The 142,131-nt window shown below is 34.3% G+C and overlaps 16 protein-coding genes and 1 long non-coding RNA gene across 22 annotated transcripts in view; 9 read left to right on the forward strand and 8 right to left on the reverse strand.

Annotated features, from left to right (window-relative positions):
• The window catches only part of LOC129313796 (protein disulfide isomerase-like 5-1), a 2,286-nt gene extending 582 nt beyond the window's left edge, over nt 1–1,704 (forward strand). Inside the window, exons 2-5 of one of the 2 annotated variants that reach the window (XR_008594046.1) lie at nt 120–178; nt 261–436; nt 923–1,103; nt 1,237–1,704. Coding sequence is in view for 1 of the 2 variants with exons in the window: in XM_054957192.1 (XP_054813167.1) it covers nt 120–178; nt 261–436; nt 923–1,017 (330 nt within the window). In the remaining variant the exon portion in view is untranslated. The remainder of the gene's footprint in view (nt 1–119; nt 179–260; nt 437–922; nt 1,104–1,236) is intronic. The other variant, XM_054957192.1, reaches the window with a different exon arrangement.
• A 3,375-nt stretch (nt 1,705–5,079) lies between these two features.
• Nucleotides 5,080–11,683, forward strand: LOC129312975 (uncharacterized). The gene is made up of 3 exons (XR_008593805.1): nt 5,080–5,165; nt 5,469–5,523; nt 11,593–11,683. It is a non-coding gene; the product is annotated as an uncharacterized LOC129312975 (long non-coding RNA).
• Nucleotides 11,684–21,117: 9,434 nt separating this feature from the next.
• Nucleotides 21,118–23,962, reverse strand: LOC129314444 (pentatricopeptide repeat-containing protein At2g27800, mitochondrial-like). Its single transcript, XM_054957883.1, has 3 exons — nt 23,675–23,962; nt 22,363–22,831; nt 21,118–21,685 (listed from the first exon to the last, which is right to left on the reverse strand). Exons 2-3 carry the CDS (start codon nt 22,664–22,666, stop codon nt 21,642–21,644), a joined length of 348 nt encoding a protein of 115 aa, XP_054813858.1. The 5' UTR covers nt 22,667–22,831; nt 23,675–23,962; the 3' UTR covers nt 21,118–21,641.
• An 8,664-nt stretch (nt 23,963–32,626) lies between these two features.
• Nucleotides 32,627–36,280, forward strand: LOC129312419 (proteasome subunit beta type-4-like). Its single transcript, XM_054955042.1, has 6 exons — nt 32,627–32,808; nt 32,979–33,055; nt 33,447–33,576; nt 33,784–33,943; nt 34,035–34,220; nt 35,664–36,280. The coding sequence occupies exons 1-6, from the start codon at nt 32,777–32,779 to the stop codon at nt 35,775–35,777; spliced, it is 699 nt and encodes a 232-aa protein (XP_054811017.1). The 5' UTR covers nt 32,627–32,776; the 3' UTR covers nt 35,778–36,280.
• Nucleotides 36,281–57,263: 20,983 nt separating this feature from the next.
• LOC129314428 (MLO-like protein 6) lies at nt 57,264–61,930 on the forward strand. The gene is made up of 15 exons (XM_054957871.1): nt 57,264–57,408; nt 57,495–57,552; nt 57,643–57,893; nt 58,021–58,137; nt 58,243–58,303; nt 58,433–58,521; nt 59,703–59,777; nt 59,996–60,090; nt 60,262–60,311; nt 60,438–60,478; nt 60,588–60,761; nt 60,891–60,926; nt 61,048–61,115; nt 61,203–61,263; nt 61,351–61,930. The coding sequence occupies exons 1-15, from the start codon at nt 57,286–57,288 to the stop codon at nt 61,771–61,773; spliced, it is 1,722 nt and encodes a 573-aa protein (XP_054813846.1). The 5' UTR covers nt 57,264–57,285; the 3' UTR covers nt 61,774–61,930.
• A 513-nt stretch (nt 61,931–62,443) lies between these two features.
• On the forward strand, nt 62,444–63,096 carry LOC129312757 (protein transport protein Sec61 subunit beta-like). Its single transcript, XM_054955450.1, has one exon. It carries the CDS (start codon nt 62,463–62,465, stop codon nt 62,796–62,798), a length of 336 nt encoding a protein of 111 aa, XP_054811425.1. The 5' UTR covers nt 62,444–62,462; the 3' UTR covers nt 62,799–63,096.
• Nucleotides 63,097–71,096: 8,000 nt separating this feature from the next.
• LOC129314220 (syntaxin-71-like) lies at nt 71,097–76,714 on the forward strand. Of its 2 annotated transcripts, XR_008594059.1 has the most exons (10): nt 71,097–71,421; nt 71,728–71,853; nt 72,659–72,821; nt 72,910–72,995; nt 73,116–73,184; nt 73,264–73,308; nt 73,412–73,474; nt 73,566–73,642; nt 73,874–73,957; nt 76,238–76,714. XR_008594059.1 is itself a non-coding variant. In XM_054957581.1 (9 exons), the coding sequence occupies exons 1-9, from the start codon at nt 71,266–71,268 to the stop codon at nt 73,887–73,889; spliced, it is 801 nt and encodes a 266-aa protein (XP_054813556.1). In that variant the 5' UTR covers nt 71,097–71,265; the 3' UTR covers nt 73,890–74,045. The 2 variants fall into 2 exon arrangements, 1 of the variants encoding a protein (XP_054813556.1); XM_054957581.1 differs by lacking the exon at nt 76,238–76,714 and having other exon boundaries at nt 73,874–74,045.
• On the reverse strand, nt 74,681–75,864 carry LOC129313201 (NAC transcription factor 29-like). Its single transcript, XM_054956167.1, has 3 exons — nt 75,614–75,864; nt 75,252–75,538; nt 74,681–75,163 (listed from the first exon to the last, which is right to left on the reverse strand). Exons 1-3 carry the CDS (start codon nt 75,789–75,791, stop codon nt 74,681–74,683), a joined length of 948 nt encoding a protein of 315 aa, XP_054812142.1. The 5' UTR covers nt 75,792–75,864.
• Nucleotides 76,715–80,980: 4,266 nt separating the features above from the next.
• Nucleotides 80,981–85,304, reverse strand: LOC129313202 (anthocyanidin 3-O-galactosyltransferase 3GT6-like). The gene is made up of 2 exons (XM_054956168.1): nt 85,289–85,304; nt 80,981–81,597 (listed from the first exon to the last, which is right to left on the reverse strand). Exons 1-2 carry the CDS (start codon nt 85,302–85,304, stop codon nt 80,981–80,983), a joined length of 633 nt encoding a protein of 210 aa, XP_054812143.1.
• A 3,857-nt stretch (nt 85,305–89,161) lies between these two features.
• LOC129314306 (zinc finger protein BALDIBIS-like) lies at nt 89,162–91,590 on the forward strand. The gene is made up of 3 exons (XM_054957711.1): nt 89,162–89,440; nt 89,639–90,035; nt 90,175–91,590. The coding sequence occupies exons 1-3, from the start codon at nt 89,344–89,346 to the stop codon at nt 91,013–91,015; spliced, it is 1,335 nt and encodes a 444-aa protein (XP_054813686.1). The 5' UTR covers nt 89,162–89,343; the 3' UTR covers nt 91,016–91,590.
• A 5,724-nt stretch (nt 91,591–97,314) lies between these two features.
• LOC129313673 (fasciclin-like arabinogalactan protein 11) lies at nt 97,315–98,611 on the reverse strand. Its single transcript, XM_054956970.1, has one exon. The coding sequence runs from the start codon at nt 98,536–98,538 to the stop codon at nt 97,564–97,566; it is 975 nt and encodes a 324-aa protein (XP_054812945.1). The 5' UTR covers nt 98,539–98,611; the 3' UTR covers nt 97,315–97,563.
• Nucleotides 98,612–100,482: 1,871 nt separating this feature from the next.
• LOC129313810 (fasciclin-like arabinogalactan protein 11) lies at nt 100,483–101,695 on the forward strand. The gene has a single exon (XM_054957218.1). The coding sequence runs from the start codon at nt 100,483–100,485 to the stop codon at nt 101,401–101,403; it is 921 nt and encodes a 306-aa protein (XP_054813193.1). The 3' UTR covers nt 101,404–101,695.
• Nucleotides 101,696–102,951: 1,256 nt separating this feature from the next.
• On the reverse strand, nt 102,952–106,161 carry LOC129313608 (mitochondrial import inner membrane translocase subunit PAM16 like 2-like). Of its 2 annotated transcripts, none has more exons than XM_054956864.1 (5): nt 105,970–106,161; nt 105,004–105,101; nt 104,395–104,482; nt 103,557–103,690; nt 102,952–103,479 (listed from the first exon to the last, which is right to left on the reverse strand). In XM_054956864.1, the coding sequence occupies exons 2-5, from the start codon at nt 105,004–105,006 to the stop codon at nt 103,354–103,356; spliced, it is 351 nt and encodes a 116-aa protein (XP_054812839.1). In that variant the 5' UTR covers nt 105,007–105,101; nt 105,970–106,161; the 3' UTR covers nt 102,952–103,353. The 2 variants fall into 2 exon arrangements, with proteins under 2 accessions (XP_054812839.1, XP_054812840.1); XM_054956865.1 differs by having other exon boundaries at nt 105,004–105,130.
• A 6,157-nt stretch (nt 106,162–112,318) lies between these two features.
• LOC129312312 (fasciclin-like arabinogalactan protein 12) lies at nt 112,319–113,303 on the reverse strand. Its single transcript, XM_054954852.1, has one exon. It carries the CDS (start codon nt 113,285–113,287, stop codon nt 112,454–112,456), a length of 834 nt encoding a protein of 277 aa, XP_054810827.1. The 5' UTR covers nt 113,288–113,303; the 3' UTR covers nt 112,319–112,453.
• Nucleotides 113,304–115,238: 1,935 nt separating this feature from the next.
• Nucleotides 115,239–116,510, reverse strand: LOC129313204 (fasciclin-like arabinogalactan protein 12; the record flags this gene model as incomplete). The annotated part of the gene is made up of 1 exon (XM_054956170.1): nt 115,239–116,510. A coding segment is annotated over one exon (846 nt), but the record flags the coding sequence as incomplete, so codon positions are not given.
• Nucleotides 116,511–126,226: 9,716 nt separating this feature from the next.
• On the reverse strand, nt 126,227–128,735 carry LOC129314473 (DNA polymerase II subunit B3-1). Of its 2 annotated transcripts, XR_008594122.1 has the most exons (5): nt 128,217–128,735; nt 127,995–128,079; nt 127,059–127,393; nt 126,683–126,724; nt 126,227–126,559 (listed from the first exon to the last, which is right to left on the reverse strand). XR_008594122.1 is itself a non-coding variant. In XM_054957916.1 (4 exons), exons 1-4 carry the CDS (start codon nt 128,661–128,663, stop codon nt 126,489–126,491), a joined length of 645 nt encoding a protein of 214 aa, XP_054813891.1. In that variant the 5' UTR covers nt 128,664–128,734; the 3' UTR covers nt 126,227–126,488. The 2 variants fall into 2 exon arrangements, 1 of the variants encoding a protein (XP_054813891.1); XM_054957916.1 differs by lacking the exon at nt 127,059–127,393 and having other exon boundaries at nt 128,217–128,734.
• Nucleotides 128,736–135,664: 6,929 nt separating this feature from the next.
• LOC129314471 (beta-galactosidase 8) overlaps nt 135,665–142,131 on the forward strand; it is a 7,286-nt gene continuing 819 nt past the window's right edge. The window contains exons 1-18 of one of the 2 annotated variants that reach the window (XM_054957913.1): nt 135,674–136,469; nt 136,557–136,652; nt 136,892–137,004; nt 137,091–137,157; nt 137,237–137,329; nt 137,427–137,576; nt 137,717–137,805; nt 137,887–137,992; nt 138,109–138,196; nt 138,422–138,540; nt 138,872–139,033; nt 139,274–139,476; nt 139,569–139,663; nt 139,893–139,993; nt 140,092–140,205; nt 140,687–140,788; nt 141,487–141,698; nt 142,049–142,131. The exon at nt 142,049–142,131 is cut by the window's right edge and continues 254 nt beyond it. In XM_054957913.1, the coding sequence (XP_054813888.1) occupies nt 136,305–136,469; nt 136,557–136,652; nt 136,892–137,004; nt 137,091–137,157; nt 137,237–137,329; nt 137,427–137,576; nt 137,717–137,805; nt 137,887–137,992; nt 138,109–138,196; nt 138,422–138,540; nt 138,872–139,033; nt 139,274–139,476; nt 139,569–139,663; nt 139,893–139,993; nt 140,092–140,205; nt 140,687–140,788; nt 141,487–141,698; nt 142,049–142,131 (2,158 nt within the window). In that variant the 5' untranslated portion in view covers nt 135,674–136,304. Of the gene's footprint in view, nt 136,470–136,556; nt 136,653–136,891; nt 137,005–137,090; nt 137,158–137,236; nt 137,330–137,426; nt 137,577–137,716; nt 137,806–137,886; nt 137,993–138,108; nt 138,197–138,421; nt 138,541–138,871; nt 139,034–139,273; nt 139,477–139,568; nt 139,664–139,892; nt 139,994–140,091; nt 140,206–140,686; nt 140,789–141,386; nt 141,699–142,048 lie in introns of those variants that run through there. The other variant, XM_054957914.1, reaches the window with a different exon arrangement.

Here is a 142,131-nt window from a genome sequence, read left to right on the forward strand (position 1 = left end):
AACACGGGTGTGCGCGCTTGAGGGTATTCATGAAACTGTTATCGAATTGCACGTCACCTGTTAGTGTTGCGGTTGCATTTTCCAATCACCTTTGTTTTGCGTTTGACTGTTTCGTTTAGATCAAGGAGCAACACACTGCGTGGTTTGTGAAATTCTGCGTTCCCTGGTGCAAGCACTGGTAAATTTCTTTCTTCTACCTTGCGATAAACTTGACTGGATTTTCAACTGCTTGCTCTCCTGTAATGAACACTTATTGTCAGTAAGAATCTCGGATCGTTGTGGGATGAGTTGGGAAAAGCGATGGAAGGAGAAGATGAAATAGAGATTGGAGAAGTAGATTGCAGCATAAACAAACCAGTATGTGGCAAAGTTGATATTCATTCATATCCCACTTTTAAGCTTTTTTATAATGGAGAAGAAGTTGCCAGATACCGTGGTAAGTAAAATCTTTCCATTGTGCTAAAGATGTGTTTCATAGATTCCACTTGATTCTCACTTTTAGTGTTTGTCAATTTGATCCATATGCTCCAAACTTGTGGTTAAGAAGACGATGATCGGATAAATTTGATTGTAGCCAAAGATATATCGTCACGTTAGAATTTTCCATTTTAGAGTTGGTCTATTACTAAGGATCATGAATAATACTGAAACTCAACTTATTCCCAGTAAAATTTTGTTACTGGGTTTGAAAATTAATCAAGTCACATGTAGTTTAGCATCAACCGGTCGTTGACTTGAATAGTGTGTTAATAATTTGTATTAAATCATCAACCTGAAAATCTATGTATTTCATTGTCATATTTGGCCTATGCTTTCTTGAGTTTTATTTTGATTTGATTGTTGGATATCCATATAGGCTATTCCCTCCCGCCCTCCTCCCCTCGCATTTTAAAATAATTTTTGCATGTCATGTAATGCTCAGGTCCAAGGGACGTTGAATCATTAAAAACCTTTGTTTTGGAAGAAGCTGAAAGGGCTGCAGCGAGAGCACAACTTGACATTGATGAAGAATTGTAATAGTTTTCTAGGTATACCCTGAATCTCACCCCGCTGCTGGTTTCTCTCTCTCTTCTCCTGAGTCTTTCTAATTGCACTACATGAAGGTAAACTTAAATCTCAAGGGATTTGGTTATGTAGGTCACTTTTGGTCAGCCATTTTTCTTTTGTTTTACTTCTTAGTCATGATTTATGAATATATATTCATATCAGAAGTCAACTTCGGTTTATGTGACTCAGGTGCCAGAGGATCTTGCTCGTGTGTTAGCCTTGGACTTTACCTCAACTACTGTTTGTGTACGATAAGCAGGTTTTGGGCTTCGTTTTGTATTAAAAAAAAAAAAAAAAATAAGAAGAAGAAGAAGAAGTCAACTTCGGTTTTATGTGGAGTGGCAATTAAGAATTGCATTTCCTACTGCCATAACCCAGGATGCTACTGCTATTCTTCACCACATGTGCCGCAAGTCTCACATTATTGATTATCTCAGGTTTCAAGCCGAGATAAGTGAAGATACATTCTGCTCTGCTCCAATCCTCATTATTTATTCAACGAAGCAGTAGTTATTTTTGAAGATTAGTTTGTATTCTACCCCATCTAGTTTGATCCTTTGAGTTCACGAAGTTGATGAACATCTCGTTCACAGAGTTTCAATATCTGATATAGATGCTGGCAATTAACCTTGAATCATTCTTGAAGGATTTCGTTTTCTTTTGTCCATCTCTCGGTGAATGCTTATGATTTTCTACTGAGACCTGCGCAATCAATGTTTTCAAGTAAATAAATATATAAACGGCTAACATATTGAAAAATATTATGGCACCCACCTTATTTTCTGCCTAGTTGATGATGATTTCCATCCAGATTTATGTAACAGTAGATGATAGTGCCAGCATGTTAGATGTTATCCCAGGAAATTCTTAATAAAAAGGCCCTTTTTTAGGTGTAATTGGTGGTCGTTTTTAGCACCCATGTCAAGCTGCGAGATGGATGAGGTATGGCGCTTTATCCCAGTAGCCTGATTAATTTCCCCTTGGCATATTGGCTGCGTTTGCAAGATTTTCTTGCCTAGGACCTGGATTTCAAAGATTATCATCCCCAACTTTTATTTATAAAAAACTCGTCGTCCTGACTCCTGAGTCTTGGATTATGTAGAATGAAGAGATGTCTGATTTGTTTTGATTACTGCTTGTTTGTGGTCCACCCTCCTGTTCGAGCAGAGTTAAGTTATGTCGTGAAACAAATCAATTGGAGTCGCTATCATATGAGAAATCAATGAAATGTTCATATTTCGAGCCTTTGTATTCTGTATATGACTAATCAATTTGACAAGGTTACAAGAATTTTGCGTTGCGAAAAGGAAGCAAGGCAATCCTCGACTAGAACTAGACTCTGTTTAGGCATCCTCTTCTACATGCGAATATTTACCCTTTTTTGGGTTAGTTCTCATCTCTCTCTGAATTGGGAAATCTTTGCTCTAGTGTACCCCTGTTTCCTAGTAAAGTGGACAGTTGTCGCTGTGGGGTTGTGGATGCAAGCCTTGAATTGTGAGCCACATGTGTCTTAGACACAGGAGCCGATTCCCTGGGAGACACAGGTTCCTCATACTCTCAGAACATCGGAGATAGGCAAGTCAAAAAGTTTCATAAGAAAGGTGAAGGCAGGAAGGGGTAAAGAAAGATCAAGGTAGACGCTTCAGAACCATGCAAAGCACAGCATGATTGATTACAAGCAACAAGAATTTCAGCGGTGATCATCGGTATAGAATATGAGGGCAAAAGACTGCCATAAAACAATTGATGGATTTTAAAATGATATGCTCTCAATAACTTGATGGGAAATATTCTTCAATTGGACGTTAGCTAGTGCCTGCAAAAAGGAGTAGGACAGTGAATATGCAGATACATTTGGGCCCAAAAAAAATGCGGATACAGAAAGGAGGAGAAAAGGGAGAGTGGAAAGCAAAGAGGTGGCCCTGTGTGTTAGCGATCGATTCCTTGAGCGACTGCAGGAGGAAGGTTTGTCAGGCAGGAGAAAGGATGCCATCAGCATAGAGCCACCAACATGGTGGTGACGATGCTAAAATGGTCAGAATCAACGGCGTCATCTCTCCTGCATAGCAAACCTCTCATGCTGATGCTGTCTAGTATGTAACTCTCTCTCTCTCTCTCTCTCTCTCTCTCTCTCTCTGTGTGCGCCCTATCCCCCAAACCCTTCATTTATAGGTCCCATTTCTATTCACTAATTCCATATCTTATTCTCGCTGTTGATAACTTCGCCTCCAAATAGGACACCCGCCACTTCATCACCTTTGTCGTTATTCCTATGTGGTCATGTTCATCTGCGATGACGTCACGTCTCTTATGTCAGCTTGTTCCCATAAGGCTGCTCCGCCTTTTTTGGTCGCTTTTACTCTGCATGGTTTAGTTCATAACGCATTTTGGAACAATTACATTAAAGTCCCCTATAAAAATAAATTAATTACTACAAGATTCATATTATATGAACTTTATAATAATTAATTTGTAATTAATTTTTTTATGAATCTTACGGTAATTAAATTTTTTTTTTGTAAGAAACTTAGTTGTAATTCTTTCATACATTTTTCCCTGTAATCATGATTATTTCCATGGAATGGGGAAAGTTATCGTAATGATATAGACAAAGGCAGGGAGATCATGTCCACTTACATTGAACACTTCACTCTATTATTTCTCTTTGTCCCCCTCATTATTTGGAAGCACAGTCAAAATATTTGTCCTCAGCTTTTTCCTCACGGGTTGTGTTTGGTTTTATATGATTTGTTTGCGATAAAGAAAAGAGTAAGTCCAAGCTTCTACAGTCCAGCAAGCTTAGGAAGAAAGAGTCCACACTATGATTTGTAGAGGCCCGATTGTATTTTAGATTGCTAATTGCTTTTTGTATTTTCTTTTTGAGAAAACATAACTTTTAATTTTTATATTTTGCTTGTGTTTTGTTATATGTCTCTACATTTTTTTCGGTGTTTTAAGTCCCTATAATTTTATTTTTTGGTATTGTAAGTCCCTCAAAGGTCCCTACATTTTGTTCATTTAGGGACCTAGAACATTAAAAAATAAAAGCATAGAAACCTAAAACACCAGAAAAAAAGTACAAGGATCTATATCAAACCACGAGTAAAGTACACAAATTAAAAGTTATGTTTTTCCTTTCTTTTTTATTCATTATTCTTTATTTTTAGGCTATACGATGACATGGCCCTAGTTTGTTGTAACAACCTTTATATAAATCATTATGAAATCATTACCTCATACATTGCAAGAGTGAACGCGTATACTCTGAGAACTTTGTCTTGGTATCAAAGCATACAACTTCATGGCAATTTTCCCAATCCTTTCTACCTCCAACTTCCCTTTCTTCACCTTTAACACATCTCTATTGCTTTACACCACCATTGCCTCCGTTTTTGTCATCCACCACAACTCCATCTTCCCATACCTTTGTTGCTACTGTCTCACCTTTTTCCTTGAACACTATACCCAATATTGGTGCTACTATTGTCGTACAAACTAAGGCCATTCCAATACTTAATAGCCTGAATTATGTCGGACCTATCAAGTTGGACAAATCCAACTATATGCTTTGGTATAACTTTGTCTTGTTGGTGTTAAGAGGTTATCAACTTGAAGGTTTTGTTATCGAGATAAAGCCTTTTTACCAGAGTTTATTCCAGATGGTGCGAATGTTATGGTGCATCCTGAGTTTAAAGATTGGTACTTTATTAATTGACTTATATATGGCTGGTTACTTGGTTCCCTTTCCTCAAATATTACTTCTTAAGTATTACACTGTTACTTAGCCTCTTAGATATGATGAGTTATCACAGTTTTAACTTGTGCCAACATTAAGGCCAAACTTACTTGCATGAAAAATAAGTTTTAAGGAACTTGTAAATGCTATTTTAATGGAGTTTTACCTTAGCAAAATGACGGTCCTGTTAGATAATATGGCTCTTGCAGGGTGTTTAATTCCTCTCTTGGATCTTATCATGCAAACCTTAACTAGACTTAATAGAGATTATACTTTTATAGTGGTGCATCTTGCAGATAAAGAGGGTCTGTCTTGGATAGGCCTCCAATCCTCCCTTCTCACTTTTGAGCAATATCTTGAACACCTCTATGGTGTTAATAATGTAAGTAACTCCTTTATTGCATCAAGTTTTAAAGGTGATCCCTCTTCTGTTAGTTCTGGTAAGGGTTATTCAAGAAGTTTTCAACCACCCTGGCATGGTAATGGATGTGGCAAAGGCAATTGTGGGCATAATCGCAACACCTGAAACAATAATAATAACAAAGCTCAGTGTTAGTTATGCAAAAAGTTTAGGCATATTAGTGTTGATTGTCATCATCATCTTGATAAGAACTTTATCTCTCCTTAAGATAACAATACTCAAAACTCTCATTCTACCTTTCTTACTATGTCTGATACGGTATAGGATCCAGCATGGTACATGGATAGTGGAGCCTTAAACCCTGGAACTAATCAAGCTGGTAATATTTCAGGCTCCTTAAGTACTAAATCTTCATGTACTCTTACTATTGGTAATGGTGATGGTTTAAACATCAAAGGTCATGCTACTAGTACATTTTCAATGTGATACTAAAATATTGCTGTTAAAGGATATTCTGGTTGTTCCTGCCATTTAGAAAAATCTGGCAAGTGTTTTTAAGCTCGTTTTGGATAATGAGTTAATATAATTTTACTCTAACTAACTTGAAAATAGGCAAAGTGTTGTTTAAAGAAAAGCGTTGTAAAGGATTATACAAAAGTCAAAGGCACCCTTCAGATTTATTAGCTTTATGAATTAAGTAGTAGTAGTAAACTTATTGCTTTAAGTATTTCTTTAAACACTTGGCATAGAAGTTTAGGTCATGCCTCTTTTGCTATTGTCCAGAATATACTGAAAAGCTATAATATTCATTTGAAAGATAATGACAATATTGAATTTTGTGATGCATGTCAGTATGGTAAAATGCATAAGTTACCATTTTCTTTGTTTCATTTTTGATCTAAAGCACCATTGGATCTTATCTTTACAAACAAATGGGGCCCTACACCTGTTAATTCAAAATTTAGATTTAAATATTATGTGAGTTTTGTTGATGATTATAGTAGATTTACATGGCTTTCCCCTCTTCACTCTAAAGGAGAAGCACTTTTAGCTTTTGTGGAATTTAAAAAGCTAGTAAAAAGTCAATTTGATAAGAAAATTAAGACTCTCTAAAGTGATAAGGGTCAGTTTAAAAGCTTTTCAAAAGTTTTATTTGAGTCAGGAATCCTTTTTCATCACTTATGTCTATATACATTAAAGTAAATTGGACAAGTTGAACATAAACATAGAGACTTTATTAAGGTTGGATTAAACATTCTAGCCTAAGCATCAATGCCATTATACTATTGGTGGGAAGCTTTTATAAATGCAATTTATCTAATTAATCGTTTGCCCACTCTAGTTTTAAAGGACCAGTTATCATTTGAGGTTCTGTTTAGTTCAAGGCCAAATTATGGTAGCTTTAAAATTTTTAGATGTGCCTACTTTCCATGTCTTCATCCATATAACAAGCATAAACTTGAATCCAAAAGTGAACAATGCACTTATTTAAAGCTAAGTCCCTTACATAAAAGGTACAAGTGTCTCAATCCATCTGGAAGGATCTATATTAATTACCATGTAGTATTTAATAAAAATCATTTTTCTTTCATAGGATATTCATCTTCTTGAAAGTCTAATAATGCTGCATCATCCCTACAAGTCTCTAGGTCATCCTTTAATATACTATATTCTACAAATATGGAAGCAAAACATCTCAATCCAAATTCAACGTCCATTTTGTTTCCAGATGGTGATGACTCCTCACTTAGCCATATGACGTCATCCATGGATAGTCTTAACAACCATCATGATAATCGGCCTAATCAATTACCTAATCCTTCCTTAGTCTCTTATGTAGAAGTAATGAGCCCAATCACAGACAACCTAATGTCATCTATTGGATCTACTTAGGCACTTGGTTCTCTTACTTCTCAATCTTTAAAGCACACTAATATTGTACCATCATCTACTACTGTTGAATTAGTTGGGCCTAATAATACACACCTAATGATGACCCAATCTAAACATAGCAAATTAAACCTAAAAAGCCCTTTGTTAGCTTTGTTGCGGCCAATCTACAGTGTCTATGCACAAAATCATTGAGTGTTTCACAAGCTTTTCATTTAAATCACTAGCGAGCAACCATAGCAGTTGAGTATAATGCTTTGGTTTGAAATCATGCTTGAGATCTTGTTCCTGCTCATCCTTCTCAAAATATAGTTGGATGTTGTTGGGTTTTCAAGACTAAACCTAATCCAAATAACATGGTCGAAATGCATAAAGCTCGACTTGTTGCTAAAGGATATCTACAAGTTCCAAGTATTAATATGGTATTCCATCCTATCATCAAGCCTTCAACAATTCTTGTTATTTTTATATCATCCTAGAAAATTAACCCTTAATTAATTGAGTTAAATGAGGTTGCTTAAGTAAATTAATATTGTGTGTAGTTACAAAGAGCTAATAAATATTTTGGGTTATGATTTCAATTCAAGGATTGGGTTCAGAGCGGAGTTAGGACACTCGAATCTCAAGAAGGGAGAAAAAAAAAGAAAGTGTCTTTATGCCATATGTCGCATGTGTGTTGTGGCGCATGGTTGAATTTTGACAGTAAAAAGAGCAAAAATCAATTCAAAAATTAGAAAGGAAACAAAGAGAACATAAAAAGAACTTGAGAGCTCTGCTAAGGCACAAAGGATTTGAAGGTTTAAGAGTAATTTGAAGCTTATAAATACTAAAAATAAGTTTCTTAAGCCTTCTACTTCCATTATCTTCCAGTTTTCTTAAGAGTATGAGTTAAGATTTGCTTAAATAGGATGATTTTTTATCTATAAAAGCCATGACTTCGAACCCATTAACTTAAATAAAATTAATGGAAGCTTTTTAGGTTATATAAACTTAGTATTGATGATTTTACAAATGTTTAGTTGGTGGAGGTCATTAATGGTAAAAGATAGATCATTAATAAGATTGTTAGGAGTGTATAAAAGTTATTAATGATAGTTGGGTGATACATTGAAGTCATTGAGAATTAAAGGAAGTTAGTAAACTTAATGGGTATGTTTAAAAGTAAGAGATTGTGATTTTAGGAATTGAAGGTGTTGAGCTAGAGAGTTAAAATTGTCTTATGGATGACATTAATGATTGTTGAAAAGATTAAATTATAGATTAACCATTTTTACCACCATTCAAACTTGACGAGAGCTTTGGAAGTAATTTTTGAGGAAAAAAATCTTTGACCTCTCAAATATTTGAGGTAATTAAAAAAAATTTAGTTTGTGCATTTATTTGTTAATTAGTTATAAATGATTATAATTCATTTTGGAAAATATGAGTATTCTTTGAACATGTACTAAATGCAAATGTGGCAAAAAATCATGGAGTTAAATCTTGGTAATATGATCTTATCTGTGAAATGTTGATAAATGACTTGTTTGAACATAAACATGAGAACATGCATGACAAATGTGATGTGATGATGTTGTGATGCGAATGAAATTGAAAAAAAAATGTTGAGATTGTGAAAAGGGAATAATGCTAGGTATAAGTATATGCATAGTATAAATTGAGCATCTGCGTATTGCATGATTATTAAGGTGGGAATTCACTTAATGAGAGGAGTATGTTTTTAAATCCACATGATATGGTTGCTATTTAGAGCTCGATGGCTTGCCTTTTTATTTTTTTTATCCCATTTGTTCTTCAAGGAACCGTCCTACTTGTTCATTAAGTGTAACACACCAAATTTTTTTTTTAATAATTTAACTCAACCATAGTTGGGTTACAGCCACCCAACACATTTTTATATCAATAATTTCAATATAAAATATTTTATAATTGGCTTCAACTCACACACTATAATATTTCAGATAAATTTTTTACCTCCCACATGCCATTAGGCTAAATCACATTTGTCCATCCTTATACTCCCAACAAGTAAACTAAATCACATTTGTCCATCCTTATACTCCCAACAAGTAAAATAAGCAATTTATTAAATTTTCAACACAAGCCAGTTATTTGGCCTTATAATCATGCCATTTTAACCAATCCAAAGTAAACCAAATATTAAAATTACAGTCATCTAAATTATACCAAAAATAGAAATAGTTTGAAAGGCATGATTACATTTATATATTCATATAATTGATAATAAACGAAAAGCCCTAATATTGGCAATATAACACATTATAAATCATAAATTAAATACCCAAAAGAGACAGTGGATCTATACCACTAAGCCTCTGGGACTCCTCCACGTGTCACTCGTGGCTCTTCTCCTGAAAATTGTTAACCATATAATGAGACTCAAAAGTCCCAGTAACCAAAGCCAATTTATGATAGTGTATACAAACAGTTAAGTGTGTGCTTACTAAGTGAGAATTAAAAATAATATAATTCCAACAAATATAAGAAATATTACAATATACACAAACAACCATCCTTATATCCCTCCATTAACCTCGAGCCGTAACCCTCACTCGGTGCTAAATTACCCGGCCAAGGTAGATTAGCCCGAGCCCTTACAAGCCATCTATTGAGCTCCAATAGGGGCGTACCACGTGGCACATAAATACAACAATAATAGCAAGTCTCCCAACACCTCCCACAATAATTAAACAAATTCATAATAATATTGCACAATTATACAATATTACAAAATTCATAATTTTCTCAATAATCACCCAATTAACATGAAGTAACACTAATCATAAATTAAAAGCATGGTTACCTTGTGGCTTTTTCAATAAATTATTCCTTAAAATTTCTCTCTCACCACAATCTTCACCAGTAATACAATCTACAAATAACATATTATTTATAAATATTAGTTTCAATTTTTGAAACTAATAAAATAATTCTAATAATAGAATTAAAAATATAACATAATTTCTAATCTCAATCTTAATACAAATCTATAGTTAATACTATTAAGTAAAATTTTTAACTCCTCTTTTAATTATCAATAAACATTAATAATCTAAAAATCAACTTCTAAACTAATTTCTATTATCAAAATTTTCTTTTTATTTCATAAATTCGTACCTAAAATACCCAAAAATTAAAAATTGAGTCTCTAGTTTAGAATCATAATCCTATAACCATAATAATTCATTTTTCATCCCAAATAATCATCTAAACCTCAATAAATAACATATATTTTCAGATCTAGTTTAGAATTTGATTTATAAGCCACAAATTTAAAGATCATCAACAAATTTATACTCTATAACATTTATTATATTACTGACAACCTCAAAAATTATATTTATTCAACATAAATTCATCCCTCTTCCAGATCTTAAATTTTCTACCACTACAAACTCAGAAACCAAAGAAGAAGGATGACTAAGAAAAAATTTTTAGAACACTTACTTAGTCTTAAAAAGCTTAAAATCACACCCTAAATATCCTATTAAAAACTCTTACCTTAAAAACTCAGATCTCCCGCACCGGTGAAACTAGACGCTCTTTCAGTCTCAGCTCACGCACACGAAGAATGAAGAAACGAAAGGAAACAGGTGAGTTTTTATATAAAAATTCAGTGGGTCCCACACATTTTTTTTATTCTTTTCTCTCTCTTCTTTCTTTCTTCTTTTTTTTTATTATTATTATATGTAATGATGGAACGCGTAAACGCCGAAAGCAAAACTCGTTTTCTTCTTCTTCTTCCTTTTTTTTTTAAATACCCTTTCTTTTTTTATTATAATAATAATTTAATAATATTTTTTTATTATTTTTTTAATTAATTTTATTTTTTTAATTTTTTTTTAAATTTTAATTTAGAATTATATCCTAAGTTAGATTTAATAATCATCTCCTACTAATTTGCTTACCTCTAAATATTTTTTTTTAAATTTCTATTTACCAAAAATTAACTATTAAAAATTTAAATTGGGATGTTACATTAAAGGACTCAAACCTAACTACTATCTTTTTGTTTACAAGAAGGCAGGCTTAAGGATATGACACCCCATGGTTGTTAGTATTGGAAGAAACCGTGACTCATAACTAAATGTAGTAACCTTGAAAAGTAGCTCCTCACAAGTGAAGGGCTTGGATAGTCCAATTAACTGGACAAATCTCACTAAATAGCTAATGGTTTCATGTCAGAGGTACTAGTAAGATATAAAGATAGCATTGATCATACATATCATTATACTTCTATATGATTATTATTATTATGGTTTGGTATAACTTGATAGGGGCACCTAATTGTTAGTATTGTATTCCCTTCTGTGAATTGATAATTATTATTGATGTGAGTTTGGATGTATATTGTGCCTGGCTACATGGTTGTGAATATGGTGGTTGTGGCAAACATTTTAAAAGAAAAGGCATAAACTTGTTAAAATTGTGTAGATGCCATTTGATCATTATGATTGATTGACAAGTATTTATATAGGTTAGATTAATTTTGGTTACTAAATGGTTGTACTCACCCCTATCTCTTCAATATTTATAGGAACTAGCTCGAGCCAAGAAAATGGAAAAGCGCCTAAGGCTTAGAACATTGGTTCCCAATCTGTAGGCCTCTATTTGATTCATAATGTGTATTTTGATTTGATAATTGCTAACTAGAGAATCATACTATTTGGCCTCCTTGTACTATTACTTAATTTGACTTAAGTGTGTATTTTAGGCCCCGTGGTATATAACATGTTACCAAGTTAATATAGGGCTGAAATACTAGTACAAGTAAGGGAATGTCTAAATGCATGGATGTGATGGTTTTTATGTTGATTTATGAGAAATTGTCTTCCCCTTAAATTTTTTAGATCAAGGGGTTAAGAGTTGAAAATATAATGTATGTGATAGTGTGTCATTGTGGTGTATTGCACAAGTATTCTTAAGTTTATTGAGTATGATCCAAAGATAATTATAAGCTTTTAGCACTTAATTGTGATTTTGGACATCATAGTTGTAATTTAAAAGTTAAAAAGAGTGAGTTTGTAAATAAGTGTCTAAATTTTTTAATGAGAAATGATTTATAAGTGAGACTAGTGCTAGTAGTTAGCTCTCTAAAAGAGCTTTCCATTGACACTCAGAGCACCTCAATTGGATACCGGATGAAGAAATGAGGCGCATTAGAAGTTTACCCTTATTGGTGTCAAATGACAGCAATAATGCTATCAAAATTGTGCAATGTATCATAGCACATGGCACATGGCACAAAGAAGATTGTGCTGTAATGCATGGGAGGAATGCCACGGCGTACCTCTGTGTCTTTATACTGAATTGTCATTTTTCAGTTTAGATGCAAATGCTTTGATACAATTTAATCCCATATTTTCGTAAATATATTTTATTCTGATTTTTAAGTTATGAACATATAATATATTTTTCAAAACAGTTGAAAACTGGGGCTATCATTTATGTGATTTAATAAACGTGGCAATCCTCTTATATTAGCTCCATAATTATCTAGATTTTAGAGTTAAATGTGCAACAGTAAGGGCGACCTTACAATTTTAGTTTTAGATGCATCTTGAAATTGGGAAGTAAAACAACTTGACATTACTACTGCGTTCTTAAATGGTATCTTGCTGAGATGGCAATGGCAAAGCTACTCATTAGTGAGGGTGAGCAACTACATCCCCTCTCTTTGGGAAAATTTACAAGTTATACATGTAAATTTTGCCACTTTGCACCCCTTATTCTTGAGATTTTGCACCGTTTAGACTAAATAAAAATATCTTGTCTTAAAAGCTTATTAGGTATGTAATATTTTAATGATAAATATAAGATATGAAAGATATATCTTACATAAAAGACCTTATCAACCTATTAATATATATTTCTAAAAAAATGATGATTAAGCTACATATATTATTACAATTTTATTCCTGATATAATTATATTATTTTAAAAAAATTATTAATTTTTAAATTATATTATGTTGCAACCCTAAATTCGAGTCTTGGCTCTACTATTGTGTGACAGTATATATGGCATAGCCTGAGGGCTTTATTAATTCTACAAAGCCCTATCATGTATGTAAATTGAGAAAAGCTCTCTATAGGTTAAAACAAACCATATGCTTGGTTTGAATGATTGAGATCAGTCTTAGTTGCTTAGAAATTTCATAATAGTAAAAATGACACTTCTTTCTTCCATTTTTCAAAATAATGATAAACTCTTGGTGATATTCATTTATGTTGATGACATTCTAGTCAAAAGAAGTAATATAAAGAGTATGCATCAATTTATTCTCAAATTGGATGAAGTATTTGCTTTGAAGGATTTCGGTCCTATCCATTATTTCCTTGAAATAGAAATTAATCAAGATGTTAATGGGTCTTATTTGAATCAAGGAAAGTATATTTTTGATTTGTTGGAAAAGTAAAATATGAGCACTTTTTCTTGTAAAGATCCAATTTCCTCTGGATATCTTTTGTCATGTTTTGACAATAACCCACTTGTAGAATCTGATAGTATTACTTATCGTAAGATTGTTAGATCTCTTTAGTATCTTGCTAATACATGCTTGATATTTCCTTTGTTAGTAAATTAAGTCAATTTCTTTATGGTCCAACTGTGTTGCAATGGCAAACTATTAAAAGACTCTTACAATATTTGTAAGGTACCATTCATCTGTGTCTGCAAATTAAAAGATTAGATTTTCTTGACTTTGTAGCATATTCAAATGCTAATTGGGCTAATTGTCCAGATGAAAGAAGATCTGTTGGAGGGTATTTTGTATATTTTGGAGATTCCTTAATTTCTTGGTCATTTAAAAAGCAAACAATTATTGCTAGATCAAGTGCTAAGTCTGAATATCAAGCCTTAGCTCACACTATTGCAAAGTTGCTATGGTTAAGATTACTACTTTTTGAACTTGAATTAACATAGAAAAGACCTTTCACAATATGGTATGATAATGTTAGCATTGCAGCTCTTGCTTCAAATCTTATTTTTCATGTTTGAACTAAACATATTAAAATGACACTCATTTTATTCGTGATATAGTTCTCAACCACAAAGTCACTATTAAGCATGTTCTTTTTGCTAATCAAGTTGCAAATCTTCTTACCAAACACTTGCCCTCTTCTCATTTTATTTACCTCAAAGACAAACTCGAGCTTTGCTTTGCTACTTTCATTTAAGGGGAATGATAAAGAAAAGAGTAAGCCCAAGCCCAAGCTTCTACAATCCAGCAAACCTATGTTTAAGAAGAAGAAGAGTCCACATTATGATTTGTAGGCCTAATTGTATTATATATTACATATAGATTGTTTCAAGTACATGTAGGTTGTCTAAAGTAAAATTTAAGAAATTTTTAATATTAAATTTGACCTTCTAAATTAAATTTATATTATTCAAAATATATCTGAATAATCAATTTATCAAAGCTATACAAAAATTTAATATTAAATTATATTATTTAGATTAAATATGTATTGTCCTGATTGGTGATTGACAAATTTATTAAAAAATTGATAATTGTTATAAATTCTTTTTTTCCACATTCAAATTCTTATTTTGATAAATAAAAAAATTAAATATGGATAGTCGAGATCTTATATGTTAATGAGAATTAAGGTATTTTATTCCCCTGATAAGCATCTAAATATACTCTGGATTGTAATTTTTATTTTAATATAGACAATATTAAAAATATCAAAAAATTAATTTAACATAAAATGTAAGGATTATTCATTCTAAAATGAAGGATTAGGATTAACTTATCTAATGATGAGCTCTCGATGCTCATCAACTTGATGAGTACTGAATGAGGATTTTCTAAATGTCTATTTTGTTATAAGGAAGTGGAGAAAAGATTCTAATAAGTTTTAAAATTGAAAAGTGGAGTTACTATTTGTTTAATTTTCCTTACTCTTTGAATTTAAATCTTTTTTTAACTGAAATTTTATAATTTATAATCTTATTTATCTTTCTTTTTTTTTTTTCAAATCGAATGCATCCCCTCCCTTCTATTCCTGTTCACCCAAACATTGGCTAACTTGAATGCCTTTTTCAAATGTCCGGTCTTTCAACCACAACAGTGCAAATGTTGAATAGCTTCCGTCCGCTGCTTTACAATCCGCCATGCGTCTTCCAGAAGTACAATGGATCACGAATACATATCGCTTTATTGACTCATTTTCGAAGTGTTACTTAATTATGAATCTATTTTTATTTTTACAATATATCCACCTAGATTTTATAATTTTGTAGAAAAGTATTTGATTATTTTCATTAACATTTTCCCCATTTGTGTTTAAATTTTGCAGTGATTGCATCTGTAATTTAAAGAATATTTACAAAAGATATAAAAGAGACAGTGAAATTATTTCATGCATAACATGCAATGCTATTAGTGCCCGATTGAATTTTAATTGAATATAATTGATCATAAAAATAATTAATTAATATAATTAATTTTAATTGATAATATTATGACACAATATGTTTGGATATTAAAATTAACCTCAACTGTACAAATTACTGTAAAAGACATTTCTTTTTAAAATTAAATTATTAATAAAGTTGTATTTAATATTAATAAATTTGTTAAACTTTATTTAAGAAGTAAAATATATTATTTAATAGTAAAATTAATCCATGAGCAACCTTTCAGAGCTTAGTTCAAAATTTAATTTTGGCTCAATAATCAATTATCATACAAAATTAATTATTGATAAATTTATATATAATATTATTAAATTTGTTAAATTTTATTTAACACAATTATGAATTATTGACAAATTAATATGGTAAAATAAGAACCAGAAGTAGGCATGAATAGCTTTGAAAAAAATTGATTTTAGGATGTTTAATCGATTATGGCAATTATATGCTGTTTGGCTAATTTTGCTTTAAAAATCGATTAAACACCAAAAAATCGATTCTGGACGCAAAACAAACAGGCACTTATTAGGGTTAATTGATTTTGATGTTGACACAAATCCTATATATCCAATAATAATGGGATCTGATAAAAGGTAAGCGAGTAGAAAGTAAAGGTCAAATTTTCATGAAGTAGCAACAAAAGTTATGATTGACCAACTAAAATTGAATTTAGCAGAAGAGGCTAATAGATATGTCTAGATTTAATGTTTGATCATATATCTCAATCATTAAAAAAAATTATAACACAAAGACCTAGTTGTTCTTATAGTTTGCTTCAATTTTTAATCAAACCCTTCTAATTGTATTTGTTGAAATTGAGCCCTTACATTTTTTTAAGGTTAAGGCCATTAATCCTTCTATCATTAACTACGTTTAAATCCATTAACACTATTAAATCATGACATCATGGAAGGTGAGATGGATTAAAATTGGTGCCAGGTAATATCATTCTCCAGGATTCATTTTCCTTGTCGGTGTGTGCAACTACGACAGAATGATCAGGCTGGCGACTGAGGAAGAAAACAACTTTGTAAGTTGAGAAGGGAAAGCAGCTTCGTGCGATTGGAGCTGAGAAGGCATCAAGCAAGCAAATCAAATAAGTGAGTACTTTGAATCCTCCTTCCAATCGATTTGTAACTCATTAGCTTAGTGGCACAATACTTGGCTCTTAATGAATAAACTGATTATAGATTGCTAGTTGTAGTATGGATCAAAGAAGGAGACAAGTAAGCATGTGGAAGATCAAGATGGATTGATCTAATGATCTCAACGTCCCTCTTCTAAGGACATTGGAAACTAGGAGGAACAAAATTTTTTACAACAGCTAAGGATCCAGCTAAGGTTGAAGGGCATGTTCCGGTTGATGCCAAGGATGTTGGCCTTAATGATGGTATAGGGGTAGAGTGTAGCCTCCAAATCTACCAGACCTTCCGTCAATGGGCAACACTTGCTAGTAAGAGGAGATGTTTAAAAGGCCCTGAACATCAGCACATGCTGCTAGCTTTATCGTGTCGATCGGACACTAGCAGTCGCACGCACCATTGAGGAAAATGAATGTGAGAAAAATAATATTACCTGGCCCTGATGTCTATCCAGGTCGTCCTCCATCATGTCATGATTTGACGGTGCTGATGGATTTTAAATAGAGTTAATGATGGAAGAATTAATGGGCTTAACCTTAAAAAATGTAAGGGTCCAATTACAACAAATAAAACTACAAGGGCCTGATTAAAAAATGAAGCAAATTATGAAGATTTGTAGGTATATATTTTTTAATTTATAACCAAAGAATAAAATAAAGTCGCATGGCATCCGTTTTTTCTTTTGGTAAAGTTCCAGGCGTACTTTGATCTAGATGATGAGGAATTACTGTTGGTAGTGACGAATGCAGGTGTAACCCCCAATTTCATTACTCCTCTGTAATTTTTTTAAGTTTTGTTTGTAAAAAATGTGAGAATTAACCCTCCCTCAATATTCTCAATGGTTTTAATTATTTTTTGAGGGGGGCATAAGGATGTCTAGATTCATTACTAACTATTGAGGCCAAGGCTTTTCGTGTAGGTGTAGCCAAATACTTCAATTAGCCTGATTCTACTTAAACTAGTCCGAGTGGCCAGGCCAGGCATGGGAGTTGACATTTGCCCCACTAACTCGAAGATATGCATATTTTTTTTTTTTACCTTTTGTTTTAATTTTGTGAAAAAATTAATTATTTTGTAGTATTATTTATCTTTGATTTTTTTATTCTTATATTGTTTTCATGATTATTATGGATATTTTTTATGATTTTAAATGTTTATAACCTTTTTAAAAAAATTTATATTGATTTTTCTAAATTAATAGGTTATATTAGGTAAAAATTATTGACAATTGTTAAGCGTATAAAATTTTAAAAAATTTAATTCTAGAATTAGTTTTATAAGAAATACATTTTAAATAATTTTAATTATAGTTTATTAAAAAAATTCATATATTTAAAAATAGTTTTGAATTTGGTTAAACTTGAACTGAACTTTTGAGTAGCATGATGCCCGAACTACTATATCAGGCAAGGCATCGTTGGGATGAAGCCTACCTGATCCTACCTTATCCATGTATAATAATAATTGGAGCAACTATTTTAGACTTAAGAATGGCCCAAGAGCTCTTCCATTTGCGTCAAGAACAAACTTGAGTTAGAAAAGCTCGCTTGAAATGGAAATGGATTGACAAATCAAAAAATCCTTCTCACCTATTTGATGTGGCGCAAGTGAAGAGAACCTCAATTTTCACATCACATTCACATGTATACGCACCGTTTGGTACTTTCAAAATAAAATAAAATAAATTTAATTTTTAAAAATTCATTCGTCCTTTTGGCAAGACAAACAAGGGCCCATTGCCTCTATCATCGTCGTCTTGGCAGAGCCAATTTAAAAGTTGTTTCGGTTCAAACTTTCATTGCACCACCCTTTTTCACCATAATAGAAATAAAATAAAATAAAAAACACTATAAAAATTTCATAGTATATCTTTCATATTCGCACCGCATGTATTTCTTTCTTCAAATTGATTTTTCATTCCAAGTATTGACCAAAATACAATTTGTGAAGAGTTAGATTTTGATATTGTTCGGCTTCAAGTATATTCATAAGTAATCAGTCACTTTAGCTTTCCTGCGTGTTGAACATGAGTTTAATTGCAAATTATTTTAATGAATCAAGTGAAGTAAATTGACGATTTCATGTTTAACATTCATTTCTGAAAATGGAGGGATTTGAAAAGTAAAGTACCCCTATACATTTATTTTTATATGCTGAACACTCAATTTTGATTTAAAATTTTTATAGCAAGTCACAATGTTTTGAAGCTTCCCGTGTAAAATACGGCGGGGCCCGCACATTTTGGTGTGAAAGAACCCTCCAGCGTCCGCGTCGGCTTCTTCCCCGGATTCTATTGTGAAACGTGCAGTTTAGCCTTGCATCGCATTTTATCCCTGCCTAAGTTTGTGTTTTATTTTTATCCCTTTGTCTTTTATACTCTGTCAGAATTTCATTCTACATGTAACAACAATCATGTTTACTATCTGTGTGTCACCTGCCAGAAAAAAGCGCCTTGATTATTTAAGAATAAACTTAAAAATCAACCTGTGATCAATTATATAGATTTAATGGGTTATTTTATTTTATTTTTCATTTGGAAAGGTCATGGTATGTGCAGTAAAGGTCCTGTTATATTGTTACGTTATCTATGGAAATGTCATCAGGCTATTATAGACTGAGGAGAGGTAAATTCTATATATAGTAAACCGCCTTGACCATGTAAGAGAACAGCTTAAAAGGTACTCATAGCCAAGGCTGGTAAAAAGAAAAGCGTTGGGGACTTGGGGTAAACAATGAAATTGGATTTTTCATGTCTATTTTTTTATCTTATCCTATTTAACCCTTACCCCTCCCTCGTAAGGAAGTGGTCCCACACGCATCGAAGACCACACGCACATTGTTTTTCTTTAACCCATATGAGAGATTGATCTGGAAATTCTTTGCCTCAAAATGCCAGGAGATGTTGCTTGAACTAAAAGTTCTTAACTTTCATCTTGCCTATTGATAGAAAAACAATTTCGCAATTTGTTTCACAGATACTTTATTTTGTTTGTTTCATGAACATCTATTAGATGCATTGAAACACCTGCTTTCATTTTTCTTTTATTAAAAGAATAGTACAGCTTTATCTTGCTATGGACCATTTCATTGTCAAAAAGATGAAAGCAGCTAGGTGGCCCTTTTACAGCACCTTTTGTTACGTTTGATCTGATCCATCATCCATCACCCATAAATGCCTCCTATCTAGATAGGACGACTGTCCACACTTCACCCCAAACGCTCTCGTACTCTCATTTTCACTGTCACTGATTATCAACACTCAAAATTATTATCGCAGCACCCAAAAATGCAGTCCATATTCAACCTCCGAGCCTCCTATGGCGTCCCTCTCTGTCTTTCAGGGATAACCCTTACCGTCCACGCTTCTCTTCCGCAAGAGTACTTGCTTTCTCTCTGATTCTGCACACCCAAATTTATGATCCTATTTGTTTCTCTCTCCCCACTCATAATTTGCCTTGTTGGCGGTGTAGGATCACGGATCACGATCGCAGAAGGGAGATCATAAGACTGAGAAGGCACGGATCACTGAATACGCACCCTCTTCATGCAATTCAAGAAATGGGTTCCCTCACAAACTTTGTGGGGATCAAACATGACGAGCATGGAGATCTGGACGATGCCATCCTACTCGATCTGTTTCAGGCTTACACTGCTAAAGCTGCATAGTAACTTCTTCACCAGAATCATCACTGTTTGTGGTCGTGTGTTCTAGGCTCTGTTTTTACCTTTGAAATTGTTATGATCTAAATTTGGCACCTGTTAAAAATGTTAGTTTCTTTTATTATTTTTGAAGAATTATTCTTCCATGTGATATAATATGGTACATGTTATACACTTTCGAGTATGATTACTATAGCCTGAACCTCATTATGCAGCCAAGTTCAAATTCTTGATCATATATATTCATGGCCATAGTCCTTCAAGTAATTGTATGATTCCAATTGCTTCGTTTTTTTTTTTTTTTTCAATTTGTTCAATTAAGGTATTAACCAAACTTACAGAAAGCTTATCCCACAAATTTTATTCAGGAGTTGGAAGGTAAACGTCAGCGTCTGCGTCCATTTCTAGGCTTAATGCGATGTCAAATTTGTCCTATTAGTCGCAACTATTCGCTATTATTAGCCAAAGCTACCGTCTTTAATCTTGTTTTTCATCGATTTTACCGTTTGTCGACTATGGCGATCATTCAGTTCTAAACCAATACGACTCTTGAACTTTCTAACGAAGTGACGTCTCAAGCCGCTAACGAGAAAGGTAATTTCATCCTATCATTCCAAACAACTCACCCGGATGACATCCAGCACTACAAATTCAATCATTAATTCATCATCTTGCAGAGAGAAATTTTTTTTTTAAAAAAAAAAACTAGTTCATTTCAAGGTATTTCGTAGATTTATACTTTTCTTGTACTAAATTTGGAATGTAATGGATATATTTCTTCGACTATATATAGTTTAGAGTGAAGATTTTTCACTTCAACATGAAAAATAACAAAATATTAGGAATCAAATGTGTGTATATATTTTTAGCTATATGTAGTTTTGAGTGAAAAAAATTTCCCTTCAATACAATTGGACAAAAGTAAATATACAGCAGCTTTGACGAAATTGCAAGGTTAAGCCAACCTTCTGTCAGCGTATTCTGCATCTGGGGATTAACGAGACCTTTGTTTCTGACACCAGAGAGAGAGAGAGAGAGAACTGTCTTTTCCGTGGGTCACCGTTCTTCCAAATTATGCTTCCACCTGAGAAGCTCATACCAAAGAAAAATTCAATCTTGACATGACATGAATAAAACTGCAACTTTTGTGAAAGGGAGTATGGGCTCTCAAATGATGAAATCTGGAGTACCATAACCCATCTGATCTGATGTAGTCCAATATGCGATACGAGAGCCGTCTTATCTCTTCTGAGAATTGGTTTCAACACCGTCAATCTTGATCAAGAACATTGCAAGGAATGGGATGAACCAAGGGAATATTGCTTTGAATATGCATCAGGCAGTGATAAATCCTTCCTTTTTATCGGGTCCTGCCATGAGCAGAAGTGCTGTTGTGGAAAACTCCTAAATGAATGAGACACAAAAGTCAAATCAAGTCCAATCGGCACGTACTTCACTCCTAAACCTTGTTAATTGCTAGCAATTGTTTGGGAATGAAATATTTGAAAAATATTGTTAATCACTAATTTCAGTAATTTGAGGTATCATGGAAGATGGAATACTATTTTGGTATCAAAGAGGGGTCAAAGAAACTACAGGACTACTGATGCACAATCAAATACCACCCTTCAGTTTTTCCTTTTAGCTGATTAAAAATTTAAAATACACCGATGTCGCTTCTCTAGGGAAAAAAATGGAAAACTACTTATCAGTAGCAGCTTCTCCCCATACAACTTTTTATCACCTACCCGTTTTTCCCCAAAAAAAAAAAAAAATTACTACCTAAAACCTCGTAATATAGAGTGCGTAAGCTAATATTGTTAACCCAGGGTTTTAACAAGAGATTGATCATATGAGGCATATAGGAGAAAAGCTGTTTATATTGCGTGCCAATGAACCATCCAATTACATGAAATGACAAAAAGAAAGGCATCAGCTGTATATGTAGTGTGTGCATCTGCTATTCACATATTCTCATGTATCAAAAAGACATCATGAAATGACCCTTGGCACATTGAAACTAAATGTAATTTTACACAGAATCAATTGAATATAATGATACAAGAAAGGCAGCTCAGTACCTGGATCAACTCTGCTAACTGAATTCCCATAATCATCTTCCAGCACATAAAGAAGTTTTCTGCAAGCATACCCATCAACAAGGTCCTTCTCTTGAAACTCCTGCAATAACTTCATTGCCCCCTCAACTCTTCCTTGTCTACATATCTCATCCAGTACAGTCCTATATGTAATAAAATCAACCGACCTCTGATTTTCAGTCATCTCCCACAGATATTTCATTGCTTCCTCGGTCTCTCCACCAAGTGCCAAAGCATTGACAAGTGAATTATAAGATTTAATTGGGGTGAAGCCTGAAGTCTTCATTTCATTACATATCTCTTAAGCATTCTTTGTTCTTCCTTGCGCACACAACCCATGTATCAAATAATCGTAGGAAAATGAGTTAGGCTTGCAAGCATAAACCACGTCCATCTGATGGAATGTCCTCAGCGCATCATTAACATGAGAGAAAGCACATAACCTTTAATCCTGGAATTCAAAGAAAATATATCAGGCTCTATCCCATCGTTGACCATTTCTTAAATAGACATCTACTAGTATCCATACAAGCATGATTTATGTTAGAGTTGATTCCTCTGCTCAACAGCGCCGCAAAAAGGATATTATAAGTTCCGATAGAATGCTTGCAACTCAAATTTCTGCTACTTTTCAAGTGGTTAAAATTATTGACAGCTCGAGTCATTTTTCGAGCTTCAGTTAAATGATATATTATAGTATTGTAAAGTGCCTCTGAACAGTTTAATGGAATTGCAAGCACTTGATTGACAATATCATCCATTTCTTGGTACATTTGGGCTGCACCGAGCTTCTGGATGGTTATGTGATAAGTAACCGGAGTTGTTGTGATGAGCTCCAAACAAACTAGTGGGTCTTCTTGAAAAGTAATAATATTACAGAGTTCTTCAGGAGTAAACCTTGGGGAAAGTTGGGACATAGCCAATTGGAATTGGGCTTGGTCTAGAGTAGGCTTCAAGGATTTTAACAGTCTCTTGCGAGCTCTTCTTCGGAATGACCTTGAAGGTGGCTTGGTTGAATGATGAGAAGTAAAGCAAGGGGGTTCACGCGGTCGTGGAGTTATTTTAGAAGAGATTTGGAGAAAGGGTTCAATTTTATGAGTCTCATAAAGAGTAAATTTCTTATATTTTTGTTCAATGGGACTATTGAACATAGCTGATTCATGAAATTGCTGCCCAAGCGAGTTTGTAGAGCATAGATGATTCAAAAAGTTTCTCAGGGAGGAGCTACCATGTTTCAAGCAATTTCTACCAAAAGAATACATTTTTCAACGTCAAATAAAGCCTATTTGCTCACCGGCAAGGTCAGGGATTTGCTCTTCTGTTAATTGTGTCGCCTTTCCACGTTGAGGAGATTCCCAAAAATGATGCAAACACAAGATTATATGCTCAAATCCAAGCTTAATGGTAACAGGGGTGGCAACAGTGCTGGTTTTTTCATTGTTTTGAGATTGTGGGTTTTGTGCGATTGCCAACCATTGTCGCACCAGATTTTCAAATGTCGGGTATTCTGGTGAGGTTCTGGGTGGCCGGAGGAATGGGTGTGGGAGGCGGAAGGTTCGGGGGTGTGAGTGGTAGTTAGAGCTGAAAATTTGGACAGCCCGATTTATCTGAGCCGATTTGAATAAGTTTAAATCCAAACAAACACTCCTCAAAAAATTTGAATAGTTAAATTTAACTTAAATTTTTTTAAGTTTTGAATTTTTTGAATATTTAAATTTTATTTTTAAAATTATTTTTAATCAAATTTTTATTTTAAAATTAATTATTTTATTTTCAAAAAATATAAAATATATTTTTTAATACTTAAATGATATATAAGACTAAAATATATAGTATTTCAATATAAAATGATCTAAAACTTAAATAATTAATTAACATTTATTATTTTTTATATATTTTGTAAAAATAAAAAAATTTATTTCGGTATTCGGGCTAAATCCAAACCCGATCAGGCTTGGCCCGAGCCCGAATTAGTCCAAACATAAAAATATCATATTTTTTTTAAACTTGACTTTAACTTTTTTCAGGCGAGTTCTGACTAACCCATCGAGTTTGACTCGAACTACCAACTCTAATGATTGTGCGGAGAAGATGTATGAGTTTTTTTAAAAAATAATAATGTTTGGCCAAAAAAAAAAAAAAATCATTTGATATTGACAGTGATAACATTAAAGAATTAAAAATATATTTTTTTTAAATTAAGAAGTCAAATTTAAATATTATATAAAATTAAAAATATACTTTAATCTTTATTATTTAAGAAAATATAATTTTATGTTTTTGCAATTTACTCAAATTTTGTTATAAATTCTAACATTTTTTTATGTTGTAGAACTCTACACTTTTATTTGTTAATGTTTTAGGTCCCTTCATTATTGAGATTTAGAATGTTAAAAAATAAAAATGTAGAGATTTGTAATAAAATTTGAGTAAAATATAAGGAGGTAAAGTTATATATTTTTTATTTTAATCGATATTGGATGAATTACAGTGTCACTTCGGTTAGTGAAATATTACACCTGCCTGTTTAATGCTGGATTCTATTAGATGAATATCCAACCAAAAATATATACACATGACACTGGAGAACTAACCATGATACTATACAAGCCAATGATCTTGCATCTTATCTGGCACATTGGAATTGAAACCAAAAAAATGAAGGTTGAAGTTTGAAAATTATATGTTTGGTGGGTATGAACCCAATTCTCAAAAAATCCACCTCTAGTTGTAATGATGGAGGTTTTACCTTTCAAACCTTCTAACATGTTACATTATTTGTGTACATTTTAAGATAATTTTATTGTAATATTGTATTTTTGGAAATTAAATTCTTGCATATTTAGACATTTCTAAACTTTTAGAATTAATTAAGGTTCATCCATAGTTGAGGAGTATTTTGATCATTTTAGCAATTTTTGGGACATTAACTTAGTTTACCTCTTTTGTCTTCCTAAAATCAATTAAATAAGTTTGAAATTTAAATTCATTTTAGGTTATAAAGATACATCAAAAGACATAAACCATAGAATTTTTCAAAGCAAAGACATTATTAATACTAGGCTGTCACGTTTTATAATCTAAGACCTTAAAAATGACATTATATTTTATAATTGGTTTTGAGTTTTTATTTGAAATTTTGCACACATACTTTAATCATTTTTATGTGCATAATTACAAATGTAAATAAGGATTTGGATGAAAATTAAATGGCCAAAATATTAGATTACAAGACAAACTACAAAGCAAGAAGGCCCTAAAGTGACGCGTGCACAAAAGTTGATTCAAAGGGCTTCTAATGACTTTATGTATTGTTGATTTTGACCAATCAGCACTTAATCATTCTTTGATCATCTTTTTATAAGCGTTATTGAGTTATAATTAAGTATGGAGCATCCTATAAAAGCTACATGTGCATCTAAGTTAACCTAGCTTAAATGGTGGCCATCTCATTCTTAAACCTCCTAATTAAGTTTATTAAGTAATTTCAGATATTTTATAACTTTAATTACCTAAAACATATCCTATTCTACTCATTTTACACCACAAACTGAATATAGGGGTTTTGGGTCGTATACACACTCATTCTTTACATTACAATTTATACATATTCTCTCTCACTTTTTTGAAATTTTCAGCACCACTTCATCCAAAATTTTTCTCATTTTCCTTCATTTTTCCACACTTTCCTAGCCATATTCATTCATCTCAAGCAAATATTGAAGCATAAAAGTCATATCAATGAGGATTCAAGCTTGGATTTAAGGAGAATTCATTATGAGAGGCTAGATTCTCAAAGCATTTCAAGGAAGATGAAGCTATATCTTGAATTCTCCTAAACCTTTTCTCTTGTTCTCAATTGCTCTAAATTTTTTCTTCTTCTTCTTTAATTCTATGATTATATAATTCATGCTCTTGATGATTCATTCTAGATCTTAGATTAATTATTATGGCTGAAATTCATATTTGAAAGAGGAGAGGATGCATATTTGATTCTTAAACTAGCTATGCACTATAAATTTTTGTGTTTATGTCTCAAGGTTTTGATGAATGAATACATGATTTCTTTTCAATCTCTTACTATGTTGTTATGCAATTAGCCATAGTTTAGGTCTTAAGGTTTGATTAATATCACAACCTTTGTTAGTTTAAGGTCTCAAATATGATCAAGGCAAGACCTATGACTGGATTCAAGGATTGCATCGCATATTGATATATCTATCTTGGGTGGTTTGTACATTAGATTCTAAGTAGTTACTAAGTTCTAATCACTATCACATAGTTTTGATGGTTATTAAGACACTTTCACACACCAATTGAATAAGGCAATTGAATCTAAAACTAGGTGAGGAAGAATAAGGATGGAAGTGATAAATTCTAATCTTGGAAAGCTACTTTGATATTTGGTTAATTCTTACACATTTTGTTCACATTAAAATCAAACCTAAACATCTAAATTCTCTTCTAAAATCATCAATTTAATTCTGGAATTTTAACTTGTCATGGTTATTAGCTTGATTTAGTTGTAAAATGCTTGCTTTTTGAGAATAGAATATCCTAAGGTGTTTAGACTACTGCATCTTAGTTTCCTTCAAAAAGTTAACACAATTAGAGCTTTTCATCTTCCTATGTGATTAACCTTCTCCACCTCTTTCTCGATCACCCTCCTCTTTCCCTAATGCCCCCATCGACAACTTCAACATGAGAAGGCAGTAATGGTGGCAAGCTTTGACTAAGAAATTGAGCTCATCAATAGAGGTTGAAGGCAGCTTTCACCTTTAGCATCCACGAGTGGTTGTACATCTAACTTTGTCGATAGCAAAGTGGGCAAGAAGACAAAGGCCTTGGATGATCCATTTTTCTTATCTTTCCCATTCAAAATCCCATGCCTATAACTCCAACTTGAGTTGCTTCTAATATATTTCAAAGCCATTGGCCAAAAAAAGATACATTTCAAAACCCTAAGACCAAGGTAACTCTACTCGAAATAGGTCTACTCTTCACCCCCACAGAATCTGCCTTGTCCATGAAACTTCCTTTGCTCCATTCAATTTTGTCATTGGTGTTTCTAGTGGTTGAACCAGGGATGCAAGATAATTTAACCTAAAAATTATTAATTTTTTAACTAAAAATTTAATAATAAAAAATGGTAATTACAATATGACTAAAAATGTAATAATATAAATAAACTGAGAGAAATACTTAGGTAGACCAGGTGCGCCACGTCATTTTAATTTATCTAATTAAGACACTCTAAGTAATTTAAAGAACATATTGTGTGACTTTTTTAATTGATTTTATTCTTATAACAAAATACTCCTTTGATTTATTGCATTTTATCTCTTTACTATTATTAATATTAGAATTAATTTATATTTAATGTCATCTAGATGTCATATTTTATTGAAAAACTGCAAATGATGTAGTGCATCCATTCTACTTAAGAATTTCTTATAACTTGATTATTATTTTTCATAAATTATATTAAACAAGTTGATATGATTCAATATGTAAATATGTTTTTCATAGGCTAAAATATACTTTTAATTCTCTAACTTTATATAAGATTTTAATTTGATCCTTTAATTTTATAAAGTAATTTTTTAATTTTTTAACCCTAACATTGTATTATTCATTGTTATTTTGAAAAAATTAAACTTAATGTGTTAATTTTAAGAATATTTTATTAATATGTAAAAATTTAATATAAAAAATTGTTGGAATAAAATTATTAATATTAGGGTTAAATGATTAAAAAGATACTTTATCAAATTAATGAATTAAAATAAAATATTGTGTAAAGTTACAAAATTAAATATATATTTTAACCTTCTTCATATCTTATCTAGTTAGGAAAATATTATATATTTAACAAGCCTTTGCATTTAAATAATTTTATTTAGTTTAAAGGTGCAAAATTTATATATCCCATTTATAACTTTTTTTTTAATGCAACTCGCCCTGGTGATGATAGTAATCACTTGAAGGTGGTGAACAATGTTTCTAATCTCCAGTGGGAGGTGGTGTTGGTGTTCGAAGTAGGCTAGCCATGTCTGCTAGTGCTTCTTGTTTTTTCTTTTTTAAAGAATATTTTGATCTTTTTAATATATAAATACAGTATCAAATAAAATGTTTATCTTTTTTTTATCTATTAAATATACCCTTACATTCACTTCTACTCCTATTTCTCCATGTATTGAAAACCAGACCGGACCGGTCGGGTTAGTCCAGAAACTGGTGACCCGGTCCCTTATCCGGTCTGGGTTTACCCTTAACCCAGTTAGAGAGTGAACCGGTGTAATCCGGTTAACCAGGGTTCAACCCGATATAACCCGGATAACCCTGTGGGTTGACCGGGTTAACTGGATTATTATTTTTTCAAACTTTTACTCTCAAAATGACGTTGTTTTTTATTTTTTTTCATTTTTAATTTTTTAGAGCTCTGAGTTTGGAAATAAGATAATAAAAAAAGTGAAATTGAAGTCAAAAAATGAAAAATTAGAGGCAGAGCATGCTAAGTCCAAAAATATAATATTTTATTATTGTTAGACTTTTGAGTAGTTAGATTTAGTTGAATGTTTTTATAATTAATGTTTTTTTATTTAAATTATATTATTTTAATCATGACCGATTTGCCACTGGTTCAACCCTGATTGAACCACTAACCCGTGACTTAGTATCATGACCGGTTTAATAACCGGTCCGGTTTTACGTACCTTGTTATTTCTACAAAAAACACTTCTCCATATTGAACTGAACATTAATGGCTCGTAACGTATCCTAAAGGATAAAAATTTCCATGGGCACTCTAAACACTTGCTGGCCCTGTGTAATTAAAAAAAAAAGAAATTATATACCATATTGATTACTATGACGAGCACATGATATTCATTACAAATATTAGTCACAAAGATTGAACATGGATAGTCAATTCTTGTTTAATGAATAATTTTTCAATGAGACTTCATTAAAAAGATAAATCAATGAAAAACTGTAAATTACCAACTTTGAGATTTAAATATGAGTTAAGATGTATTTTTACTTCTGTTTTTCTTGGAGCAATATTGGGCTTCTTATATTAATAAATGAAGTAATTTTTTCCTTGAGCTATTTTTCTAAGGAGCAAAAAACTCCTTTATTAATCAGCCGTGAACTTGTCTCTTTTTTGTTATGTAAAATCCATGCACAGTGAAAGAGTGATAGATAGGACTCTAACCATGTCTTTTGATATTTATTTGTCTTTAAGCTCCTTCTTTTTCAATTAAAAAAAAAAAGCTCCTTCTTTAAAAAACATTATGCATCTTGAAGTCTTTTTTTAGAAGCATTAGACACTTTAAAGTTTTGTTAAAGTAAAATTCAATAAACATTTAATAATTTAAGTATCATCATTTATAAATATTCATCTAAAATTTATAAATTATTCTTTAAATATTAGTAGTTCAAAGTAGTTTTTTCAAAAATTTATAGATGATTTGTAATTTTTTAGGTGATTTGTAATATTAGATCATATTTTTAATATTAATTATGTTCCTTAAATTTTTTTAGGTCCTTATCTGTAATTTTTTGATTAATTAACTGTCTTCCTTCAAAATATTGTACCACCCAATTTTAAATTTTAATATTTTAATAATTTGCAACTTTGTATTAAAAATGAAAAAAATGAATCTCAAAATTAAAGGAAATATTTTTCTCCCTTATCTCTCTATTATTCTTTTGTTAAGTAGTTTATTTTGTAGCACATTAATGGGATAATATATATTTTTCAAATAAACATTTGTATTAGCATGTTGATCTTGATCTGCTATGTTTCTAATTTTATCTCTAATACTGCAACATACGGAGAATATTAAATTTGGACGGTGTAATATTTTAAAAGAAAATTGTTAGTTGTCCGCAAAAATTACAAAGAAGGATATAAAAATTTAAGAAATTTAATCAATATTAAAAATATGGTTGATAAATAAAAAATATGATACATTTAAAAAATTTATAAATAACTAGTTTGTGATTAATATTTTAAAAAATAATTTATAAATTTTGGATGAATATTCATAAATAATAATATTTAAATTGTCAAATATGAAAATATTATTAGCAATACTTATTACTTTTTTAACAATACTTTAGGGTGTTTATCATCCTTAAAAAAAGACTTTAGAGTGCCTACATTTTTGAAAAAAATAGTTTAGGAAAAAATTAATGCCAAAGAATATGGTTGTCTTACCTATTACTGCACGTAGGCCCATACACATGCCATATCAATAGAAAATGGCAAAGTCAATGACTGCTAACAAAGCTTATGCACATGTCATGTCAGCAGAAAATGACAATGTTAACAACTACTAATAGAAGAGGTTTTTTGTTCCTCGAAAAAATAGTTTGGGAAAAAATTAACCTACTTATCAATATAGGATGCTGGTATTTTTTGAAAAAATGTTCAAAGATAAAAATATACCTTAACCTTTTAAATATAGATCACCCAAATTTAATCAAGGAATTTCTATCTTGTTACAATAACAAGGTCATTTTTTTTGAATGAAAACTAAAATTCATAAAAAGTTAGCAAATAGGACAGTACAAAGAACCTAATACAAGACCAAAGAGAGTCAACTTAATCATCATACACCTCCTAATGTAATATTAGATGAGGGATGATCAAAAAAACAAAATGAACTTTCCATAAAATGAGCTTCACTGACAAGGAAATGGACATGACTAATGACGTCCTTAGAAACAAAATTAATAGAAATAGATCAATCTCTATGAATGAAATTACAAGCATTTTGAATGATATCCCTATAAGGGTGTTCCTCATGATAACCTCTCATAAGAAGATTGATTACTTCCATGCTATCTGAGTAGACTTCAACATTTCTCAACCCCTTAATCCAACAGAGATCAAGGCTTTCAGAAATTGCTAAAACTTTAGCAATTTATGGTTGGATAATTTTCAAGCTTAGAATTAAAGCCTGTTACCCAAACTCCTTTGTCATATGAGATATATCCTTTATAGGGTACTACTTCATCTAGACAAGAACCATCGACATCAAGTCTTATAGCTCCTTATGATGGTGGGTGTTAAGACTTTGTGCCACTAGACATAAATCGACCTACTTTGAGTTTTCCTAACCATTTAGAATCAATTAAGGCTTTCAACAGGCATTTATTAGGGTTTGGTTGAATAATCTAGCTCTGGTCATCGAGAACATTTTACATCGTGTAACCTAAAGTTCCTAACATATGCAAGCGAGGGCTATTGGCCATGGGAGGTACAAATTAGAGTAAGAACCTGCTTGTTTTATAGAGTTCAATCTAATCCATTCTAAACAACCAAGGCTCAGAAATTGTATCTAGATATCAGCTTTCACAAGTTTCTTCCACAATTCTTGAGCACTACGATAGTCATGTACAATGTGCATGGCTGTTTCTACTTCACCGCATCTCAGGGGACATTGATTGGAATCCATGATTTTTATTTTTCTCCCTTGAGCTTGTTGTATGAAGTCTATCTTTGCCCAAGAGCCAGGGGCACGTTTTGATCTTCTCTAAGATATTCCACCCCTATAGTTTAGTCCAGATTTTATCCTTCATTGGTGCTATACTTACAAAGATAGGGGCTTGTTTGGAAATTTATTTTGAGAACAATTTTCTATTCTTCAGAACAAGAGAAAAAAAATCTGTTTGATAGCATATTTTCAAAAAGTATTTTAGAGAACAAAAAAATAAAATATTGTTTCGAAGAACAAAAAATTAAAAACAACTTTTAAGTATTATGTGATTATTGTTCTGAAGAATAAGATAAAATAAAAAAAATTTATTTTTATTATTTTTTTCTCAAAATATGTTTTACAAAATATTAATTTTTAAAATAATAAAATAAAAATAATTTCAACCAGTCCCAAGGTCATTCATAACCGAGGCAGTGTCACTAAGTGAAAAGCTTTCGAATGCTATTTTTTCATTTCTTTTTGAATCAAGCTCGAGACATTAGTTGATAGATTCAATTTAATATAAAAATAATATTTCGTCTAACTAAAAAACAATTTATTAGTTGATAGATCCAAACGATCTTAGTCGTCTAATAACTCAAATCAATGAATTTTCCCCCTTAGACCTTAACTCTGTTCATCGAGCAATAGACATTAGAGTTTAGACAGACTTGCATTCTCTCGTGGAAATAAAATTTTATTTAGATTTTATTTTCAAAGTAGTTTTGTTTGTTAAGAGGGTTACATCACTTTTTCTCTGGCCAAAAAATGGGTACATTGATTACATTACAGAATAGGAGGGGGAAAAAAACCTCGCAGACGCGCACATAAAGCATCAGAGCTTCGCCACGAAGAAGAGAGCTCGGAATCTTCTCTTCACTCGCACAGTCCAAACAACCCCAAGCATTATGGGCTATGAGGCTGATTCAGAGAGAACTCTGTATATCCTCTCCCTCTTTCCCTCTTATGTTTATGATGTGCGAATTTTAGGGTTTGAGCAGCTCCAAACTGGAGTGTTCGATTTTCAATTTGGCTCTAAACTTTCCATTCGTATATTTTGTTTTCAATAGGAATGTTTAGTGCCAACCCTAGATTTCGTTTTCATTGTAGGTACCCCTACGTAACGGGATCATCAGTGGTTGCCATCAAATATAAAGATGGCATTCTTATGGCTGCTGATATGGGAGGTCAGTTGCAACTCCATCTTCGTTGTGTGTCCATTTATAGTCTGTTGCTTTGTGGGTGTGTACCCGGTCATTCTACTTAATACTTCATTGTGGAAAATGTGAGCATTAGAGTTTCTTTGTCATCCTTAAATAGGATATTGGATCAGTTTGAGTCAACTCCAGCTTATTTGATGGGATTGGGATTTATGTTTCAATTTTTTCCCTAAAAATTTTGTTTACTGCTGTGAAAATAAAACTTATATGAGCCAAATGTTTTTCTGGGTTTTCTCAAGATATGATTTGTGACTATTCTGAAGTTCTGATAATAAATTTTATCAGCTTTATGGAATTATAGTTTTGCACTAAAAGCTTCCCTCTGCATCTCATGGCAATGATGGATCCACTGTGATAGGTTCATACGGGTCTACGTTGCGATACAAGAGTATTGAGCGCTTGAAAACTATTGGAAAACATACTCTTCTTGGTGCCAGTGGGGAAATTAGTGATTTTCAGGAGATTATTCGCTACCTTGATGAACTCATGTAAGCCTAGCTAACACATATCAGAAAAGGATCGGGAGAACTGCTATGTTAAAATCTCTGCACGTGCTTTTCTCCTTCCCTTTGATGGGACAGGCTTATTTATATTCTGCATGTTTTATCCCCTTATACCATCGAATCCCTTATCTTTTAAGATCAGTTAAGGAACATTTCTGAGTAATTATTGGTTTTGGCTTATGACTGGTGCAGCCTTTATGACAACATGTGGGATGATGGGAATTCTCTAGGTCCTAAGGAGGTGCACAACTACTTGACCCGTGTGATGTATAATAGACGTAACAAATTTAATCCATTGTGGAACTCACTTGTTATTGGTGGTGTGAAAAACGGGCAGAAGTACCTAGGCATGGTACGCTTTAGTTTCTTTGTATTTGATTCCAATGTGAGAGTGAGTTACCTACAAGATTTAGTTTTTACTCAGTTTTGTGAATTGTTTCCAGGTTAACATGATTGGCATTAATTTTGATGACAACCATGTAGCAACTGGGCTTGGGAACCACCTTGCAAGGCCAATTCTTCGTGATGAATGGAATGAAAATTTGACCTTTGAAGAAGGTGTCAAGTTGCTGGAAAAGTGCATGCGAGTGCTTTTATATCGTGATAGGTCTGCAGTGAACAAGATTCAGGTTCTTTTCTCTTACCCTTCCTCATCTCCCCTCCTCCATCCACCTTGCTCCCAAATCCCAACCCAAGTAATAGGTAGCTTTCATTAGCATGCTGCAAAGGAGCAAAGTCCATGTAGAGGTTGTTGATAAAATACCACTACGTCCTTCAAATCTTTGTTGTTAATAGCATAGCACCATCAGTCCATCACACAGAATTAGCATGCTCATTGATTTTGGGCCAGGTACAATGCTCATGCCATAAAATATTCTCATCAAATCAGCTAATACGTTAATATAGCTCTTTCACTCCATCTTCGGTTGCTAGAGCTTTCATTTACTTTATACTCGTCTTTTTCCCCCCATTTCCATTTACTGATACTGTCCAGAGTTATGGTTGCATTTGGATTATCAGTAGAATTTCAAAAGGTAATGGGGGCATTTAATGACCTTTTTTTTTTCCTTCCTGAATTTCTGCTAAATCTTTTTAGAAAACATTTCTATTTTCTTTTCAATCAGAGGTTTTTCAATTTGTTACCTTGAGAAATGATATGACAGATGCTTAAGGCGGTTCCATAAGTAGGTCGTTGTCTGCTAAGCAATTATTTGCTTGCTATCTAGTTCATCACTTGACCTTCTCTAGACAGGTTTGGATCCTTTTGGGGTCTAATCCTCATTTAGTCAGGAAACGTTGGAAGTTTACGTTTCTAGATGACTAATTAATTTGGTTGGTTCATCCCAACATAGCTTGGTATAGAAACTTGACCCATATAAGAATTGGAGGAAGAAAGGAAAATTAATTTCTGATATAATAATATAAACGTATTTTTTGTGATTGTGACTTGTGATGATGCAGGACAGGACATAAGGAAACAGTTCTAATTTGCTAATATTTTACGAAAATTGTACATTTGGTTCCTATAATTTACCTGAACTTTTAATTTGTTCCTTGTGGTTTCCCCCCTCAAATCCTTCCCTGTCATAAGCTATTTGCAACCACGTAAGTTTTGGTCTCTGATGTTTTAGATTTGACATGATAAGTGATTCAAATTGACTAGGCTAAAAATGGATGATGTGTCCTGAGTTGGATCTCGTGTGGAGAAATGGGGAAAATGTTTGGAGTGTAGTGGTCATCATGACTAGGCTAAAAATGGATGATTGCTGCATTTTGTGTTCCAACTTTCAACTCGTGTTCCAACTTTTTATATATTTTTCTTCACTTGGTGTGGGTGTGGGTGGGTGTTTGTTTTTGTTTTTTGGGTTGGGGGGGATGTTTGAACAGGACTCAGTGTGTTAGAAATGTCGAAAATGCGTGATGTCGTACGAACTGTATGTGTTTTACAATCCGTGTCATCTGCATATGAGTGCAATGTGGGCCTGAATCAGAAATTAAATTTGTCTCTGTTGTTCATTTCGAGTCAATTGTCCATTCAACATGATATTTACAAGGTAATGCAAAATTTGCAGATAGCTAGAATTACTGAAGAAGGAACAACTCTTTACCCACCATTCTCCTTGAAAACATTCTGGGAGTTCTCTGGTTTCAGGAACCCTGCGGCTGGTGCTGTGGGTTCATGGTAGCTGACTCGCCGCCTTCATTACTTCCATGGAACATTCTGACGAGTCTTGCGTTGAATGGATATAAGATTATTGATCTTTGTTTTATCGTACGACTCAGCTACTTACGGAGAAAGCTGCTGCTTTTTTTCTTGTATGGAGGTTTTTATCTTTTAAATTTGGGTTTCGCTCCAGTTAACATCTAAATGGACTTTGCCCTGTTCTACTCTGTTTTCATGATGGATGAGCGCTGATAGAGACGAGAACCGATGGGGCAGGATATGGTATTGCTCGGCCTTAAAAAATATTTTCATACTTGGAACTAATCCTTTCCGCGGAACAATTTGAGGGCTGAGATTCATTGTCGTTTCGTTATCAGATCCAAAACCAATTTATGGATTTAGAATTGGCCAAATTTGTTGGTGAACAAATGATAGCTGATATCTATTTGGGAGAATTAACTGTCTCATCCTTGTAGTTTTGCCGAGTTTGTAATTCAGTCTACGCGATTCAGTTCTTATGTTCAACTCTACTATCTCCATCCGTTATTAGTCTCTTGTAACTCTTCATGCATGGCAGGGACTGAAAAGTTGCTTTGCCTGAGTGGATACGTGATGCGAGACCCAGATTCTCCTGCGCCTATGCCTCATATTTCCTGACTTGATTAGAATGAAGAGATGGAGGAGAATAGTGTGCGAGAACTGGGAAGGGGAGGAGTCAATTGGAAGGCCGTAAAATAAATTAACTGGTTGCTGCTGATGTAATATCAATGTCTCTGACCATGAAGCGTTCCTCAATGCTAGTGAATTAGTACTACGCAAGTGTTGCGTTGAAAACTTAAGAACAAGACGAAGTGTCGCCACAAGTAACCTGTTTCATCCTCTCTCTTTTTGACCTTTCCTTTAATGTGTAATGACAGCTACAAATAAAATAATTCATATGCCTTGCGCAACAAACAAAGTGTGCCCCACCAATTTCTCCAGCGCACTGTACCATGCCAAGTTTGTTTGTTGGTACAGTGTATCCTCTGTTTCCTTTCCTTTCTTTTAATAGGAAGAGTGTACGATACGACGGCTATTGCCAATGGGAACTTGCAAGTTTAATTGATGTGATTAAAATAATTTAAACAGAGACTGCGTCCACTGCACTGCGTCCACTGCACTGCCTTACACTACAGTAGCCATTCGCGAAGACTGAAAACTCCATGGCCTTGTAATCCCGATCCCAATCCTTTCACACTATATTTTCTTCGGTGCTGCAACACGCGGACGTCTTTTCACTACAAGATCCATCAAATTTTGCAATATTCTGATATCCCTACCTTTTATATCAAATAGTATTGGAAAAACTCCAATAAATCGATGACTAATGGACGATCCTTTGGTTTTTCAAAGGGAAAAAACAATAATTTAATTATATTTATCAGAAACACCGTTTTTACTGCACAATATTTCATTTTAATCTTTTAATTTTATAAATTATCTATTTAATTCTTTAATTATAATATTATTAGTTTTAAATAATTAATTTTTACACTAATCACTTTTATTTTTAAAAATTAAAATTAATATATTAATATTTAAAAATATTTTATTAATATTTAAAAGTTTAATATAAAAATTTTTTATTTATAAAAATAACAGTATCAAGGCTAAATGATTAAAAAATACTTTATAAAATTAAATAACTAAAGTGAAATCTTATATAAAATTATTAAAAGTATACTTTAATTTTTTATTTTTAATTCCAATTTTATAAATGTTGATTTCTCTAATTATCATTTTTTATTTACAATGTCATCTCCTAGGTCACCATCGAACCTTGCACGGCTTAAAATCTTCAGTTTTGCTTAATTCAACACTCCAACTCCAACATCGATTCATGTAACACTCTCAAATTTACAAACTGATTTTTCACAAATTATTAATTCAATAAATTATTTTTTTATTGAACCCTTATCATACCCTTATCATGGTAGAAAAATTTCTACCATGGTACATCCAAGACAATATGCCACAGGTCTTAAAATATCTCAAAAAGCAATTAGAACCATGAGGGGCAGACAGGATTCTCATGGCATGATATTTAAATCAGGTCATGAATCAAGAGGGACAAACGTAATTCCCTTGGTCACATAAATACATTTAATAAAAAGGATTTGAGTTTACATGTTTCACAAAGAAGATATGTCCTAGGTTGGCACAAGATACGTTGCATAATACAAAATGAGAGGCAACGTAAAAGATGGTGTCTCATATACCAAAGTTACGCCTCTGATACTTTCTCGGTCGGACTCGTTCCTGTAAAAATGTTAACCACGGCGAATGAGACTTAAAAGTTTCAGTAACCAAAAATTAATATGTAATAATGCATGTAGATGTAACTAATCATGTGATTGCTAAGTGGGCACATAAAACATTTAACCGAACAATATTTTCAAACAAACCGAACAAGTATTTAATTACATGACTGCACCTTATATCCTCCTTTCGCCATGCTCGGACGCCAAATCACTCGGCCAAAGGTGAGTTGGACCAAGCGACACGCCACTCATTGGGTCCAATGAGGGCTTACCACGTGGTAATAATTAACCGAACAGAAAATCCCATTAACACCATACATTAAAATACCCTGACAAGTCATTGTTAACCTCTAGAAGTTCATGTTATTTCATCACATTTTCCTTAGATTCTAATCCGTTTTAGTTTAATTGTATATGTTTTTATTGCCCAAATTAGGAAAATGTGCATTTTGTTTTGGGCTTGTATTCTTGGCTTTAATTTGTTATTTTTAGCCTAATTTCATGTTATTTTGATTAGAAGCGTTTCTGGAGCTTTGTGGATATTTTTGGAAGGCGTTTGGATGAAGAAATCAAGAGCTAATTGAATGATTTTCGTTAGCTGTAAAAACAGTGCAAAACTGTCAAAGTCGTGACTTTCGTTCACGACTTTCACCGCTGTCAGAAAAACGCTGCGTTTTATTTATCAAAAATTAGTTGGTTAGGATACATATAAGCTGAGAGCTCGACCCAGAACGCATTCTTCAGACTTTTTGACACTTTTGGAGCTTGGTTGTGCTAGGGTTTGGGCATTGGAAGAGTTGGGATCAAGAGATTGAAGCTTTAAAGACATTTGGAGCTCAGTTTCTTTGGTTTTTCTATTCCTCTTCCCTTTCCTCTCTTGTAATCTGAAATGGGTCCACTTATTTTGTATATTTATAGTTTGTGGATGATTATGAGTAGCTAAACCCTTTGTTCTAAGATTATTTGGAACCCTTGTATGGATTAACACCATATTTCTCCTCTCTTTTTGTGATTAATGATATATATGTGTTTATTTTACTCTTTCCTTAATGCTTCTACTTGATTGGCCACCATTTAGATGTTGGGTTCACTTAATTGATGCTTGAGAGGGCTAGGTTGAGTGTAGAACTTGGGTAAAATTGTGTAAGAACTTGATATTTGCATGTTGAATGGATGGTTTTGCTAGTAAGATAGAGATATACTTGTTAGCCTTGCATAGCCACATTAGGGTTGGTGTTTAAAATTGAGTTTTATTAATTGTAACAAGAGATTGGGCAATTAATTTAACTAAACACTTGTTCATGACTTGAGAGAGCTTGTCCAAATATTTTTAGAACCTTAGGTTAGCACTTATTTTCATTAAAAGCATTTATGAGAGGAGGTAATTTTGGTGTTATGAAATGCAAGGGGGATAATTAATCCTAGGTCTCAATTTGTGTTGGAAGTTTGTGAATCACTCACTTTCTTAATTTTCTCATGTTAGTTTCATTTGCAAAACCATTTCACCTAACTTTGTGTAGCTCAACTTGATCAAATTTACTTAGTCTTTTGCTTGATCATTGTTTTTGAACAAATCCTCGAGGGAACGATACTTTACTTTCATTATATTACTTGCTACGATCCGTACACTTGCGGTGAGCAACAATCATGCATCATTCAAATATTCAAACAAGAATATATCCGAACAATAATATCTCATCATGATAAATAAAAATAAATTTTGACCCACTTGGCAATAATTTCAAACCAGTATATAACAGTATTTATTTTCAATAATTCATAATTTTTTCAAACAAGTCAACACATAACCATTCACAAACACACTCATCACAACACATTAATAATGGTTACCTTGTGTCTTGAATAACAAGTTCCCTTCACAACTCCTCTTTCACTACTATCTTTGTCAACACAATCTACATAGTTATTTCATAATACTATATATTAATTTTACATTAAAATACATAACTCTAATTTAAAGAGTTAGAAAGTCTTAGATCTATAATCCATATTAACACTAATTTAAGATTTATGCCTCATTTAACTTCTCAAATTCTTTTCTAAAATTCTCGTACCCTAATAAACTATTTTTAAGCCTCAAATTACTTCTAGTATCACAATTTCATCCTTCTATATTCTAAAAATTCGTCCAAAAATAAATTAAAAATTTTAGAATTATCCTGAAGCCTCAAATTACCTTTTTATAATCTCAAAAATACCTATTCATACTTAAATAAATATTTAATAATCAGAGGTTTATCCCTACATCTCAGATTCCACATAAATTCAACCATATAGATCTAGATTTTAACTCAAAAATTCTGAAATATGAGTTTCAACCTCAAGAAAATATTTTATAATATTTATTATATCCCTAAGAGTTTTAACCTATATTTTTAATTCATCATATATCAGATTAACTATCCTATAGAAAATTTCCTAATCAAAATATTTACTCTATCCTACAAAATAATCATATCACTAGAAAGTTAATATTATTTAGAAAATAATTATAAAATTAATTTTGTAATTAAATAAATTTTTAAATGCTAATCTAAACAGGAAAGTTAGAACATACCCGAAGAAAAAGAAAATAATCCCCCTTGCGAGAAGACGCCGAGCAACGTGAGAGGAAGAGAGAAAAATAATATAAAAATGGGATTTTGGATCCCACAATTATATTAAAAAAAACTATAGGTTTAAATTTAATTATTCAAACTCTTGGGCCAAAAGTTACAATTTCCTTTAAATTGCATCTTACCCTCTCATGCTTCCTAATGCACACACCCCCTCCTTTTTATACATGAAGGCATCTCTTCTCTTCCCTCATCTAACCAATGTGGGACTTAAAAATAATAATCTTCTACCCCTTTTTTTGTTCTTTCTACCTTCTCTTTTTTTTTAACACACATAAAAAAATTATTTATGTATTATATATTAACTAAATATTGCTTATGTGGTTTTAAATTTAAATTTTTAAATTCATAATTAAATACCTAACTATAATATCATTTCTAAATAACCTCAAATAATATAAATTCCTATTATTATTATTTTTTTCTCAAAACCTAAATTTTACAATTTATTTATTATATAAAAATCAGGATGTTACAGTTCATGATAGGAAATAATATCAGCTGCGGTTAATCAAAGCAATGTCTTTAACTTTCTTCTGCCTTGATTAGTAGGGATGGATCGAAGGGAGAGATATATGCTCAACAGCGAAAACCTTATGTAATCTTTTATTTTATTTTATTTTATTATCATCTTTATCCAAAAAGAAAAAAAGAAATAATATCAGCATTAAATATAAAATTCATAACATTTCATATACTTTCCTAACTTATTATATATACTAGTTTATCTTTCAGTTTTCATCTACAACATAGTCAGGACACAGGTCTAGCTTATATCAACTAATTCAAAGTAACATATGTGTGTATGTGTGTGTTAAACTGTATATAACCCTCATGCTATGCATGTGAAATGCCGAGCATTTCTTCTGTTCCAAAATCAAACGAAAAGTTTCGTAAAAAAAAAAAAAAATCGAAAAGGACAAAAAGTACCGCATGTCACCACGCATCTCAATTTCAAACATCCTGGCAACAGAACAAGGAGGCCCACTTTAATTCCTTATCTTATCAATGGCTCCATTATTTATTCCAAACTTTGAAATTTCGTCACAAGATTTCTGAATGTCACTTTCAAGCCAGACCAGAGCTGCCTTTTCTTTTCTCCAAAAGGCATTTGATTAATTAGGATTAATAAAATGATGATTTAGGGGGGAAAAGAAAGGTAGAACCCTGCCGCTAAAACGCTTCTGTGATTTGAACCCATGCAGTTCGTGTTATTCATTTAATGGTTCAGCTATAAAATAGAGATGGATGGGATAACATGTTGGTGAGCTCATGAAATGATAATAAAACAACAAAATTGAATTTTCCAATAGAGTTCGTAGAATTGCACAGTAGATATTCTGATCAACAGCCTTTCGTCAACCATGTACGGATCCGTCGGAAACTTCAAGTCGTGATGTCCAAATAAAGTGCATCACCTTCGGCCAATTAAATTCCGACACGTGGTGAATGTATGAAAATTACGGGACGCACCACTCCTTAGTGGTTGGAAAAAAAAGTCTTTGCTGTGCCCTGCCTGCGATGCATGATCGGGTCGGTTACCTGCTTTGAACAAGACGTGATTGTAAAACGATACATCATTAATATATTTATTTATAATCCGTTATAGTTGGAGTGAGCAATATAAATTCTTTTTACCTAAATAAATGATTGGAGATATGAATATCAACCCTTGCATAGTTGCATATACAACACAATGTACAATATACAAAGCGTGCTGCCTAAAAATAATTTACATTTCACACTACAACAGCTTTAAATATTTGATGGTATTATTTTTGACAACTATCACAATAACTATAAAATAACAAGAGGTAGAAACTTGTTGAAAAGAAAATTTTCATGGTTGTCCACATAAATTGTCATATTAATCGACGAATATAAAAAAGAAATAATATATATATATATATATATATGAATGAGAGTTCAGCCAAAAACTATCAAACTTATATTATGGTATATATTTGACGTTTTTGGCTTAATCGTCAAATGAGAGGTTTCGAAAACTTTTTCCAAAGTTCATATTCCCATATGTCTCTCAGCGCCCTCAACGTTCTTTTTCTGTCTTTTCTTTTTTCCGTGTACCTCCTTCCCATCTCTTCTGTTTTCTGCAAATAAGTGTTTCGCTTGGAGCAAACCCACTAACCCATTAAAGATTTTGTCCTGAAAATACCTAAACCCCGACGAGGCACGCGCCCACGTTTAGAACCTTTAAATCAAGGATCATATCGAGAGTCAAGATTTTATGCTTGACGCTTTACTTGCGATGCCCTCCGTTTAATTTTCTTTGAATAATAATAATTTCAATGGATACATGCATTTTTATTTGATTGTTGTGGGTTATATTTTACTTTAAAGATTCGCAGCGGGCATAAAAAGTATATTTTGATTATCCCACGTGGTCCTCGCTCGCGCGCGCGAGTAAATTAGTTACGTTACTTGTGATGTCATTGGTTACCTTCCGTTTGTGCTTTGTCAAATTAAACGGCTCTTTTTCCACTTCAGTGTTGTTGGTGGGGTCGTGAAAGTGAAAAGATAAAAATATCAAAAGGCTACAGTAACGCTTCAGTCCAAAAAACGTGGTGGATGATGAAAAGTGATTCTCTAGTTAAGATAGTTCTTTTTTGTTGCTTTTAGCTCTGCTCCTCTCGGTAATTCAAAAAAAAAAAAAAGAATCCAAAAAAGATGTTGTTAGTATTTAGAGGTACGCCATTTTGTTCATTAAAAAGAAGAAGAAGAAGCACGTTGTTTTTTTTTTTTTTAAACAAGAAGAAATATATCACTCTATAATAACTATTTTCATACAATATAAAAAAATTAGAAATAATGAAAATTTTCACTTTCTTAAATCGGTTTCAATTATGAATTTGATTTTTAGGTTTATTTTTTATTAATTAATTTAGTCTCTGGCTAAATAAGAAATATTTACTTTTACAAGTTATCATGTTAGTCTTTAAAATTTTGAACCACAAATTAACCCTTTAAAAAATAAGATGACCTAGCTTGTAAAAGTAAATATTTCTTATTTAGCAATATACACGTATTAAATTATCAATATGTTTTAAATATCAGTTTAATTTGAGGTTTATTTGTGTAACTTAAAGTACTAAAGCGATAACTTATAAAATATAAAGGATTAAATTGATAAAAAAATAAAAAAAATCAAATCCATTGATGTAAATTCAAAGACTAAAAAATATCATATTTCTTAAAAACTATTTTTTAATACAAGGCTATCGAGAAAACATGTAAAATATTAATGACATTTTAAGTCATGTTAGAATGCAAAAGGTTTTTGCGTCTAGATGATGGAGTATAGAAATGGTTAACATTTATTATTATAATTAATCCTGGCTAATAAGCACAATTATTTATTTCTTTAAAGATGTGCCCAAAAACGATCTAATCTCTAATAGCAAATATCTTGATCTTGATGATGTTGAATCCTTATTTTGATGATTATAAAATGAAGAGAAGTTTTGTACATTTTAAATTTTTTAACTTGAACTTAAGTTAATTGACTTAACATTAATTTAAATTGGCTAATTATAAGCTTATACGTAACAAAAGGTTTTTTATCCAAATATATCCTTATTAGTTAAGTATTTGACTTAACTACAATATATGTGCTTGAAGCTATCTTGTTTTAAATTGTTTCTAATTGTTCTTAGCACCAATATTGGAAGCCTTAATACCGGTGTTACTTCACTTATTTTCACTGTTCTATGGGTTCAAGTTTCATATAACCACTACTACAGAATATATCTTTAGGAGCGGGTCTTTAGGAGCGCTTTTTAAATAAGCGCTCTAAAATGTGAATGCGGAATTTACCGGAGCGCTTTTTTAAATAAGCGCTCTTGTATGTCAGGCTTATCAATAAGATAATGCTCCTAATTGATATATATAAAATGTTATAAAAAATTTAAAAATACCTTTGGGAGCGCTCGTACTTAAGCGCTCCGGAACAGCGCTCTTCCGAAGCGCTCATCTAAGAGCGCTCCGGAAGACTCTCTTCTGGAGCGCTCTTCGAGGAGCGCTCCGGAAGACTCTCTTCTGGAGCGCTCTTCGAGGAGCGCTCCGGAAGAGCGATCTTCCGGAGCGCTCCACAATGAGCGCTCCGGAAGAGTCTTCTAGCCTCTTATTATTTTCCCATCCGTTTCTTTTCTCCATTCAGTTTCTTTCAAACCTCTCTCTCTTTCTTTCAAACCATTCTTTTCTCCGTTGCGTCTCCTGCGCTGCTCGCCGTCCATCACTGTCTGTCTCAGATCCCGCGCTGCGTCACCGTTCCGCACTGCGTCACCGTTCCGCATTCTGTCGCTGTTCCACCGCGCTGTCGCGTCGCCGTCTCCCGCGCTGCGTCACCGTCTCCAGCGCTGCATCACCGTCCGTCGCCATTCCTGCGCTACGTTGCATCGCCGTTTTTGCCGATCTGCCGCCACCGCTGTCCTTCTAGCTCTGCTGCTGTCTGCTGTTCCAGATCTAAATCACTGTTCCAGATCTGCATCTCTGTTCCAGATCTGCATTGCTGTTGCAGATTTGTGTCGCTGCTGTACAGCGAAGGGAAGCGACGTCGCTGCTGCCGTGAATACCGCCATTTTCTGCCGTGAAGACCTTTGAAGGTATTTTTTTAATAATTAATTTATATATATTTGAGAATAGATTTTAAATATTTTTTTAATAATCAATATTATAGATAATATATGAATTGAAGTTATTTATATTAAAATTATGGAGTAGTTGATAATTTATATTGTAGTTGATAATTTAGATTAAAGTTGAGGAATCTACTTGAACATTTTTATTTTATTTATGAAATATACTTTTAGGAGAGATTATTGTTATTAATTAAATTACAATTGATTGACAGAATTCAGATGCATTGTGCTACTAAATTTTTATTTGGATGAATTGATTTTTTTAGTTTAAATGTATTGTGTTGTGGAATTTGATTGTTTGATCATTTGGGAGGTTGTTCTTTTAAGGAAGTTGCTGTTGAATTTTTTTTATAGAAATCTAAGTCTTTTATTTATTGAATTTTGGTAATCATATTAGTGATATGAATCGTAAGTGGATGTCGGCTAATCGACTATCTAGAGAATATTGGGATGGTGTGGATGAATTCATTGAATTTGCATTTTGTCGTGATCAAGACCCCCGTGGAGTCATATGTCCTTGTTTGAAATGTTGCTATGGAAAAAGAGTAAAGCTAATAGAATTGAAAGATCATTTAATATGTAATGGGATTGATCCAACTTATATTTGTTGGACCATGTATGGGGAGACAAGGAATAATGCAAGTGATTGGAGGGATAGTGCGAGCTACTCAACATTTGATCGTGATAGTGGGATATATGATGTTGACCGTCTTGATGAAATGATTGATGTGATTGAAGAGGATCTTAGGGACTGTCCTGAGATGTTTGAGAGATTGAAGAGTGATGCTGATAAACCATTATACCCCGGTTATAAAAAATTCACAAAACTATCAGTTATTTTGAAACTATACAACCTAAAAGCAGCGAATGGATGGAGCGATAAGAGTTTCACGGATTTGCTTGAACTCTTATATGAAATGTTACCTGAGTACAACGAGCTTCTACCTAATACTTACGAAGCTAAAAAAGTGCTCTTTTCTATTGGGATGAGCTATGAGAAGATACATGCATGTCCAAATGATTGTGTCCTCTTTCAGAAAGAGTATTCAACCTTAGATAAGTGTCCAAAATGTGATGCATCACGGTACAAAAGAAATGGATGTAGCCCAGCGAAGGCATTGTGGTATTTTCCAATCATACCAAGATTTAGACGCCTATACAGCATTGCAGAAGATGCTAAACACTTAACATGGCATGCTGATGAGAGAATTAAGGATGGCAAGCTACGGTACCCTGCAGATTCTCCTCAATGGAAAAAGTTTGATCTTATATACCCTGAGTTTGGGGTTGAAGATAGAAACTTACGCCTTGCACTAGCCACTGATGGAATGAACCCACATGGCATGCAAAGCAGTACTCATAGTACATGGCCGGTTATTTTGATGATCTACAACCTCCCTCCAGCATTGTGCATGAAGCGCAAATTTATGATGCTGTCATTGTTGATTTCTGGGCCTCGACAACCAGGAAATGATATAGATGTGTACCTAGCTCCTTTGATTGAAGATCTGAAGATTTTGTGGGAGACAGGTGTGGAAGTTTATGATGGGTATAGAGAAGAACATTTCATCTTGCGAGCAATGTTGTTTGGCACCATAAATGACTTTCCTGCCTATAACAATTTATCAAGATACAGTATCAAAGGATGAGATGCATGTCCAGTATGTGAAGAGCATACTTGTTCAGTGCGGTTGGAACATTGTAGGAAGAATGTCTTCATTGGTCATCGACGATTTTTGCCGCAAACACATCATTACCGACGACTGAAGAAGGCCTTTAATGGCCACCCGGAGAAGGGTAGAGTTCTTATGCCATTAACTGGTGAGCAGCTCTTTGAAAAGGTCAAAGATTTAAATATTGAATTTGGAAAACCATTTGCAAGTAAGATTGTTAAGAATGGTTAGAAAAAGAAGTCCATATTCTTTGAGCTACCATACTGGAAGACCTTAGATGTTAGGCATTTCCTGGATGCAATGCACATTGAAAAGAATGTTTGCGATAGTCTTATTGGCACATTACTCCACATTTCAGGAAAGAGTAAAGACGGTATTAATGCAAGGATGGATTTGATTAGCATGAGGTTAAGAGAAGAGTTGGCACCAGAGAGGAAGGGAAAACACACTTTTTTACCTCCAGCAGCTCACACCTTGTCTAGAAAGGAAAAATTAGCTTTCTGTGAATTCTTGCATGAAGTTAAAGTGCCAGAAGGATATTCTTCAAATGTAAGTAGCCTTGTATCCATGAAAGACCTCAAACTAGTAGGTCTCAAGACTCATGATTGTCATATCATTATGGAAAATTTATTGCCGGTTGGTATACGATCCATTTTGCCGAAGAAGGTGCGAGCCACGATTACTAGTTTTTGTTTCTTCTTTAAGGCAATTTGTAGCAAGGTGATTGACCCGAAAAAATTACCAAAGCTAGAACATGAAATAGCTAAGATTTTAAGCGAGCTGGAAATGTATTTTCCGCCTTCGTTCTTCGACATCATGGTTCATTTATTATTTCACTTAGTTAGAGAGATAAAGTTGTGTGGCCCTGCTTATTTGAGATGGATGTACCCAGTAGAGCGTTACTTGAAAGTATTAAAAGGATATGTAAAAAATCGAAGTCGGCCCGAGGAATGTATTGTTGAGAGGTACATCATGGAAGAAGCAGTTGAATTATGCACTGGATATCTCTCTAATGTGAATGCCATTGGGTTGCCAAAGTACACAAAAGAAACCATAGGTGAACAGGGTGGAATCATTGGGAAGAAACTCATTAGCATAGACAAGACACAATGGGAGCAAGTTCACTTGTATGTTTTACACAACACTGAGGAAGTTCAACCATATATCAACGAACACAAGACAATAGTTAAGAGTCAGAATAAAGGTAAAAATGAAACATGGCTAGCAACATATCACAACCGGCACTTTATATATTGGTTTAGAGCTCGCATCTCTGAGGAGTCTCACCCATCAGAAAGGTTGAGGTTTTTGGCTAGGGGTCCTGGATTTGAAGTATTTTCTTATACAGGTTATGTAATTAATGACTTTACATTTTATACGAAAAGCCAAGATGCTCGGAGCACTATGCAAAATAGTGGTGTAACGCTTAAAGCTCAATCAATGCATGTCTCTAGTTTTAAAGACAAGAACCCAATTTATGCAATGATGTCATATTTTGGGATTATAGAGCACATTTGGGAATTGGATCATATCAAGTTTCGTGAACCTGTCTTTTGTTGCACGTGAGTTGACAATAAAAACGGCTTTCGAATTGACGAGTTAGGTTTTATTCAAGTAGATCTTAATAAGGTGGCTTATAAAGATGAACCATTCATTTTGGCATCACAAGCTTGACAAGTGTTTTATGTGTCAGATCCAGCGCATAAAAATTGGTCGATTGTTCTTTTAACAAATAAAATAGTGGGTAATGAAGAGGATGAAGATTTCAATGTTGAGGATGACCCTTTCATGGGAACATCGCGGACATTTGATGTTTCAACTGGGGATAATGCCTTCTATATCAGAGAAGATCACGCTGAAGGGATTTGGATTGATGAGGGATATGTAGAACACACAAAAGAAAAAACAAAAAAAAGAAAAAATAAATTTTAACACTTGTAAGTTCTTTATTTAATTTTCTTTTAATTGTTAAAAATTTATTTTTAGTTGTTAAATTTTTAGTTGTTAATTTTTTTTATTGCTAAATTTTTCAGGTATATGGCTACCCCACCTGAGAATAGTGGTGATGCTCCACCCACTGAAGAAGAAGCATTCAAGGAGGTTAAACGGGGTAAAAATGTTATGAAAGCAGTAATACAGGCTCGAACAGCTGATCGTAAATTACCAGTAAATTGGAATGATAGGGGCCAATTAGTTAAGTCTCCTCAGTTGGCCAGTTACATAGGGGTCTTAGCTCGTCATTATGTTCCTTGTTGCATTACAGACTGGAGAAAGAAAAATGACTTACAGCTTGAAGAAGCAAAAAATAATATATGGGAAGATTTGTGTATATCTTTTGACCTGGATGAGAGTCATAGGCATTATATCATGAGAAAAGTAGCATATGCTCATAGAAAGTTTCGAGCTACCCTCACAACATATCATCTAAAAGATGCAAATGAAGAATTCAATCCTCATCCTCCTAAAATGTATCCAGAGATCCAGCAAGAGCATTGGGATGAATTTATTAAAATGCGCCAACAGCCTGAATTTCAACAGATCAGCCAGGTCAATCGCTTAGAGCCGCGAGTACTCCTTTTCAATATAGAGCAGGAAGAAAGAGCTATCCAGATATTGAACATGGTTTGGTAAGTTTCAATTAATATCGTCTGTTGATATTACTTATATATATATATATAAGGAAATGTTTTTTAATTATTGTAATATCTTCTTTAAATAGAGGGAAGAAGTTGGACCTAATGCTCCAATTTCTCGAGCTCTTGTTTGGAAGACTGCTCGAGAAGATAAAGAAGGAAAATTACCTGATGAAAGCACTCGAAAAGTCTGGGAGGATTGTGTGAGTATTAATATTTTAGTGTATTACTTTATTTACATTATTTACTTTATAATTAGTTTACAATTTGTTCAACAAGAAGCATTATCACAATCAATATCACAAGATAATGTAGGGGAGCATGTGGATGTCCTTGGTAGGGCATTGGGAGCTCCAGAGGTCTCTGGTCGTGTTAGAGGAGTCAGATTTGGCATTTCTCAGGGCACCTACTTTGGACGTCGGTCTAAAATTTTTACTGAAGATGATTTTAATGCGAGGATGGCAAAAATGGAGGCGAGAATGGGAAAAAATTTCAAGCTTAAATGGAAAAGAGATTTGAGCAAATGATTGGAGTTATAAATGTGCCACAAGGTAGCCCTAGTGATAAAGATAGTTGCTCCTTCCATACTAAAGAAGACTTTCCTAAGGTTATAATTTTTCTTTCTATTATCTTCTTTTTATTCACAAATTATGCTTCACATTTTTTTAAAATATTAATTTTTAATTTTTAGGGCGAGTCTTAATGTCAATTATGGTTAGAATCACCACATTGTCGTGTTGTGGCACTCGGATATGTGTATAATGACAATAGTGTTACTATACACTCCAGACCGTTGCCTGCTGATCACTTAAAGGTGACTATAACTATTCCAATAGAAAATGATGCTAAGTTGCCAGTGCAAATAGAAGATGAGGATATATTCACGATTTTTGATGCTGTTGGAACTTATGTGGCTTGGCCTTCAAAGCTCATTAAGTTACAGGTATAATAATTGATGGTTCTTTAAAATCATTCATGTTTTTTTACGGCCTTACCAATCCATTTTACATCTTGTAGTCCTCAAAATTTAAAAAAGTTGTAAAGAAGCCAATCAAAGCAAAAGGAAAGCCGTCGAAAGGATCTACCTCTGTGACTAAGGCAGGGAAGACCAGCACAGAATCTACTCAGTTGAAATATCCTCATCAAAATGAACTTGAAGTGATTATGCGGACAACATTTAAAAATGAGATCCGTGAAGTAGAATTTGAAAAAGAGATTTATGGTGAAATAATTAGCGAAAAATTAGCAACTGAAAATATTAACGAGATTCTGACCAAGGATTGGCTACAAACCACACAAATTAGTTTATACATCAGGTACTTTCTCAATTTTATTACTTGTTGTGGTATTTATTTAATTTTAGTTGTGAATGATTCTATTTGTTTTCATTTTAGGTACTTATATCATACTTTTGTGGTTCCGGGCTCATTGATAACAAAATTTTCATTTATTAGCCCGCACAACACTAGTACCTACAGTGTTGAGTACCATTATCAAAAGATTATTGATGCATTCAAAGCCAAAGGTAAAAGAAACATGTTATTTTTAGCTCCTCACAATCCAGGGTAAATTGTTATTATTGTTTATTTTTAACTTTAGTTGATATTTTAGTTAATGAAATATTTTATTTTTTCAGGCAACATTGGGTGCTTGTTTGTATCAATCCATTCATCCCTGTGATTTATTATCTTGATTCATTAAGAGATAATGACTTTAAGAACTACAAATCTATGAGAATATTATTTAATCAGTAAGTTTTTAGTTCTACATTCTTTATATATGTTTATTATAACAATTAATTTTTTACTTGGTATGCTTAATCATTATATAATAGGGCTGTAGCACGTTATCGAGGAGGTGAAGGTCTTCCTCTAAACACCGAAAGACCTGATCCTGTTGAGTTTTATTCATGGAAAAGAATAAAGGTTTGTATTATTTTCTTAATAAAACAAGTTGGTACATATCTAAATGATTGTTTGATTGATATTTTATGTTTTTTATTCTGAATATGTTGTTCTGGATTGATGTAAAATTTTTGAAAAATTTTGGAACTTCCAAGTTATAGGGGAGACTCTGCCGGATTTTCGACAGCAAATACTTGTATCATTTATATAACTTCATCACTGAAGTATTTTAAATTAAGTTAGAATTTATTTCTACCATATTTTGATAATAACATCTTTTATTGTTTTATAGGTACCTACACAATTACAAGGTTGGGAGTGTGGATACTATGTTATGAAGTTTATGAGAGAAGTAATCACACAACAAGAGTTGATCATTTCTGAAAATGTAAGTCAAAAGTTTTGAAATTAAGTTAATATAATGTTAATTACTTATATATTGCTTTCATATCTTGTGTAGTATTTTGTTGGAGCAAGATATTCGCATTTTACTATAGAGCAAATAGAAGATTTAGTTGAAGAATGGTCAGAATATATTATTGACTGTTTGTGATAGGAAGTTAGATTTCAATGTTAAAAAAATAACAATAGTTTCATTTGTTAGGCTTGTTAGAAATTAAACTAGGTTAGTTAGAAAATTGAAATTGTTGTATCAGTTTCAAATTCTTTTCTTGTATATAAATTTTTATGTTGATATTATTTTTAAATTAGTTTTTGATATTATGATTTGCCATTGTTAAAGATATGTAAAAGGAGAAATTTGAAAAATTTGATTTAAAAAAAATTAAATATAATATACGGGAGCGCTCATTTAAAAAACGCTCCTGTAAAGTAACTTACCTGAGCGCTCTTTAGGAGCGCTCCCGTACACCTCATTCAGGAGCGCTCTGGTAAGCAGCATACGGGAGCGCTCCTGTAGGTACATATAGGAGCGCTCCTATAGAGAGCGCTCCCATATAATCGGATCTTACAGGAGCGCTTTTAGAAAAGCGCTCCTGTAAAGCGTATATACAGGAGCGCTTTTTTTAAGTGCTCCTGTACATTTCGGAGAGCTCGAACATTTCGGAGAGCTCGATACGGGAGCGCTTTTGAAGCGCTCCCTAAGATTAAAAAAAAGCGCTCCTGTAAGCTTATTTTATAGTAGTGAACATCGGTTCTACTTATTCTAACACCAGTGTTATCTCTTTTAAACCTATGCAATTGATTCTCTCTACTTTGAATTGGTACTTTCTATTTAATATCGGTCTTGTTCATTCTATGTCTTTATTTTGGTTAAACAACACCTGTTTTACTTTGTTAACACTTATACTAGTTTTGAACAAATATCTGTAACACCAGTACTAACTCTATCACACTAATACTGTTTCTTCTATTCTCTTACAAAGATGTTTGATTGATCATGTTACTTCGGCGTGATTTTTTTAACACTGGTATTGAGTTTTCTTTTTAAAAATATCCTTATTCACACAAAATTGTTAGAATTTTTTATCTTTTACGATGATGAACTACATTAGTACTATCAGAACAACACCTGTGCTAAACTCTTCAATTAGAGTCTGCTCATCACTATAACATCAGTGCTAGGACATTATAACATTAGTACTACTATGCATTTTCATGCTCTGTTTTTCGTATCAATTTTGAGTGTCACCAAAATTCATCTTTCAATCTTTCTTTTCATCTGAAATCAATTGTATTCACTCTATATCTTTACTAAATGATATTTAGACACAATAATTTTCATGAAGTTATTTAGTTTGCTTATCTTTAATTGAGTCACGGAACTTGCTTTCTGTTATACCAAAACGTATAAGCTTTGACTACTTTTATTAGAAGCATTTAACGTTTTTAGCCGTTACTGTATAAAAGAGGAAGTATTTGCCTGAAGCACTGTTCCACTGCCTCATCTACTAGAGACTCTTAAATAAGCTTAGATATCCAAGGAAGCACGAAGGAAATAGATTACAAGCAACCTTCAAAAGAAAAATTTGTAAGTTTAATGGATCATTTATGATCCTTAATTATAAATAAGACTCATTTATTATACCTGAAGATATAAGGAATAACGTGAGCCAATAAGAAAATTCTGTGATTATTTGAGTATTAAAGTTTACCTATCTTTTGTATATCATTTATTATTAGAGAGTTTCATTGATTATATATATACTCTTAGAGAGAGTTTAAAAACAGTGGTAGTTCATTCTTAAACTTACTCTATTTATCCCTATTTTACATCTTCAAAAAAGAAGAACTTAAGCTTGGGGAGCTTAAAAAAATTTATCATTACTCTTATAAAGGGGAGAGCTTCAGACGTATTGAAAAGTTTATTGATGTACTGAGGCAACTAAGAGTCCTGATTAATCTTGGTAATATAATTGAAAATTTTAGGAGGTTTCTAGGGACTAGACATAGACTCAAGTGGTAGGAGTCAAACCAAGATAAATCATTTGTATTAAGTTTTGCTCTTCTAACTTTTGTAATTGGTGATTTCGTTTCTTCATTACTTTTATTATTACTGCAAATCATTAAAATTTTTAATTAGCCCAACTTATCCCCTCTCGGACATATATAGATGATGGTTTTCGGCGGGTGGATGATTCTCATAGAACTTATTTGGAATGAGTTGAGAGAGAGAGAGAGAGAGAGAGAGAGAGAGAGAGAGAGAGAGAGAGAGAGAGAGTAAACATTTGACTTTCAAGAATACCAATGAGTTATGTAATAGTACTAAGGTGAAAACTAAAATATTTAGAAAAGCCTTTAATTCAAATTTCTTGGTCATCCCAGATGATAAAACCACCTTACGTGTGGCAGCACCATATAGAAAAAAGGAGGGGAAGGGGAGGTGAACGGCGGTGAAAATAGAAAGTAACGTCGGCATAAGGACTTCGGTTCAAAACATGAGGTATGGCCGTAGGGATTGCGTGTGCCCGTACGTACTTTCCTCCCCTCAACATTTTTCACTTGGCGCCTCCATCGATCTCAGCACGTACGCTTCAATTGCTTACGTTCACCTCCACGTGCATTTCTGTTATTCCTTTCCATTTCCAAGCCGCTTGGTTTTGAGGCAGTAAAATTCAAAATTTTGCAAACTAAAAAACTGTTTGAAAATATATTTTATATTAGAAAAAATAATAGATAAGTCTTAAAAAAATTAATTAATACAAATTAAGTCTCAAAGTGTTAAAGTTTAGAAATTTATAGATTCGTCTTTCAATTTTATAATTTTATTGTGATGAATTTATAACTTATTTTTTAAATTTTAATATGGTTGAAGAATAAATAAATTATTTTAAAAAATAATATCTATTTAACATTTTGCCAAAAAAGCTAGTATCTTGTTTTCATTAATAGTAATTGTGTTAATAAATTAGATAAATATTTTTTATAAGACGGGAAGTGACACAAAACAACAAGAAGCGAACCAAGTGATGCCTGCCTCGAACTAGAAGGAACGTCGAAACCATGTCCCCAAACCACGTGAAGGCCAACACCATGAGCAAGAGAGCATATTTGCCCATGAAATGAGTAAATAATTTTTTCACTCTTGATTTCATTACTTTAGATATTTATTTTAGAATAATATTTGAAACAGATTTTTTAAAACTTGGTTTGAAAAACTACTCTGCAAGATTGTTTTAAGAATGTAAAAATAGAGAACAAGACAGGTAGGACTGATTTTTACCATGCCTTAAACCGATCGAATTCAAAGCACGTACCTCTTGGCTGCCTAATGGTTTTAAATTTCCAAGGAATCTGACCACCATTCCCACCGTATTTATTTACATTCACCGCATTTCTCTCATTCAAAACTTCTGGCCTGAACAATCACAACTCAATTAAGATCTCGCTTGTGATCAAAGTTACAAGTAACATTGACTCTTCATCTCAACTATTGTTTAAAGTTTAAATGTAAACTAAAAACTAAACAAATACTTAATTTATTTTGATGAAATAGATTATTTTTAAGTGTATTTAATATATTTAATATCAAGAGTTTAACAGATGATCTAAGTAGCCATCTTGAAAATGGTTAGGAGTTGTTATATTCAACATGCAATTCAAAGGTCAAAATCCAACAGATATTATTTAGAGAGAATGACAATTAAGTGCCACAAAAATTAATTAATTTAAGTTAAATTTCAGTTAATAGTAAAGGTGAGCAAAATCAAATTGAAATCAAAAATTGAATCAAATTTTTATTATTTGATTTAGTCTACTCAATTCAGTTTTTTTTAAAGGTCAATTCATTCAATTTGATTAATAAAATTTAAAATTAAATAAGCCGAACCAACCAAATTATCATATATATAATTTATTAATTTATAAATTATATTTAATTCATTAATTATGTTATTTTATTTTATTCTTATTAATTTAATACTTAACTAAAAGCAAGTATTTAATCTAATAAGTTGAAATCCTAACCTCTCATTAAAATGAGCTATTATTACTTAACAAGCCTAATTTTATATATAAGCTTTTATCTGTTTTAGTTAAAAAAGAGCCCGAGTCTAAGCAGCCCAACATGAAACCCAAAATTAAATTAACCGATTGAATTAAATTGTCAAATTTTGATTTATGATATCATGTTGAATTCTCTATATTAAGTATGCTTGAAAGTAGTCTATTTCATTAAAATAGCTTTACCATTTAGTTAGACACGTTTTAAAATTTATTTATTCTTAATCCATCTTTTAATTTCTAAATGTGGGACTTATTTGATTTCTTCTCTAATATAATCCTAGCACGTATCACAAGTTAAAGTTGGAGTTGCTTAATCATTAGGAACAATGGAAGCCAACGACAAAATAAATGAATTATGAATGTTTTTCAAATTTTAACTGAGAACCCAAATATTCATATTTAATGTTTAAAAATACTAAGTGTAACAGTTATAAAAATTTGCAAAAGACGACTTTGCTTTTTCCACATTGTGCATATCTTTGATCATTAAAGATGCACATTTGATTATTAAAATTTGGAAATCAAATTGTAAATGCATTATAATGAAATTATAAAATTGAGAGCCAAACTTACAAATCTTTAGAACGGTTAGACTTATTATAATTGAAAACACTAAGAGACTTTATTAGCACTTTGAAATTAATAAAAATTTAACTTGAATTAGGTAGTCTCTTTGAACTTAACTATCATTCTTCCTACTATTTATTATTTTTTACTGTTGGATCGTGCATTTAATTAAGTCTTCTTATTGCGCATTTAACTTTTCTTCGCTTCTGGTCAAAAATACTTTTCTTCGCATTCCAAGTCAACTCATTCCAACTCGTTCTTCCCTCTCATATTTCTTTCTTTACATAGTTATTAAGAAATCGAAACAATCAATATTCAGTATTCTCCAACTTTTATAATAATATAAAGAGGAAATTATTTCCGTTTCCAGTAATTAGTCTTTTGATTACATCTTTATTAATGTTTTCTGGCGTACTATTCATGAGCTCAGAACATACAATTCAACCTTTCAAAAATTTTTAGCCCCCGTACACGTCATATTCTTACTAACATTAATACTTCAAACTTCCATACGGTGCATCTACATATCTGCTCTGCATTCTTACTCACAGACCTGCTTCTGGTCGTATATATGTACATATATATATATATATATATATGCATGTATCATCATCATCAGCAGCAGCAGCAGCAGCAGTTTTGGTGTATTTAGGTTCTGAACTCTGCAATTAATTGAGGTGACGGGGGAGATCAGAGCCATGGCAGGAGGAAGCGGAGGAAGAAACCTAGAGCAAACGCCGACGTGGGCGGTGGCTGTCGTTTGCTTTGTTTTAATCTTAATTTCTATTATCATTGAGCACATCATACATCTTATAGCAAAGGTATAGATGTATATAATCACGGTTCTCCAATCAAATTCATAAATGCTTCGGAATTATACTGAAAGCGTGGTACTGGAATACTGCAGTGGTTGAAGAAGAAGAAGAAAATAGCTCTGTACGAGTCATTGGAAAAGATCAAATCAGGTTCAAAATTCAAACTCTATATTGATCAGGTTCTGTTCTGGGTAACTTTAGCACGTAGTTCCCTTCTTACTTTGATGGGTACCGGTGCAGAGCTGATGTTATTGGGGTTCATATCGTTGCTGCTGACGGTAGGACAAAGTCTTATAACAAGAACATGCATATCAGAACAAGTGGCGAACACGTGGCACCCCTGCAGTGACGAATTAGATGAAGAGGAGGAACAAGCCGCCGAAGATTCTGAAACCACTGGCCGGAGATTACTGGCGGCGTTACTTGATCCTGATAGTGCAACTAGCCGTCGGGTTTTGGCTGCCGGAGGAGGAGATGACAATTGTCCCGAGGTGTGCGAAAAATTGTAAATATATGATGAGTTTGACTGATATAGAAAATATACTAGTGTGCAACAATATATATGGCAGCCTATATTTTAAGAGGATTCAATGATATTGTCCAATGATTATTGCACAGGGGAAAGTAGCGTTTGTTTCTTCAGACGGTATTCATCAGCTGCATATATTCATCTTCGTGCTGGCTTGTTTTCATGTGCTTTACTGCATTCTCACTCTGGCTTTGGGTCGTGCCAAGGTTCGTACGTACGTAAACGCACTTTCTTTTTCAAGTACGATGATCAACTTCCTCTCACCGGCCGGCTGAATTGCATGTATATTGTTTGGTTGTAATTATTTATAGATGAGAAGGTGGAAGCGATGGGAAGAGGAAACAAGAACTCTTGAATACCAGTTTACACACGGTAATTAGTGTCTGCATTTAATTAACATGGTAGGCATATTGTAGCATATGTAAATCAGAATTAGCATTTTACATCTGTTAATATTCCAAAGTCTTAATGCAGTGCTGTTTGATTGAATACATGTAACAGATCCAGAGCGATTCAGATTTGCAAAGGATACGTCATTTGGAAGAAGGCACTTGAGCTGTTGGACTAAACATCCTCTCCTCATTTGGATTGTACGTTGCTTGAGCTAATTAGCTCTCTCTCTCTCTCTCTCTCTCTCTCTCTCACACGCAAGAAAGTTGAAAAAAAAATCTAGATACTGCGTCAATATTAGTTTGTTGCTTATAGTATGAGGTTAAAGGGCAAATGAATAAATAGAGCAATGGGAAGGCACGTACGTGGTACCAATAAGTCAACAAAAAATAAAGAGAAAAATAACGGTCCCGAATGGGCAATGAGCACTTGGTGGAAACGTGGAGGGACCTTCTCCAATAATGTATCGGGACACATCATTCATTAACTATTTTAATAATTTTTTTGCCCATGCATTAATTATTTGAATATGACTAGCTAGTCCATTATGCTCTCCGGACCAAGGCTATTCTTGTCATTGTAAAAGTGTCCGTCGACGTCGTGCAATTTGTACGGCATCAGCCAAAATGAGTATACAGTGCATGAAATTTACCATTCCCTTCTCTTGTGAAGAAATAGCTACATTTTAATATACAACCTCCTGGTTCTCAGCATAAGAGTTTTGATGCAGACATTTTTTGGTTCAAAAAGAAACAACTACTCCCTCTATTTAAAAATATAAGGTATTTTTTGAGAAATTTAATATTAAAAAAATGTAAGGCATTTTTATTTTTTAATCTTTTGAAATGTAATTATTATTTTTTTTAAAAGTGTCTCTATTGATAATGACTTTATATTTATTGTGGGGTGTTTAATAGAGATAAATATGAAAAGATAGGGTTAGTTTGAAAATAGATAACTACTTTATTGAGGTGAAATATGGTTAAAATGTCTTATATTTTTACTAGAGGGAATACATTTTAATTACCTACTATATTAATTTCATTATTTCAATTATACCCTTCTTTAAATTAGGAATAATAATTAAGAATAGCTAATTATAGGTAAATGTTTAAACATTAAATTAGGAGTATTCATTTGTTAACAAAAAATCAATTTGTGATGCATTTAATAAAAAGGATATATATATATATATACATATATACATATACATATACTACTATATATGATAGGAGGGGCAAAAATTCAGCTTTTCATAGACGGATTGGTTACTCATTCACTCATATACATTCATTTTATGTTTGCGCTGCTTGCACAGAGCATTATTTATTTTACTATCTTTTAATTTATTTTTCTCCCCCCTAAACTACTTGTAATGCAGGTTTGTTTCTTTAGACAGTTCGTGAGGTCAGTTATAAAAGTAGATTACTTAACCCTGAGACATGGATTTATGATGGTAATTCTTCTCCAGCTAATTGCCCCCCTATACCCCATAATTAGCTTCATCCTAAATTCTACATTATTTTTAAACTTGTACCAGTAAGAAAATTGTTTTGCATGGACATATATACTAGTACATAGAATAATGGTTTTTTTTTTTTCTTGGGAGTCTATCTCCAACAACTAACATTCAATTCACTGAGAAAATGGGGAACTCTCGTGGAAAATATTCAGGCACATTTATCGCCTCAGAGCCAAGAGAGCTTCGATTTTCGGAAATATATCAAAAGGTCTTTAGAAGAAGACTTCAAAGTCGTCGTAGGAATCAGGTCCGTCCTTAACTTAATCTGCACGCTCAATTAAAGTTCAGAAAAAACGTATATATACTGTACTACATTCACTAGGTCCTCCTTATATATAGGTAGCCAGCCAGTGTCATTCATTCACAGTTTGATGCCAGCAGCTTCCTAACTAACTGATGATTAATCTCTAATTTTCAGTCCTCCAATCTGGGCCTTTGCTGTGTTGTTCCTCCTTTCTAACACTCATGGTAAGTAATTACAAATATCTGTCAAAAATGATGTATTAGATTCATGTGATTCCATATGTTATATCATTTAATTGGAGAAGCGATCAGTAGCGGATAATACTAATATAATATGCCATACATGAACAGGATGGTACGCTCATCTATGGTTTCCATTTATCCCTCTGGTGGTAAGTGAAAAAGTGGGTTGAACGAGGATATATAGTACTATATATGATGATAAATATTTACTATTAGACGTTATTAATGAATATTATTCGTAATTATATTTTGACGCAGATAATCTTATTGGTGGGGACGAAGCTTCAGGTGATAATAACGGAGATGGGACTTAAGATTCAAGAAAGAGGAGACGTTGTGAAGGGGGTGCCCCTTGTCCAACCTGGGGATGATCTCTTCTGGTTTAACCGACCTCGCCTCCTTCTTTACCTCATCCATTTTGTGCTCTTTCAGGTCTCACACTTTTGTACACATCAACATATATATATATATATATATATATATATATATCCATTTTGTGCTCTTTCAGTTAGTAATATTACTGATCCTGTTTCTAAATTTCCCCCCTCGCGTCCTAAACAGAATGCTTTCCAGCTCGCCTTCTTTTCATGGAGCGCGGTAAAATTATATTATACTTCCCCATTTTTCACTTTATTATTGCCCTTACTATTTGTTGATGATCATGAAGATTAATTGAATAAGTTAACACTATTTGCTGCTTTATTTTTGGTCTCATCAGTTACAATTCGGGGTGAAATCCTGTTTTCATTCGCAAAAGGAAGATGTGATCATCAGAATCACAATGGGGTAGAAACCCAAGCTCATTTTCATCAGTTAATTATATATTCATAGTTGCGATCTGAGTTAATGTATTGATGACGAATGTATCTTCAGGGTGTTCGTTCAGATCCTTTGCAGCTACGTCACTCTTCCTCTCTATGCTCTCGTAACGCAGGTATATATATACTTGAAATGAGTCTCAGAAATTTGGAGATGATCAAAATTCAAAATGAGACTGATTGAAAGACGTGCATGCATGCAGATGGGTTCGAGCATGAAGGCGACGATATTTAACGAAAGAGTAGTGGCAGCCCTCAGGAAATGGCACCACAGAGCGAGGAAGGAGGTTAAGAGGAAGCGCGGTTCGGTCGGCTCGGTGTCGGAAACGCCGTCGCCGTCGATGTCACCGGTGTCTCTCTTACGATACTACCGCAGTGAGGCGGACAGCGTGCACACGTCTCCCAGAAAAACAAGCATGGAAGCCGAATTTTCTGCATCTCCGCCGCATTACAGTAATGCAGCTTCTTCGTCTAATCATCAGCGACAAGTGGAAATGGAGCCTCAACTGGGACGTCAGCCTGGAACTCGAGCGCCTTCCTCTGCTGTGACGCAGCTTGAGATTGATATTGCTCCCAACAAAGAATTCTCCTTTGATAAACGTGTTTCCGATGAAGCGCTTAATTAATTAATTAACTTCCAAATATAAGGTGGCCCACATGTATATCAGGAATTCCCAGTTTTGTGAATGTCTATTGCCGGCTTCCTGCCAATCTTATATTTGTGTTTCTCAGTTTCTGCATCTTATTATTTTATTTTTATCTGGTTATAAAATGTTTATACGAGTAATAATTACACTCGAGGCTAAAATATTATGTGTTAGGGACAATGTTTCCATCATAATTTTTCATTCATATTCTCTTTTCTTTGTCTATTATTATTTACGTCAAAAGTGTTTAAAATGTGAAAATATATTTATTGTTCATTGCAATGAAAGTAAGTAATTAACAATTAATGGCCCCTGAAATTATTAGAGAACGCAAATGTTCCGATCACCAGAAAATTGCTGACAATGTATGTGTAACTATTATTATTGTTTAGAGAATACCACAACTGACGCGAGCGTCAATTTACTTTATCAGGACGTCAATTAACATTAGCAACGCTTTTCAAAAGAGTAGCTATTTGTCTAAAACGAAGTTGTTGCAATTCTTTGATAAGCTATTGCTACATTATGCGGCCGAATTTATATAATTCTCTACTTAATTATTATCCTTTTCCTCTATATATGCTTCCATTTGCTTCCATTACGTAATTCAAATTGCTCTGTTTTCTTCCCACCATTGCTCCCTTGGCGATATTCGCTGCTCTACGACCATGGCGAGAGGGGCATCTCAATCTCAGTCCGCCACCAGGGCCTCGACTACGCGTCCAGGAGTCGTGGCTCCTCGTGGATCCGCTGCCGCCACTGCTGGCATGCGCCGCCGTCGCATGACCGGGGCAGGTGGCTCTGGAAGCAGCTCCTGCGGGGGAGGGGGAAGTGGGAGTGGTTCCGGAGCAGGCGCCAACATGCTGAGGTTCTACACCGACGACGCCCCGGGACTGAAGATTTCGCCTACCATGGTGCTGGTGATGAGCCTGTGCTTCATCGGATTCGTTACGGCCCTCCACGTATTTGGCAAGCTCTACCGCTCTCGATCTGGCGGCGATTGAGATGACATCGGATGAGGCGCGTGGTGTTAGATCCATTGAATTTACAGTTGAGAGATCCGTTAGGGAAGCGCCATTTTCGGTTCTCCAATGGGTAAGGGAAAGGACTGTTTACGGTTTTGCTTGCTTCTTTTTTAGATTGGACTTTGTTATTTTCAGATCGGAATATGGTTGCCGAAGACAGTTTTGGCCTTACTGCGACGTTCCACTGATGGCATGCACTATTCATTATTCATGACTTATATAATTTAACCATCCAGATGGTTGTTTTTTGAGGTTTGAACCTTTCGATTGTTGTCACTTCTCAGGCACTGAATTTTTAGTTTTACTTGGTGAGGTTTTGATTTGAACGCTTAAAAGGGACCGGACTGCCGGAGGGACTATGTATCATATCAAACTCTGAAAGTGTGAACTTATAATAACAATAATAATAATGTCTTTTTACTTGCTTAAAACTTAGAATAAATTTTTAATTAAAAAAAAACTTATATACTTTGCTTTATATATACTTAAATTATTTGTATTCAATTAAATAAAGGCATGTAAATTTTTTATAAATTATTTTTTATAATAAATTCTTGTTACTAATTAAATTAATACATAAAGATTCACTTGACTTGATTTGATTTGATATAAGTATATTAAATATATAACAATAAGTATATAAGTTTTGTCCTTTTTAATTTTATATATTCAAAGTTTGTGGGGGTAAACTTAAGAACATTAATTAATCTTCCATCCTATTATTTTTTGATTTCATTGTTCGTATCCTGGAAATTCTGGACATATATATTACCATCTACTGTCCAAACAAGTCTGAACTCCTCTGCATGTGATCTTTATTACCAACACAACAATAAAATCATTACCGTTATTACTTTTCATGCTATTATAAAAGTTTGTCCATGTATGTTAATGATAATAAAATCATTAAATTGATTTTTGGGCTAAACGGCAAAAATGCCTTAGAACCTCTTTTCCAGATGTACCTAATAGTTTAAATTTTTTGGGAGTATTTTTAGTTTAAAAGTTTAAAAAAAAGCGCATGTTTGCCTTACTGTTAAATATTAAAAATGTTGACCATTAAACTCAAGTTTGATTAGGATATTTAACTATTTTGCCCTCCTTCATTTTTATATTTTTTGGTCTTTGTTTTCATTTATTAGAGGAAGAAAAGCTAAAGAATTAACTGGAGAATAAAATCAGAAACTGAACACAGAAAGAAGGAGGGCAAAATACAAAAATATCATCAGTCAAATTTTAATTTAACAGTCAATATTTTTAATATTTAATGATGGAATAAAAATGTTCTTTTTTTGAAACTTTCGAGGCAAAAATACTTCAAAAAAGTTTAGGATGCCAGAAACTCTTGAAGAAAAAATTTTAGGACATTTTTGCCCTTTAACCTTTTATTTTCCTCTCAAAACTATTTACATCCGTGACGTTCTTTTAAAAGAAAATGACAAGAAAATTCTCTTAAAATGCAAATAATAATAGGGCTCGTGGAATATGATTTCTTCTGCTCTTAAGTCTTTTGAAACTTTTAAAACATTAATGTTTTATAATGCCTTCAATTTAAAATAAATTAAAAGAAAAATAGGCATATTGAAACTTATTATTTGCAACCCCGTTTTAGTTATTGTCTAAAATAGTCATTATTTAAATCAAAATAGTCATTAATAATTACAGCACCTAGATTTCAGATTTGCAAAGGGTAAGTACTAATTACTTATCCTATTTTAATCATTGTCATAAAAAAGTAATTATTACTTAAACCAAACTCATTAATGATATTCACAACACTTCAACTTCAATGATTAAAAATTTGTAGAGTAAAACTTATCATTTTATATCTCGTTTTAGTTATTGTCATAAGAAAAATAGTTATTATTTAAACCTTAGTCAAAGTGTGTTTCTTTTTTATTTTAAATTAGGAGTATTATAGTCATTTTACAAATGACATTTTGTTACAAAGATTCCAAGGGATCTAAAAAGAATTATCATATTTTGCAAAACCTCATTGTCATTTGCATTTTTTTGGGATATTTTTCTCATTTTGACATTTTCCCTTGTTTTTATTTTTTTTTCCTTTACCAAAAAGGTAATTTCATTAGAAGGAAACTAAACTACAAACATTAATACCGAAGTAGCAAGACCTAAAAGCTGAATAAAATGTAAAAACCAAGCAAAACAACAGACAACAAAACCAACAACAAAGACCAGAAAATGACTTCTTTTTTCCTTGAAGTGGACAGAAATTTTTTTATGATATATATTGAACTATATTATAAAATAATAAACTCATTAGTATAATATAAATTTATGTAAAATCATCAAAGAATTGATTATTAGATTTTTAATATTATGAAAATGGCTCAAAATAAAAAATTTCTGTATATATAATGTGTGATATTATATTAATAAAATAGAGAAGGTTTAATGCTATTTCTAGTCAACTGATTCAATCATAAATGGTAGATTGTATTTTAAGTTGGGTAAAGGTGCTTTTTTCCCCCGATGTTTTCTCCGAAGAGCACCTAGTACTTTAACATATTTCACACAGCATTTTCACCCTTTAAGTAATTAATTCAAAGCATCCACTACCCTGACATTAACTCCTCACACGTTGATCGTTAGAATTGCTGTGTTGGACTACATTTTGACTGAAAATGTTGCGTTAGACTAAACTTTCCCTTTCTCCCTACATTGTACAATCAATCGATCAAAAAATTTCCTCTTGAAATTAATCTTGTTTCTCTCTCCCCTCCTCCATAACCACCACACAGCAAATGATAATGAAGATTACAGCATCATCGATAGCATGGACAACGTGAAAGATGAGACTAATGAAGAAGAAGAAGAGAACAACAAAGCAAATGACGGTGATAAGGTGGTTGGGTAGTACTAGTGGATGAAAGTGGTGATCGAAGGGTGTAGTTACAGCAAGAAGATGTTGGACCTAAGGGCTAAGTAGATTCAAGGACCCATCTCTTCTCTTGTTAGCCTTCTTTCCTCTCTCTCTCTCCTCCTTACTTTCTCTGCATTCATGCATGCATGCATCGCTTTTGCATGCTGTAACAAAAGGTGGTTTTCGATCCCATATAGTTAGCAAAGTAGAGGTGAAAGAGGAGGAGTTACTACATGAAGGCAATATCATTGAGAAGGATCAAGAAAGAGATGAGTCAAGGATTGACCACGTCGACGTCTTTATCCTCCCTTATTTTTGTCTTTTGAAATATAGATGGGTTAAGGGTCATATTGTTCACTTTGAAAGGCATCATCCATAGGATAATTGATAAGATCGTGATCAACACTAGAAAGGCATTGACATCAATAGTAGGGAGTGGCTTTTGTTACCGATGGAGAGAACAATAGGTTGCTATGACCTTTAAACATCTATGATTGTCACCGTTGTGACTCTAAATGCTTACCACACTACTTGTCTTCCTCACCATCTTCACCCCAAATGTCCACAACACAGCTCACCCAATTCATTACAGTTACTCCATGGTTAGGGAAGAATGTCAAAGAAGCTTGAACAAGGGGTCTTGAAAATTTGAAAAATCATTATGGGAGGCTAAGGAAGAGGTAGATCTTCGATGAAAATAGAGAGGATGAGCTTCAAGGTAGACAGTTATGAGAAGAGAGAGAGAGAGAGAGATGAAGATGTTTAGCTTCAAAGATGGCAATGGCACACTAGTGCAAAATTTGAATTCTACAAAGAACTTTTAACATCGGTTAACACGTACCCATTGTTGAAAGTAAAGGCAGTGACATTTTTATAATTTTAAACAACTTTCAACAACGGGTGCATTATACCCGTTGTTGAAAATATGCATTTAAAAATAAAAAATAAAAATATTCAACTTTCAACAGCGGGTGCAAGCCACTTACTGTTGAAAATATTAATTAAAAAAATTTGAACTTTTAACAGCAAACCTCCGACCATTGTTGAAGGTTCCATATAAAAAAATAAAAAAATGACTCTTTCAAGAGCGGGTGCACTTTTAATAGTAGGTGGAGGCCACCCGCTGTTGAAGGTTCCATTAAAAAAAATAAAAAATGCTACACTTTCAATATCGGGTGATATATCACCCGCTGTTGAAAATGATTCAAATTTTTTTATCAAATAATAAACCCGCCCCCCACTCCTCCTCTTAATTATTCATCATCTTCTTCCTCCTTCACCACACTTCACTGCCGCCTACCTTATACTTCCATCTCCTTGTTACCTCCCTCTTACTTCCCTCAGACCGTTGCCCCTCCCTTCTCCCTTGACACCTAGCCCCCCTTACAGTCGGCCCAAGCCCGTCACCCCCCTCTCCCACCTTGATGCCCCTCCCCTCCCCCCAAGACCCCCTACCCCGTCGCCCCTCACCCATCCCCCTCAACCTTCTTGACCCCCTACCCGTCACTCTCCTCCCTGCCCCTTCAGCGCCCACCCAAAAGTCCCCTGGCCCCAACTGTCACCCCCTCCCCTCCCCCTCAGCCCCCTTAAGACCCCCCACCCCATCACCCCTTACCCTCGGCCCCCTTAAAACCCCCTCCCTTACCCTATCGCCCCCTCTCCTCACCCTCTCGGCCCCCACACCCCTCCCCTCCCCCTCAGTAGTCTCATCCACTCTCTTCCATTGTTCCATTGCTCCATTATTTTAGGTACTTTTTTAATTATTATTTAATTATAATTTTATTTTTAATTATTGTTTAAATAATTATTGTTGAATTACTTTTATTATTATTTTTATGTAGACTTATTGTTGTTGGATATCTAATATTAAGAAAAAATATTCTAAAATTTTAATGATATTAATTATTGCTAAAAGTACTGTTAGTAGCTTCATAAGGCCTTAAGTTTTGCATGTGATTATTTATTTTGTGTAAAATTATAAATTTTTTTTTGTAAAATTTTTGGGAGGTCCAATTTTTAAGGGAGACTCTGCCAAATTTTTTTTAAATCTACCATTTTTCCTAAATTAATTAAAATCATAAATTAATTAGAAATTTACATTTTTTGAAATAGTTTGAAGACAATAACATGCACACTAATTTTATTGTTCTCTAGAAGGTAACATATGATTATAGTTGGATGAATGATAGACGAACAAGTGATATGTATGATAATAGTGTGAAAAAGTTTTTGGAATTTGCTAAGAAAAATGTTGTTGACAATAGTGAAAAATTCTATTGTCCTTGTATAAATTTCTTGAATGAGAGGAGACTCAATATTATTGAAATAAAAGAACACTTGATTTGTGATGGAATTTACAAGAATTATATGGTATGGATTTGACATGGTAAATGATTAAAAAACCATAATGGTACGTCTCAATATGTGAAAGTTGATAATAATCTTGGTAATGAAGTAGATATGGATGAAGATTAGTTAGAGAACATGATCCGTAATGTTGGAAAAGAGGCTTTTAAACGAACGCATGTGTATGATAACTTGTGTACTGATGCAAAGAAGCCTTTATATCCAAGGTGTACTGATTTCAATTTGTTGTCTGGGGTGTTAAAATTAGTTACGTTGAAGGCAAGAGTTGGGTGGAGTGATTAGAGTTTTATATGGTTGCTAGAGTTACTCCAAATAATGCTTCCAGAAGGAAATATACTACTAAATCATTATTATAATGTTAAGAAGATCTTGTGCTCAATGGGTATGAATTTTAAAAAGATACACGAATGTCCTAATGTATGTGATGTATAGAGAAGAGCTTGAAGGGGAGGAGAAGTGTCCAAAATGTGAGGCACCACAGTACAAAGAGAAGGGGCTCTTGCAAAAGTCTTATGGTATCTTCTGATTATACCAAGGTTTAAATGCTTGTTTGTGAATACTAATGATGTGAAGAACTTGAGATAGTATGCAAATAAGAGGATTTTCTATGAAAAATTTTGACATCCAGTCGATTCTGCTCAGTGAAAGAAAATTGATCAATTATTTTCTAAATTTGGCAATGAACCAAGGAACCTGAGGCTTGGACTTTCTACCGATGGAATGAATCCTTACGATAGCCTTAGTAGTATACACAGCTCATGCCCTATTCTTTTGGTGATTTATAACCTATCCCCTCGGCTATGCATGAAACAAAAGTATATCATGCTATCCATGTTAATTTCAGGACCAAAACAACTTAAAAATGACATTGATACTTACTTAAGACTTTTGATTGAAGACTTGAAAGAGCTGTGGGAGGCATGTGTGGATATATTTGATGCAAATCAAAAGGAAAATTTCAAGTTACATGTTATGATCTTTTGCACTATAAATAACTTTCTTATGTATGGGAATTTTTCTGGGTATAATGTCAAGGGTCACAAAGCATGTCTAATTTGTGAAGAAGGCACATGTTACCATCAATTTCAGCATGAAAGGAAGATAGTCTACCTTGGCCATCGTAGATTTCTTAAACAAGATCACCCTTATCGTAAATTAAGGAAAGCTTTTCACGGCTACCAAAGAGTACCTTCATATTTTAGATGCTTTAACTAGGGAGCAAACCTATGAACAAGTGAAAGACATCAATGTTACTCTTGGTAAGACTCAAAAAAATACAAGTGCCAAAAATATATGAAAAAAAAAGTCTATCTTCTTTGATCTTCTATATTGACGCTTTCTTAAAGTAAGACATTGTATTGATATTATACACGTGAAAAAAAACATATGTGATAGTATTATTGAAACACTTTTGAACATGCCAGGAAAGATGAAAGATGGTATGAATGCAAGATTAGATTTAAAAGAAATGGGAATACAAGAGGACTTACACCCGAGATAGTATACTTATACAAAAGCTATTAATTTTTATAAATATATTAGTTACAAACTTTATGATGTTGATTATAGGGTAATGAAAACATATCAAACGATGGTCCTAAAAAAACATCTACATGAACTAAAGGATCCTACATGGATTGAGCCAAAGGTAAGTTAACTAACACTTTGTTAACATATTCCATTGTCAATATTTATTACCGATTCTCAATTGTTTATATATATATATATATGTTTTTATATAGAGTCACAGGTAACCACTGAAGAGTAGTTTGTGCAACGTATATGTGATGAGGCACATGCTCAACATCATCACATTAGGAATGATTGAATTTATAAATGAGGTAGATATTTTTTTTTAAAGCTAATTTTATTGTTACTTGAATTAATTGTTTAATGTTTTAATTGTAATTTTATAGGTTAACATAGATGTTTGACATTGCGAATCCATTTTTCAAGGAAGAGGATGATGACATCCTCACACGTTGGGCACAATATTTTGTAAATGGTATATGAGGTTTAGGTAGTTTTTAGGAAATTGTATAAGACAATTTGAGTTTTGTGTAATTTCTATAGAATTGTATTAAAATTTGAATTATTCATATGTACTTGAATTAACTGGCTAGCAATAAATTGTATAGAATATTTTTATTTGCAAGAATTGAAAAAACAACTAAAAACAGAATATTTTTTTTTAAAACCACTTTTAACAACAGTTATGGAAGAACCATTGTTAAAAGTGAACTTTTAACACCGGTTAATGCCACAACCGCTGTTAATAGTGGACTTTTAACAGCAATTGTGGCATTAACCGATGTTAAAAGTCTTATTTTTTTAAAAAAATTCAACGAGCAACTTTCAATAGCAAACATAGACCCGCTGTTGAAAGTCACATACATTTAACATCCTCTGAAATAACAGCGAACATAGAACCGCTATTAAAAGTATTTTTTACCCACTGTCAAAAGCCTATCCTATAATAGTGGCAAATGCAGCAGAGGTGCGAGCTTTGAGGTAAACGGTGATGGTGGACACTGCTGAGCTTTGAGCTTCATTTGAAGTGGGAAATCGACAATAAGGAGAAGAGGAGAGTAGATGATGATGGTATTGTATCAATGCTTCCAACACTAGAGGGAGATGATAACGCTTGAGACTGAGGCGGCAATGGAAGAATCATCATCAAAGGTAAATGATAACCTGTCACATAAAATGGGGCCTATAAGAAATTTTTAATGAAGTTAGTATGTATCTAACGTCAGAGTAACATGTGCACCAAATTAATTACTTAAGAGATGAAAATGCTACTTAAGATATGTTGGATACTAGGTTCTCCTCCAAAAAAACATTAGAGGCAAAAGTATATTTTATCCCTTTTAAGTTTGAAGGCTTGAAGCGGTAATACTAGTACATTATACAGCATTGAACAACAAGAGTTTTACAATCAATAAAAACAGAACAGGGGGAGGAGCTAAAAATAGAAGAAATAACTACTACCCGCGAAAAACGATGTCATGAGCGTCATTGCTGAATCACTTGCCGATGCGTTCTTTTCGCCCCAAGGGCCTTTGGCATGGAAGAATGCACAGAAACTATTCCAGAAACAGAGAGAAATCCCACAGCCTTCTCTCTCAGCACCCCATCGTATAGATCCCTTTTCAACTTTTCCAGAATTTCATCGCATGAAACTCTGGAGAAAACATGAGCGTCATAGATATTATCTTCCGAGTCGATTCGATATGCCAGAAATACGACAAATATGACATCGACAAGCAGCGGGAGCTCAATGCCTACGGTGATGATGCCTTTGCTCGCCTCTACGCTGCCTTCGAGAATAACATCCATGCCGCCCTCAATGTTTGTTTGTTTCTCTCCCTTTTCATTTCTTTCCTACTCCTCTCCTTCACGTCGTTGCTTATAATTGGTACAAAATCTGGTGCTGAGATTTTTGTTTTTAAAGTTGTCACAAGTGTCGTTTGCGCAATAAACTACGCATTTCCCTGTTATCTTTACAAGTTAGAAACCGTCGAGTGTTAATTGATCTCTGGTTGATGTCACGGAAATTTGGATCGCGTGGAAACAATGTGCATTGAATTTAGCGTGTTGCAGAGCAGAATCAAATAGAGGTCTTTATGAAATTTGAATTATTCATTTCAATGGCAGAAATCGGAGATTGCTTCTAATGAGAAGAACAGGGCAGCTGCAGCAGCATTGAATGCGGAAGTTCGTCGAACTAAAGCTGGACTAATGGAAGAAGTCCCCAAGCTTCGGAAACTAGCGCAGAAGAAGGTAAATCTTGTTTAACGTGTCTATATGCTGTAATGTTTGAGGCACATTTAAATTATTTGGCTTTTTAATTTATAGTTAGGTTTGAATACGACAAATGCATTGGTATTGATGCATTGTTACTTCTTATTCCTTTTATATTCAGAAAAAGATTGTATCCTGCCAACCTCTTTTGTGCTCTCTTATGGCAAGTAAGTAAACAGGAGGGGGGCTGAAGAGAAGCACTAGGAGAGGCTTTGAGCCTATTTTCTTGATGTTATTTCCCCCATAATGGTCCTTTGGAGATGGTTCCTGTCTTGTGTGTGTGTGGAAGGAAAGACTTTTAGCCTAATTGTTTATTGACTGAAAAATAAGAATGTCAGCATAAGACAAGCCAATTACAGAGCCAAAAAGACATACTCCAGTACATAATATGTAATATGGCCTTATAGTAATTTGCATCCTGAATTCCCTGAGGTTTTTGTCAGCTCTTCATGCACTTTCTGAAATGTTTACGCCTGTGTGCAATTTTCAGCAGTAATCACTGAATCTACTCGACGTGGTTTGCCTCTCTGAAGATTTAAGATTACTTAATTTGTTAATACGTGAAAAAATATGCACAGAATCATTATGTATGGCCAGTAAAAATTAGTAGATAAAAAATGGGTCAAGCCATCTTCTAAGAAGGTCAGAAATGGCAATGTGATTAGTTTACTCAGAAGAAGTGGGAAAGTTTTATTTCTCCTCATTGATTTTGCAATGGATATCTTCTATCAATAAAAAGCACTGCTTCTGCTTCCGTTTGCAATTCTAATTCTATCAATAACAGGTAAAGGGCCTTACAAGTGAAGAAATGGCCATTCGGAATGATATGGTTCTGGCATTGCCGGAAAGGATCCAAGCAATACCAGATGGTATCGCTGCTGCAGCAAATCAAGCTGGAGGAGGGGTTTCTCCCTCATCTCATCAAAATATTAAGTTTGATTCATCAGGTGACCATAAAGCAGATGGTAAACGCATTTGACTTTTATTTGTCATGATTTTATCGTTAGTAATTTTGTTTATTATTCCCAACCTCAGAAGGATACAACGAAGACCTATATTACCAACAAACTGAAGAATCAAATCAGTTTAGATCAGAGTTTGAGATGCGAAAAATGAAACAGGCATGTAAGATTCACTGCTAAGTTTCAGCTATATATTTTCAAAGGGCTTGAAATTTACGGTTAATTTGAGGCACGTGTCTTCAGCTGATCTGCAATCTTATATGATTTAAAACAAAATAGGATGAAGGGCTTGATATCATATCAGAAGGATTGGATACGTTGAAGAATTTGGCCCTTGATATGAATGAGGTTGGTATTGTGCATCTCAAAAAGTCTATTGCTAGGTTAAAGTCCTCGATGATGATACCCTTTTTTTGGGTTAATTCAGGAATTGGATCGGCAAGTTCCACTAATGGATGAAATTGGTACAAAGGTAAGAAAAAACCTCATTCATGATGTTCTATCAACTGGATTTTTTTCATGGTGCGAGTATTTCTTGGATATACGTTAAATGGTGGGTTGCAACTGACATACAGGTTGATAAGGCCACATCCGAGCTCAGAAATAATAACGTGAGGCTGAAGAAAACTCTCAACCAGGTTTCTAACGTGATTCATTGTTCTGTGTTTTCTTTAAAAATAGGGAAAAGACAATATTTCCAATTAACATCATTTTTTGTTTACCTCACAGGTGAGGTCTAGTCGAAATTTTTGCATTGACATCATTCTGCTGTGTGTTCTCCTTGGCATTGTTTCCTACATATACAAGTAAGTTACGATTCAGAAGCTGATATCTTGCTAAAATCCAAATGGTTTACTCCACTAGCATCCTTTACTGTCTACACCATGAGAGCCGGCTTCTTAAATCACGTGCTTTTTTGAAAATTTAAGTATCACTTTATTGATTGAGTGATTTTTTTGCGACTTTTGCTTCTTGCTAACTCTATATTCTCCCCTTGTGTCTCCATATGTTCTTAATCTCTTTTCTCCTTGGCACAGTGTACTGAGGCAGTGACTTGATCAGGAATGCTTCCGCGTTTTGCACGTTGGCATTACATTCATAGATTGTCTGGAACTTTCTGTGTAACTTCTCTGTTTCTTATGGCAAGTTCCATAATATGTCATCAATGTGCTTCGTAATTGCCAAGTATATTAATGTTTGGATGGAAAATGTTATATACCGCTTTCATCCATATTTCCACCCAAGTGACATTTCAATGTCTGCATATTTATAATCATGCTGCCTAGTATGTTCATAACGACTTCGCTTGTTGCACTGCAAATGGTTATTGAAAATTTTCTACTCAATCATATAATTTAATACACAATGCCGGTTCACTCGAAAAAAATGTAAACTGCACTTAACCCATAATTGTGAGGTACAATATTAATTAATCTGTGTGAGATTACAAAGCGCAACATCTAGAATGAAGTATACATATCAATAAATGAGTTTCCCAATCTCCTCCAAACAGGAGCAAAGCAATGAGCTTGTTTATTTCGCAACCTCTGACACTATTCACGTTATTGTGAAGGAAGCTCATAAATACAAGAATCTTACCTTACCCCCTTGTTGCTCCCTCCCTAACAGCTGCCAAAGTATGAGCTTATTTATTTGGCCTGTCATTATTCATGTTTCCTAAGTAATCTCATGAATATATGAAAACCTTGAAATCATGTTTCCGGAGGTAGCAAGAATAATAAAATCCACACACAAGGGAATAATATATAGATCAATGATTCACCTATAACTTGGGGTTCTGGTGATCATTATTCATTGGTTCCTTACGTCACATCACTTCTTCATTATTGCGTGAACCTTCCTGTAAAGGGTAATCCTTTCAGTTCTTGAAAATTGATGATGGGATGCAGTATTCTCTGGCCAAGAGTTCCCTCATTACACTGACTTTGGCTATAGCAGTTTCTATCTGGAAGATTATCAATCCTGTGCTCATGGTTTGGCTTGCTGTTAAAAGAAATGAGATTTCCACGTTGACTATCCTCATTAGACGTTATTTTCAGCAAGTCAAAGCAATTGAAGTCCAAAGAAGGGATTGTCATCTGAGGACTCAATGAAGTGTAGGTGTTGCCTTTGCTGCTTCTAAAGTTCATACCAGTCGTGTTGTCAGAGGGAAGCTTAGGTTCATCGGCAAGAACAAAAGCTAAGATTTGATAATCTGTGATTGTTGGTAGGTTCAATTTTGACCCGCTCTGATTCTCCTGATACTGTCCGCTATGATTTGATGAAGAGCCTTTATATCGAACCCGACATAGCACCCAATCATCCAACTGTCAACACATCGAGTACATAGTTCACTAGGCTTTAACCTACAAAGGCATATCATACACATGCATTTTCATGTAAATGGAGACTTGCACGCATGGAACCTTTGAACCTAGAAGGTTTTCTAGTTGTGTCGAGCAATCTATATTCGCTCATGATCCAATCTGTCTTAGTCCCTTTAGGTGGACGACCTGAGTAAAAAGCCAAAGCTTTCTTCACTCCCATGAACTTCGATCCACAGCGAGTGAAAACTGGCTTGTCAGTTCCTGTGGCCTTCCAATACCCAGAAGCTGCTGCCCTGTTTGGCCTTAACCCATTTGGGTATTTCCTATCTCTCGGGCTGAAGAAGTACCACTCATCCTCCCCAAACAAGGCTTTCTCTGCAGTTATAAAAGGAAAAACATGCAGTTTTTAAGCTAAAATCATTGGAACAGAGACGGTGGCTATCAACAGACCTGGTAGCTCCCATGGGTTGAACTTATAAAGATCAATTTCAGCAACAATAGGTGCTGGAAGTGGATGTGAGTTGATCTTCTTCTTCAAGTAATGAACTATGAGTTCCTCATCAGATGGATGGAACCTAAAACCAGGTGGAAATGTGTCATTAAAGGGCACTTGATCTTCCTCCATCATCGAATGACACTCAGTTTCTTCACATAAATGAGGAAAACCGATAATTAAGCGACAATTAATAATCTCAACTGGAGTTGGCAATAAATATGAGGAAGCACATGGTCACTAGCTAGCATTATATATACACACACGTAGAGGTGTAATTGTATGCTTTTAATGCAGGAGATGACACGTAGGTGTAGCTAGTTAATTTTTTTTGCAACAACTACCCAGTATCGGTTACAATGACTAGTTTGTATCCAAACATCATCAGATTTGAATGAGGGTAATTCTCCTAATATAATTTTATTCATTTACACTGTTTAAATGTTCAATTTTATTTAGAGAGAATTAAATAATTTTAAAATGTTTTTCTTTTGTGGCCAATGATTAAGTGCCTTTCTGTTAATCCTATCGCTATAAAAATGATTGGTAGCTAAATATTTATATGGTGTCCGCATGTGCAGGTGAGTATTTTTCAACAAGAGAGAATGGTGTTGGGATTGTAAGGTTTCTTTTCTTGCTAGCAATCGACTGTATCTAACCGAAATATATAAACTAGGAATTAATGATTAAAGCTTGTCCTTAGCTGTTGCTGTCATTGTTTCTGTGAAGTTAAACAACACTACCAATTATATATGAACCTGATTATTCAGAGTTGATACCGTGCCACAAGCATTTCCTAATTAAAACTGAAGTGATACAAGATGTCAGCTTAACGACATTGAGCAGGAATCTTGCAGACAATAAATAGTGAAGCAAAAGTAACAGATTTAATTAGATTTCAGAGAAAGCGATGGAACCCAGGTTATGAAGCAGTTATGGATGATTATGAGCCACTTTGTTCCAATCGATTGAGGTTGTCGTGTTGCGCGGATGAAGGCATGGGATCCTACTTGCTGCGGCTTGCATGCGTATGGGCTCAACAATTCTAAGCATGCTTCGCGCCTATTCTTTGTATTAATTGTGATTCAGAATAGTCTATTCCACTAAACTAACTTAAGCTATGTAGTCATGCATACATTCTAAATTTTATATATTTTTAACATATTTTTTAGGGAAAAGCTTACATACATAACCTTATATATTTTATATATTTATTTTCAATTAAATCAAGACAAATATATCTATTATAAATTATTTATTATATAATAAATTTTTTTGTTAATATTATTAACATATTAAAATTCACATGTATTGATTTAATTTGACAAAAGTATATTAAATATATAAGTTTTGTCCATTTTTTTATTATTAGATATAAGATTTTTTATCTTTAATATGAAAAAATTACATACACCTTGATGTTACCCATAAATTTTACATTTATGTGTTATTAATTATTAATTCAAAAGGATTAAATTAAATATCCTTACTTTTATCATACCCATCAATGGAAATACTAAAAATATTTTTATTATTTTTATCATAAGACCGCGCGCGGAAATTAAGCAAAGGAGGAAGCAAGTGCAAGGAAGAGATTGAGACCACCATGAGAGTACCTCAATCAATGTGATTTATTTCTGTCAGGCTTATTTATAAAAAAATAAATTAAAATTAAAATTTAGCTATCAATTTTTTTTTATAAATAGGTTGGGAGGTAATGTTATTATAATACTATTAGTAAGATGAATGTAATTTGGAAGTCCTTAATCCTCCGGTATCAACATTTACATCAATATCAATATAGAAATTTATATAAAATCTCATTCTTTATAAAATCACCAATATTATGATTTATGAGATTACAGACCACGCAATCCCGTTTTTCTTAATATATTGAAAATAGCTATAAATCCACTCATATTTTTCGCCTAGACCTTTAATGTTAAATAATACATATAAAAATATATCGAATAATTTTATCAAAACAAATATATTGAATAAATTCACTATTATCATTTTATTAAACCATAAAAAAAATTTCCATGTATTCTGTGTAATAACTTTATTAAAACATTTTTATAAAATTAATATATTGATTATGATACTTTTACTTTTCTATATTATGGGGCTTTTGCATGCATAGCCTATTTTAAAAAACCAAACCCAATAAACAACCTAACATTTGTTATATTTTGCATTATGACAAATATTTAGTTGAGCTTTATATAACAAACTATCATCTTTGTAAATAATATGACCTTCTTTCAAATACTTTTTTTTTATTATGAAAAACTTTTTTCAAATATTCAAAGACGAAAGAGAACTTCATTTGACCCTCTTTCAAATAGAAGAAGAAGAAGAAGAAATAATGATATTAAGCATTCACAAATTTACAAGATTAAATTGTGTTGATAAGTTTTCACTAATATAATTTATCAGTGATATACAATTGTATATAAATGATATACTATCATGGACCACAAACACGAAAAAAAAAAAAGCATAATCATCTATCCAAAGTAAATCAAATATAGTCTATAAAAAGTTCTGGATATCTTAGCTTAGCTTCACAAAGAATCAAATATCCCTTTGTAATAAAAGTTTTGGGTTTACATTTATCTTGCGCGAGGAAGCTTAGTAATGAGACTCATCTATAGAGGTATAAAATTGAACTACTCATATGGGGACGTCTCTTGCAAAAGAGTATACTTGTTAGGACAATAAGAAAGCAATTTGTGAATATCACATTGATTTCTTCACTCACAAGAATGGAAAGGAACAATTGTAAAATGAGGATAAATATGAAAAACATGTGTTCAAGGATTTGATTCAGTTAGTTAAAGGTAAAATCATTTAGTTAGTTAGAGGAGATATATTCATTGACCGGTTTATGTAAAGCATTTTAATGATATATTTGTTCTTTGGATAAAAAGATAAAATCACCTCCAATTAATTTTATGAATAGCCTATATTTTAAAATATTCAAAAACCTCATTTATAATTTATAAAAATTATATTTTTCATGGCCATTGGGCTAATTTACTCTTTTTAGAATATATATCATTATTTATGATTTGTAATATAACTCTAATAACATTTTTATATTATATTAATTTTTTATAAATATTAAAAATATAAGGGTGTGTGTGGTTGGGCCGTCCTTTGTAAGAGTGCATCTATACAGGAGCCTATTAAAAGAGGCCCCAATTAATATAAATGAGCAGATCAACCTTTAAATTATAGATTCAAAAATGTTTAGGATTTTAAATTTTTTTTTGTTTTATATTTTTTTAACTTATAAAAATGGTACAATTTAACTTTAACTATTAATAAAAGTTAATTTTGATCCTTAGTTAATTAAAAAATAATAAAAATAACTTTAAAAATTATAGTAAATGATTAAAAAAATAAGGTTAAGGGTCTATTTTATTTCTAAACTAGTCACGAAAGATCATAAATACCTCTAAACTTATCTATATATTATTTATATTCTTTAATCATTAAAATTTTTAAATTTATCACCTTACTGTTGGTCCTGTAAATTTTTTCTGTGCCTACTTTTAAATTTTTTAATATTTTTTATTATAAATATTATGTTATGGGTTCCACCAATATTTTTTTAATATTTTTTAATAATTTAAAAAATTTCTCTCTCTTCTACCTCCTTGCTCCCTCCCTCCCCCTCTCTCCCCCCATCGTCCAACGAGGATCTCACACAGCCACTGTGTTTAGAGCATCCTCAGCCTCACCGATGCCTCCCTTCCCCTTCCTCACACTTCTTCAACCCCACTGCCACCACATCCTCCTTCACCACGGCACCTTCATTCAAAACTAGAATGTGAGTCCTCCTCCACCACCTTCTTCTCCTCTTCTTCCACCTCTTTGAGCGCAAACTCAACTCTGATTTTGACGTTGACCTCCTCTCCACCCTCCACCTAGGACGTGCCACCTTAAAATCACCCTAACCCTTCTTCATGCAGGCATGCATCACCTCTGGATGAGCCATCCTAATATTAGCCAAACCGAGCTGCTGCGTGAAGGTGATGGTGCCGAAGAGCCAAGTCTGCCTGAGTTTGGCCCTCTCTGGCAAGGCAAAGGTGGCTGATGGTGCATGCATTGAAGACGGGAGTTGTTGCCCAAGATTACCTTGACCCCTTCTCTGATGGCGCCGAAGGCGGCTCGATCTCAGACTAGAGAGGAAGTTATTGAAGAGATTGAGGACACGAAGGTCGAAGTTTTGGAGGATGAAGCGAATGAATCTACTTGAATCTGTTCAATATGTTTCATCATAATCTCTCAACATTGCCAAACTTGAATATGCTCCTCCTTCCTCATGAACCTCCATCCTCAACCTCATGGCAACAACCTCTACTTCTCATCATCAGCACCCACCATCAAGAGAGAGATGGAATGAAGGAGAGAGTAAGAGGAGAGAGGGAGAGTAGGGAGAGAGGAAGTCACGACGAAGGTGAGTTTGGTGGTGAAGTCTACAATATTTCCAGAGACACTATTCTAAAGGTGGATCGGTGAGAAGTATGCAGCTCGTCTAACACTGTGTGTGATCACCGTGAGCTTCCCGGTTTGATATCTCTCTCTCTTCTATAAACGCAAGTCTGCTCCGTTTTGAGATCGGGAAACAGAGCATGGTCCACTGTTTTGTGATCGTGAGGATCCGTGGAGTGCAGTCTTGGGAATGTTCTCTGGTACAGATAAATATCATGTACTTCGAGAGCTTTCGGCGCTGATGAATACGGACATGGGTGAGAGGATCACCTGTGACTTAGCCTTCTGCATCAATGGTGAGATGATCCAAAGCAGACGGGGGGGGGGGGGAGAGAGGGGTGAGGGGGAGAGAGAAAGGAGAGGAGAGAATTGTTTATTATAAAAAATATTAAACAATTGTGGGGCCCATAATTGATAAACGATTGTTTGATAATTTTACTTTCAGGGTGAAAAGATAATAGATTTAGTGCATGTTTGGTTTATATCCTAATCTTCGTTAGAGCGAGTTAAACTTAAACTGAGGTTGGAGAGTAAAAAAGTTAAAAAATAATGTTTGGATTAACAAAATATATCAATGTCAGTTAGAGCTAAACGAGCGTTAATTTAAAAGCTATCAGCATTAGCTTTTTCTCCTGCGTTGCGTTGATCTGGTCGTTGGGAAGCATTGATTAGCTTTTAAATTTTTGTGCTTTCTCTCTCCTCTCATTGATCTAACCCACGAGCATGAGCTTTGCTTTTCATTCCACTGTGCTTTCTTCTCTCGTGACCTTGCAAGCCAATACTGAAGAACCAGATTGCAGCTTTACTTATAATGATTCAGATTATTTTCCAAAATTGAAGACAAAAATAATGAAAGTGTGTATAATGGTTTCTGGTAAATCCTGGATTCGCATCTTTGAAAAGCTAGGATTGATGAAAGCCAAGCTTCCATCTTCATCACCACTGCCAACGCGATGCTTTTCACAGATCAATTGTGTGTAGAAGTGAGCAGAGAGAGAACAAGTATGCGAATTCCAGAGAGCAATCCAAGGCACACCATACTCTTGAGCAAGAACAAGAGACAAAGTCACAAAAGCATCAGAAATCACACACATCACTCTCAAATTCCTCTCTGAAACCACCATACTTAAGCCCTGTTTTAGGTTCTGAGGACCAACTTTGAGAAAGAAGTTCAGCCTTTGGATGGGTGGTAGTTGGTGAGGTTGAGACCGTCGGGGATTCTGTCGGAGACAGTGTAAAACTTCAGGGAGGGTGTTGTTGAGTTTAAAAGATAAGAAGGAATGCTTGCTCTGTAGGGTGGTGAAAATGGAGAAGCTCACGTGAGGAGCAGCGATGACAAGGTTAAGAAGAGGAGCAGCGTGAGTGCCGTAAGGGAAGGCAAAGACTGCCACGTGTCTGCTCCGATCAGGTGAGGCTCCACCAATGGTGGTGGCTGTGGCTGAGAGTAGAATAGAGCGATGAAAACAACTACAATAAAAAGGTGGTTTTCGTTGAAATGATATTGGCACTATACTAAATTTGTTCCTATTTATAAGATTTTGTTTTTGTAATATTTATACTTCATGTCTTCAACTTTTTATTGTAAATTTTTTCTTTTACTTTCTTGTGAACATGATAAAAAAAATACCTTATTAGAACGTGTAACTTATGAGGTTAGACTTAATGAGAAAAATTAATTCCCTATAATATAATAAATTAAATTTTAAATTCTCTTAAAAAGAGAGATACTCATATTTAATGATAAAAAATGCTTGGAACATAATTGTTTTCATTAGACATGTAAGCAATAAATAAATAAATATATAATATAAATAAAGATGAAAACTTATTAGAATTTTAGAGAGTTAACTAATTTTAAAATCTTAATTAATTGTGAAGAAATTTGTTGAGAGTCATTTATAAATAATATTGAAATGAAAATGCATATATTTATTAATAGATCATAGGTGCCTGTTTACCTTTTTTTTATTAAAATGCATATATTTATTAAAAAAATTATGCTTATTTTTGCCAAAAATATCTTAACTGACTTTTGAATTAAACCATCCAAATAAATTTTAATTTATCTGACTGACTTCTGAAAGAAATGGTATCCAAACATAAATCACATTACATCAATTGATTTTTCTTCTAACCTCAATTTGTTAACCTCAGTTGAATCCTAACCTTAGTTGTAAATTTTTTAATTCAAACACACTCTTAACGTGTTGAGAAATACAAATCATCTATGGTTAGTCAGTTGTGACTTTTTGAATATATTTTAAGGATATTTTTAATTCTTAACTCAAACAATAATAGATAAGGGTAAAAAAATTATAAAAAATGATCAAGAAAATTATAAGAAAATTTTCTTGATCCTTTTCTTTAATTTTTTAAATTTTTTTCTGTCATTTTCTAATCAGCTAATAATTAAAATTAACTTTTATTTAGCAGATGTCAAATTGCACTTAAATATTATAAAACGAATGAGTTTAGGATCTTAAATGCTTTTAGATATATAATTTAGGAATCAATTTATTCATTTACCTCCCAAATTATTGAAGTTTGATAAATTTACTTTAACCTCCAATTCTGGAATTGAAATTTGGCCATGTGAAATTTGAAATCTAATTAGAGCCAGTAAAATGTGTCAACCTGTGAGTTGCAGGTTGCCTCACTGTAAGTTGCAAGTTGGAAGACCTGCTTCTTGGTAGGCCAGTATTTCCTAGCCCAAGCCAAAGTACTCACCAACAATATACTTTTTTGAAAGAAATATATTTTCCTATTTTTTAAGAAATGTAAATCCACTACTTTTTATGTCTTTTATTTTTGGGAATGAAATCAAATTTTTTTCTTTAAAATTAATTATTTAAATAAAAATAAAAATCCTTCTAAATCATTAAAACACATTTCAAATTTCAAATACATTTATTAATGATAATCACAAAGCATTTGTCTAGTTGAATAGTTTAGATAAGTGCACATCAAAGTGTCTCACAATGCACATGGTTTCATATGATGGGTTATTGTTGAAAATTATCTGCCATGTTATAACATGCATTCCATAAAAGGATGTGTGATAAGTGCATATTTTTAAATTTTGGATTATAATCAATCAAAATTATTAATATTTTATTAATTTTTATATATTTTTCTCCAATCACTCAATTATAAAACAAGAAGAGAGTTTGATCCATAATCTACTTATATTTTATTTCTTTTAGATTGTGCAGGAAAAATTTAGAAAATAAATTAAAGGACTGAAGAAAATATGAAGATGAATCTCTTATTATATATATATATATATATATATGTATATTTGTAAAGAAGAGAATATATATCTTAGAAGAGAACAATATTAGATTTCAAATCAAATAAAATCAAGAGAAAAATAACATTTTGGTATTTTAGAACAATTAAAAGATTTTATTTGCTGAATATTATAGATAAAAGCTTTTAGGATTACTCAAGGGGAGCTAATTTCATCACCTGAGAGCTAGGAGGAAGAGCACGAAATCTAGAGGAGTTATTTTGAGCTAAAAGTTTTTCCTTTTTTTTATTCTTTTTATTTTGTCTATATTGCTAAACTCTCAGTTAAGATAAGAAATAGTCTAATTGAGATAAATTTTGATCTTTTATTTAGTTATTTTATTTTTTCCTGTTGAACTTAATGTCTTGTCTATAATATTTTAATGTTTCTATTTATATTTATCCTTCTTCTCTTGATTACTTATTATATAGATCGTTATATAGATTGTTTGTGAGTGGTTTAATAAACTGAAAAATGAAAAACTTATATAGACTTGAAGAGATAAACACAAATAACTAAATTAGGAATAATTTAAAAATTTATGCTATCTTAAATCATAACTTCATAGTTTTAGAAAGTAGAGTTTAGTAAGTGTTAAATTTAACTTTGATTAAATATATCCTAATCTATTAAAAAGTAATTAGGACACCTTATAAATGATTGTCACCATAAAAGAAGTGATGATAATCAAATGAATTAGAATAATTCATCTTGATATGTGAATCCTAATCCCTAACACTCATTTGATTCATTAGTTCATCTTTTTCATTGCTTTTACTATTTTTTCTTATTTTCATTATTTAAATTAGTTACTTCCTCCATTAAAAAATGTAAGGTATTTTTAATCGAATCTTACCTCCAATAAAGTAGTTACCTAACTTTTAACTAACCCTATCTTTCTGTATTTATTTCTATTAAACACCCTACAATAAATATAAAATCATTATCAATAGAGGCACTTTTGAAAAAAAAGGCAATGATTATATTTCGAAAGACTAAAAATATCTTATATTTTTTAACATCTAATTTCTTCAAAAATGTCTTATATTTTTTTAACAGAGGGAGTATTTTTTTTAAAATTATTTTTTGCTTTCCCTGAAATAACAAAGTTAATTGGTTTTCTTTAAATTCGACTCTTGAAATATTTTAGGATTTATCACTATATCGATCTTGTGAGCTTGCGAGGCAGATCAATTTGATCCACTCAAGGAGTCCAGATTTGATGAATTTTAGTTTTAAAAAACTTTATCACTGTCGCACATTTTTTACTTGTTTGTATTTAAAGTCGTACGTACAGCTTAATCAATTATTGTTTTCCTTAAGCTGCATTAGGAAAGATTTTGAGAATAAAGCTTATAAAATTTTAATTTTCATGCGCTTATACGAGATCAAGACCGAGAGAACGAGTAAGCAAGTAAATAAATTTAAAACAAAAAGTAAATTAAAATAAAATAAGTGGCTAACCTGCCAACTAATGGGTTAGCCCGCCATTGATTCGGATTATACGGTACGAGCTAAAATAGGCATACATCTAAACAAGCCTTGTTTTGAGGAGTTGAGCCCAGCTCTTAGCTTAATGCCATCATTTTTACACTACTGACTATAAATACAAACATTGTTGACTTTTTGGCTGAGGTGTGGTCTTTCTCAAAATGAAATTTGATCCTTCTTATAATTTAATGCATTATTCATTAGAGCATGAACATCGATCACTCGCACTATATCTGGTGTCCTTTTTTGTGGCGGTGATCAATTAATTCACATAGCATCAAATTAAATGCCCAAAAAATATTTTATATATATATATATATATATATTAGATGTAAAGTTGAAAATTTACCTATATCTGTACGCATAACGTTGAAATTTTCATCCGCGTTTCTCAGAAATTTCGGGCTTCGTATTCATTCTGGGCGGGGTCATGATATGCTTAAGCACTAATCGTACTTTTCTCCTTTTCAAGTAATTTAATTTTTTGTAGATCGATCAATAACGATTATTATATGCGTAATGGCATCTTTCTGGGTAGAAAGCTTATGTTAATTTGTCTTTAATTAGATGATATACTATTATAACACACGTACTGATCTGTGTAGAGCGTGCATGCGGTTGCTCTGTCTCCGTCACTAACTTGAAATTCCGTATTAACGAATCAATGATTTCTCTTGAGAGGCAAACAGGTAAGTGAATTGTATTAACAATTTTATTTTTAAAATATTGTTACTTGGTGCCCAAGACGAACAGGGAAGTGAGTTAATCAACACATCTTGTAGACGATATATCTACATGACTGTCGAATTGAAGGAGAGGGTCAGAGAGAGAAGAAAATAAACTAAAGATGCAAGTTTCATGCGATGTCCTTTGAGTGGAAGATATAAACACTTCACTCATCAAAAGTTATATATATATATATATATATATTGAAACCAGAGTCAGATTGTTATACTGGCTTGTGACTGCTAGTTCATGTAGGTGCTAAGCTACTGACGAATATTACTGGCGATGATGCCTCTTTTTATTCAAGTTGACACGAACATCTTTTATCATTTATGGAAGCTTTCACAACATTTAAATAATGGAAAAATTTCAGGGATCTTTCATATTAATTAACTAACTGAATGTTAGGTGCACATAATTCTCACAGCCGCCATGACATGCATGCATGTGTATTTTATCAGAATACGTTCTGATCTTATGCTATTTTTCATTAAAAAAATGGGATCGAATGGGCGTTTAAATTAGATGAATTAACAGTAAAGTTTATTTCCTTGTTAGACAATCATTGGATCGATCGATCACGTGGTCGACAAGACTTATACAACATCAAATAGGTGTAGCAATGCAACTAGCAACTAGCAACTAGCTGTAATGTGTTTGTGTGTGTGTGTGACAGCAAGATTTCCCCCCCAATCAAACTCTTCAAGGTCGCTGGTGTTATTTGGAAGAGTGAATTGCCATCTTTTAGTCGTAAATAAAATAATCAAAATCACATCACCAAATGTCTCAGTGTTTTAGAAGCTATGCGCACTCACAATCACAAGTCATTAATGTTAAGAATAGGGAGCAGCTGCCTAAAAATAAGGAGAGAATAAACGAACAAGAATGATAAAAGTATACCACATCTTAACTCAAAATCTTAAAAGTCAAAGTTTATAAATACTTATCCTTGATCATATATTAATTATTAAACCTAATTTTATTTAACATTAAACTTTCACGTATCAACTTAAATTCACTTATACAGCCTAACAATTGCCAACTTACTTTCCCCATATATTAAATCACAGAAACAGTCTTCAATATCGGTGGGTTAGGATGAAAGTTTGTACAGGACTACTAATATAATTTAGCTTTGCTTGCAAGAAAATAATTAATTGAGGGGGAGTTATTTTGCCTGATGAACAGGAATATATATATATATATATATATCAACGGAAGAATCCCAAAAGATCATATCTTTATCAACATTATTTTGACGTGGAAAATTGCAATCGACAATGAAAAGTAATTGTGGGGGCTTTTGTATAATAAAAGAGAAACATGCGAAGGAAAAATATGAGGCATATGTACAGTAGCCATCATATTGGACGAGAAAAGCTCTGAAATGTTTTAATTGACTTAATGGATAAGAGCGTCCAGCGAAAAGTAATTGAAAAGTGCAATTTGAAAATTCGATACTAAAGAAATTACAACGTACTTGCATCCCTATGATTAATTTGATTCAATCTTTTTAATTAACATTTGTTCAATCGTCGATCGGCCCACCAAATATCCCAAGAGACTTCAATTCAATATGAAGATTGTTTTTAATAACACTCTAGCTAATCCTAGTAAAAAAGATTAACAAGAAAGCAAATTAAGCTGTCAAAATAAGGTAAATGTGTATGTTATTTTCTTTCAAATCAGACTTACGTGTGGATGAATTTTAAAAGGCTGGTTTATTGGTAGTTTATTCATTAGGTGGTGGCAACTAAAACTATGATATAAAAGCAAAACATGCGTAATTGGGCCTCTGCTGCTTCCTCCAAATACAGGGAGGGAATTCTTCATTGATCACTTGTTCATCTTCAAAGTTCAATTAACAATATAAGCCAGCCACTAAATTATAATTAATTAATAAATTCTATATTTCTTTTCTCGTCCTTTTTTATTCTGATTGCGATATTGTATAAGGTAACCAATATATTATTTACTGACTTTGATAAGAGTAATAATCAATTATAAAGGACTATAGATTTAGTAAGTTAGGATCATATGTCAATGTATTAAATCAATATATTAAAAGACACCCTCAATTTAAAAATATAAAATATTTTTTAAAAGGTTAAATATTAAAAAATGTAAAGCATTTGAAAGTGTTCATAATAAACAATTCAATTTATATTTATGAGTACTTTAAAGTAAAATACCTTATTTAAATATGGTAAATATGAAAAAAAATATGATATTAATTTAAAAATAATTAACTAAGTAATATTTAATTAGAAATACCCTGTATTTTTGTAAAGAAGGAGTATATGGTCAAATGTAAATCTATGGTCAAATGTGAGAGGATAGTTGAGGCCAGGAGGGCGTGAAGAGTGACCCATTTTTATAATTCTTTAAAAAAAGTATAGGTTAATGGAAAAGGTAAAACGCAATTAGCTGGTCTATCTCAAAAATTTGGATTAAGAAGTGTAGCCATAAAAGGAAAAAGAAAAATAACCTCGCCGGAACAAAGGCGACGATCATAGCCTTCCATTGATGATATATTCACGCATAAAAAATATTTATTAATTTTTCTTTCTTCTAGTTGCAGTATATATATATATATATTTATATTCAGTGTATTTGTTTGCCAATTAATGATAACAAAAGAGGAAAGCACATAATCTTTCGCTGTCAACACCGTTCTTTTTGGGGCTCCCACCACTCCCAACCAGTGAGACCTCACGGACGGCGCCACCCCCCACCCCCCATATCACAAATCCTCTAATTCATCTCTCCATTATCCAACCTAATCGTACATGCTTCTCCTTCTTCCATCTTTTTTAAGAAAAAAAAATTAAAACTAATCATATCTGTTCCAAGTAAATTTCCATTCATAGATACATACGATATTCAGAAAAAAAATGAGTGAAAACTTTAAAACTATTTTGATATATCTCAACCGTTGATAGCAGGAGTACGAGAAATGGTTACTTTTTTTGTTGTTGTTGGAAAGTTCCATCACAACATAATACATGCACAATGATTACATAAATACTGACCTAAAACTAAAATACAACTCAATTAAAGGGGGCCTAATTAATTAAGTATTTCTATATTGAACAGGAGGCATCAACATTAGTTAATAGGAGTAGTTTGATATTATCACGTCTACTATATACATATGCATTATTTCAAACTCCATGGTGCACCAAGTCGTATCAGGGAAAGAGGTGGAGAGAGAAAACGGAAGGCGAGTCAATGGAAACCCACTTGGAGTGTTAACCAGGGAAGTCGTACGGGATGAGAGGAATTTTTAATTATCATTTTGATATATCATAAACGTCATTATCAATAAATTTTGTAATATTTAATTGGGGGTGAGATTTGTGTGCAACTATTTGGGGGGGGGGGAGTCTCACATCACAAGTCAAGCGTTCCTTTTCTCGATTGGAGTTTTCTTCCTCCTTCCTTCCTCCTTCCCCCACAACCCAAACTCAAATATGTGGACCCCCTCTGTACGTTATATCTTATATCAAACCCACACCACCATGTACTGCTACTTCTGCAGCTCGAGCTAGCAAAATCAATTTAATTATATTTTGCTTTTTTCCTTGCCCCAGCAGTAGAAGTAGAGCATTTCTTGTTTATAATAACATTCTCAATGGGGCTTTCTCCTTAGTATTCATTGCCCTACCGAATCTGAACATGTCTGAACAAGGCCTTACTCTTCCTTCCACCCTTAAAACCTTCCTACCCCATTCAAATCCTCTCAAGAAGAAGAGAAATCTCCCCGGAACACCAGGCAAGTATCTCTCTCTTTCAACTCCTTTCATGTTCTTCTCCCCCTCTAACTCTGAATTCAGAACTTCAATCAACTTCCACCGATTATATTGCCGCTAGCTATCAAATTTTTCAGTAAACGCACTGTATGTATACCTCGAATTGTTAGGGAAAATTCGTTTTCTGATTCAATATAGTTTCCACCGTGATGGGTATTCAGATCCGGATGCACAGGTGATAGCGCTGTCGCCCAAGTCCTTGATGGCCACGAACCGTTTTGTGTGCGAAATCTGCAAGAAGGGGTTCCAGAGAGACCAGAATCTGCAGCTGCACCGCCGAGGACACAACCTTCCCTGGAAGCTCCGGCAGAGAAGCGAGAAAGAACCGGGGAAAAAAGTGTACGTGTGCCCTGAAAAGACGTGCGTCCACCACGATCCTTCCAGAGCCCTGGGAGACCTCACGGGCATAAAGAAGCACTACAGCAGAAAACACGGCGAGAAGAAGTGGAACTGCGACAAGTGTTCCAAGAAATACGCCGTTCACTCCGACTGGAAGGCACATGTCAAGATTTGTGGGACTAGAGAGTACCGATGTCACTGCGGCACTCTTTTCTCCAGGTGATTTAAACATTCTGAGTCATTTGGTCAATTTCTTTTTCTTGCTTTTAAACTTAACCCAAGCATTCGTTAGCTCTCTTATGATTGTGTCGTCTCGTCCAAAATTGAGATCGAATTTGATGCGAGAGTATTAACTCAGGAAAGACAGCTTCTTGACGCATAGAGCTTTCTGTGATGTCTTGGTGGAAGAAAGTGCACGAACAAGCTTTGTTCCTCAAGCACCTGCTAGAATCCCTCAGATTTTTACTGGGTATTATCCAGGGTATGGAGTTTCGACAGAAACATTGGGGAGTTTGATCCACCAGGTCAATTCCAGCGTGCCTGATTTGATGCAAACCATGAACATGTTTGCGACTTCGTCGCCGTCCTCGTGGGTGAAACCATACCCGCCAGAAGCATCATTCGAAAGAATTGCCAGTCTGGCCATTTCTGGGGCGCCTCGCCTGCTGAAGGAGGAGGAAGAAGAAGAAGAGAACAAAGGAGGCTTGTCGTATAGTGTGAGCTCCTTGTATTGTAGCAATTATCAAAGCCCATCGTCGCAAGCAGGCTTGGCTCAGCCTCATTACATGTCACCACCCACTTCACTGTTACAAAAAGTAAACCAGATGGGATCTACAGGCAGCAACCATATCAACATTTTTGGGTTCACGGGTGGCTCCTTGCCTCTCTCCTACAGCACGTCGTCGTTTAGAACTGTCGATCAGGTGGGACTGTATTTCAAGAACACAGCAAATCCAACTGATCAAAACTTGAACGACTTGGTGGATTCACAAGCGGTGGTAAGCACCAGTGTTGGAGTTGGAGGTGATGATGGTCGTGGAATGGTATTGAATGATTCGAAGACGAGCCACTTTATGAGAAGCGGAGAGAATGTGAATGAAATGGAATTGGGTGGTTTAACTAGAGATTTTCTAGGCGTTGGTGAAAAGGAGTTAGCCGAGTTTAATGCAATGGGCTCGGCCGCTCAGCCATGGAGCTGAGCCAGCGCAGTGGACGCATCTCTGGGTTCTGAATTCCAACTCAGCAATTAACTAGCATGGGAAATATTCAGATAGGCATAATGACGGGTTATAAACAGTATTGTTTTGTGTTATAAATGGTGAGTCACGTACGTAGAAGTTAAATATATCTAGCTTAGTATTTTACAGGCTAAGTTGAATTTTAGAAGGTTAAAAAAGATTTCCCGTTGATAAGTAGGCGTAATTTTAGATGGCTACGTCACTTTCATTCAAAAAGAATGGTTTTTTTTCCCCCCAATATATATCACTAAAAATGTTGACATGCCTGTTCACTTGGCTAGTTGGCTTTGGCTTTGTCCTTCGAGACTAGCTAGAATCGGTAATCTTTACCTTTTCTGCAAGCTGCATTGTCTTAATGTTACTTCTACAGTGTAATTTCTTTAATGTCCCAGTACAGGGTTCGAACCCTTGACATGTGGGAGGATTATCATCCTCAACACTAATATTGACAATCCCTGCAGAGGGTTCACTCCCATCAATGTTTGGTGTGATTTCCCTTTTTTTAAAAAAAAAAAAATTTGATTGCTTGTAATTTCCTTTTGTGCATGCATGATTTATAACGATGAAGTGAGATTAAGTATTTACTCCCAACAATGTTTGGGGTGATTTTCCTTTTTAAAAAAATGTACTTTTGTCATTAAATAATGAAGCAATATGACTAATATAAATTACAATCAACCAAATTTTTAAGAGTGGATTGCATTGCATGCTCCCCAAAACCAATATATTTGCATAAAAAGCTTAGTATAGAATTTGAAACAATTTGGCTGGCCCAAAAACCTCTCTTTCAATTAAGTCTTTCAGTATAAAGATGGAATTCTCCTTTTATGAAATAAATGAATATTTTGTTGAGAATAAATGGATTCTGATTGTTATTTACGAACTTCTTGTTATAAAATTCATTTGGATAAGCAGATGTTTTATTATTAATAAATTGACTTTAAGTATTATTTATAGATGTTTTATTGTGTATTTTATGAAGGGATGATTTTGTCTTTTCTCCTAAATATAATTGCAACAGAAGCCTTTAGGCTTTTAAAATTATTTCAAATTCTATTGCGTCTTTTATTGCAATAGCACAATTCTCCCTTTTTTTTAAAAAAAAAAAAGAAAAATAACACCAAACATTGTTGAGAATAAACACTTTAATCACTTCATGGGCATATATCTATGTGTTTCCCTTTTTTTCAAAAAAAAAAAACCATAATCTTTAGTCTTTATAATTTTATTGGGCTTCGCTTTTAGTCTCTATAATTTTTTTCTAATGTTTTCAATCATTATAAGGATTAAAAATACTAAAAAATTTAAAATTATAGGAACCTAAAAAATAAATCACTCAATCTTTCTGAAACTATAAGAATTGAAACTATTGAAAAAAACACTATAGAGACTGAATTAAAAATAAAATCTAATAAAATTATAGGGATTAATGAATATGTTTTCACTTTTTTTAGATTGGGCATATGTATGTTTTTTACTTTTTTTTGTTATATGTAATTATGTGTGTTTGCTTTGTGTAACCATTACATGCTCTTTCGTTTCTTATGCCTATACCTGTGTGAGCCCAAGCACTTAGGCCTTGTTTGGTATCTGGAATAATTTTGATAGAATGGAATTGGGAGCAAGAATGAGAGTGGGCGTGGGAATAAGGATATGAAAGAGATTTAAAAACACGTTTGGTATGTCAAACAAATGGTGATATAATTTTTATTTTATAAACATAATTACAATAGTAAAACAGCAAAACAACCTGTTCAAATGGACTTGCATACACCTCTTCTCATTTCCTGCTGCAATCCTTCTTCCTCATCGGAGGAAAACTTCCAGAGACCACATCATAGTTTCAAAATTAGGAGAATGACAAATAAAAATTTTGTAAGAACATTAATATTAAATTAGGATTTTTCAACACTAACGTTTCCAAATTTCAATACTTCTTTTATCATGTTTCAATATTAAAATTTTAAGTTTGGCATTAATGTTCTTATAGAATCTTTACTTATCATTCTCCCTTAAAAATTTGGTTTGAAGAAATCACGAACAAGCAAATCTAAAAATCAAGAATCAAGAAATAACAAAAATAGCTTTGCCATCATAAGATCTGGAATCTAGGTCCTTTTTTTAATGAACTAGACAAACAAGTGTGGTTTTGCTGCCGTCGAACTCAACCCATATTTGGCAAATACTGACCGGATCCATAAAAATGGAGAGTGACGAAGAAGCTTTGATTGATAGTGAGATTGGCAATGAAGGAGTTGAGGGAAAATGGTTTCACTTCTAATTTGGAAAACATGTTTCGAAAACAAGCTTCCATTGATGATGAGAAGCTTCAGTTGACTCGAACATCAAAGAACCCAATGACGAAAAGGGAGAGTGACGGAGAAGGTTGAACAAGAGGAAAGACATGTAGTTGTCAGGAGGGACGAAGCTTGGCTTGTCAACTGCAATGGCTGGAAGGAAGAGATGTGAGAGCTTTTTTGGTGAATTAAGGGGGGAAAAATGAAATGGTGCTCTTGTCCATAAAATTCATAATCAGATATTTTTGTCTAAAAAAAATTCTTTCCCATGAAATGGATCCCATTCCCATAGTCTATTGATGGAATGGGAATTACTTCAAATGAGATAATAGACCATTCCATTGGAATGGTCGCTACCTTACACCAAACGAGGTAGTGAGCCATTTTTTTTCCATCACCGTACACCTCATTATCTCGTACCAACCTGGGTCTTAGGGTATTTATGTGCAGTCACAAAACCAAAAATATTTAGTAAAACTATGCTTCAATTGGTAAAGATTTAGTTCATAAGCTCTAAGGTTATGGTTCAAATTTTGCGACCAATGTGAAGGTTTTGCCCATGATGCAATCTATGAGTTTTTTTTTTTTTTTAGGAACTTGAAAGCATGTTATAACTTTGGTGAGTTCTAGAAATCCAAATTATGCTATGTTTGAATACATATGGATTTAGATTTGAACTAAATTCTTTATTTAGGTAATTAAAAATGTATGCATTTGGATTTAATCCAAATTCAAATCAAAGTTCCGCCTCAATCTCTTTGTAATTTGAAATATTTTCTAAACCCTTATTATTTCAAATTTCAACTCAATTTCTTTTGTAATTTGACCTAAATCTATGAAGGCTTAATCGGCCTACCAACGATAATTGGACTGGATCATCGAAGTTGATGAAAACAAGCCTCCACAATTGACAAGGATCAAACGACCAACTTTCACCAGGATGAAAGGCTGACTTCGATCGAGATTGGATTGACAGTGACAATTGAGATTGGATAGCAGCATTCTATCAAGACCGGACGGTAGACTTCCATTGAGATTACATAGACGGCGATGACCAGGACAGGACAGCCGACTTCCACTAGGATTGATTTGACAGTGACTATCGGGACTAGATGGTCAACTTCCATTGGGACCAGATCGATAGTGACAATCGAGACCAAATAGCTAACTTCCACCAGAGTCAAACTGATGACTACCACTAGGATCAGACGAATAACTTTCACAGGGACCAGACGAATGGTAATGACGTGGACAGGATGGCCTTCTTTCAATAGAAACGATAGTAGTTCGGTCCAAGTAGAAGTCAACCATTCAGTCCCGGTGGCAATAGTTGGTTCGATCTTAGTGGTCTCCATCGATCCTGTCCAGGTGAAAGTTGGTTGTCTAATCCTGGTGGTCCTTGTCGATCTGATCCTTGCAGAAGTCAACTGTTTGGTCCCAATAGTAGTTGACCATCCCATTCCAATCATCACCAATGCTACAATCCTAGTTAGCTTTGACTGTTTAATTCCGATGAAAGTTGGCCATTCGGACCGTCAACTTTGACTAGATGTCCAAGTTTCTTTTAAATTCAAGTATAGAATTTAAAATTTTACTTTAGATCCAAACAACATATTTTAATATTATAATTTAAAATTTGTTATATTATCCAAACAAAGAATTTTAAATATATAAATTTTAAATATGAAATTTTAAATCTAAATTCACAATTTAAATTCACCTATCCAAATACAACCTAAACTTAAATTTAAAAAATTATTTGGGAAGGGGCAAAATTAATGCTAGTCATTCTGAATTATTTGAATATTATTGAATATATGCATGTATGTGATGGCTTTGTGCTTGTTTGAATTTCTTTTATAATCAATTATTTTAACTGAAACCATGGTTTGGGTAAAAAATACCCAAGCACTTATATTTTTTTTTATAATCAATTATTTGTATCCAAACCATGCTTTTCCATAAGCTGAGACAAGTAGCTTATTCAATTAAATTATGGCCTCGTTTGGATTTCAATTGAATATAATTGATTATCAAAAAATTGATCAATGTAATTGGTTTTAATTGTAATTAATTACATTATAATGTGATCATGTCTAAATATTATTTTTCTAAAATTGATCTTGACAAAAATGGAGATGTTTGGATGATTTAGTTAAAATTAGTTTCAAATATACAAATTATTATAAAGGACATTGCCTTTAAAAATTAAAATACTGATAAAATTATATTATTAAATTTGTTCAACTTTATTTAACAAGTAAAATATATTATTTAGCCTATATTACTGATTAATTAAAGAAATTTAAATTATATTATATTGCAATATTGATAATTTGATGAATGTAAAAATAAATCACTATATCAAAGTTCAAATAAATTTATATGATATTTAACATATATGATTAATTATAAAAATTATATTTACTAATCATATTAAAAATAGAAGAATCTTTTTTAGTTTCAGCCATTAATATTATATAATATAATATTTTATTTAAGAGATGGGGTCTTGGTATTGTATTATAATATCAAGACCCCATATTGTTGCAGGAACCTTGAAAATGAGTCTGATGGTGGAACAACAACAGGAGATGGGAGGAGGACGACGCTAGAGAGAAATTATCAAATGGTAGGAAGAGAAGCCAAATGCATAGCATGGATTTGGAGAAAAGTTAAGAGCACACACATGGGCATTTTTGGCAAGTAAAGATTCGGGCACAAAATAAATGAGGCTAACAAAAACAATAAAAAATAAGAAGCGACTCCATGTTGCTTAGCATAGAACAACGTTTTAGGATGGAAAATTGATTATAAAAAAAATAGAGGTGTTTTGGAATTTTTTTTTTTTTTTTTTTACCAAAATCATGGTTTAGGGACACAACTGATTATAAATGCCCATCCAAGGAGGCACCATAACATTAACTCATTTATTACTTGTTAGATTTTTTGCCTTCAGCGAATTTCAGATTTCATTCGAGCTTCAATATATCTTACACTAGCTGCGCTTCGTCCTCCTCCCATCTCCAGCGAGCACATATTCTGACCAGCTTCTCCATTGTCCGACCTAACTCTATGATTTCTAGCAAGCTTCAGATCTGTTTGTTAGAAAATACCTCCAGCTACGCGTCTCTTTGTCGGCCCCTCCCATCTCCATCCTGATCTTCAATCTGCTTGGCCTTGTGCGGCAAGTTCATCCCTAGTGCTTCTCACTAATATAACATTCTTAGTGCTTGGCCTCCCATTTCTGATTTGCTTACAGGGGTTTACAAAGTGCTTCATGAGGATATTGGCGTGGGATATAAGAAATGGTATTTGAGAGAAGATTTACGATCTACAAAAGTGGGTTTATTTCTTAATTTTTTTTTTTTTTGGGGTGGGGTTAGGTATTTAGGCTCAGATGGGCATACAATGGGATGGAAAAGAAATAATAATAGTGAAGTAAATTCTTATACTATAATTTAATAACATTATATTTGTTAAATAGCTTTCAATAAATTAATAATCTTATATACAATTTTATCATATTGATTAATTTTAATTATAATTAATTAGGTTCAACTGAAATTTAAATGAGGCCTTCAACGTTTAGACCCTTTAATTTGTCATTCTTAAGATATCCGCGACAACTAGTAAGGTCCATGTTAACTAGGCCCAGAAACTACCGGTCTGCACCATCAGAACGTTAGATCCTTTCAATTTGCCGTGATTTTGCGTCTTCTTTTCTCTGTTCTGCTCATCTGCGGTGCCTAAATACTAATTAGAAAGTTCATAAAAGTTTTGTTTTGCTTTGGGATGACAATAATATCTTGGCCAGAAATTAGTTTAAACATTCAACTTCCCACTGTGCGAGACTGTGAAGTTTATATTAGCCAGAGAAAATTAAGACGACAATTTTAACGAGCAAGTGAACTTTTTTCAGAGAGAGAGAGAGAGAGAGAGACTTGGACAACAATGAACACATTAAGTTAATTACAAAACTTTATTCACAACAAATTAATCGTAATTCAAATTTTATCCAAACACCAGCACACAGACAAACGAATAGCGCCTTCGTCCCTAATTAATAATGACACTATGCTATCAAAACAAACCACACCCCACAGCCAAAAAGGAAAGAACAGACGATTACGATAAGAAAGCAAAGAAGTAAACATGAGAACAAAAAAAAAAAATGGACCTCCTCCTTCAACTTTCACTGTCTTGTCATCGTCACATGATCATGGCTCCCGCCACAAATGCAACTCCAACCGCAAGACGTACCCACATTACCTCTACCTTCAGACCCATGGAACTGTTCGCCGGAACGGCTTTACCGTTACTGTCACCGTCATCATCACCACCGCTCTGATCCCCTCCGGCTGCCTTAGTTTTATCAGTTTTAGGCGAGTCTCCCTTTGCGGCAGCTGGGCCCGGTGCCGGGGCACTAGCCTTAGGAAGCACGATGTCAAGTGGAAGAAGCACCTTGTCCACCTGATATATGGCAAGTTTGTTGTCCGTATACACGGTTCCCGTCAAGGAGGCATTGACGGCGCCGGTGGTCATGCTGACCTGGTTGCCCCCGTACATGGTGACGTTAAGTTGAAGCCTCTTGGGGTCGTCGCCGGCCTGAGTCTGAACGGGGTTGGTGAGGGTGTCGAAGTTGGAGATAGAGATGTAGGTGGAAATGGTATGGAACTGTAAAAGCTCCACCTTTTGCCTGTCATTGAGAGAGTTAAGAAATCCTGCTTTAAGTTTCGAGAAGGCGGCGTCCTCAGGGGCGAAAATGGTCAATCCGCCGGAGCCGGAGGTGGCTAGTTGAGAATTGAGCTGGTTGATCAACTGGGTGGTCTTGAGGAGGCGGATAAGGACGGTGAATCTCTTGGCCTTCCTGAGTATTTGCACAATATCAATGGAGAGAGTTTTAGGGACCACCGCCACTGCGGGCCCAGGGGCGGCGCTGGGCGTGTTCGGTACCAGGGGAACAGTGCTAAGTCCCGGGGCAGGAGCAGCAGCGGCCGGAGACGTGGCCGGGAGAGAAGTGGGAGGCGCCGGCAAGGTCGCGGGTGGTGGTGATGTCGAGACTACCGGAGGAGCTGCTGCGGGAGCTTTAACCGGAGATAACTGGGCTGAGGTGGTGGTGGAGGAATAGAAGATGGCGAGCAGCAGCAGCAGCGGGGCGGAGAAAATAGAGACGGTGGTCGACATGTTGATCTGAGTGTGTTTGGATGAATAACTCGGGAAACAATGCTGCAATGTGGGGCGTAGAGAGAGTGTGGGGGAAAATGGAGAGAAAGGGGCTGGTTTTAAGGAGGGAGGGAGGATGGGAAAGGTAGGTACAAGGTTTAATTGGAGCTGAGAGTTTGAGTTTGGAGATCATGTCTGCTCACCTGTGATGGAGAGGTGTTGCGTGATTGATATATTGTTTAGCGATGGATGATTGAGATGTTTGGGAGTGAGAATATCAGTTTGGTTACAAATAATAATGATTTGGATGCATGTATTGTGTAGAAATGAGAGGTGGGAGTTCTGTAACTGTAAAAGGTTCGGTATTTCCATCAACCAGAGGATGCCGAGTAACCAAATGATTAGTGTTTCGAGATTACAGTGTGGCCTAGCTTGTCTTGCATGTTTTGGCAAGGATTGCACAACTACATAAAAACATATGCCTCATGACACGCTATCTTACTCTTCCGGGTTGAGATTCTGGTCTTGTGGAGCCTCGAAAGTAGAAACTTGTACGAGAACGATACTGTGTGTTTCTCGTTTTTCTTCCGAGCTTTGTCCAACTTTTGTCAAAATTTCTCTTGGGCCCATCAAGGGAAAATGCACAGCATCAAGGCCTGATCTCCAAAGCCTTGTTTGTATTTCGGCCAGTCCGAAGCCTTGTTTAACGTGGCGGAGTCTGGAGGAGTGGAGGGCAATTAAATGGAATGAATAAGTAAGGAACGGCGTACAAAGACATGTATTAATTATTATTTTATTATTTGAGAATTTCCTGAAGGAAAAAATTATGAAAATCAATTACTTGATTTTTTTTGGCTCTTATATCGAGTCCTCAATTTTATTTTTTTCATAGGGTTGATATAGGCTTTGTAGGCCCGGCGTCTAAAACCTATATGATTTTTAAAGCATTGGGGTGGTATTCAGCCACGGCAAAGAGTCGTTTTTCAAGTGCATGGCTATAGTGCAGGGGCGGCTTAAAAAAGTTAATTTTATTTGTTAAAAATTTTAATTTATCTCCATGTAAAATATATTCTCTTAAAAATAATGTGATGGTAAATAGTGACATTTGTTTAAAAAATGATAAAGTTATGCACTATTTTATTTTTTCATAGTTAACAAATCAATTTGAAAGTTTATATAAAAGTAAAAATATTATATTCTTAAAAGCTTTTTATGATAGTTGATAATGATAAAATCAACTTACCACCTACAATGTATAAAAAATCTCGTTCAGTCAAATTTATATTCATAAGAATTAAAAAAAAAATACTCCCATCTTAAATTATAAAACATTTTTACAATAGATTTGACATCAAAATTTTTAATATATAAAATATTTTAAAAAAATTAAGATTTTACCAAATAGATTTATTTTAAAATTATCTTTTATCTTTTTATTTAGTTTTCGTTCCTCTTTCTTTTCTTTAAAAATTTGTATTTTTTATTTTAAAAAATATTATTAAGTGTAGTTAATAAAATTTATTAATATATAAAATTTTATTTAAAAATATCACGATTGGGCCTGATAAGCCATCAGTTAATGGAAATAAGAGCATTACAGAGATTTTCAGAGCAAAAGTAAGAAAATGAGAAAAAACAAGAAGAAGTTCTCGCTTTGAAAATCTGAAAAATCTCTGTAATGCTCTTATTTCCATTCAACCAAAAAAAAAAAAAACAAGAAAGTGAGAAGAAGGTAGAGAATGATGTGAAAAATGAAGCTGATTTGAGTATGAAGAGTGATGGAAAGCGAAAACAACACATTCACGAACCCCAAATGCTATGCTTCCAAAATGGATGCCCCACCTTCAACCCTTCCCACGTTACCCCATTTCTGCTTCCGAACCCCAATTTTAATCTCTCTCCAATCTTTTCACCAATCTGTCCTTTTCTCTTTTCCTCCATAAAATCCCCCCTCCTCTGTTTCTCATGCATCTTCATCTTCTAGTTCCCAGCACTACCATTCCTATCTTTTCCAGAATCACGATGAAGCCTTCTCGCTTGTTCTTCTCATTCGCACTCCTACTGGTTTCCCTCCGTTATTCCACCACCACCGCTGCCCAATCTCCGGCAATGGCCCCTGTAAAGGCCGCCCCTGTTGCTTCGCCGGCCGCTGCCCCTGCAGCCCTGGTCCCCACGTTACCGCAGACGCCTTCAGACAACATCCCCGACACGGCCTCCACCGACATCATCGGTATCCTCAGAAAGGCCAAGTCCTTCAGCGTCTTCATTCGCCTCCTCAAAACCACCCAGCTCATCAACCAGGTCAACTCCCAGCTCATGACCACAAAATCTGGAGGCCTGACCATTTTCGCTCCAGATGACTCCGCCTTCTCCGAACTCAAAGCTGGGTTCCTCAACTCCCTCGGCGATAGCCAGAAGCTCGAGCTTCTGCAGTTCCACATTCTTCCGAACTACGTCACCAGCAACAACTTTGACACCCTGACGAATCCGGTCCGGACCCTGGCCGGAGACAAGCCGGGGAGGGCTGACCTTAACGTGACGAGTTATGGCGGTAGCGTGAACATATCCACGGGGGTGGTGAATACCACGGTGACGGGCATTGTGTATACGGACAGGCGTCTTGCCATGTACAAGGTGGGCAAGGTCCTCCTTCCACTCGACTTCTATGCTTCTAACACTCCCGCGGCGGCTCCGGCCCTGGCTCCGGCAGCCGCGGGGGCGAAGGCGCCTAAAGCAGATAAGGATGAGCCGCCATCCTCGGAGAATTCCTCAGGCTCGTCGCAGGCTACTCCCAGTAAGGAAGACTCTGGTGATGTTAGATTAATCAGCTTCAACGGCATGTGGGTGTCCCTTGGAGTTGCTTTCGTTGCAGTATTCACAATATAAACCTGAGTAGGATCGTAATATATTTTCCGGGCTTTGATAAATGCATACATACATACATATACACGTGATTTTATATGATAAAGTGATAAAGGAGGGAATATAGGTGTGGTTATCAGAGAGGGATACCGATCCCACGCAAGCCTTTTTTTTTCCCCCTTCTTCTTCTCTTGGTGCCTCTTTGCCAGTTCACGTCTATGAATTGATTTTAATACATCGTTTGATTTTGGACAATTTGAATGTATATCCCGCATCTTGTGCGCAAGTCAATAATGGACAAGGCATTTTAATTGGACCCCTTTGTGTAGCATTGCATAATATGGAGAGACCGAAGTTCAAAATAAACCAAGCATGCACAGTTGAGAATGAATTCCAAAGATTCTTGGAGGGATAAATGATTAGGTAAATTGTGAAGCGAAATAGAAAAGGAACAGATTATTTTATGTTTGGTTTTTAATCTCATTTTTTGTTTTTTAAAATTATTTTGTGATGCAATTTTTAAAATTGTTTTTCAAAACAAAATAAAATAAAAATTCATTTGGTTATATCAATTAAAAATAATTTTAAAATTTTAAAAAAATTTGATAATGATGATTATAAACAGTTAATGGTGGTGATTAATAATACAAACTTATCAAAATAACTAGAATTTTCAATAATTAAATATAATGTACTTTGAAAACAAGAAAATAAAACAAAAATAGCTTGAAGTTGTTTCTATTTTTTATTTTTAAAAACAAAAAATGAAAACAATTGTGAAAATAATTAACAAAAAATACTTATCCGAACAAATTTTAAATTTATACCGATACAAATCTCCACCAGCACTATAAATTAATATGACGTTGGAATTTAGTGTAGTTAATAAAATCATAAAAGTAATATTATATTAGGAACGAGTGGAGTGCAAATTCATGTTCTGGTTTTCATCATCAAATAAAGGCAAGCCTCCCAACTAACTTCCAGTTCTTTGAACAAGAGCTTCGACAACACACCATCTCTCAGCAATGGTCACCATGATTCAGCCGATGCTTCCTATATTTGTTTGTTGGCCATCGTGAACATCACTTGCACACTGTGTTCAAGTGATAAACAAGGCAGGAGGAAGCGAGATTGAAAAGGCCCGTGCCAACCGAAAGTGAGGAGCATAATCTGAATGAGTGACCTTAGTATTATTCAAGTATTGATTAAAATGGCCTTGTACGACATGAATTTTATTTATTGCGTCATTTTTGTATTGATCATATTGTGTTGTCAAAGGAACACATTTTGTCCCCTTTCTCGCTCGAAGTTTCTATCCCAAAAGCATGCATCACCCTTGATGAAAAGTCAAATAGCTCCAAAGTCACAAAAGAGGAGCTTCCTATAGCCATTTTCTTTTTCTTGCAATCGAGTGTTCCAAAGCCTAATGTTTCATTCCATTTCAGGGTTTTTCAAGCCGTTTCACATACTGCGAGGTGATGCACCTCTCAAAAGGAAGGGGGAAGGGGATGCCCCAAATATATAGGATATATATATATATATATATATTAAAATGGAAGACAAGCTGAATTTGAGAAGTAATGTCGATTTACCTATTAATTTGTTTAATCAAAAGCTATTCTCAGCTAGCATTCAGTCTCATGTGTCTTGATCATAAAGTCCAAAAAGAATTCCGCCATTTATGGAACTAATTAGAAGCAACATCAATCATCTTCTTTGGATGATGGAAGAACCGATAATTGTTTTTATCGGTTAGATTGCTAACTGCACTTGGCTCATGAGCCTTCTTAATATATACTTTTTTTTGAGCCCTTAGCCATATCTAATGTCTATGCAAATGCAAGACTCTTAATGCTAAAGTTCAAGAGATCAAGCTGGCAAAAGACTATCTATAAATCAGCATCTCGACATGAGGTTGCGCGGTGTGTAAAAAGAAAGAAGGAAGGAAGGAAGGAAGGAAGACAAAGGTCCTCAAGTCGGTGTACCCTGGCCATTCTGTTGATGCACAGCCTCTAGACGTTCCTTGGCCCGATGAACTTTTGACTGAAGATAGAAACTTCCGCTCTTCGCATTGCTTTCAAACAAATTGTCATATCTCTGCGCAGAAGAATGTTTTAGAAATCGACATATAATAAATACGTAAATAACTGGAAACATGCTAAACACTTGCTAACCTTCACAATCTCTTCCCAGGGGGTTTCCTCCGAAACACCAAGAATCTGCCGAGCTTCTTGCTCTGTCATGACTTTGTTAGCTCTGCGAATGGTATTCTGTATTGTCTCTTGCGCAACACCATTTTTTGAGGCATCTGCAACAACTTGGTGTCAAGAACATGACAGAATAAACAGCCACGAAACATTGGCAGGGACTTGAGAGAACTTAATTCTTCCACGGCATGATAAGGACTCTACTATGATATATTCATCAATCATAAACGGACCGCACAAATTATTGTGTAAAAGATTAGTTCCCTAACCAAATATGAACCTAACAAAACCTGACACGAGGAGTATAATTTAAGAATTAAATATTTAGATTAGAAATAACTGGAGGTAGAAGTATAGGTTGCAATGTGCCAAAGACCAGGAGTCGCTCAAGAAATTCCATAAAAGGTCACCAAGAAGGAGGAGAAAGAATAAGTTTGAAGAACCGTAGCTTCAAAAAAAAAAAGGCATATTAGTAAGAGTTACTTCTAAAATTGCCTAGGAGATGTCAAAATTCTAGCAGACAGAAACTTTAAATTTCATAGCGTTGAAGACCATCTGATCAACTCTCCTTGATGATGTCTCCAATAGCATTCTTCGCATATATCCAAATCACCTTCATCAATTTTCTATGCTCCTCGAGAGGTGTCATAGTAACAGTCACTAAAAACAACAACTTAGAACCTACAAACTCCCATCAAACTATATTCAATCAAATATAGTGCACAAATTGCAAATCCATGCACAGAAATAATAAATCTAATGAACTTTTCTTTTTTTTCCCTGCTAGATAATATAAGAAACTCACTAGCAAGAGCTTGACGATATGCTTGAACAAATGCCCTAGCCAAAATACCACCGCCCATCACAATTAGGTTTGCAAGAATCTTTGCAGCCTGTGCAAACAACACAATCAAACTTGAGATCATATTCAGAATCTGCAATATTGCCTAGACAGGTATTTCCATAACAGGAATAGGGTTGTAAAAAAGAAATTTACAAATAGTAGATTCTATCATCTGCCATCTACTTCCAAGACCAACACCTCGTCACTCATAATTCAAAAAATGAGATTATTCATCAATTAAGCATTCACATTATTATTTCAGTTAAAAGTATAAGCAAATATACAATAAGTTGGTTAAGTGACAACGATAGAAAACACATTGGAGTTGAATGAGACTCTTTAAATCACTACGTAGCAGAACTAATTTCAAGTAAAACCACAAGAGACTAAATTATAATTATAATTTACCTTAAGGAAAAGGAAGATTTCTAAAATAAATATGTTCCAACAGGGGAGCCTACTTTTCTTTCAGCATATCAAGTCAACGTAATTTCCACTTTCTATCCTATTTTTCTATTTCCTTCAAAAATAGAGAAGAAAATTTATAACAAGTAATCCCGTTAAACTTACCATAGCAAAAGAATCAGCCAAATAACCACTCAGAAGCCAAAGCTTGAATTCTCCTCTGTGAATGGGGATTTTATGGGTGTCGGAGGATTATATTTACCCTGCAACCAAGGTCATTTGGAATCAGTGACTGATTCATGAAAAAGAAGACATGATGTCAGATTAGCACAGTAGAAAAAGGAAATGGGCAGTCAGGTTCACACTTCTAAATGCGAGAAAATATCATTAACATGCATAAGCCCTCAAGAAACTGTAAATCAATCAAACTTCACTACAGCACATATTAATGATAATCACAGAATTTGAGTTTGATTGCAACAGTCGATGACACAATAACAGGAAGTAAGGCAGGGATTCAAAGGGCAACGGATCATAAACTCACGTATCCATAGAAACAAAACAACAAAGGGCGAATGTAATGTATTTTATGTCACTAGCATAATTCAATGATGGGTTGGGATGTGAATTTGTAGGTTCAAGTTAACCTAACGACTTTTGATTAATGCAACAAAAACATAGAAGCGGAAAAGAGAAGCAACTTAGAAGCAGAGATATTGATGCAATGATCAATATACCCTTCAAACAGGTTGATGCAAAACCAATAAGGAATCCATAGGCAGAATCAAGAGCCAGAAATAAGGAGCTCAGAGATAAAATCAATATCCCTTGAATCAATCCCATTTCGGACTCCATTTTGCTGCAGAACTTAAAATAGGCAGAATATGAAAAACTAAATAATCTGAGAACATATTCCGAACCATATCAAACCACTTGAACCCTAATTTTCGAAATTCACAGATAGCAAATAATGGGTCGAATCACCTCAGACCATGATTCATCCATCTCGTATGGATTCCAAGCCATGGCCGAGACCAGAGTCTATCGAATTGCGAAAAAAGGTGAAGGGAAAGGGAAGGAGAGACCTCGGGAAGGAAACACCGCCATGGAACAAGGAGAGGGAAAACATACCTGAAGGAGAGGACGAAGACTGACAGGAACTAGCAGAACAGGGGTTGAGCTGACGAAGGCATGGAGACAGAACAGGGACCACCAGCACGGACGAGCTTCACGCACCCCGGGAGAGGGTAGTGGACGACGGTTGGAGGAGGGAAGGGCGAGAAGACGAGGGGAGGCAGTGAGGATGTGCTCATGGGCTGGGCGGTTGCCTTACTCAAATCCCACGATACTTCGGCCTGACCCGATCCACTAATAGCCCGATTGATTTTTTATTTTATGAAGTGGAGTGGAGAAAAAAGTGTTTTATTCCAAGAGTTGTGGTAAAGTGGAGAAAATTTATATGCTTAATTTTATATATTTAAAGTGTTGGTATTTAATTGAATCAAAACATGTAAAATTTTTATGAATTATTTATTCTATAATAAATTTTGTTATTAATTAAACTAATATATTAAAATTCACATATTATGATTTGATTGGCTATAAGTATATTAAGTATATAAGATTAAGTATATAAGTTTTGCCCATTTAGATTATAATTCTCACAGTTTTTTTTTCCATCAAGAAATAAGTCTTTAAAATTATGGCCAACTTTGATTAAGATTCTTAGAGAGAATAGGTCACTAATGCAATAATGTTTTATAATATGAGGACTTTGATCAAGGTCAGTTAGAATTTTCATGATTTGATTTTTCAATAACAAAATACAAAAATCTTGATTCAAATTGATGGGGACTCCAAAAAAAAAACAATTTTTTTTTCCCTGTGTTTGTTCTAATTTCCTTGTTAAGAGGTTAGCATGTTAGACACTCTCCCTTTTTCATACTAAATGTTCTAAATTTATCACTTTCACAATAAATAATGTGGTAAATATATAATTTAATTAAGCAAAAGTATGAATATACTTTATCTTGTTGGTAGATATGGACTTTGTTTTGATCTTAAATGTAAGATCTTAATTTTCTTTAGGGTAAAAAAAGTAAATTAGTCTCTAAATCATAAATTTATGAGTTTCTGAAATCATATACTTATTTTTATGTAATGTTCCGTCAACCTTATCACACTTGTCAAACCTTCCAATCCTCTTGTAGATGAGGATGTTCTTTATTAGAGGCTTTCTACTAATGATAACTTCACAAATAAATCTGTTTATAAGACTGTTGAGAATTACAAAGACAACACTAACTCTAATATTTGGTCCAAGATTTAAAAATGAAAAAATGACAATTAAGTCTCAAAATAATGAATTAATACCAATTAAGTTCCTAACAAATTTTTTTAAAAAATAAGTTAAAAATATTAATCTAAATTGTTACAAATCCATAAGTTTCAATTATGAATAAGCATTTAAATATCAAATATAACTTTTAGATTATAATAAAAAATTTGTAATTGTTTGAATTGATATTTATAATTTATTTTGTAAAAAAATGTTGCCAGGGACTTAATTAGTATTAATTCAATGTTTTGGGACATGACTGTCATTCTCCCTTTGAAAATTGCCCACTTATGAGAAAATTAAATCTTTCCTTTAGAAAGCAACTTGAGACTACTTACAATCTAAGTTTAGTCGCTCTAATGATACCAGCCCTTGGCTCAAGACATGCCCTTTTGGTTGTAACATCTTGGAATCATCTATCCATAGTTTGAGAGATAGCTGCAAAACTATACAGGTTTTGATGAAATTAATGAAACAAACAAAATGTAATACTTTCTTTTGTTTTTTCCCATTACAGGAATAGATACTTTAGAATGCAAAGCATAATGTGAGGAATTCAAATACAAGAAAAATCCACTGGCAAAGATCCTTTGCCCATATATGTTGGAACATTCAGAAAGAAAGATGTAAAAACATATACTGTGAAGAGAGCTCCATAGACAAATATATTGCTTTTACAAGCATCTAAGATATTATTCGTGTTCTAAACCTTCAATCAAAACCCAATTGTTTGCCTCCTTAAAGTGATAGATCAAAAGCAAAATTATGCTCCCCTAAAATAGGATGGGTTATACTTAACATTAACGGATCAGTAAACATTTAAGGTATGGCTACCTGTGGTGGACTCATCTGGATGACAAAGGGAATTGGATCACGTACTTCTCAAAATACTTTAGATACCATCCTAGCATAGTCGCTGAGCTCATAGGTATTCTTAAAGGTCTTATCAATTTGTTGGAATAAAAAGTTCAATAAAGTTAACATCTACTCTAAATCTATTAAAGCACTCACATTCATTTGTAATGAGTTTTCTGTTAATCATTGGCTCACTGAAACTATCAACAAAATTAGAAAACTTGTCATGAGAAATTAGACAATCACCTTCAATCACGTCTTTAGATAGGCAAATAATTGCACTAATTACCCAACTCACCAAGCCTATATCGATAATATGGAAGTTCAGATTTTCGATACCTTATCAACTAGTTGTATCAACCTTTTATATGATGGCATGACCAAAGCTGTATTTTTGCATGGTTTTTTTTGTTCATGGCCTTGATTTAAAAAAATGGTGCAATTTGCCCCTACTTTTAACTAAAACTAATTTTAACCATTAGTTGATAGAAAAAGACCTAAAAAAACTATAAAAAAAACTCAAAAATTACAAAAAAAATCCAAAAATTATAGAAAAATGATTGAAAAACTACAGACAATAACCTAAAAAATTTAAAAAAGACAACAAAATTGTTTGTCCTTTTCACAATTTTCAATTATTTTTTGGTCAAACAATAGTTAAAGTTAACTTCTGATTATAATATTTTTAAGTTGAAGGAAACATTGTATAAAATATAAGTTTAGGATTCTAGACATTCTTGAACATATAATTTAGGGGCCAATTGGCTGTTTTACCCTTTTATTTATTCTTCGCATTTTTTATTTTTTAAACTACTTATAATAATTGCACACCATTGTAACATGCCACTTTTATTTTCAAATCTAAGTGATCTTGAGATAAGATTTTGTGATAATTAGAATTTATCATATAATTGGTCGAGTAAATAAAAATTACTCAAAAAGGAGTTAAAAATATAATTTTCAGAAAAAGAAGAAATTTATAAGATCAAGTGAGATTAAAAGAAAACATTTAAAATAGTGTCCAAATTATCATGTAATGTTTAGCTAATATTAAAAATTATTTAAATTAATTAAATATTTTAAAACTCAAAATAAATCCAAATGTGTATTAATACCAATTTTCAAAAATTGGCAAGTATGGAAGTCAGACTAACAGTCAAGTCTAAAGAAAGAAGAGAAAACACACAAAAAAGAATCTAAACTGATTAGTCTACAATTTAATTTTCAAGGAAAAATTCTCAAAAAAGCTTTTGTTATAGAATAATAGGAGGAGGCTTTTGAAGCTGAAAATTCAATCATCAAATCCATCAATTACCATCCACAACCTAACAAATTAAACAATGACAAGATGATGAAGTAGGAAAAAAATTAGTTGTTCTCAAGTACAAATACAATCACAGTCACTCTATGTGAGATCTAAGACTACATGGGAGTAAAAATATTAGAGCTTCAGTAAAATAAGCTTCAAAAATTTAGAATCCAACTATGCAAATTTCAAGCAAAAAAGATTGGAATTTAATGAAGATAGAGAAAATAAAAGTGAGATCAAGATTGAATAAAGCTTGAGGGTAGAGGAAGAGACTAAGATTGAGAGGGATTGAGTGAGAAACAAGGTTGAGAGAGATTAAATGAGAGCAAGTGAGGTCAAGAATGAGATACCAACTTGAGCTTGCTGAGATTGACAACTGACGGAGAGTCGAAAATGGGTGAGTGAAGTTAGGGTTTCTCTATAAGGTTTATACGATGTGTTTAGATAAGTTTTTTTTTTTTAGATAGAGAGAAAGAGAGATAGGCTGAAAGGGCTGCCTGGCTCAAGCTCTTTTTTTTAGGACTTATTAGGGTTAAACTCTGAAGTCTGATTTCTCTAAAAGTTGCTAATTTTTAAATCTTAAACTCTTATAAAAAAAAGCTTAAATAATTAGCCCTCTAAGTTCAACTCTTATTCTCAACTTCAGTTAGAGATAGAGTGTAAGCTTTTTGAGTACTATTAGATTCCAAAAAACTAATCCTCTTATGATGATATTTTTTGAAAATTAGGTAAGTGATTTGTGTCTCTTTCCTTTTTTTTCATTTTTACATATTTTTGAGATTTGACAAGGAAAAAAATTTAGAGTCAGATAGATTTTAAATTTGTTAATTAGGCGTTTCTAGCTTATTAATAGACTGTTAAAAGAACTAAAAGGCTTAGATTAGTAGTCTATATGTATTTGTTTTACCCAAATTATTGCTTTTGAAGACTTTATAGTAGTTCTTAATAGTTCAATAAACTTAGGGTAAATGAATAATGATTTATTTATGATTTAATATGTTAGAAAATTTCTCTAAAATTTAAATTTATTTATAAACAAGCTGAATATAAAAAATTAGAGCTAAATATATGAATGTGAGAAATTGTATGATAAACTTTAGAGTTAGGGTTTCAGTCCTTTAAAGAGAATTTGAATATGAGAAATTTTTATTAAATTTATAAAGATGAAAAATGGACAACAATTTATAGAAATTAATTTAAATTGAGGGTAATAGTTTAGAGATTAAATGGGATTACTTGTTGGATAGAATAAATTATTAAAACTTATTAAATAATTATATTTATTATTATTAATTTTTGTAGATTTGCATCTTTGCTGGTGGTTTTGTGAATATTACATAATACACAGTTTTAGTTTGAAAAAGAGATAGTTATGGTTATTCTTTTTATATTGCCAAACTGTTATACACTATTAAATATATAAAAATGTTTTTGGGAATGTTGTAACCATTCAACGCTTATTTGATTGATTTTGAAGGGTCAAGAATGACATCATCAATTATATAATTATTTTTTATATATTTTTAACTTGTAAAAATAATATTCCCTTTTGTGAACCAATTTGTGACTTTATTTTGCAAAAGATATTATTTATGTACATACATATTATGAAATGAGATTTTAAATTGATTTATTAATATATATATATATATATATAATTCTCATTTGTTAGTGAGATAATAGATCTCTTTTGTTACTCCTTACAATTTTCAGGTCAGAGTTTTGGAAGGTTATAAGAAAAGGAGTTAGAGAATTGAGCGATAACTCAATTGTCCTGTAGGTATAGGACATGCTCAATTTACACTTTGTTTATTGTTGTGACTTAGGAATGTGTATTTATTGATTTGGAAGCATTTAATAAATTATGGTATTTTGAATCTTTTTAAATTATTTTCAAGAATTATTTTATTTGATTTTGAGATAGCCCTTGTTCTTTTATTAAAGTCTCCTTTCGTTTTTGTTTAACTGATGAAAAATGGTCGTGGGCTTGAAAGGTTTAGTTGTTTTACTGTTATGTCTAATTGACAAATTTGGGTTATTAATATATGACAATTTTTGGTTTATAAAAATAAAAATAAAAATAAAAATAAAATTCTTCTGAATTACATAAATAACAATTTAGACCCTTAAAATGATATAATTTTAATAAAGTTTTTAAGAATCTCTTTGTCAATAATTTTGATAGTAAAAAGATCATTTTACTCTCACTAAAAATAACAAGTTTCAATTATAACTTTTATTCTGTAAATAGCAAGAATTGAACAAAAAATTAAAACTTATCAAATGTAATTTCTGTTATTAAAAAATAAATTTCAATCGCAACTTTTATTTAATGAATGACTTTTATTATGTGAATTGTAAGAGTTAAACAAGAAATTATAATTTGTCAAGCATGATTTCTATTATTAAAAACAAATTTTTAAAATAATAAATTCTTTTCACAACTTTTATTTAAAAAATCATAACTTTTTTTAAAAGAATTGCAAGAGTGGAATAAAAAATCAGAAATTGTCAATAAAAATAAAATGATCTTTTTAATTTAAAATTTATTGATAAAAAAATTATGATATTTTGAATGATTAAATTATTATTTATATAATTTCAATGAATTTTATTATCATTTTTTTTAAAAGCAAGGCTGTTACAGCCACCATTTATTACACATTGACACCTATCATCCAGTTCTTTTTAATTTAAAATTTATTGATAAAAAATTATAATATTTTGAATGGATAAATAATATTTTGAATGGTTAAATTATTATTTATGTAATTTTAATGAATTTTATTATCATTTTTTTTATAAAGCAAGGCTGTTACACCCGCCATCTATTACACATTACACCTATCATCCAGTTCTCATGCCATTTTGATTTTGGTGTCCTAAAGTCGGCAGTAATTTGCCGCCAAAGAAAAATTAACAGCAGTTATTGCGGACACAAAATTAACGGTAAGCAATAACACAAAATTGATTTCTCTTCTCAACGGTTTGAAACCGCAAACAAAATCACATCAATCCTATGCGATTGCTGTTGAAATCACACGAGATAAATACCATAAGATAAGAAAATCAAGCAACTAGATTTAAAGGTAGCTTCTGGACACGAGTATTTTTCAGGACAACATCGACGCTACCGCAACTAAAGCAACTCCAACGGAAACCATGGATGTTCCTTGAACACTGACGGCAACGGAGTTGTGCTTGGTTGTCTGAACCCCATCTTCTTCCGAAGATTCATCTTTACTGGCTTTAGGTGCCTTCGCCAAAGCCGGCGCCAGAGCTGGTGGCTTTGGCTGAAAGAAGTCTAAAGGAAGAAGCACCTTGTCCACATGATAAATCGCAAGCTGCTTATCGGAATACACAACGCCGGTGATCGTGGCATTCACCACACCCGTCGAAATATTCACACTGCTCCCGTAAGCTGTCACGTTCAACTGCAACCTCGTGGGGCTGTCTTCGGCCAGCGTCCGAACATGGTTCGTCAGAGAATCAAAGTTGGAGCTCGACACGTAAGTGGAGAACACGTGGGACTGCAAGAGTTCGATCTTCTGGTTGTCGTCCAGAGAATTCAGGAACCCTGCTTTGAGTTGCGAAAAGGCACCGTCATTGGGAGCAAGAATGGTCAATCCCCCAGACTTTGTGGTGATGAGCTGAGAATTAATCTGGTTGATTATCTGGGTTGTTTTCAGTAATCGGATCAGGAAACTGAAAGATTTCGCTTTTCGTAGGATTTTAATGATGTCATCGGAAGAAAAATCGGAAGCGTCGGAAGAAGGTGATTGGGGCAGCGTGGGGAGTAATGTTTTCGCCGGAGCTAGCGCTGGAGAAGCAGGGGAAGGCTTTGCAGGGGGTTCAGGTGACGCAGCACGTGACTGGGCTGAAGTGATTGAGGAATGCAAAGAGGAGAAGAGGAGGAATGAGAGGAAGAAGAAGGAAGGTCGCTTCATGTTGGTGATGACAAGAGGCTAGTGAGTGAGTGGGACTAGTGGGGAAGAGTGGAGGAAAGTGAATATGTAAAGAGGAAAAGAATTGATGGGGTAGGGTGGGTGAAAGGTTTTAGCTATGAAATAGAAGGATTGGTGCAATTTGTGAAGGTGCGATGGGAGGTTTAAGGTGGCGCATCAGTGAAGGTAAAATTGACACAAGCAGATTAAGATGATGCGGCTACCTAGCTGGCTAGCCACTTCCTGTATTGCTTAAGAATACAGGGAAAATTAGAGACTCTCTTAGTTGGGTGTGAACGTGAGCTTTCCAATGAGCCTGTTACTGCTAATGAAGAGAGCATTATCGCCAATCACTTGGAGGAGCCATGTGATCAGTTCAATAATTAGCAACGCGATGATCATGGGGTTTATCACCCAATGCAAATTTTAGACATGCCTGGGGAGCCTTATATTCGGATGGTCCAGTTGTTTTCAATAACTGCAAATCATCATTTATTTATGGTATTGTTATTATTGCTGGACTGGGCCAGTTTTCTGTGTTTGTTTTAAGCACTCTGCTTTGTCATGTATGTGCTTGATTCCATCCTTTTGTTCAGCCATTCCTAACTCTTTTCACATTGAATTATGTTGATGCTTCATGTCACTAAACCTGACAGCATTTCTTTCCTCCATGGGTAAGATTAACATTGAGACGTTTCAGAATTACGCCAGGATTTCTTTATGGCCTTATATTTTCCACTGACCGTGTAATCCATCTATACTATAATTTAAGCCAGAAGCTTGTCTCTTAAGTTTAAAATCATTGCTTACACCTAATTACTCGCATCTTTTTGGGAATACAACCACACCGAAAGAACGTCATTGTTCTGAAATTAAACCTCGAGGTTAAGATATAGGCACAGCTCGTTGGAATTAAAAAGGATGCCAATTATTGGTTACATAACTTAGAAGCGTTTATTATTTCCCTTGATAGTTTGCCTCATCATGAATGAAAGTTCATCTAATAATCTTTTTCATGCTTCAACCTGGTAATAATCTTTTCTTTTTTTGGGGGCACCAAACCAACAGCCCGGGCCTAAGTAAGAGATTTGGCACTGAATAGTAATGTGGTTTGTTAGAAGAAAATCTATCAGAGAGCATCGTATGAGACAGATACCGCTTGTGTGCTGGCAATGCAAACACAATGTCCTGTGGAAGAGTGGGCCGTGACTTTGCTTGCTATAGTTTCAAACGTAGCATGGCGTGTGGGTTCTGATTTATTTGCATTTCTGATTCAGGCAATGAAAAAGTTGCAAAACTTGACAAATCTACTCGAGCTCTGGCTTGGACGCAATGCAAATAAAGATGTAAACTCGCGTGGACTCTAATGCGTCCAGAAAATTAACTTGAAAAGCAATCGTCCGACTTCAACGATATGATTTGAGGTACGTAGTTTAATATTGTTTTTCCTCAAGTTCTAGACAAAATATTACTTTGACAAGGCAGCCTATAACTCATGATAAGTTTAAATGTTAATTTTATAAAAAGTAAACATTATTTTATGTTTAATTACAAAAATAAAAAATTATTATTTAATTATTTGTAGATTTCATTATATCTTAGTGAATTTATATTTATAAAAAATAATTTACTTATTTACTTATTTTAAAATTTTATAATTTTTATATATTTCCACATTTTTATGATATTCTTTCTTATCTACCTAACAAATTTTTTTGAAAAGCTATTTAAGATTGATTCTCACCATAATAAAAAGCATGATTATTCTATTTGATTTCAAAAATTTAAACAAACATTATAAAATTTCACAAAATAGATTTTTTAAAAAAAAGTGATTCCCCCCCCCCAAAAAAAAAAAACTAACCAAACGGCCTTAAAATGTGAAAAAAGAAGAGATTATATTAATGAAAATAATTTATAGGTTCAATTTCCTTAGCTAATGTTTAACCAAATATGAATATTAAAACTGCTTTTATTTTCTAGCCGCATGCCTTTCATTGCAAGAATACATCAAATTGACCCAAAAAACAAACAAGAGAAAATTAAAAGCCCTTTTTCCTTCCGATGAACAGAGAGTGGTCAAAAGCCTTCAAAAAGCACATATAACTCACGACAAACTGACTTGATTCATATTTCACATAAAAGAATTGGACAAAAGAAAGTAGAAGCGGAAGAAAAGAAAAGGGAGAAAGACTTATTTGGAAAACACTACAAAATGTTGACCGGTCGCCTTCAATTCAATCGAACCCACCCCCAAGAATCATGCAGCAGCAGGAGGAGGAGGAGGAGGAAAACATCGGACCCAATATGCACCACATAGTACATACACATTACATACACGCACGTTGCTTCATTCTTCGTCTTCAACCTCCCTTCCCGATCACAACCAAAACCCTATCACTGCAACTCCAGCAATGAGCCCCCACATCTCTTTCCTCTGTTTCAAGCTTATCGCAGCAGAGTCATCCGCGGGAGAAGCAGGCCCCTCCGCCGCTTTCTTCTTCGAGGCCTTCGTCTTGGCAGTCGCTGGAGCCGGTGCCGGTGCAGGAGTCTTGGCCTCAAAGAAATCCCGGGGAAGAAGCACCTTGTCCACTTGATACACCGCCAGCTGGCTATCCGTATACACGGTTCCGCCTACGGTGGCATTGACAACTCCGGTCGTCATGTTGACTTGGCTGCCAGAACCCGTGACGTTGAGGGCCAAACGATCCGGATCCGCCCCTGCCTGAGTCCGCACGGGGTTGCTCAAAGTGTCGAAGTTTGAGAGGGACACCAATGTGGGCAATATGTGGAATTGAATGAGCTCGTTCTTCTGCTGGTCGTTGAGGGAATTGAGGAATCCCGATTTGAGGCTGGAGAAGGCATTGTCGGTGGGGGCGAAGAGTGTGATGCCACCGCTTGAAGTCAAAAGCTGCGAGTTGATCTGGTTAGCCACTTGGGTTGTCTTGAGAAGACGGATCAGAGTGGTGAATCCCCCGGCCTTGTTGAGGATTCTGATGACGTCTGTGGGAGGCGATGAAGGAGAAGGAGCCGGAGCCGCCGCAGGCGACTGCGCTGAGGCTGTGGAAAGACAGAGAGCAAGAAGAAGAATTGAGAAGTGTTTCATCATGGTGGTCAAGATTGGAGTGATGTGTGTGAGGGTGAGTAGTGAGGAATGGAAGAAGGGGAATTTATGGAGGTTTAGAGAAGGGGTTATCTTGAAGTTAGGATTAAGAAAGGTTAGTGGTTAGGATCTATGGCAATACATGAGATGAAAGGTGGCGCGTCAAAGCATACAGAGAGAAAGAGGGGGGGATTTGGGATGAGTTTAGTAGCCAGTTGGATATTGCTTGGCAAGGAAGGTAACACAGTGAGAGTGGGTGTGTGTGACGAACGAGAATGAAAAAGAAAATAATGATTGCGTAGCATTTACTTGTTAATGTTCTGAATTTAGAAAATGAAAGGAAAGAAGAGGAAGAAGAACACATTGCTTGCCACAATCTTAAGGAAGAAGGACATTATTTGATTTGAATTATTTTTGGCAGACAAAATGAGAGAGCTTGACGCTGAACTCAACCCCATGGATGTTAGCCTATCACCTACGATGAGAATAGCTACTTACTAATTAGTCGGCGTTGATTGTCTGTAGGTCACCTCTGCTCCTTAATTAGTACTTATGATTATGATAATCAATCCCTAATTGGGAAAAGCTACAGGTTTTAAATATAATTAAAAGCTTTATTGCTTTCCGCAGATCACAAATTTCCCCCTTTTACAGGCCATGATCATCTTTTATCAAGAGTTTTATTTATCCCATAAAAACAGAGTATTCATCGTTCATTTATTGTTTTTCCTCTGCATGAGGAGTTCGGAAAAAAGAAATCAGCAGTGGGTTTGTTCTGTTTAATTTCGTCATTCTTACCCAATCAAAACGAGTGTAATTGATCAAGTTATTTTACTGCTTTGGGCAAAATCAAAATCAGACCAATTTTCTATTCAATAAAAAGTTGGCACCAAATATTTAATACTCGCAGCTGCGGAAATAAAATTTTCAAATAACAAATTTCACTTCCACCATTCACAAATTTATGACACCATAAACAACTTCGATTTTCATAATTAGCGTTAGGTATTAATTATTAAATATATAGTATGGATATATTACTAACAACTCATTCATAGATAATATAAAAAATAGATGTTTATGAATATAAAAAAAAATAGAGGTTTATAATAATATATAATTCTAATATAAGATGCTGGGTTCAACTATCAAATCGATTTCGTCAGAATTCCATCCAAATAATTGGTTTTGTTCTCATGTAGAGTAAGTCTGGCCAAAAAAAGGATGAGGAATAAAGTGACTAGATTGAATGGGGATGATGGGAAGTACAAAGGCCCTAGACCAAATGGTTTCTCTGGAATTTTTTTTATCAAAAGGCGTGGAGTGGGTTGAGTTCTGATATTGTTGATATGGTTAGGGAATTTTTTTTATAACAATGTCAGTCTGGGACATGTGAATAGTACCAATGTGATTTTGATTCCTAAAGTTGAGCATGCAGAAAGGGTGGGCCAATTTCAACCTATCGGTTTATGTAACTTTGTTTACAAAATTATCTCTAAAAGACTGTTTAATAGGCTAAAGAGCTTGCTGTCTAGAATTATTTCAGGTCATCAAAGAGCATTTGTTGCTAATAGATTGATTCAGGATAATATTATTATTGTGCATGAGGCATTTAATTACCTAAAGCATAAGAAGAAGGGTATGAAGTGTGGAATGACAGTTAAAATTGACATGAATAAGGCTCATGATAGAGTAAAGTGGGATTTTATTGAAACTATGATGAAGAACGTGGGTTTTAGAGAGAAGTGGGTGGCCTAGATTATGAATTGTGTGAGATTTGTGAGTCTCAATTTGGCTATGACTGGTAAGAAGATTACTGATTTGGGTTTGCAAAGAGGCATAAGGCAAGGAGACCCATTGTCTCCATACCTTTTCATTATAGTTTTTGATGTGTTATATATCATGACTCAATGGTATGTGGAGACGGGCAAGCTTGGAGGTATCAAATTGGTAGGTTTCTAGTAATCTCTCATTGTTTCTTTGCTAGCAATGCCCTTTTTTTTTTTTTTTGTGAATGCCAAGAGGCAGAATTGTAAAGTTTTACAGCATATTCTGCATGCTTATTGCAAGACTTAGAGTCAAACAATAAATTTTGATAAATCATGTGTTTTTTTTTCTAAAATACTCCTGATGATGTTGTAAATGGAGTATTTGTAGTGTTAGAAATTACGGGTAGTAATAATCCTGGAAAGTATTTAGATATGCCTATGTTGTGGGAAAAGTCAAAATCTGATTCTTTGACATTTGTAAAGGATAAAATGGCTACCAGACTCCAAGGGTGGAAACAAAAGTTCCTCACTTTTGTTGGTAGATAAGTCTTAGTGAAAGTTGTAGCGAATGTGATCCCAATTTATCTGATGTCACACTTCCACTTCCCTAAGAAGGTGTGTGCTGATCTTGATAGCATGGTTTTAGAATTTTGGTGAGGCAAAAGGAAAATGAAGGGAAAATTCACTAGAAATTGTGGAAAGTGATGTGTAAAGCCAAGGGTGAAGGGGGAATGGGATTTTGAGATTTTGAGTATTTCAATAAAGCTCTCCTTACAACTTGGAGATTGCTGCAAAATCCAAATGAAATGTGGTGTAGGATGTTGAAGGGTCTTTATTTCCCTGAGTGTGGTCTTTTGAAGGCCCAAAAAGGAGGGAGGGCTTCATAAGGACGGTCAAGTATGCTTGAGGAAAGAGATTTTCTTGCTAAGGATTTGTGTTGGCAGATTAATATTGGTATAAAGGTTTGTATTTTTGGTGATAAATGGATCCCTCATGCTGTTAATCACTCTTTGAATTAGACAGAAGTCTGTGAAGTTTGGAAAAAGTTGAGAGTTTGTAATATTATTTGTGATAGGAAGTGGAATTTTGAGGCAATATATAGAATTTTGAATGTCAAAGACTGGAAATTGATTCAACGGGTCAGGATTCCAATAATGGTGGGTGAGGACATGTGTGTATGGATGGATAATAAGGATGGGGTGTACACTGTAAAGAAGGGGTATAGAGTGGCTAAAAGTAGATTGCAGTATGTCAATCAAGGAATTGGTTGTTCTAACTTTACTTTTGAGAGGTTGTGGGATTGATTGTGGAAAATTAAAATGCCTTTAAAAGTGAGTCATTTTATGTGGAAGGCAATAAACAATGCTTTAGCTACTAAAGATGCATTGTTTAAAAGGGAGTGTGCAAGTAAACCCCAATGTGAAATTTGTAAAACTGATGTTGAAACTGTTGAGCACATGTTTTTATGCCCTTAGGTTAAGAAATGTTGGTTTGGCTCATTGTTGGGTTTGAAGCTTGATGAGAAAGGGATGTGCAGGCTTGATATTTGGTTAGAAGGTTAGTTAATGCAGTAGAAAGAAGTTAATGATTATAATGTGGCTTTTTTTTTCTAGCATCTGTTAGGAAGTATGGAAAACTAGATATGGGTTTATTTTTGAAAAGGTTGATGTGGATGCTATGAGTTGTTTGACAAGAGCTATTAGATTAACAAATGAAGCAAAAGGATGGGGGAGTCAATTTTCATTAGGAATTTGGCTAAAGGCAGCTCTACATCAGATGACAGTTGTGATGAGAGCTTTGGTATGGATAAAACTTGATGTGGGAGTTGTAAAGTTGAATATTGATGGGGCTTTTTATAGGGTAAGGAAGAGAGCAGTTACTGGGCAATTGGCCGAGATCATAATGAAATGTTTATGAGGGTGTAAGGATAGAGGCATTTTGTCACGATTCATCATTTTTCATGAGGTTAAGGAGCTCCAGAACATTCCAAAACCCTCCAGAAGGCTCCCGGGCAACCTTAAGAGTGCTAGAGAGTGCAAGAACATTCTAGACAAGTCTACACAACTCTAGCCTCAATATTTTAACATTTGCTACTAGATCTTTCCATTTAAATATCTAGATATTTGTTGTAAATATCTAGGAGAGGATTCTAGAGAATGAATTATAACCGTAGGATCAATTCAATCTCCACCGTCCATTAAGGAGGTGGGAAATATCTAGATCTAAGGGGGAGGCCTATAAATACCTCACCCCTCCTCATTTATAACACAACCTTTGAGTTCTCAAAGCAATACTACTCTCACATTATCCAAGCTCTCTTTCAAGTATCCTTATCCCACTAGCTTTCCTTTTCCTCAACTTAGCCAAGCATCCTCCTTTCATACAAGTTAGGCTCACTTAGCAACTTTCAGTGAAGATTGTCTAAGTGCCACACGGGTCGAAAGACTAGCCCCATGACAATTGGTATTAGAGCATAGTTCTAACCTTTGTGCTTGAAGGAAGGTATTGCGCAATGGCAATCGAGGAAGGAAACATTGTTGGCGTGGAAGCGCAAGAGCAAGCTCGTGTACATGAGGAGCAAGCTCATACCAAGTCCAAGCGAGAGCAAGGCCGGAGAAGGGCACCCGCAGGTGAGTCCCTTGAACCTCGTGTTACTAGCTTGGAATCTAACATGGAGGAAGTGAGAACTACTATTGGGGGACTCGACGATCAACTCAACAATCTCCTATAAGAGAATGCTGAGGTAATACACATTGCCAAGTCAATGATTGCAGAACTTGGCAATAATTTGGGGGAGGATATTTGTTCCCTTACACATGATCTCGCTGATCTCCGCAAATATGTTAGAGATGAGGTGTGAGGTCTACGCTCCCAAATGAATAAAATTCATCATGAGTGAGAATCTCATCACTATGTAAGCAGCCTTATTAGTGGTAGTACTTCAAACGCTACTTCTCAGGGTTTAAAAGTGCCCAAGCTGGCCATGTACAATGAGGCTCGTAGTGCCACAGTTATAGAGAACTTCCTCTTTGGCCTAGAATAGTACTTCGAGGCCATAGGAGTCACTGATGACTTAGTCAGAATCAACAATTCTTTGACTTTCCTTTGGGATGCAGCCCAACTATGGTGGCGGAGAAAGCATGCCGAGAGAGAGAAGGGCATCTACACTCTCAACACATGAGAGCTATTCAAGTCAGAACTCCGTAAGCACTTTGTTCCCCATAACGCTGAGACAGAGGCTCGAGGTAAGCTCCGTAGGTTGAGACAAACTGGTAGTATCCCTGACTACATCAAGGAATTTACTACCATCATGCTTGAGATAGAGTACTTGTCCGACAAGGAAGCTCTTTTCTACTTCATGGACAGACTCAAAGACTGGGCTAGAGTAGAGCTTGATAGGCGCAAAGTATAAACTCTAGATGAGGCAATTGCGTCTGCTGAGTGCCTAATCGACTACTCTACCAAGTCTAAGAAGTCTAATCCTGGTAAGAGTAGGGGAGACAAAGGAGGATAAAAGAAGAACTCCGATCGTAAGGATGATGGTAAATCCTCTGGTGGAAGTGCTAAACAAGACAAGCCATCCTCAACCAAACGTGATGCCTCGAAGCCACTAAAGCTATGCTTCATATGCAATGGTCCACACTGGACTCGCGACTGTCCCAACCGCAAGGCTATGAATGCCTTGGTCGTTGAAATGAAGGAAAAGAGGGACAAGGATCAACAGATTGACCTTGGTTCCCTCCAACACTTGAACGCATTGACTGGGCTCTTTTCTCCATCTAAGAAGGAAGAGAAGGGTCTACTTTATGCTAATCTTGCCATCAAAGGCAAGGTTACCTCTGCCATGTTCGACACAGAAGCATCTCACAACTTTATGGAGGTTGAAGAAGCAAAGAGATTGGGTATCCAACTCAACAAGGGAGAAGGCACCATTAAGGCAGTGAACTCTCCAGCCAAACAAGTCCTTAGGATCGCCAAGGATGTGAAGGTGAAGATCGGGGATTGGCAAGGTACGATGGACTTTACTATTGTCACCTCCAGAACTTGCTGAATTAAGGAGACAACTCTAAGATCTCCTTGATTCTAGGTACATCCAACCATCTAAGGCCCCATATGGTGGTCCAGTCCTCTTCCAAAAGAAGGATGGTTTGCTACGAATGTGTATCAACTACAGGGCCTTGAACAAGATCACAATCAAGAACAAGTACTCGATACCTTTGATCGCTGACTTGTTTGATCAGCTTAGAAAGGCCAGGTACTTCTCTAAGCTTGATCTTTGATCGGAGTACTATCAAGTATGTATTGCTACAGGTGACGAGCTAAAGACAACCTGCGTGACGAGATATGGAGCATTTAAATTTCTTGTCATGCCCTTTAGACTGACAAATGCCCTAGCAATGTTTTGCACCCTCATGAATAAGTTGTTCCACCCTTACTTAGACTAGTTCGTGGTAGTATACTTAGATGACATCGTAGTGTATAGCAATACTCTTGAAGAGCATGCTTTACACTTGAAGAAAGTCTTCCAAGTACTCTCTGATCACGAACTCTATATTAAGTTAGAAAAATGCTTTTTTGCCAAACAAGAGTTAGACTTTTTGGGGCATAAGATCAAGGATGGGAAGCTCATGATGGACCCAACTAAGGTTCGAGCCATCCAAGAATGGCAACCTCCCACCAAGGTCTCAAAGTTAAGATCATTCCTTGGTCTGGTGAACTACTATCGCCGGTTCATCAAGGGGTATTCAACCATCACTGCTCCATTAATAGATTTGCTCAAGAAGAATAAGTCTTGGCAATGGTCACAAGATTACCAAGATGCTTTCCAAAAGCTGAAGCAGATGGTCGCACAAGAGCCTGTTATGTCCTTGCCTGACTACTCCAAGCCATCTGAGGTACACACCGATGCCTCAGACTTTACAATAGGGGGTGTGTTGATGCAAGAAAGGCATCCTATTGCGTACGAGAGCCGCAAGCTAAATGAGACAGAGAGGCGCTACACGGTGCAAAAGAAAGATATGTCCGCCATCATTTATTGCCTCCGAACCTGGCGTCACTACTTACTTGGAAGTAAGTTTCCCATAATGACAGACAACGTTGCTACGAGCTACTTCAAAACACAAAAGAAGCTCAGCCTGAAGCAAGCTTGTTGGCAAGATTTTCTTGCTGAGTTTGATTATCGGTTAGAGTACAAGCCAGGCAAAGCAAATATGGTAGTAGATGCACTGAGTAGAAAAGCCGAGCTAGCTACTCTCTCAGCAAGCATGCCCCAGAACAACTTCCTTGAACGAATCAAGGAAGGTATGTCTCAAGACTTAACTGCAAGCGACTTAGTAAAGCTTGCTGCAAAAGGCAAGACTCGAAGATTCTGGGTGAATGATAGAATACCCTACACTATTGAGAACCGAGTCTATGTGCCGAAATGGGACAACCTTCTAAGGGATGTCCTAAAAGAGTGCCATGATTCAATGTGGGCCGGACATTCAGGTATGACCAGAACACTTGCTCTCATACAAAATACTTTTACTGGCCACATATACAAGATGATGTCGAAGCATATGTAAGGACTTGGTTAGTATGCCAGCAAGACAAAGTTGAACAACAACATCCTACTGGTCTGCTCGAACCTCTGCCGGTGGCTGAAAGACCATAAGAAAGTGTCTCAATGGACTTCATAGTTGCTCTCCCTAAGTTTGAAGGATGTGGGAGCATTATGGTGGTGGTTGATAGATTCAGCAAATATGCCACCTTTATTCCAGCCTCAGCAGATTGCAAAGTTGATGAGACAGCACGCTTGTTTTTCAAGCACGTCGTGAAGTTATAGGGGATTCCTTGCAGCATCATTAGTGATCAAGACCCTCGATTCATTGGGAAATTCTGGAGAGAACTTTTCAAGCTCTTGGGGACAAACTTGAATTTCTCAACAAGCTTTCATCCTAAGAGCAATGGACAAACAGAGTGGATCAACGCTTCGTTAGTTGGGCTAAGTGAGTGCTCATCAATGAGATTGGGCTAAGTTGCTTGATGTGGCCCAATTCTCTTACAATTTGCAAAGAAGCGAGTTGATAAGTAAGAGCCCTTTCGAGATAATTACCAGACAACAACCTCTAACCCCCAACGCACTTGCCACACCATATAAGGGAGATAATCCAGCTGCCTATAAGTGTACCAAGGAATGGCAAAAAGAAGCCAACATTACTTGTGCATGCCAGGATAAAGCCTCCCATAAAATGAAGAAGTGGGCAGACAAGAAGTGGCGCCCCATTGAGTTTCAAGTTGGTGACTTGGTCATGATAAAGTTACTACCGAATCAATTCAAGTCATTATGCAAAGTCCACAAAGGCTTGGTCAGGAGATATGAAGATCCTTTCCCTATCATCAAACGTGTGAGAAAGGTTACGTACCAGGTACAACTCCCTCCCAAGCTTAAGATTCATCCTGTCATCCATGTTAGTCTCTTGAAGAAATACTGCAGAGATGAAGAAGATCCATCTTGAGGTATCTCTAAAAGAGCACCGACAGCGATCGTCACTGAGTATGACAAGGAGATAGAAGATATCCTTGCCGACAGGGTGATCAAAAAGAGAGGTGTTCCCAACTACATCGAGTACTTAATCAATGGAAGGGACAACCAGACTCTGAAGCTAGTTGGGAAAGAGAGGACCTCCTGTGGCAGTTCAACGATCAAATCCAACATTACAAGAAGGAAGGCACGACGAGGGGGTCACGAAATTAAGTGAGGGAGAATGTCACGATTCATCATTTTTCATGAGGTTAAGAAGCTCTGGAACGTTCCAGAACTCTCTAGAAGGCTCTTGGGCAACCTTAAGAGTGCTAGAGAGTGCAAGAACATTCTAGAGAAGTCTGCACAACTCTATCCTCAATATTTTAATATTTGCTACTAGATCTTTCCATTTAAATATCTAGATATTTGTTGTAAATATCTAGGAGAGGATTCTAGAGAATGAATTATAATCGTAGGATCAATTCAATCTCCACCGTCCATTAAGGAGATGGGAAATATCTAGATCCAAGGGGGAGGCCTATAAATACCTCACCCCTCCTCATTTGCAACACAACTCTTGAGTTCTCAAAGCAATACTACTCTCACATTATCCAAGCTCTCTTTCAAGTATCCTTTGCCCACTAGCTTTCTCTTTCCTCAACTTAGCCAAGGATCCTCCTTTCATACAAAGGCTTACTTAACAACTTCCAGTGAAAATTGTTTAAGTGCCGCACAAGTCTAAAGGCTAGCCCGTGACAATTTGCTAAGTCTGCTTTTATGGTCAAGCATATGGCTCTCTTGGAAACATTGCTGATTAAAGACCTGTTTAGTGATGGCAAAGTGGTTATTGAAATTGATTGACTGATGTTATTCAAGAGGATAATGGCTAGAAGTGTGGTAAGTTGTGAGTTTTGAGCCATGCGATGCTAATATGAATTGTTCCTTAGCCCTTGTGGCTTGGGGTAGGAATGGTGCCGCTGATTGGCTTGCATACGCAAGGATGGCTTTTTGAGCCACCACATTCTCTGGCTTCTCCTTTGATCAAGGATCAACATGGCAAAGGCACTGTTGCTGTTGTGAAAAAAGGTATATGTTGATTGGTTTATATGTTTGTTATTGTTTGTTTGGTTTTTTTGATAGGTTGTAACATAGGTTTATTGTTTTATTTCTTTTCATAGGTTGTACTGTTAGATGCTTTATTTTTTCTTTACAAGGGATCAGTGTGTGAAATATATTTTTTCATGATATTAATAAAATTGATCTGTTTTGCTTTTTTTTTTAAAAAAAAAAGGTCGAGCCAAATTGGATTTGCAAAAGCCATGCGAAAAAAGAAAATGCCAAATATAGGCTACAAATATAAGCAATTCAAAAGCACCATGTCGTTTGACAACTCTAGTGCTCGGCTGTTAAGAGAGGTACATCTCAATAAAGACAAGAAGAAGAAAAGCATAGACTCAATACTGAAGATTGATCTAGCAAGCAAACAAATCCGTGTATGAACAGAAAACCAATTAAATATATTGTGACACAACTACCGTGGGAAGTTTAATATACCACTGACCGTGTGAATAGACTTGACCTTCAATGAAATATACATCCAAACCGCCCATCACATGATACACATGTACACGACGTAGTCACTGAAAAAAGAATACCGGGGGAAAAAAAAGGAAGCCCCTGGGACTTTGAAAGAGATGTAAGCACTGAGAGATGTATCCACTAAACAAAGGTGTATTAAATAATTAATGCATCCACACCATGATACAGAACGTGAGAAGATAGGATAAATTACAAGCTTGGATTCTTCATTTACATGCTCCACTATTTCTAACCAACATTCACACCAGAATTCCTCTCCCTTAATGCATCCTCCGCTTTTATTTTCTCTGGAACAAAATCTGAACAGGCAAGAGCAATATACACAACATTGTCAATTCAAGCAAAGAAAGCAATGAGAACTTATACTTTCAGATGTCAGTAAATTACAGTAAGAATGGCACTGGGATATGAATAAAAATTACCAGATAGAAAGTCGTATCTGCTCTGCTTACTAACAACAGATGCTGAAAACGAAAGCAGGTGTCTTAAAAACTTGATAATGCTTAATGACATAAATGAAAGCACCGAAATCAATTTTAATGAATTAAAAAAATAAAATTCGACAGTAGTTTGGATCTTAATAAGTTATGACATTATGAAGATTTATGGTGAATGCTGCAGGTTTCATAACAGCCGAAAATAATTTCATGTCTGGTATATTGAGTTTTTGACCTCACACCCCATCTCAGTTTATGTCCCTCCCCAATAGGCTACAATGAAGAATCAATAAAACTAAAGGCTTGCAGCCACTGAAAGATGGTTCCAAATTCATCGAATTATGAGTGAGATTGTGCTCACCTCTTCTCTCTTGAACCTTGTTATCCTCTTTTCTTTTCATTTTGATTTTCTCCCATAAAAAATGCTGTCAATATTCCCCTCATCAAGAGTTGGCAATCACTGTTACAGCTTCAAGGGACAAAGTAGTCCAGAAGAAGAGCAGATGTTTCTTCAAATAGATGAAGTTGGATGATTTTACTAAAACATCATACCGTTAAGACCTAGTCTAAATCGGCTTCAATTTTCTGCTTTCTGGAACCAGAGGATGGCGATGAATACATAGTGTGAAATTGGTTCTGTTGAAGATGTCCAGATAGAATGCAGGCAACAGATGGAAAGAAGATGGCGTTTAATTGCTGTAAAGGAGAAACAGTAAAAAAGATAGATCTAACTGAAGGTTTCTCTGCTTTCTAGATGCCTAAATCTACACTTTTTGGAGAGAGCTTCCACTATCTGCTATTGATGGATTTGAAATGACATGGTTGTTTGCATATAATCCTCTTGTACAAGATTGGCAAAACATGCTTAATCATAGAACAGGGTCAGATTTTAACAATTATTCCAAAAGACCTTGGTACACAGAATAACCCAACCTAGACTCAAAAGTATGACTATGAATATTAGGATTGCTCAGCCCTCTCCTCCCATTTCCCACCCCAAAAAAGAGTATCATCCCTGAACAACAAATGGCAAGGAGCTTCACTGGGGTAGTTCAACTTCAAAGTAGGTACGAAGATGGTAAAATTGTGTCCCCAATAATTCATAAACAAATATTTGGGTTTAATTTTCCAAATAACTTAAAACTATTTAGAAGCCGTTGTTGTTAAAAGAGAAGCAGATAATGATTATGCTACGATGTCTTCGGAAGGAAAACAAGTGCCTTTGGACCATAATAACTCAAAAGAAATGGTCAGCAGCAATGAATAATTAGCAAGGGAGGCACAGGAGGAAAATTACATAGGTGTTTATAAGCAAGAGATTTCTTTCGATCCCGAACACAGGTAGCATAAGTGTCTCGCGTAAATTGTTCAAGTAACATCTCCTGCAACCACAATTGGCAGTTAGGGTGGCCTCATAAAATGTTGATCACAAATTCACGAGTTCAAAAGTTATGAAATTTAGAAGCAGAGGTGACAGTTAAAGGGTGAACGAAAAAGATGTGGTAGAAAAAAAAATTACTGTGGCTCTGTTGATGACAAATATAGCTTCCTGGGAAATACGCAAATCAAGATCTTGGCCCCTAATAATCGTTCGAATACGATTCATGGGAAACACGTTGCCTTTAGCGTCTCCTTTACCTTCAGCTTCATCTTCGTCGTCGTGCTTGATTCCTTTGACTCTGTCTTTTTTGGGTTTCGTTGCACTGGTTCGCCCATTTGTGATCTCAGTCTTGTCATCCTGACGCCCTTCTTCTTGGGCTTTTTCACGGGACCCGGTGCTGGAAGAAGGAACAACGATCTCTCTGTCTTCCTCTTTCACATTAGAATTGCCAAGTTTGTTCTTATTGCTCTTGTTTTTCTTGTTCAAGTTCTTCTCCTTTCTGGGCTTAGCGGCTTTCTTCGCTGTTTTGAAGCTGCTTGCTGCTTCGCTTTTCTGTTCGGTCTTCGAATTTTTGGAAGAAGCCATCGAGTACGTCGCCGCATAAGGGTTTTCGGTTTTTCACTTTTCTGTTCCGAGCGGAAGCCGCGGCCTCTCTGACTCTCAGTTTCTTTCTTTTAAAAAAAAAAAATTAAAGAAAAAGTCAAAGCCCGAAAAGGACAAGAACTATTTTCAGCCTTTTGGATTGAGCTCATTGCTGGGACGCTGCTAAGGACAAGAAGTATTTTGGGCCATGTGGATGGAGCCCATTATGGTAATTGGTCCAAGATATTGATCAGCCGGTGGCAATGTTCGGAGCTTAGACAGTTTAATCTAAAAACTTGAGTTGAGTCTCAAGATACACAGCAACACAATTGAGCGTATAAAGTGTATCTTATTAACGATACCCACAAAATTTCCTTAAAAAGAGTCCCACTTATACAAGGATTCGAATTAGTCTAGATTAGATGGGGTAAACAAAGAACTCAGAATATTCAAATGTTCCAAGATACTGGGCGGGCACAAAAAAAAAAAAAAAGGTAATCGTACTCACTTGATCCCTGCAATTTCTCTACAATGTGCCAATTATTTTATTTAATTAATATTCGTTTGTTTCAATTTATTTTGTTAAAAATTAATTATTTTTGAAATATATTTTAAATTTTATAATATTTTTTAAACATTTAAAAATAATTAAAATTTAAAAAATAAATTTTAATTATTTTGAGTAGTTCTTAAAAATAACTGATGCAGTAATAGATGAGATATACTAATATTTTAAAAATGCGTAATACAGAAAGATATCCTAAAATTTTAAATAATTAATAAATAATATTTTTATAGAACAAAAGTCAAGAAAAGTATCATAAAATTTTAAAATAATTAACTAATAATAATCTTTTTACTATTATAACTAAACATAAACAATGTATTGGTTTTGTAAAATATTTACAAAATAAATTTATTTTTAAAAAATTTAAAATTATTTATTTTAAATTTTAAACAGATGAACCCTAATGCCTCATTTGGTACAGAGAATTATTTTTTGTGAAAGCGGAAGCGGAAACTGAGGTGGAAATAGAAGTGGACATAAAAAAAGAAATGGTTTAAAAAATTTATTTGATATACAGATGGAAGTGTGAAATTTATCTTAATCAATAATTATATTTAATGTGAAGTTACAAATGTGTCCTTGCCTTTTTAAAAAACCACACCTAAATCCATAGCTTGTGATTGTTGATTGTCGTTGCTGGAGGTCACACTCACCTTCTTCGATAAAGACGAAACTTTGCCGTAAAAATACAATGAAAGTTGGAATGATTATTATCAAACACAAAAAATAAAATATGTTTTATTGAAAACCAAAAATGCTATCAAATTGAATTCAAAAAATTGGACACCCAAGAACTTCCATTGTCTACCTCAAATTCTCTCTTCAAGATGGTTCTATGACTTTCCTTTTATCTCCACCCACACGAAATGGCTTTAGGTAGTCCCATCTAAACATGAAGTGTTACTCTCTTCTCCCACTCCTTTTACTTTCATGCTTTTAATTTGCGATCTAGTAATTGTCTCTTCACCCACTCTCTATGTTTATGATTATCTCATCAAGTCCTTCTCTCTCCGATGTTATCTAGAATGGGCAAGAGCTGCCACCTATAAATTTGCTGGTGGATTTCAATGCAGTGAAGAACTGCTTGTTAGCCTCTTAAACTCTAATTTCTTGAATAAGTCTGACTTCCGTACCACAACATTAATGACGTATCCTCAATTGTGCTTGAAATACTATCACTAATGGTTTTGGTTGGGAGGTGCTATAACCGGTCAAGCCCATTACACCTTTATAGTGTCATTGTCGGTGAATGTTTCTATCGGTGAACACCTAAGAGTTGTAGGATAAGCAAAAGGTAAAGATGGCATATAAGAAAGGAAGTAATTGAGGAATTGAGTTCCACCATTTTTTAATGAAACTAGGTTCTCTAGAAAATGACTTCCTGTGTATCAAACATTTCATTTCTAGAAATTTTGCTTCCACTTCTACTTCCACTTCTCCCATGCCAATTCCACTCTCAAACAAGCCAAAAGTAAGAATATAGAATCAATTAATTTATTTTTATTATTTTTTTGTCATTTATAGGCATTCTCTTATTAAAAACAATCATATTTGAAGCACGGTCAAACACTAACCGTAACACATTTTCACAAGAATTTGAACCTCAACTAGGATTTTGTGAGGCGCTGATTTTGTGAGGCGCTGATTCATTCTTCCAAACCCAATCTCAGGTGGTGATTCTTGTTATTTTGCTTGTTGTTGGGGAATCAACAAGTGAAAGGTTTGGCCAAGGAAAAGAGTTTACTGTTTAGCCACGAATGGTGCGAAAGTTCATACATACATCTCTCCCAGAATTCACTACACATGCCACGTGTGTGTGTCTATCATTGTTTTGAATATCGAATCGAACGGTCAAAAACCACCTATTCGATAAGCTGAGCATTTCGGTTACAACAATTTTTAGAAAATTGGACAACTTCCGGGCATGACAGAAAAATAGAGAAAAAGTAAAAAAAAAAAAAACATCAAAACTAATTAAAAACTGGTCTTATCAAAAAACCTATAATGATCTTCAAACTATATGTAATCTCGTGGTATTGTTTTATTTAAAACTTCACCTATCGTGGTATTATTATGTGAACCATTAGATATACACATTAAAAAATTAAACAAAATTAATGGTCAGATTTTTTTATGTAATACAAGGACAAAATTTTTTTTGTCCTTTCTATAATTGTTAATGTCATTTTATATTAATTTTTGATCAACTAATGGTTAAAATTAACTTTTGTTAATAGTAGGCTAAATTATATAATTTTAAAAGTTGAAAGAATAATTTACATAATAAATAATTTTAGGATCTACAATGCTATTAGATCTAAACTTTAAATGCAATACACAAAGATGACCTAAATTTTTAAAATAATTAAATAAAAAATATTTTTATAAAACAGAAACCAAGAAAAATATCATAAAATTTAAAAATAATTAACTAATAATCACCTTTTTATTATTACAACCAAATAAAAATAATGTCTTTTTTTATAAAATATTTACAAAATAAAATGAGAATTTGAATCTTAATTTAGGACGATTGTGAGGCACTAATCCATTCTTCTAAACCCAATTTCCGGTGGTGATTTTGCTATTTTGTTTGTTGTCGGCGAATCCAGCAAGTGGAAGGTTTGGACGGTCGAGTCCATAAGTTTAATTTTTAGTTGACTACTAAGAACCTGCAACCAGTTTTATTGAACTCTCTCTCTCACCTATGCTTCAGTATGACCCCAGTTCCTGGCTTCCAGTTCCTGTTCTTCATTAGGCGTGGGTGATAAATATAGCTCAATAATGGTCCTCACTCCACGTGCGTGTTCTTGTATACCTGACACTGGATAGTAAGGCGATTGAGCCACGTAATTAGGTGGCAGATCACGATCTTCAAGATCATATCTTAGTTATGAGCATGCACGATAATAATGCAGGTTCTACTTTCTAGCTAGGATGGGCCCTTCAACTCGAATCTTCTTGTTCCACGTCATGGTCTCTAGCACTCGTGAATACAGTAATTTAAGTAGTGGCAGATCTTGAAGTTGAGGTACTATAATACATACAGATAGGGATTTGGGGAATCCGACACTATCATCTCATCCACATCTCCCTTTCCCACTCCTGATTTGTAGTGCTTCGAAACCAAAACGTGTCAGCGATTGTTGAGGAAGTGGAATCGTGGAGTGCAGCTTGCTAGGCAGGGTGAAACTCTTCTTAACACACACCACACCCACCCCCTAGATATATGTGAAATAACTGAAGATTTCGCAGGAGGTTATTAAATTTGCCGCAGGGCCCATGCGAAGCTTCAAATTTAATTTGTTGTCTGACGGGCTTGGCTTATTTTTCAGCCGTTATTTAACTTATGCACACAATTTTATCTGTGTTTCCACATTTGCAATAGAGTCTCCACATCGAGTGTGAATCCGCAGAAGATTACATCATATAACATCAAACATGTAAACCACAATATGCCAAATGAATGAAAACAAGTGTAAAATCACCATAAAATTCTGATAAATTATTGTAAAGGACGATTGTAAGAAAGGAGCAGTGTTGAGAAAAATGTAAAAGCAGTGTAATGGTCCAAATGAATGTGGATGTCCAGCATTGCTAGAGAATCGGGTGACGCCATTCGCTGGGGGGTAAGAAACCGAGACCCACACATTTATGAAGCAGCTTTGTGATCGTCCAGAGACACTCAACGTAACAGTAGACTCCATCCTGCACAGCCGAATCAATCTCTTCGACTCTAGTTTGGTATTGCTATACAACGACGATGCTAGGAAAATTCTCTTGTATAAGCATTATTTTAATAAATTCACTTTCTCGTCTATTAATAAATATAATAATATATTCTGTATTTTTCCGCTCAAATTAAATAATTTTCCATATCTCCAAACCCAATGAGACCAAGTCTCTCAGTTTTTTAAAGAAGACCAGAATAAAAAGGAAAACAAAGATAAATTTTTATAAATTAAACAAAAAATAAAGAATAGAAAAAAAAAAGCAAACAGATCGCAAACTAACCAGGAAAAAAAAAATCAGAATCAGATATAAAAATTTCGCGGATCAGTCTGTGTCCTGTGTCCTAAACTCTCAGGTGGCAATTAGGTCAAGGTTTCGTTGTGGAAGACAACCAGAACCAACAAGTCAACAACCATCTCTAACATCTTTGAATCTTCAATCACGGAGCAGGTTTTCGCTCCATTGCATCATCTTGACATTAAAATTAGTACTCCCTCCAATTTCCATAGACGAGTCATCGCTGTCTAAAAAAAATCAATAGTCCCTTTTATAAATTACTTTGTATAAAAATTTGATTATTAACTATTTTTTATTTTACCCATCAATAGTTTTTACGAGCAGCATAAAAGTTGCATAGAAATATGTTTTAAAAAAATACTATATTTAATAAGAATAACTTGGATTTTTTCCAAACAATATTTATGTTTTTATAATAAAAAATTTAAGTGACTTAGATTCCACAGCTTATTAGGACCAAAGCATGCTTAAATGCGCTTGTAAAAAATACTTATATTGCACCTTACTAACAAGATCTTTATATCAAGAGCAAGATTTAATTTTATAATGTTATATGTATGAGTCAAATTATTCACCAATTGAACCGGTTTGTTCATAACAATATTTATGTTTAAATTATATCTTCCTAGTTTCAAAATAATTATACCTATAAGGATGTGCTTGGATTAAAAGTTATATAAAAATTATTAAAAGTTAGTGAATATAATATGATTTATAGTTGAATACTGATTTTTTTTTTTAAATCAAAAGCTGAAACCAGAAACTTGCTATATTTTAAGCTTCCATGTAAATGGACTTCAGGACCAAAAGGTTTTTTTTTTTTCTATTTTTTTATCAAAATATCTTTTCAACCTTTTTAATGAGTTTTTAAGATCCAATCTGAGATCTGAATCACTGAAATCTTATCCGAACATAGCATTAACTACGGGGAACTAATGTCGTTTTGAAGGGGCCAAGCATATTGGAGCATGTAATGACAATCACAATAATCAAAGGACGCCCCAATCAGAAGCAAACGTAGATTGGGACCATAAAAAAAGGGAAGAAGAAAGCGGGTGCGTGGACAGGATGAATCAATGTGGAATTACAAAGAAGCCTTTGTTCCCGATGAAAAGCAAAGGAAACGACAAGCGTTCCTCTTTGTCATTTTGGCCTTGGCACCAACAGATCTGAAACCAATTAACTTTTGCTCACATGCACGACCTCTTCAATCCCCACCCCTTCTCTCCCACTAAAACCAACCGTCCGAGATTTCACTCCCACATCTATGACATGGTTGACTTCGCTTGTGACACTTCAATTACTGCACAGTCTGTACTGGCCTCCCCGCCTGTGTACAATGTAAATTATTTTCTTTATCTAGTTTTAAGACATGAGTCCTGTATAATGCTTCATCTATCCATGTGTGTGTATAAAGGATACTTTCTACAAATTTATTTTATCTATAAACATAAAGGATTTCATGATACTTGAGTAACTAGATAATCTTATTTTTATCTTAAAAAATGGAAGAGATATTAATTTTGTGATTTATATACCATGATATTAATTATGACATTATAATGAGCAAAGCTGAAAAATTATTATGATTTTAATTAAATAATAAACTTTTATTCAATCAAAAATATTTTATATATAAAAATAGAGAAAGTAATATTTAAAGCATCAATACTTTCTTTTTTTCATCTAACTCTCACATATAGTTAAATTTATAAATAAATAATCAATGCATTATAGTTAATGTGATCCCATGATCCATAATATAAATCCATTTTAACTATCCCATGTTCATTAAAGATGTATAGAGTTAGTAACTTTTGTAAATTTACTATAATCAAAAGTAAAGACCACATTAACTATAATGCATTAATTACTTATAATAATTTACAGAAGGGTAAAATAGCAAAAAATTAATAAAAAGATAATACAATAAGTAAGTGTGATTAAAATCAGAACCGAACAATTCCAAAAAAGAAAGAGGAACAAGTGCGATACCTCATGATGAGAACGAGACTCGTACTAGCTACAGCACGCGCGCATTCGCACCGACCTCACACCCATTCAGTAGTTGTTTGTCCATCAAACCTGCTCGCGTTTCTACTACGTACTGCCACGTGCCCTTTTTTCCTTCCTCTTATTAATCAAAAGTCTCCGTATTTATGAAGCAACCATGTCCTTTTTGTTTAGTTTACTCTCAAATTTCATCTTCTAAAATTTTTACCAAGTTTAAACACCAAAAAAGCAAAAAAAAAAAAGAAAGAAAATGAAGACCACAGCTTCCTTGTACCCTCACAACACCAGAGTCAATTTCACTTTTGACGAGGACCAGCACTGAACGCAACCATTGAGCATTCTAAAGGCTTTTAATACGTTGCACCTGTCTCCTGCACGATTAATATGTGCAGCTTCCCTCGATTTTCAATTTTCTATCTTCTTCGCTAAGTTCACCTCTAAACATTAGTAAATTCCTCAGTTCACACTTCACACCACCGCAATTGCTGACAAAACTTAGGAAGTCCCCCGTTTTTGCGTGCTCCGACCCACACCCAATCCTTCCTCTTCCCTCCTTTTCAAGAAATTGACAAATGCTCGCTACTAGAAAACAAGCCGAAGCAGTAACTTGGTGAGCTCACGAACTTGTAAGCTCTGCTCTAACAAGACAAGAAACCAGCTGAGGAAGACGATAATGACGCTGACATGCTTTCCCATTTCATAAGATATTAATTGAGGTGGCGTGCCCTTCCTTCTCTGCAAACTCTTGCCTCTACTTCTTCTTATGATTCCCTTTAGCGCCTAAGCAACATTTTTTACACTTATTTAAAGGAAAAGGCAGTGGCAGATCAAGCCAAGCATTCTTTTGGGGAAGCAATCTGCTGTAACTGTTTTCTAAACCCATTACCTTCTTTTTGCCATTTACTTGACGGAGAGAAAAGGAGTGTATTTGACAAAGATTTGGGGCTTTTAAATACAAGAAGCAAAAGGGAATCATTGTTCTTCCCCCTCCGTGGGTTTTGGTATTTCGTTCTCTGGGAACCCTGAAAAAGGCCATGAGAGCGACACGGATTCTATTTCTTTTCTTTTGGTTCATAGGCATTCTAGCCTACACGTCGTTTTGCGCCAATGTCACGTACGACCACCGTGCATTGCTCATCGGCGGCAAGCGCCGTATCCTCATCTCTGGTTCCATTCATTACCCTCGCAGCACTCCCGAGGTGCGTGTCTCTGTCTCTTTGAAATGCTTGCCTTATCTTTCTGTGTCTTGAGTCTGGAACTTAACTATGGTGAATTTGCTGTTTCAGATGTGGCCGGACCTTATTCAGAAATCCAAAGACGGAGGACTGAATGTGATTGAAACATATGTGTTCTGGAACAAGCACGAACCAGTGCGAGGCCAGGTTTGGTTACCATTTTCATATTGTTTTACTTGCTTCATACATCTGAATTCTGACACTTGTTAGTTTGCTCAACTACTTACCAGTGGCAGAAAACAGAAAGAAGAAACGCTCCTCAACTCAATTGTGTCTTTTAAATTTAATTAAGGGGTTCTTATAGACATCAAAGTTGAAAGCACTGGCCGTTTCTTTCTCTAAAATATCTTTTATATCAGAGTAACGATGGATTAGATATATTGCAGTATAACTTTGAAGGCGGGAACGATCTAGTGAAATTTGTGAAGTTAGCAGCAGCAGCAGGTCTATACGTGCATCTACGAATTGGTCCGTACGTATGCGCTGAATGGAACTACGGGTAAACTGACAATCTCTCTCTCTCTCTCTCTATCCTTTTTCAGTCTATTCCTTCATAATTTCATAAATAGTTTAACTTTTCGACAGCGGTTTCCCTCTCTGGTTGCATTTTATTCCTGGAATTCAGTTCCGTACTGATAATGAACCATTCAAGGTAATTCATTTTTCTCTCCCGTCATCCTGCTGTTTGGTTAAATTGTTGTTCACGTCGCCACCACGTACTCTGCTTTCAGAGAGAAATGCAACGATTTACTGCTAAAATTGTGGACTTGATGAAGCAAGAGAAACTCTATGCGTCTCAGGGAGGACCTATTATATTATCTCAGGCAAGTTCAATATAGGCATATATTATGATTTGTGGATAATATTTGCTACCCTATGCAAACTAGTTACTATGAGATAATGAGTACTCTCTAATGCTAGATTGAAAATGAGTATGGTAACGGAGACATTGAGCCTCGCTATGGTCCTGCTGCAAAACCTTACGTCAAGTGGGCAGCTGCAATGGCCACGTCACTCAATACGGGAGTTCCCTGGGTCATGTGCCAGCAAGCAGATGCTCCGGACCCCATTGTAAGTTCCCTTTCATCTATTCTCTTCAACTGCTTTGAAGCCTACGTTTTAGTAGTTTGTGTTTCTTCCTGAATGGAGGTATCTTATTATTCTGTGATTCCGTCTACATGTTACTTAATTGACATATTCATTGCTCACAGATTAACACTTGCAATGGATTTTACTGTGATCAATTCACACCAAACTCTAACCAGAAACCAAAATTTTGGACTGAGAATTGGAGTGGATGGTGAGCATTTTTTCCCAAATTTGATCTTGAGGGTTGTGCATTCTCTTCCTAATTTTACCCTATTTTTCTTTGGATTCGTAGGTTTCGATCATTTGGTGGTGCAGTTCCCTACAGACCTGTAGAAGATCTTGCATTTGCTGTGGCACGGTTTTTCCAACGAGGGGGCACATTACAAAATTATTATATGGTAATGCATCCTTACATGGAATTATGTTCATATATGATAGACACTTAAAGATAAAACAGGCTGAACTAACGAAGGTAGTAATTTTATGCCATAATTTTTTGGTTGCTCTGAAACAGTACCATGGTGGGACTAACTTTGACCGAACTTCTGGCGGACCATTCATCTCAACAAGTTATGATTACGATGCACCAATTGATGAGTATGGTACGCAGATTTTCTAGTTTCCATGATCAATCTTTTGATGGAAATTTGGAATCTTTCATTTCTGTTGCAGTGTTATTATTGACATTTTATAGGCATCACATTTATACTACCAAAAAGAAACAGTTCAGTACATACAGCAAATATGCTTCTTGTTCACACGGACGAAAATTGGTGTTGACAGGTTTTATTTGTGATAACCAAAAATATCTTAATTGCATGGTGCAGGAATTGTGAGACAGCCGAAGTGGGGACACCTCAAAGATGTGCATAAGGCCATAATGCTTTGTGAAGAAGCGTTGATAGCCACTGATCCCCAAATTAAATCGCTTGGTCCAAATCTAGAGGTATATGTGGTCCTTATTGGAATTATTGGTCCTATTAAATTAGCTTGCTCATGCCTCTTGCATAATAATACAGTATCTGGATAAACTTAATTATATTTTTATTCAAATATGTAAGTTTCTGTCCTGGAGATGCTATGTTTGGACTTTAAAGTTTTGGCATAATTATCTCTATATGTGGTGAGCCATTTTCATGGTTTTCTACAGTCCCATTCCTTTACAAGATCCTGAGAGTTTAGTGATTGTGGCAGCATGTTGCTTTCCCTTGTTAGATTTAGAAAGTTTTAATCTTTTGTTTCTATATTAATATACAACTTTTATTATTTAAATCCAGGCTGCAGTTTACCGGGCAGGATCTACGTGTGCTGCGTTTCTTGCCAATGTGGGCACCTCATCTGATGCAACAGTAAATTTCAATGGCAATTCCTATCACTTGCCTGCCTGGTCTGTGAGCATTTTACCAGACTGCAAGAATGTAGCGCTCAATACTGCAAAGGTTTGCTTCATCAACTTCAGTTCCGTGGTCACTTTGTCTTATTGATGGCTGATCCTTTGGCTACAAATGTGACGATGATGATCCACCTAACTAAAATCGATGGTCCAGTTGGCTGAACGTATTTTAAAAATTGCATTCAATATTTATATTGCTATTATTCTGGCAACCGTCAAGATACCTTTATGTTCTTTGCTAGTCCAAGAAGGGCATGGAATAAAGTTCTAACTCTCCGCATGATAGGTTAATTCTCTCTCTACCATTTCAAGCTTCACGAGAGAAATTTTCAAAGAAGACAGTGATTCTTTAGAAGGTTCTAGTTCCGGGTGGAGTTGGACAAGTGAAACAGTAGGTATTTCAAAAGATGATGAATTCTCAAAAGTTGGATTACTGGAGCAAATAAATACAACAGCAGATAGAAGTGACTATTTGTGGTACTCATTGAGGTAAACTGGCCTCTAGTTTACGCAGCTACCTCCTAACCCATAATCATCCTCTCCATGATGCTATTTTTCTCCTTTTTTGTTACTTTTTTTAGCATTGATCTTGATGATGATGGTGGGCCTCAAACTGTCCTTCACATCGAATCACTTGGTCATGCCCTCCATGCATTTATCAATGGGAAGCTTGCAGGTAAATAACATTGAAAGCAATGAGAACTAACATGGCAGTAATTTTGTATATTTGTTGTCTCTCAAAATTTGGCATAGTATTCCAGCCAAAAAAATAATTTGGGATGGTCTGGGTCTATCATTCTTGGATGTGCCTTCCTAGATTGCTCATAGATTTTCTTCAATTAAACTTTCTACGAATTATATAGAAATAGAAATACCAATCCATGACATTATTGCAAACTTTTCAGGGAGTGGAGTCCGTGATGCTGCCAAAAAGTTGGATGTTCCTGTAACTCTTGTGGCTGGGAAGAACACTATTGATCTCCTGAGTCTAACTGTGGGACTTCAGGTTGAAACATAAAACTTCATTTGCAACATGCATTGGCTTATTATTTTTCATTTCTTAATGCTACATAAATCAATGTGAACCTTGCTTGCACACGGCAGAACTATGGAGCCTTTTTTGACACATGGGGTGCTGGAATAACTGGCCCTGTTAGATTGAACGGTTTGAAAAATGGGAGCACTCTTGATCTCTCCTCCCAGCAGTGGACATATCAGGTTCCTCTCAGCTTAACCAAAAGCCTATTCCTTTCTTTCTGCTTATGCTGAAGTGGTAGCAAAACATTCGTCCCTGATAGGGGAATAAAAAACTTAACAGTCCGTTTAACTTGGCAAGATTATTCTTACTTTATTACCTTAAAAAATGAATGGGTTTAACTCTCTAAAAGTTTGCGGTTGATGATGCATGTCGGAGAATATTTCTGGTTAGGAATGAAGAAAAAGATGCAGGAAAGAGTCTGAGAGAAAGATAAAACCTCTGCAGAAGCTTTTCTCAGAACGACATTTGTTTTTGCTCATTTATCTGGAGCAACAAGAAACAAAAGAGTTCCATTAAATTGATTGACTCAATTGATATGCTAAAAAAATCAACGTTACCAACTTAAGGAACTGATTTGAATAGTTTGAAACTTCCATCTTTTTACCTCTTCGTTCATCAATGCCTGAGACAGCACTTTGTTGTCATGACTCTTGGATACAGGTTGGTCTTCAAGGTGAACAATTAGGTCTTTCTGATGGTAGTTCTGGAAACTGGAACTCACAGTCTACCTTACCTAAGAATCAACCATTGACTTGGTACAAGGTAATCTTACTTGCCTGGTGGTTGGAACAATGAGACATGGTTGCCTCCTATAATTGGCCGTGCTTTATATCTGGCCACAGATTATTTCTTGCATTTTCAGATACATGAGACTAGTCCGCATTTTATATACAACCAATAATGTCTGTCTGCAGATATATATTGTTAAGTTCTCATATTCATCAGCTAATTCCCTTGATAGCTTAAGCATACACAGTGTTTTGGGACCTGTTTGGTTCACTCTTGCTTGGGTGAGAGCATGAAAGCATGTCTCAGTGTGTAATTTAGTTTGAGTGAAATTCATGTATAAAGGAAAGATTAAAAGTTCAGGCATATGATTAATTGCGATTCTTAACCAATGATGCCAGAAAAGAGAAGGGAACGGATTTTTTTTTTTTTTTTTTTGGCCAGAAGGGGACGGAATTTCAAGTCTTGGCTAATCTTCCCCTTATATTTTTCTTTCTCTATCACCCATCATTCACAATTTTTGCAACTATGAATCTATGATACTGAAAACCCCATAACCTCATTGGCTAGTGTATATGTTTGATTGGTGACAAGCATTTTAAAGTTTTTGACTTTATGGTTCTCTTGTAACTAGATAATGCAGTGATTGGCTCATGTTAATAAGCATTAAATTGCTTCACCGCTCTTTATGACACCCTTATTGCTGTGTCTAATTGCAATATATGTTGGAGCAGACAAACTTCGCTGCTCCTTCTGGCAATAAACCAGTAGCAATTGACTTCACGGGTATGGGTAAAGGTGAGGCTTGGGTAAATGGACAAAGCATAGGTCGATTCTGGCCCGCATATATTGCTCCAAAGAGTGGCTGCAATGAGGCCTGCAACTACAGAGGAGCTTATAATTCCAACAAATGTCTCAAAAATTGTGGAAAGCCATCACAATCATTGTAAGTTTTAATCATTCTAGATTACCCCGTCCGTTTTTATGTACAAGAGGTTTTCTAAATTTTTTTTTTGTCTCTAAATATAAGAGGTTGTTTGTATATTTTTTAATAAATGGACCATTATACCCTTATTAAATGGGAAAGAAAAAAAGATAAATACTCTTTTTAATTTACTTTGAAAAAAAAGATTCATTTTTTATTTACAATAATTAGGGGCAAAATTGAAATGTTGCTATATTTTTAATTAAATAATTGGCTTTTATTAGTTTGTGTGATTCGATTAATCTTAGGGATGAAGGGAGTAGATAACTTAGATATGTAACTATTTCTCATTGGTGACACCAATGATGCAGATACCATGTACCTCGCTCGTGGTTGCGTCCAAGTGGTAACATTTTTGTGTTGTTTGAGGAAATTGGAGGCGATCCAACTCTAA

The sequence above is a fragment of the Prosopis cineraria genome, unplaced genomic scaffold (assembly GCF_029017545.1).
Source record: "Prosopis cineraria cultivar Desert tree isolate PC_DT_omini unplaced genomic scaffold, ASM2901754v1 PC6, whole genome shotgun sequence".
NCBI lineage: Eukaryota > Viridiplantae > Streptophyta > Magnoliopsida > Fabales > Fabaceae > Prosopis > Prosopis cineraria.

Bases quoted from the DNA above. Each gene is read 5' to 3' on its own strand.
- LOC129314444 (XM_054957883.1), bottom strand. From the start codon at position 22,666: ATGAAGACTTCAGGCTTCACCCCAATTAAATCTTATAATTCACTTGTC. The intron at 21,686-22,362 runs GTACTGAGCTGC...TCATTCATTTAG, and splicing joins AGTTAGCAGAGTTGATCCAG to GAGTTTTCCACAACAGCACT.
- LOC129312419 (XM_054955042.1), top strand. From the start codon at position 32,777: ATGGGCTATGAGGCTGATTCAGAGAGAACTCT. The intron at 33,056-33,446 runs GTCAGTTGCAAC...CCACTGTGATAG, and splicing joins TATGGCTGCTGATATGGGAG to GTTCATACGGGTCTACGTTG. The intron at 33,577-33,783 runs GTAAGCCTAGCT...TGACTGGTGCAG, and splicing joins CGCTACCTTGATGAACTCAT to CCTTTATGACAACATGTGGG.
- LOC129314428 (XM_054957871.1), top strand. From the start codon at position 57,286: ATGGCAGGAGGAAGCGGAGGAAGAAACCTAGAGCAAACGCCGACGTGG. The intron at 60,091-60,261 runs GTCCGTCCTTAA...TCTAATTTTCAG, and splicing joins AAAGTCGTCGTAGGAATCAG to TCCTCCAATCTGGGCCTTTG. The intron at 60,762-60,890 runs GTCTCACACTTT...CGTCCTAAACAG, and splicing joins TCCATTTTGTGCTCTTTCAG to AATGCTTTCCAGCTCGCCTT.
- LOC129312757 (XM_054955450.1), top strand. From the start codon at position 62,463: ATGGCGAGAGGGGCATCTCAATCTCAGTCCGCCACCAGGGCCTCGACT.
- LOC129314220 (XM_054957581.1), top strand. From the start codon at position 71,266: ATGAGCGTCATAGATATTATCTTCCGAGTCGATTCGATATGCCAGAAA. The intron at 71,422-71,727 runs GTTTGTTTGTTT...TTTCAATGGCAG, and splicing joins ACATCCATGCCGCCCTCAAT to AAATCGGAGATTGCTTCTAA. The intron at 72,996-73,115 runs GCATGTAAGATT...AAAACAAAATAG, and splicing joins AGATGCGAAAAATGAAACAG to GATGAAGGGCTTGATATCAT.
- LOC129313201 (XM_054956167.1), bottom strand. From the start codon at position 75,791: ATGATGGAGGAAGATCAAGTGCCCTTTAATGACACATTTCCACCTGGT. The intron at 75,539-75,613 runs GTCTGTTGATAG...TTATAACTGCAG, and splicing joins CAACCCATGGGAGCTACCAG to AGAAAGCCTTGTTTGGGGAG. The intron at 75,164-75,251 runs GCAAGTCTCCAT...ATGTGTTGACAG, and splicing joins GGTTCAAAGGTTCCATGCGT to TTGGATGATTGGGTGCTATG.
- LOC129314306 (XM_054957711.1), top strand. From the start codon at position 89,344: ATGTCTGAACAAGGCCTTACTCTTCCTTCCACCCTTAAAACCTTCCTA. The intron at 89,441-89,638 runs GCAAGTATCTCT...ATGGGTATTCAG, and splicing joins AAATCTCCCCGGAACACCAG to ATCCGGATGCACAGGTGATA. The intron at 90,036-90,174 runs GTGATTTAAACA...GTATTAACTCAG, and splicing joins TGCGGCACTCTTTTCTCCAG to GAAAGACAGCTTCTTGACGC.
- LOC129313673 (XM_054956970.1), bottom strand. From the start codon at position 98,538: ATGTCGACCACCGTCTCTATTTTCTCCGCCCCGCTGCTGCTGCTGCTC.
- LOC129313810 (XM_054957218.1), top strand. From the start codon at position 100,483: ATGCATCTTCATCTTCTAGTTCCCAGCACTACCATTCCTATCTTTTCC.
- LOC129313608 (XM_054956864.1), bottom strand. The intron at 103,691-104,394 runs GTGAGTTTCTTA...AAGTTGTTGCAG, and splicing joins ATATCGTCAAGCTCTTGCTA to ATGCCTCAAAAAATGGTGTT. The intron at 103,480-103,556 runs GTTAGCAAGTGT...TCTTCTGCGCAG, and splicing joins CCTGGGAAGAGATTGTGAAG to AGATATGACAATTTGTTTGA.
- LOC129312312 (XM_054954852.1), bottom strand. From the start codon at position 113,287: ATGAAGCGACCTTCCTTCTTCTTCCTCTCATTCCTCCTCTTCTCCTCT.
- LOC129314473 (XM_054957916.1), bottom strand. From the start codon at position 128,663: ATGGCTTCTTCCAAAAATTCGAAGACCGAACAGAAAAGCGAAGCAGCA. The intron at 126,725-127,994 runs GTAATTTTCCTC...TTTCGTTTTCAG, and splicing joins TCTTGCTTATAAACACCTAT to CATCTGTTGTTAGTAAGCAG. The intron at 126,560-126,682 runs GTAATTTTTATT...TTGCCTGTTCAG, and splicing joins CAGATACGACTTTCTATCTG to ATTTTGTTCCAGAGAAAATA.